The sequence below is a fragment of the Cupressus sempervirens genome, chromosome 2, assembly GCF_028749045.1.
Source record: "Cupressus sempervirens isolate cs-2001-9-10 chromosome 2, ASM2874904v1, whole genome shotgun sequence".
Classification (NCBI taxonomy): Eukaryota; Viridiplantae; Streptophyta; class Pinopsida; order Cupressales; family Cupressaceae; genus Cupressus; species Cupressus sempervirens.
In genome coordinates this window covers 766,643,863-766,788,041 of record NC_143119.1, presented here as the reverse complement: position 1 = coordinate 766,788,041, position 144,179 = coordinate 766,643,863, and the positions used below count along the sequence as shown (strand labels likewise).

At 34.1% G+C, this 144,179-nt stretch overlaps 1 pseudogene; it reads right to left on the bottom strand.

Annotated features, from left to right (window-relative positions):
* Nucleotides 1–72,731: 72,731 nt before the first annotated feature.
* Nucleotides 72,732–133,315, bottom strand: LOC149575707 (chromatin remodeling protein DDM1-like; annotated as a pseudogene).
* Nucleotides 133,316–144,179: the final 10,864 nt, after the last annotated feature.

Here is a 144,179-nt window from a genome sequence, read left to right as displayed (position 1 = left end):
CACTCTCACCAAATTGAAAAACTCTTAAAAATAAGTGGGTATACTGCATAAAAGAGGAATATGGAGGATGGAAATGATACAGGGCCAAATTGGTGATGAAAGATTTTGTTCAACAAAAGGGTGTTGATTTTAATGAAATTTTTTCTCCACTTGTTAAAATTCAACAATTCGTTTGGTTTTCAACATAGTAGCAACTTGGGATTTTGATCTTGAACAACTTGATGTAAAAACATCTCTTCTACATGGTGACGTTGAAGAAGAATTATGCATGGAGCAGCTTGAAGGATTCATTAAATAGGGGCAAGATCATTTATACTATAGGTTAAAGAGGAGTTTTTATGAGTTGAAGCAAGCTCAATGACAATGGTATTTGAAATTTGATACCTTCATGACTCAGCAAAATTTTAATCGATGCAAATCAGACCCATGTGTTTATTACAAGACGCTTCCAAATAGTGAGTTTTTTATTCTTCTACTTTATGTTAATGATATGTTGGATGATGGGAATAGTATGTGAGTTTTTCATGAGTTGAAAACTCATTTGGCTCTTTGTTTTTCCATGAAAGATATAGGGGTGGTGAAGAGAATTCTTGAGATGGATATAATCTAAGTTAGACAAAAAGGTACAAAAATATTATCTCAAGAAAAATGCATTTAAAAAGTTTTAGAGAAGTTCAACTTGTCAAATGCAAAATTAGTTGCTATGACATTAGCTGATCACTTTTGCTTATCTTTTAAGATTTTCCCTTCCACTCTGAAAGAAAAACATGAGATTGACTGTGTTCCTTATTCTTTAGCAATTGGGAATTTGATGTATGCAATGGTTAGCACACCTACTATAGTAGAGTCAATAGCTTTCCTAGTTTATCCAGGCCCATGAGTAGTACCAAAGCTTGTATAGAGGGAGTTGTGAGTGGTTTTATGAGTAATTTGGGAAAAATTAATTGGAAATCATTTCAATGGATTCTTTGGTATGTGAGAGGAGCATCCTCTCATGTTTTATATTTTACTAGTAAGGCTCCTCATATTTGTGGCTATGTTGATTATGGTATGGCTGGATATTTAGACAAAAGGTGATCTACTACAGGCTATATGTTTACATTTGTTGGGGCAATGATTAGTTGGACTTCTCATAAGAAACAAGTTATTTTTCTTTCCTCTATAGAGGCTGAGTACATTTCTCTTATTGAGGGAGTTAAAGAGCTAATATGGTTACAGTGACTATTTGGAGAGTTGGGGTATAAGAAAATCCCACTTCACTCTATTTTGTGATAGTAGGAGTGTCATTCATTTGGCTAAAAAATCATCTTTCCATAGTTGCACAATGCTTATAAAAACCTAATTTCACTTCATTCATCAGTCTCTAGAAGAGGGAAGGTTATAGTTAGAGAGGATTGATACTAAGGCTAATCTAGCTGATATGTTAACAAAGGTTGTATTCTAGGAGAAGTTCAAGTTTTGTAGAGATTATTTCGGTATGGTCACGAAATATCCATAATCATTCCAAGTAGGGGATAGCTCTATTGAGCTCTTCTTACAGTGTTGATTGAACTTCAAGTGGGAGATTTTAACAGTTCTACCAAGAGCCTAAAGTCCAATCATTAGCTCTGGCAGATTCTATCATTATAAATTCTTCCTTTCTTTATCTTTGTTAAACAAAAAGATGATATGCAAAATAATATAATAGAGTTAATGTGTCATGTAAGCTTAAAGTTTGTTGGAAGTTGTAAGAAAACATAGACTATGAAAAATAATCCCCTACTTGAAGTGTGGATATAGTCTAGTTTCCTAGATGAACCACTATAAAATTTCTTTGTCTTATGTGTTGCAATTTTAGATTCTTATTTTTTTTTTAGTATTTTCTTTTAAGCTCAGAAAGAAGATTATTAATTAAAACAAATGAATGGTTAAATATTGAAAAAATGTGCAAACTGTCAAATTTAGTTAAATGTTGAAAATAACTACTTAAAACATTGATGGTAAGTCATATGCACTAGAGGTATACATGATAGTTGCTAAGTATGTAATAGTTAATATTGTAGCTACCAAGAATCTTGAATTACACACACACACACACACACACACACACACACATTTATATACATATATGTATATATATGTGTGTGTGTGTATATATATGTATATATGTATATATATATGTATATATGTATATATATTTATATATGTATAGATATATGTATAGATATATGTATATATATGTATATATAAATGTATATACATCTATATATACATATATACATATATATATATATACATATATCTATACATATATACATATATCTATACATATATACATACATATTTATATACATACATATATATCTATGTATATATATACATATATATGTATGTATATATATGTATATATATATATATGTGTGTGTGTGTGTGTGTATATAATATATATATATATATATATATATATATGTATGTGTATGTGTATGTACATGTACATGTACATATACATGTGTGTGTGTGTGTGTGTGTGTGTGTGTGTGTGTGTGTGCGCGCGTGTGCACCTCTTCTCTCATCGGGAATGTAAAGTGAAGATAGTCAGTTAAGACAGAGATACTTGTTCATCCTAGAAAGAGTCTAGCATCTACAGTGATAACATCAAAACATCATCCCCTATGTCAAGCCACAAAAAGGTTCAATCCACAACTAAGAGTATTCCTTAGAGTTTGGATTTCTCTAATCCAATATTGGTGTGCACAAAATAAAATGGGATGTCAATTGGGGATGGACTCAGTTTGAGCTCAGAGGTTGCAATAATCACAAGTTTGAGCTCGGCAAGAAGATTATTAATTAAAACAAATGAATGGTTAAATATTGAAAACATGTGCAACCTATCAAATTTAGTTAAACATTGAAAATGACTAGTTAAAACATTGATGGTAAGTCATATGTACCAGAGGTATACACGATAGTTGCTAACTATGTAATAGTTAATATTGGACCTACCAAGAATCTTGAATTACATATATATATGTGTGTGTGTGTGTGTGTGTGTATACATGTATGTATGTATATATGTATGTATGTATGTATGTATGTATATACATATATATACATACATACATACATATATACATACATATGTATATGTATATATGTATATATATACACATGTATATGTATGTATATATGTATATATACATATATATATATATATGTATATTTATATGTATATATATCTATACATATCTATACATATATATACATCTATGTATACATATATGTATAAATATATACATATGTGTATATATATATACATGTATATATGTGTGTATATATATACAACATGTATATATATATACGTATACCTATATATACATGTATGTATATATATATATGTGTGTGTGTGTGTATAAATATATATGTATATATACATATACATATACATATACATATGTGTGTGTGTGTGTGTGTGTTTATATATATATATATATGCCTCTTCTCTCATCGAGAATGTCAACTGAAGATAGTTATTTAAGACAAAGATACTTGTTCATCCTAGAAAGAGTCTAACATCTACAGTGATAACATCAAAACATCATCCCTTATGTCAAGCCACAAAAAGGTTCAATCCACGACCAAGAGTATTCCTTAGAGTTTGGGTTTCTCTAATACCAATATTGGTGTGCATAAAATAAAATGGGATGTCAATTTTGGGGATTGACTCAGTTTGAGTTCAAAGGTTGCAATAATCACAATTTTTGTATACTATGAATATTGTTGATATTTGTGCTACACAAGGCTAGTATAATAGTTCTTATCAAATATGAAGTTTGTTAGAAGTTATTGTAGATCTCAGGCATTGGTAGTTATGTTGGGAGCAAGATTTGAAATTTCAAATGGATTAATTCTATAGAAGAATTTGAATGTTTTTTTAATCCATAAAATTATAAGCAACATAGACTTATCACTCAATCACATTGAAGGTGGAAGACTTTATCAACTTCTCATTACAAGTCTAAGATTCACATGTAAGAAATCTCCCATGGGAGAAGGGAATGCTTCCATGTCAAAGGAAGTAGTTAAAGGATTTACTTAAGTCTGATAATCTGTCAAAGGAAACCTTGGATGAGAAGATTAGATAGTTAATATAGGATTTGGAGGGAGTCGTACATTTCATCTAAATAATAGAAAGGATGAACATATACATAGTGGATGAGATAAAAGTATTAGAATTGTAGGCTTGTGTGCTCAATAGTTTGTCATGATTTTTTCTTAAATTGCCAAGGAGTACATATGCATATAGAGGATAGGACTCATTTTCGAGAAAAAAACTTCATGCCTTTTGTCATGGGAGTAAGTTAATGACTGAAAAATATTTCTTTGAAGAGGTGGAAATAAAATTTAGAGGGATTCTAGCACTAGGTCAGAAGTAAACTTGGAAGTCAAGAGGTTGACACATGTACTTGGAGATTTAGAAGGGAGCCGCATTATCTTATTATCTAGTGTTTCCAAACCTAAAGGATAAATCCCTGATTTATTGCATTCACTCATGTCAATGTTGTCTACCAAAAAGAGGGCACACTTCTGTAAACCACTATACTTGAGAATACCCATGATGAAGAGTATCTCAAGAGGCTTCTTATAAATTCCTATCTATGATGTGCAAGAGCTATGAGGCTGTGGCTCTCAAATGAACCTAGCTATGCAACCCTTGTAAGGTGCACCATAGAATGGAAGATTCAAAGAGTAAAGGCAAGAATGCCAATATCCAAGAATCAATGATGGATGCAATGCAAATGCAAGCTATTCTAAATGAAATACAAGAGCTAACAAAAGAGTTACAAGATCCTCCTAGTCAAACTATGTAGATTAATCTAGAGCATAGGAAACTAATCTATGAAGTATGTCATAATGCAAGTAGAATGAAGACTAGCTAAGAATGCATGAATGCAAGAAGGATTCAATTGCTTCAAATTCTCCAAAAGCTATAAGAAAGCCTACACCATAATGTTAGCATAAACTAAAATGATATGAGAGAGTGAGGAGAGAGCCTCTTTGTAAAGAGAAATGGACTATAGAGATTAAGAGGCAAAATCAAGGTTGGAGAATTAGCCTTGAGTGATCCATTTGCATAAGAATCTTACCTAAGAAAGATCAATAGTTAGCTTTAAGAGGAAAAAGTGTATCGAGAAGAATAAAGATTTCACCCACCTTGGAAAGTGTGCACCTCATGTGAGACAAAAATGTCTTTTTCTTTTCTTTTTTTAAATAGGAATAATGCTTTTCATGTGCACACCTAGGATAAGTGGGATTTGGAGAATTTTATTTAATTAAAAGGGAGCAAGTTATTTCAATTTAATAAAAAACTTAGGATAAAGTGGTCAAACCATAGGTTATAAACAAATAAATAGCAAAGTGGTGATTTGATCAAAGATAAGTTATAGATAAATTAAGAAAAAATGTTAGAAAGGGGGCTCGTAGTCTAGATGACAATTTTTGGGTGATTACAATTATGAATCAAGGTATGCTTTCATGATAGAGGGAGAAAATAGAGGATATGTTTCAATTTAATTTTGAGGATCTTGGTCATATTGATTCAGATGGAGTAAACCATGTCAAGATGAATTTTCTAGTAATCAAGAAATTATAGCAATCAAAGGACTATGATTCATGAGATGAAGTTTCATAGGTGTGAAGCTAAAAGGCCTTTATGTGAATGCCTAACCATAGATGAATACATGGAATGCTATTTATTCATAGTACATTAAACCTAAAGACATGAAAATTGATATTTTCTTCAAGCCTTCTACCAAAGTAAAGTTTATACATTATTGAAGACAAGTTTTGAGTTATTGAGTGGAACCCTTATTGAGAGGGAGACTCAACATCTGTTATTACTTGAGATGTACTTTAAATGAGTGAGAGAAGTTTGAGGTGAAATCCCTTGTTCCACCCTCTGCAAGTGTTCATGGTGCATGTCATGTGAGTTACTACATGACTATGTTAAAATATCATGGAAGCTGGCAATCTTTCATTAATGCTTCTTTGTGGTTAATATAGTAAAGTGATGATCTTACAATAGTCTAACTCATTACCATGATGGATGTTATAATTGTGTCCTTTTAGACCATTATAATGCACATCTCTCATATAATTGAGTTAGTAGTTACAAATATATGACACGGTGTGCATTATGAGACTTAGTATATGGAGACACCATGTGTAGATATTTTCTTTGGTATGCATCATGAGACTTGATGCTACTACACATACCAAATAAAATATAAATATGGTAAATATCTTATGGATGATATTCTTGTATAGACCATACTTTGATGATACTGAAAGGTAACATCTAAATAATGGGAAGACATCAAGAGACATGATATCCATGTGCATATCAAGAAAACATATGAGTGTGGTGATTATCATATGGTTGATATCTTGGGTATACCATACTTGTGATGTTATCATTAGGTAATAGTTGTACATTGTGTTGTTTATTTGGATAGTGTTAGTGTAGTTTTTTATTTTTCCTATTTTGCTAGGTTTTTCCTACACTTTTAATAATCTCGCTTAGGTTAATAAAGCATGTCTTATTAGGTGAATGGTTGTGAGGTGTCACCTTCCTACATGTGAGCATCCATTAGCTATCTTGGGAAGATACTTTGCTATCTTTAGTTCGATAGATGGTTGCTCCTCATTGGTTGGTGTTGCCACCTCCTCCCTCTTCCTAGCCTATATAAGCATGCTACCTAGCTTGTATTTGCATCTCTTGTTTTTGCATCCTCTTAATGCTATTTTGCTTCCAGCATTTGCATTACTCTCTTGGAGACTAACTCTATGATGCTATTTTGATTTTGTATCATTTGCATTCATAGTTTAGATATTTATTCTTTGCACTAGTTTTTTGGGTTATTAATCTTATCAGATTCTAACATGGTATCAAAGCTTTTCTATGTGCAAGAGTAGATTTTAGTTTCCTTATTTGAGAGATTTGGGGGGGGCTAATAAACTTTATTGTAGTTTTTTGAAAAATGAAGTATGCTCTTCTCTTGCATCTTTAGATGATCCTGAGAATCAGAAAAGTTTTGACAAAAACGATTTTCTCTGGGGTTTCAATCTCAAATCTAACAACCAACTTGCATATTTGGAGTTTTCAATCAGTATTGCAGGTTCCAGCATGCCATTGATGGACTTAGGAAGCTGATCTAGTATTTGCATGTCATATTTTGGTTGCTAGGGTCATTTTTTGATTTTTGGAGCCGTTTTTTACTGTTAAAGGTGTCTAATTTACACTACAGCAATATCTTCTGTATATCAACAAGAAAAACGCTTTCTGGGTTTTGTTTGCAGCCCCGAAAAACCATCTAGGTATCTTTTAAATTTTGCATGTAGTCTATATAGTTTGCAGGATCTAGCACAAAAAGCTACAGTCGTACCCCTCTCCGTTGGCAGTCGCAAATTTGAACGCAGTTTTCAAATGTCTCATTCTTGATCATACGGACTCTGATTTTGATGATTCTTGTTATGACCTTGGCTTATTTTGTGTGCTCTATCCACTAGTGGAGGTGACTTTTGATTTTCATGCATAAAATTTTCAAAAATTGTAGATTCTTGGCTGTAACAGTGCACAGTTCTCGTTTTGGAAACTTTGGAAGATCATAACTTTCTCTTACGACCTCGTATCGAGGTGATTCTTCTTTTGTAAGTGCATATTTTTTGAGTAGATCACAGTGGTGCTATTTGTTTTCTTAATTATTGTGTATAAATTTTACTTTCAACATATGCTCTTCATGAGGGTTTGTAATGCATTGAAATCAAGACCACTAAGTATTTCTTTCTAGTGGTAGTTGTAAACACACTAAAATAAAGTGCCAAATCATCTTTCTTTAGGGGGGTTCTTTGATTGAGTAAAAGGGGGAAGGGGGGGGCATTGTTGTGGCTGGGTTCTCTTCTTTTTAGCATTTTTTCTCTGCATTTCTTCATCATGGATCAAACAAATATACCCATCCTAACTCCATACAATTACTTTGAGTGGAAATCACGCATGATAATTCACTTAAAGAAAGCTGGATTAAATAGGATAACTATGGGACTTGAAACTGAACCTACTAAAGATGAAGACAAGCCTAAGTGGTTTAACAAATGTGATGAGGCATATGGAACATTGTGTTTGTCTATTTCTCCTGACTTGCTATTTCACATTGAGTCTTTGGATACACCAAATGAAGTATGGACAAAGCTAGAAACACTATTTGGCACACAAGATTCAATGAGGGGTCATATGTTGGAAAATGAATTAATTAGTTTAAGTCCAGGAAATTTCAACACAATCCAAGATTTCTTCACCAAATTAAAATCACTAAGGCTGCAGTTAAAACAATGTGGAATTGAAAAGAAAGATGAACAACTGATTCTTAGTATTCTCTCTAAGCTGAGTTCAGAATATTCTGTGTTTGTCTCTACCTTCTATGCTACTAAGGGTGCACTTGGTACTCAATTCACCATGCCATCTTTAGATGATTTTTCTGTCAATCTCACTCGAGAACAGGACAAGCTAATCGAGATGGGCACTCTTAAGTCCTCTAAGTCACATGCCTTGGTTGCCAACCAAGGCACAAAAGAACAACAAGGACAAAGTAGTAACAACAATAGTAAGGACAAGAAACAAAAGAATAGCGAGGAGAAGAAGGATTAGATATCAATTTCTTCAAAAGCAACTATTGATACACCATCTTCCAAGGGCGATAAGCCTAAGAAAGAAAAGGTCAAATGTGCCTATTGTAAAAGACCTAGTCATGATGAACATAAATGTTTGCAGAAACAATTTGATCACTTGACATACATTCTTGAGAAGAATAATATCAGTGTTCCTGAGTCTATCAAACAAAGTTCTAATGAAGGGTCTAACAAAGAAAAAGAAAATAGCAAGGGGAAAGGAAAGGGCAAGGCCCTTTTTGCAGTTGCTTCCTCATCATCCACTTGGGTTCTTGATTCGGGTGCTTCACACCACATGGCTTCATCTAAGGAAGAACTTGCATCCTTGGAGCCATGTACTATGCCTTCTATTTTGATGGGTGATAACACTCCTATTGAGGTGTGTGAGAGAGGGTTTGTTGATGTGGGGGATGGCACATTCCATGATGCTCCTTGTGTACCCTCATTGTCAACTAATTTCCTATCGGTATACCAAATCACTCACACAAGTTTAGGCAAGCGGGTTGAGTTCACTCCTAGTTTAGTGGAGATATGTGAGTTGCACAATGATTCTATAGTTGCAGTTGGGAGAGCAGATCATCAGTCACGACTCTATATATTTTCTCACTTTGTTCCTGTTCCTCCTTTGACTGTTTCACTCACTCACTCTAATGATGTGAGAAGATTATGGCATGAGCAGTTTGGCCATCTGAACTTCCACTACTTGCATCAGCTTAACCAGTAGAGCATGGTCACAGGGTTGCCTTCTACTTTGACGTTGGAGTCACTTGGAATATATGATAGATCTTCTAATGGGCCAGATTCACTTGAGCAGTCTTCTACCTCCACTTCTGATGTAGAGAGTGATTTAGAGGACTCACCTCCTTCCTCTCCTAGTCATCATTCAAAGGTTGATGATTCTCCTCTAGATTCTCCATCTTCTAGTCCACTTTGGGCTAGAAAGACCTTGCAGTTTATAGGTGATTGGGTTGGGGATCCATCAGACACCAAGTAGACTTGTTCACAATTCTAGGATGCTCTACATATCTTCATTGCTACTGTCTCAAATCCACAGTCCTTTCATGAGGCTTCTGGTATTTCTGAGTGGGATATAGCTATGCAAGAAGAGTATAGTTTCTTGATGAGGAACCACACTTGAGATCTTGTCCCTTTTTCTAAGGGAAGAAAAATTGTTCGATGTAAGTGGATCTACCGAACAAAATTTGCAAGCTTTTCTTGGGGTATGGGATGCTTCATCTTTTGGGGGGCCACTTCCTCTCACTTGGAGTCCTAATTTTCTTTGGGGAATCTCTTTTCTCTCTCTTTTGGGGGAATTTTATGTACATGGGTACCTCATCAGGCTTGACTTGCCGAGACCCATTTCTACATCCACCTAAGCTTCGCTTATGGGGGGGTGTTAGTGTAGTTTTTTATTTTTCCTATTTTGCTAGGTTTTTCCTACACTTTTAATAATCTCGCTTAGGTTAATAAAGCATGTCTTATTAGGTGAATGGTTGTGAGGTGTCACCTTCCTACATGTGAGCATCCATTAGCTATCTTGGGAAGATACTTTGCTATCTTTAGTCTGATAGATGGTTGCTCCTCATTGGTTGGTGTTGCCACCTCCTCCCTCTTCCTAGCCTATATAAGCATGCTACCTAGCTTGTATTTGCATCTCTTGTTTTTGCATCCTCTTAATGCTATTTTTCTTCCAGCATTTGCATTACTCTCTTGGAGACTAACTCTATGATGTTATTTTGATTTTGTATCATTTGCATTCATAGTTTAGATATTTATTCTTTGCACTAGTTTTCTAGGTTATTAATCTTATCAGATTCTAACAGATAGAAATCATCCTCCCTAGGTAAAAGATTTTGTAAATGATTGTAGCCTTAATCAAATGATTCCAATCGATGAAATAAAATATTTGAATGACATGTATCAACCTTGAATATTTGATGCATATCCTTCATTGTTATCATGGAGCATTAGTTTTATTGATAATGAATTATTGTGTATCTCTCTCTCTCTCTCTCTCTGTGTGTGTGTGTGTGTGTGTGTGTGTGTGTGTGTGTGTGTGTGTGTGTGTGTGTGTGTGTGTGTGTGTGTGTGTGTGTGTGTGTGTACATTATAATCATGATAATACGTCGAGAAAATATTATTTGTGATAACTATGTGAGTTAAGATATTAATAAGAGACATGTCTCTTAATATCAGATACATATTCATTAAGAAGATAACTTGAAAAATAAAGAAAACAAATGATATTACAAGTTACAATAGTAGATTAATTTATACATACACTAAGATATTTAACATGGAGATATTATTTTTGTAGTGTTATTCACAAGCTAAATGATGCATGAACATGAGTATCTATGCTTCAATTTTTTTAAATGTCATTTTTTCTTAGAGAGTCTCAAACATCAAACAAACTATAATGAACATAGATTTTTGGCTTTCTCAATGAAATATAGACCAATAATTCCATCTTGGTGTGCAATGAACATGTTGAGTTTGAAAAGGTAATTAACATTTTTTTAGGTCAACTAATAAGGTGTTAAGAAAGTGAAGTTGTCTTTGTAGTAAAGTTCTTAACAAATGTAATTTTAGATTGATTTCCATCCATGTGTGTCAATTTTATATAGTTTGATGTTTAAAATTTAGTCTCTTAATTTGGTCATTTAAAAAAATTGAGTCTCTCATTTACTACGTGTGTGAAAACCTCCTCTATGTTGCTTTTTGTTAATCTTCATGTTCATGCAAATGGTTTGGGGGTTTATTGTGTGCCCATTTGGTTTGATCCAACCAACTTTCTTGTTAGGATTCACTAGTTTTGTTATCCTAGGGTTGATCTTAGATTAGGGGTGTTTAATTTTACATGCATTCTCACAAAGCATTCCTTTTGGTAGACTTATTTTTGGGTCTTCTGTTGCTATGGGTGTTATGTTTCCCTCCCTAAAAAGCCCCTTACTATTGATTGACAATATTTTTCTCATGATGTTGAATTTTTTTTTCTCTTACTCCCAAAGGGAAATTTTTTCCTCTTTCTTGTGGTGAGACCTCCCTTATTGCAATTTGTGATAATGATGTGGTTGATAATGTGGATTTCCTCTAAAATTTGTATGTTGGTGTGGATTTACTAGTATATGGCCTTCTCAATGGATCTTCATCAATGGGTTATTAAATCTTGAATGCCCTTAGTATCTAGTAACATTGAGAAGCTACCTTGTACTAAGGATTTTATTATTATTTCTTTTGTTTATTTTGTTGATCATGATTTGATACTGAACAATCTATAGGCTTGGTGTACTCACTCTCTCAATTAAACCTTGCATAATCTCCTTCAACTCTCTTGCTAAACCACTCAGTGTGTATCCAATGTAGGTTTGTTTTCACAATATTCTACATTTTTGGGAGAATTTTTTTTTTGAGGTCATTGATAACTCTATTGTCCACTTCTTGAAGGTTCATGATACTACTTCATTCATGGACCTTTTGAAGAAAGAGAGATTCAAGATTTGGAAGCAGTGGTTGCAAAAGTGATACTAAAAGGTTCTAGCAAGTAAAAAGGAAAGACTCGTCTCACATGCTTTTCATGCAATTAAATAGGACACTTTGCATCTAGATGTTCTAATAGAGTTCTTAAATTTAAGCTTGGTTATAAGTGTGTGGAAAGAAAGTGTTACTTTGTAGCCATAGATGATGACATTACTGACGATGAATTTGATGAAGCTGACAAGAGTGATGATACATCCACATTTATTTCCATTAATGAATATGATTAGGATCCTAAGAATAAAGATGGCATGCCTTCTAGTTCTAGCAGTTGTTCTCTTGAGGATAAAGCCTTAGTTGCTCAAGTTGTCAAAGAAGCCAAGTGGGTGTTTAGCAGTCGATACACTTGTCAAATGATTGGTGATAAGAGAAAGTGAATTATGAGAAGTATGATGGCAATATAATGAAATAGGGAGACAATAAATGAGATATGACCAAAGGTAGAGGTTCTATCACTTTAGATAGAAAGAGTAATATTGATGATGTATTGCATGTGGAAAGTTTGGGACATAATATTCTTAATGTTGTTTAGATGATGGATAAAGGATATGGAATGCATTTCAAGAATGACATGTACAATATTGTGAATGACTATGGGAAGGAAATTTCTATTGGATAAAAATAAATAAAAAATAATTTATCTTATTTAAATAGTCTAAAATTGTTCAATTGATCAAATAGATGAAAGTTGGTTGTTGAATAATAGGTTGTGTCATGTAAACTTTAATAGTATTATGGCTATAAGTAAACTATTTTTGTAAGATATTTTCCTAGGATGAGGAAGCCTATTAACAATTTTCTCAAGAAATGCCAATTGGGTAAGAAAAAAAGAGCTAACTTGCACTCTTAGAAAGAAAATTCAAATGGATTGTTTGATCTTTGTTCATACTAATTTTTGTGGTCCTACAAAAATAAGAAGTTTTCAAAGAGAAAGGTATTTCATGTTTCTTATTTATGATTACTCAAAGATAACTTGGGTGACTTTCCTAAAGGATAAGTATGAATCTTTTGATAAATTTAAGGTCTTAAATTTTATGGTTGAGAATGATATAGGTCTAAGATTGAAGATATTGATATTAGATGGAGGAGGTGAGTTTACATCAAATAATCTCAATACTTTTAGTGAGAAGTAAGGAATCAGAGACAATTATCAATTCTTAGAAGTCCACAATAGAATGGTGTGGTAGAGCATAAGAATATGACCATTCTAGACATGGTAAGCACCATGATATTCTAGAGTAATGTTTTTCAGATGTTTTGGAGAGATGTTGTAGGCACTACAATATACACACCTAGTTGAGTGCAAATCAAAGGAGAAACTGGTATGACACAAGTTATGGACTTTTCTTTGTCCATGTGCCTACTATCAAGTATTTCAAAAAAATTGGTAGTAGATGTAAACATTAAGAGAAATTAGGACATAGGAAAGTTTGATGTAAGGATTGATAAAGGTATATTCCTTGCTTACTCTACTAAGAGAAAAACATATAGGTGTTACAACAAGAGGTTTAAGAAACTAGTAGAGAATATTGATGTAAAGATGAATAAAAACCTTGATAATCTTACAAGGTGTAGTGATTATGACCATTAAAAGGAAGTTATTAGATAAAACATCAAAAATTTCTTTTAAAAGCCCAAATATCTCATTAAGTTGATAAGATGAAGCATACACAAGTGGAGAAGAAGTCCAAAACCAAAGACAAGGGGGAAAAAATCAAGATATGTGAGAGTGAATCATGATGATATTCAAATTATTGGTGATAAAAATAAGGGTTTTAAAACTAGGAAAAATAATTTATCAACACCAAATACTCTTGATGTCAAAGATTGATCGCAAGTATTTGAGTGAAGATTGCAAGTATAATCATTGGACTAAATCAATTGAAGATAAGCTTTTAATTGCAAATAACTACAAGGAGAAGCTCATGTTCAGTTCTGCCAAACTAAAATTGTTATGTCAAATTTAGTAGATTCCAATGAACAATAATGGTCTTAGCTTTGAGAAATTACAAATTTTCGCATTGGGTCAAGGTGTGCCTAAAATTAATAGATGAACATAGCTAGTAGGACTTTGACAAGACTACCTAAAACTCAAAAATTGAGTGGTAAGTATGTTTTTTGTGATCCAAAATTGATTAAAAAGTTGTGGATTGTAGAAAAAAAAAATCATTTCTATAGATGTTAAAGGAACAACTATGACTCACGTATATGAGGTGGTATAAGAAAGAAGAATAATGGTGTCAAAAGGTAAAAGATTATATGTCAAAGTGCTACAAAAAGTGATGAAGGAAGTGGATACAAGATTGTAGTATGGTCCACATATAACATAAATACACATAGTACCAAATATTCCAAGAAAGTGAACAAACATAACTTAGTATAGATGAACAAGAAGATGCAGAAGAATGGTAAGACTAAGAAGAAGAATGTGGATAGGAAAAGTTAGAATGTCAAAGAAATTTTTCAAATATTTAGAATAAATGAGAGGGGGGGAAGGAATCAAGTATCCTCAGGTCTAGATATATCAAATAACTTTACAACATCAAAGAACTTATAAAAACTCATAAAATCACTCAACCAATATATCAACTTATTAGCAACTTAACTTATTCATACATCACTAGCTCTATGTTCAGTATATGTTGACTAGCAAAAATAAAATTAAAATAAATAACATACTTCAAAAAATAACATTCACACATCTATGACACTAGGATTTAATGTGGAAACCAAATTTTGGAAAAACCACCAAGTAACATGCTACCACGTTTCACTCTTATGAAGTAAGCTCGGTTAAGAGCTTACCTTGTTAAAGGTTGCAAAACACATTGTTAGGTGTAGCCTAGTTAGATGATTTAATCACCCTGTTAGGAGTGGCCTGGTTAGAGGATTTTGTATCATTCCATCAGAATGTCACATTGATTAAAGGATTTTAAAATTACTATTTGGTCAACCTTTATTAAAGGATTTTGACTACAATGGTTAGAAAATAACAACTAGGTTTTATCTATCGAAATACAACTCATTTTGCAAATTTGGATCTCCATCTGGCTCAATTGTTAGTTCATTGACTAGACTTCATTATACTCTCCATCTATGATTTGCTTAGAAACCCTTCAAGAAATCACACTTCATCGATCTTCTCACTTTTCTTCTGCTACTCTATTCTTCATAGGTTCTTCATAAAATTGCCAATAAACAACACACCAACCTTAATAAACATCCTTTGTGCCTCCTTAAAAAATAGGTAGTTATGATCTTTTGCCACTTAAACATCACCGTCACTAGTAAAATTTGACTCATTTTTCAACAAAAATTGGTCAATTTTTTTACCCATAGTGGTCTAATATTTGACCAATTAGTTTGTCACTATTTTTGACATGAAAATTTTGACCAAATCTTGTATTGGTCAAAATGTTAATGATTTATTTGGTCAAATTTGAATTGTTTTGTCATTGTATCATGGTGAATGCATTGGTTGAAATTGTCACCAAGATTGGTTAAAAGTTTCACCAATGTTGGTCCATGCATTGGTCAAAATGTTGACAAATATTTGGTCAAAATTGCCACAAAGATTGGTCAAAAGTTCCACCAATGTTGGTTGATGCATTGGTTGAATTCTCGATAAATCTTTGGTCAAAATTGCCACCAAGATTGGTCGAAAGTTCTATCAATTTTGGTCAATACATTGATGGAAATTTTGACCAACTTATTTTATTTAAAAATAAAATTCATTACTTTGCAACTGTCTCATTACTTCGTAACTGCTAGACATGAAATGTCTGGTAGTTCTGAAGTAGTCAAAGGGAAAAGTTAATTGTCTCACAACCAACTATTTTATACCATCACAGCTTTGTGACTTCATTTCTTTATTGGCCATATAGACCTACGAAGCTATGAAGACAACTTTCAACCATTGATCTCTCTATCGTGATTGCTTGTTATTGCTTTCCACTAACTACTGCAAAATGTCGATAACCACTATACTAACTACTATTGCACCATCATGACATAGGTTTGTAACTCACCAAATAACCCTATGATGGTGCGAACAATGATTGTGCAGCTATGCAACCTTGACTAGGGTTTATACTTAACTCTTTGCAATTGTGCAAACAATGCATTCCACATCATGGTTATCTTTACCCCAAGTTAAACTTGATCACTTGCGTGTTGTGATGTAGAGCCTAATCAAACTCAGAGGTTTATTAGACATAGTTTTCTCCATATATTATTTATATGGGGCTTTGGGGGCAGCTCCTCTAAGATGGGGTCAAGGAGTAGCATCCCTACATGGTCTTGGGGTAGTGCCCCAAGCACCCTCCCTATCGCAGTACAGGTTGGGGTTGAGGGGCAATGCCCCCACAAGGGTTTTTGGGGGCAACATTCCTAAAGCCAAAAATGACCTTATATTGTAAAAGGCATTGGCTACTATTTTTCTTTTATTTAGCCCTAGTTTTGTAAGTGGCAAAAACTTGTATAAAAAGGCTTAGGGTTAGGGATATCATAATTAATGGTGATATTGTAGCTTCGTGCGGCAATATTGAGTTGTAAGGGATTATAGATTATAATTAGGTTGTAATAATTGGATAATAATAATATTGGACTTGTTGTTGGTGGACATAGCCCAGGGATTGGGTGAACCATGTTAAATTTTAGTGTCTTGTGTTCTCTTTTATGTGATCTACTATTTTTTGGTATTGGTTATATTTGCATGTAACTATTATTTCTGTCTGAAGTTAATCCTAAAATTGAGATGGTGTGAAAAGTATTGCTCTAATTAGCTTTTGTATCATCACAACTTAAACTCTAAGCTCATTTTGATGGAATGTATCAGTCAAAACCAGTTTGCATCTATCGAATGGATACTCCTTCAAAAACTGAATATAAACCATTCTGCATATAATAGCTCCCTTTGGCTCTCACCTATTAGCTCCCCAACCTATGAAGTATTTTACATAAGCTTAACTTCTAAGCAAAAGATGTTGACTGAAATCATAATCTTAGACATATGTAGTCTAAAAGAAAAAAGAAAAAAAAAATCCTAATTAATGGAAATGGTTAACAAGCACTGGAAGTAGAGGTTTCTTCTCTCCTGTCATTCAACTTCATGTAGCCTGCTAACATAATCACCTTATTCATGACTTCTTGAATTGAAAATGTGCATCCTGGATGTTCATGATATCTAAATTAAAGATACACAACCTATTTGTTTGTGACACCTAAATAAGAGGGATAGATCCTAATTTAACAAGCATTATGTCTATGAGAACTACAAATATAATAAGCAACACAAAATCTTAGAAGAATATATCTTATGCTACACCACTATAGTCCATCCATGTGATGTACAAATCCAATTTTATCTCTACAACACCTTCCTAGTGAATGTGTACTTCAAATGGATATTATTAATTCATATATTCAATATTTATAAATATATATATATATCTAAACTTATTATATGCTTACCAGTAATTAAAGATCAACATCCTTTGAACTCATAGAAGAACTTGCAAATCCATGGCCTCAAATCCCTAGCTACTAGTTCCCCTAAAATAAATAGAAAATCTCAAATGTGATTTAAAGAATGATTAAATCAGCATAAAAGAGAGAATGTAAAATGCAAGTTTTGATATTCATAAATTTGTATTGATATTCAATAGATGATTCTACAAATTGCGTTGATGTATTGTATTCATAGATGCCTAGAGCCAAGTATGCCTATAAACAAAAATGGTGAGCATTAAACAAATTTGGTATACATATGAATTAAAGTATAGAAATGTAGTTAACAAAAAATTACAAAAAAGTACCTAATCAAGGTTGATTGTTGTTGCAATTCTTGATAGGGGAGAAGTAACATGATCTAGATAAGCAATATAACTAAGCTTTACAAATTTCTTTACAAGGCTTGCAAGATCATTTTTTGTGAATCCAACAAATCTTGTCATGGATCCCTATATTATTTAGATACAAAATTTAGCTAGTTATATGAAATTCTTTTCTGTATATGTATATGTATAGATTGAGTTGAAGATGAGTTCAAAGGTTGTTGATTGCAAGGAGATTTGAAAGTAGGTACAATGGTCATCATGGAAGAAATATGGATGCAAGATGCATTCAAAGGCCACCCACATTCAAGATGTTGGCCTGGTTTTTCACATTTATAAAATTTTGCAAAATTATAGTGAAAAATCTAGTTATCCATTGAAATCCCTAAAATTTTGTTACCCTAATGACTTTTTGCCCTAGATTCCTAAAAGTGGGTTTACATTGTTCACATTTTTAAGAACGCATGGGATTTTTTCTGCTTAATTTTTTAAAGTTCTAACTTCTTGTTAACCCTTGCAATGATGTGATGAGGACCTCATATGCACTTGGGCCACTAAGACATGTGTCAAAAGCTCATATTCCCACATTGGTTAAACTTTGCACATCTTTAGAAAGTATGAATACACCAGCCATTAATCTAACAAGATCTAATGGTTATGAAAATCATGGGCCCCTTGAGGTATTCATAAGGTAGAACTTGACATGCAACCATGCGATGTATGGTTAGTTATAACTTCATGACTTGAAATTGGATGCTATCCTTCTGAGCTGTTAAGTTGTGTTGACTATTGAGATGACTATATTGCACCTTCATAACCCCTTTGACAGTTAAGTAATGAATTGGGGTGACAGAATGAAAAGAGGTAATTGCATCATTGCAACTTCAAAATCTTCATTTGATGCAAAGGAAAAGGACTTAGGGATATAAGGAATGAATATGACTTTTACATATCCCTATCAAGTTTGCATGGTAATAAATGAAGACTGGATGAAAAAGACAAGACTCAGTCTAAGGGTAGCTACTTCCTATATTCAACTGAATTCTCTTTAGATTTGGACTAACTTCCACAGAATCATAAGGACTCTCTACACTTTAGCCTCTATAGGGCTAAGGTGGGTGCATATTAGGGGTGAGAAGGACTAGATATTTTTGATATCCTTTTTCACAATTCATTCATTCACACTCTTCTCTTCGGATCTATCCCCTTAGTAGATAATGGTCACAATTCTTATTAGATTTATAATCACTCTTTGATTATAGTAGCTGCCTATAATTTAGAGAAATATTATTACAAATAAGTGAAGACCAACAATTTGATTCTTCATTATAGAAAAGTAAAATTGATTTGATTTATATGTACTTTGTGTAACCAAATACTTGCATCAATTTGCATCACAACTTATGATCAATGCCTTATCCATTTGTTGTAAAAAGTTGCACCGGTAAATACTTGACCTGTATAATTGCCTCACAATTCAAATTATTAGTTGTTAACCCTAAAACCCATTCTTATGACATCCCTCTCAAATGCTTTGAAACCCTATTTATGGAAGCAATTACTTAATTCCTTAAATTAAAAGCAACAATAAATTAACATTCAACCTATCGAAGCTACATTAAATTGCATGAACTTTGCTCACTCAATCCCAAAGTAACAAACATACGAAAATGGAGATAGAATTTAGAGACATAGATATTCAAAACTCCCTCCTTGTATTAATATTCTTTGAAACTAATACATTACTAGTATAAACTCAATAACAACTCAAGATATAACAGACTTGTTAGTCAATATTCTTAGACTTTCAAAATTGAATATCATAAAATTAATACAAAGAAAATTGGACTGACTAAAGACAACACTCATTCTACAGTTCAAACTGAGAGTCGAAGACACAGTTCAAACCAAGCGTCGAAGACACAATTCAAACCGAGCATCAAAGACACAGTTCAAACTGGGCATCAAAGACACAGTTCAAACTGAGCGTCAAAGACACAGTTCAAACTGAGTAAAGATGGACGTAGTGTTAACCGAGTGAAGATGTACTTAGTGTTAACCAAGTAAAGATGGACTCAGTATTGACCGAGTGAAGAAGGACTCAGTGTTAACCGAGCTCAGTCAGTTAACAAAGAAATTAGTTTTTACCGAGTGACACTATATCTACCGAGTCACCAATGGTTACCGAGTTCCAGGCAACGTTGTATGACTAGTATGAACTGAGCCCCTACCTCTATCGAGTGCATGACGATGTCGTGTAATGTAGTGGATGCTGTGTATCAGAAGGTCATCAAGTCAGTCTGAAGAACCCGAGTTTATTTTACTATTTGGCCGACTCAGTTATATTTTGTTTACTTGTGTTCAGCCGACCTTGCACCTATAATTACTAAAATGGTATATATATGTGTATAATACAGAGTTGTAATTGTTGTAATGGATAAGAGACATGTATGAATATGTACATATTGTGATACAAGAGACAGATGCGAATTCAGCAGTAGAGTAGTATATTAGCAAGGTTCACAAGGTGCAGTAAAGATTTCATCAATCACAAGAGGTGATTATTGCAAAGGATCTAATCAAGGTATATGTAGATCTGATTGGTTCATCATAATAGGTGAATCATCTAAAAATCCTCTAACAAGGTAGACTTAACAGTCTTTGTATAAATCTCCTAACAGAGTGCATACTTGTAAAGTATGTTTTAAATCATTTAACAAGGTGGATCTAGCAATCCTCTTTGCTCCTAACAGGGCAGATCACCAGAAGTGATCATTGTATGCCTTAATCGGCTAACTTCCTACTGCAGAAAAGAAGCTTTGTGGGTTTCATCCCCACCCCAGTTTTACTTTCTATTTTGGAAGGTTTCTGGGTCACCAAAATCTCTGTGCATATGTGTTATGAATATTTATTTATCTCTTGCATGCATCAGATTAGGTGAATGAATGATTTTCTAGTTTATGCTGAATTAACTTAAAAGTTGTATTGTTACTGATTCACCCCTCCCCTCTCAGTAACTTGTTATATCTTGAATATTTGCAACAATTGGTATCAGAGCTATTTGGTTCTTAGGACAAAGCTTGATAGCTTGAGCAAAGATCAAAGTCAATGGAGATATTCAGACTGGAGAAAGTTATAGAAAATGAAAAGTTAGATCTAGAAATGGCCATGGTTCAACTCAAAGAAGCAAAGGAACATCTTTCTCAATCCATAAAAAGAAGAAAGGAACTTGCAAGACAAATGAATGACCATCTTTATGTTGAAGAAAGGATTGAAAATTTGTTACAATCAAGTAATTCAGAAGAAGCTAACAAAGCAATCAAAGAACTTCTAGAAAAGAATGGATCTCTGCAAGAAGAGGTAAGAAAGCTTAAAAGAGAGCAAGAAATATAGTCAATCAGGCTATGTGAAGTTTTGGAACAAAGAAAAAAAGCACAAGAAGAATTGGAAGATAGAAGTTATGAAATTCATAATCAATCCCATCAGCATGAAGATCTTATAGACCAACTCTCTAATGCAAATGAAGAAATCAGGATTCTCAGAGCACAAAATGAAAGAATAAGGAATGATTTAAACACTGAAAAGCAAATCAATGAAAGTCTACAGAGTGACTTAAGAACTGAGAGACAAATCGATGAAAGCTTGGAAAATGACCTAATCTCTGAAAGGCAAGTCAATGAAAGAATGATGAAATCCCAAACAGATATAAATCAATTGAATCAACAAAATGAGGAAAACCTTCATAGACAAAAGGGTAAAGCTGGTCTTGGATACAAGGAAGAAGGTGAATCCTCCAAACAAGGTGAAAAAAGGAATAAAAGACCCACTTGTAATCATTGTGGTAGGTTAGGACATACATCAAACAAATACTGGAGCAATGGGAAAGCAAAATTCAATGGCAAATGCTTCAATTGCAATCAGCATGGTCATAAGGCAAATGAGTGTAAAGAAAAACCAAAATTTGAGGGCAACTGTCACAAATGCAAAAAGCATGGTCACAAAGCATTCCAATGCAAAACCAAATCATTCAATTCAGCTAAACAGATTGTCAAAGCCATATTTGGATGGGACTACAACACCTGGTGCAGATGTCACTATTGTGGAGAATATGGACATTCTGGCATAAATTGTGCTAGACATCACCTAAGGAAAAAGGACACTACAGTAAGATGCTATACATGTACAGAACTTGGTCATATAGCTAAAAATTGCATGAATATCAAAAGAATTGAAGATGAGAAGAAAATCAAAGCAGACAACATTCGGAAGCAAATGAAGCAACAGTGAATTCCAAAATCTACCGAGCAAAATAAATCAAGTAATGGAAATGTCACTCAAGAAATGGGTGATTCCACCATTTCCAATTAATATTCATAAAAGAAAGATTGGAACTGCATCCTCCAAGATTTATCCTAAGCAGCTCCAAAGGAAGAAGGATGATCAAATCAGTATTTCAGATACACTTTGACTTTAGGACGGTTCAAGACTTTACCGAGTTCGGTCGGGTATAACAAAGCTTCATTAACTGAGTAGCAGCTACCGAGTTAGGTCGGTAAGAGACTTTACCAAGTTCGGTCGGGCACAACAAAGTTTCATCAACTGAGTTGTGTCAACCGAGCAAGGTCGATTCGTGACCTAACCGAGTTAGGTCGGTACTTCAATGTTTTCATTTGATCGCCGAGTTGATAATATCTACCGAGCTAGTGGCTGACAACCTGTCATTTCATCTAGCATTGTACCAAAAAATTTATGGCAAATTTTTTGTCAAAAGGGGCAAAATTTGATCTCATTTTTCACTGCGAACAAAGAGCTAAGTTATCTTATGCGATTCCAGAGCGAGCTTAAAGCATTTTCGAGCGAATTTTTTCAAAAGGGCAAAGAATCTGTTCAGAATTTTTCTACACCTACCGAGTAGCAATGGCATCCAGAAGTGGCAGCTCCAAGACAAAGAAAGGTTCAAAAATGCTGGTTAGAGGAGAGGAATGGAAGACCTCGAACTTCAAATTGGCAACGGCAATTGCAAAATCATTGGACCCTAACGGTGCTCAGTCACAAATCCCTCCAAAGGTACTTCTTATTAATGACATTCGCTCTCATGTCAAGTGTTCCATTCAAGAACTTGGAAACCTAGAAATTGACAATGCCCTAGTTGAAATGAGTGTAGATGGAACCTTGAAACTAAAAACATAAACATCTTGAAACAAAAGGGTTAACCCATATTTCACATTTGCCAAGGAAATTTCAAGTAAAATGGGTTAGGTATGTACTCAGTCGGGTTCACAATGGCCAATTGTGGTTAGAGCAACTAGTACCTATCACTAAGAAAATGATTAGCAAAATTACTAGACTCCCCACGTTGAGCAAAGCCAAGACTGCCAAAACCCTAGGCCGGGAAGAATTGCAGAGACTAACCCAAGCAGAATGGGATGGCAGAGGACTTAAGCTCAGTACAGTAACTGACGTTGAATTAAGATTTGGCATTCACGTCATTGCTCATAAAATCTACAGTTCAAGCTGACCAAACAAAGTATCCTGTGAAGCTATGGATTTGGCATATAAAATAGTAAAGAAGAATGTAGAGTTTGATTTATCGGAATTGCTTTTGTCCCAATTCAATAAAAATATGGAAAGCATAAGGACTTCCAAGAACAACTCCTGTAAATTTGGTTCACTTTTGATTTGTTTATTTTTCTATGTTCTAAAGTCCTTTCCATCTAAAGGATCAATAGTATGGGAAAAGGATATCCCAATTCTTTATCAAATTAATGAATTCATCGCCGAATTAGGTGAAAATTTTGACAGTGTTTTGGATAGTTATTTTGAAGAATTTAAGGAAAGAATGAACAATAGGTTCCGAATTCCTCCAAGACTTGTTGAAGAGTACAAGGAAGATGTATGTTTCATGGTAGACTGTGACAAGGTATACATACAGGCAGTCAAGCCTCAGGTAGCATGGGTGAAACCTCTTCCCTATGAGGTAAATATTGATGAAACCAGGGACATCATAGAAGCACTGGTAAATGAACCTGTAGACCCAAGGCAACTAGTTTTTGGAACATATGATGAAGCTAAGGCCAGAATTGAGCTTCAAATTAAAATCCCTCGGGCCATTAGCAAAGGAAAGAGGAGTATAGCCAAACTGAAAATAGATGTTGGCCCTCTCATGATAACAGAAGGGAGAGGAGAAGATGAAGAAGAGGAGGAAACCGAGTATGAAAAAGAAGAAAAGCCTCAATGAAAGAAAGGTAAGGTGACTATCACCAAACCTACAAAGCAAACTACTACAGTGTTCTCCAGGAGAACAAGACAGGGAAAGAAGGAACCTGTACTTGTTAAGCCTTCACTCACCCTTGAGGCAAGACTGAAGCAATTAGATGCAGGAGCTAGCTTCACAAACTTCAAAGCATTGAAGTTTGAAACCAGAACAAAATAGGAAAAAATGCAGATTGAGGAACTGGTACTAAAAAAAATGGGTAAATGGAAATACTCCCTAGACCAGATAGCCTCTTAGATCTCCAAAGAGCTATTGGAGAGGTTGCAACCAAGATGGGAAGCTGCAACCAAGACTGTCAAAGACATTTATGAGCAGACCCTGAGGAATCTCCTACCGAGTCTCACTGATGCTGAAGTGAAGAAATCACTGAAAGACCGCGAAGGTAACATGATGATTAGATTCCACACTTGTTTGATACTTGTCAAAGACATTGAGCATGCAGTAAATGATGCAACAAACATGTGGAAAAATATCTATCATCTACACAAACCTAGTGATGATACTGTTGAAATCAAGGACAATGACAACAGTGATGATAATGATGATGATGATGATGGTGATGACATTGAAGACATTCCAGAAGACCTGCAATCATTAATGTTAGAAGTTGAGGAAGAAGCTAAAAGAGAAATGAAGGAAGAAGCAGAACAAGCTAAGGAGGAAGAAGATCCACTAATAATTACAGCCGAAGTCATTGCATCTCTTCCTCACTCTCCACCTAAAAAAGGTACATCAACTATGGAGATAGCTTCTACTGGTGAGATTGTGAGCTCAATAGCCTCATCAATTGATCAATCTTCACCTGTCTCCTCTTAGCTCCGGGTACCATCTATGCAAGTGTCTACCACTTCATTAACCGAGCTGCAGCCACCTTCTTTGACCGAGTTATCCTCAGTCACAGTAGTAAGTTTTTCAAGTATATCAACTTCTACTGCAGAGTGTACAGTAAGTGTACCTACAGGTACTACAATTTTGACTTCTCTTGCTCCAATTTTGGCAACTGTTAGTTCTCCCACTCCATCCTGTACAGCAATGTTGGGGGCAACACCAATTTTTGATACTATTAGCACTTCTCTCAATCTTTCTCTAGTTAATCCTATTCCAGTTTTGTCAGCTAGTCCAGCATCATCAACTATTGTTTCAATTTCAAAGGGCAAAGGTGCAGTCACTGCAAAAAAACCAAAGAGATACATGTTTTCCAGTAAGGCAGTGGATGAGGAAATAGATCTGGATAAGGACATTGTCATTCCTAAGATAGATCTAGATACTGCATCAGTTGATGAAATGAGAATGCTCAGTCAGCTATTAGAGCAGAAAGCTAGGCAAAAATAGCTGAGGCATGAGAGAGACTAGGAATATAGCATTATTGAGAATGCTAAGAATATCATAACAGATGCTATAGGTGTTGAAGTAGATTCTACTCAACACATTTTGATTCAGTTAGAAGAGGTTGTATATAAATTTAATGAAGACAACTTTGGCCAAGAGAAATTGATTGAAAAGGCAGAGAAGAAATTTGACAATAAGGTGCTTGAGCACATTGCTCAGCATATTGCAGTAAAACAGGTAGAATTGTCTACAATTTTGAGTAATTTTGAACATTCTTTTAATAATGTAACTTCACTTTTTGGAAAACTCTGTGATGTTACCGAGTTTACTAAGGAAATAAGAGAAAAGTTGAATAAAATTGATGCGGATATGAAGGTCAGTGCCCAAATGCTGCAATCTGACCATAGTGCAAGTTCATCCCATCATCTGAGAATAAGGTTTTTGTCAGAGAAATAGGTAGAATTGCTGAGAGAGGAAGCAAATATCAGGTCTACTCTGATTGACATCCAGAATATGATCCTTCTTGTCATGGACACAATGCAGAAGCATATTACTCATTCTAAAACATTGATCCATGACAACAACTTCTCTATTGCAGATCACATGATTGAACTCTTTGTAGAAGTTCAAATTGCACTCTCCACCAGCAAAATTTTGCAAGAAAATTGGGATAAGACTTTGGCTCTTATTCTCAAGGTACATTCAGAATTTATCTCTCATTTTGGAATCTCTGTGTAAATATATACTGTTTGGAATTATTCTCAAAAAGGGGGAGATAGACTTCAAGAGCTAACTATGCAAAAGATATATGTATTGACTTATAAATACGGTACATATTGTATGGGGAAGATATATGTAAATAAAAGGATATGTGTTGCAAGATTTGCAAAAAGATCAATTTTGAACTGTATGTCATTTTTATTTTGCACATAAACTTTGATTCATAATTTTTTTTGTCACTAATGCCAAAGGGGGAGATTTTTGGCATAAAGGTATTTGCCATTAGTGACAACACTCATTATACAGTTCAAACTGAGCATCGAAGACACAGTTCAAACCGAGTGTCGAAGACACAGTTCAAACCGAGTAAAGTTGCACTTAGTGTTAACCGAGTGGAGTGTTAACTGAGTAAAGATAGAAGCAATGTTAACTGAGTAAAGATGGACGCAGTGTTAATCGAGTGAAGATGTACTTAGTGTTAACTGAGTAAAGATGGACTCAGTATTGATCGAGTGAAGAAGGACTCAGTGTTAACCAAGCTCAGTCGGTTAACAAAGAAATTAGTTTTTACCAAGTGACACTATATCTACCGAGTCACCAATGGTTACCGAGTTCTAGGCAACGTTGTATGACTAGTATGAACCGAGCCCCTACCTCTACCGAGTACATGACGATGCCGTGTAACATAGTGGATGCCGTGTATCAAAAGGTCATCAAGTCTGTCTAAAGAACCCGAGTTTATTTTACTATTTGGTCGACTCAGTTATATTTTGTTTACTTGTGTTCAGCCGACCTTGCATCTATAATTACTGAAATGGTATATATATGTGTATAATACATAGTTGTAATTGTTGTAATGGATAAGAGACATGTATGAATATGTACATATTGTGATACAAGAGACAGATGCGAATTCAGCAATAGAGCAGTATATTAGCAAGGTTCACAAGGTGCAGTAAAGATTTCATCAATCACAAGAGGTGATTATTGCAAAGGATCTAATCAAGGTATATGTAGATCTGATTGGTTCATCCTAACAAGTGAATCATCTAAAAATCCTCTAACAAGGTAGACTTAACAGTCTTTGTATAAATCTCCTAACAGAGTGCATACTTGTAAAGTATGTTTTAAATCCTTTAACTAGGTGGATCTAGCAATCCTCTTTGCTCCTAACAGGGCAGATCACTAGAAGTGATCATTGTATGCCTTAACTGGCTAACTTCCTACTGCAGAAAAGAAGCTTTGTGGGTTTCATCCCCACCCCAGTTTTACTTTCTATTTTGAAAGGTTTTTGGGTCACCAAAATCTTTGTGCATGTGTTATGAATATTTATTTATCTCTTGCATGCATTAGATTAGGTGAATGAATGATTTTCCAGTTTATGCTGAATTAACTTAAAAGTTGTATTGTTACTAATTCACCCCTCCCCTCTCAGTAACTTTTTATATCTTGAATATTTCCAACACTCCAGATATAACAGACTTGTTATTCAATATTCTTAGACTTTCAAAATTGAATATCATAAAATTAATACAAAGAAAATTGGACTAACTAAAGACAATAGCATAAACACTAAAAGTTATATAGACTTTGGACCCTCCTCTAGCCTTGGGAACTCACTTATAGTGTGAGATGCAACAAGCTATGGACATAGAGGGAAAAGGATAGTTTTCCTTAGAACAAAAGAAAGAAAAAAGGACAAAAGTCATAGCTATCACAAAAAGACAAAATTTGGTGCTCGCTTGCGACTTTACAACATAATGTCTTTATCATTGATCTTCTTGTGGTTGGACCAATTTTGTTGTAGCAATTGCTTGCTGGTCTACTACATCTGATGATTGGCTCTATTGCATTTGTTTCTTTTCCAACCATGGAACCACTTGGCTTATACTTGATGTATCAAGTTCAGTGATCTAGATATTTATCACAATTGGTTGATCCCCTACCATATAATCAATTTGAACTGCCATGACCATAGTTGCAATTGGTTTTTCTTCATCTAATCTATTTGTTTGCACCAATACTTCAATTAACTACACCTTTTCTATAGCAATAGACTTGTCCATGTTTTCTCCTTCAACTGCCTCTTTCAATAACTATGTTAATGCTAGAGCATAATCAATTACCCACTTGTCAAAGAGTGTATCATCAGGCCAATTGAAACTCAATATTTCTTGTTCCTTTCTCAAGACATTTTCTCTAATTTTCCTTATTTCTTCAAAGACTTGTTTAAAAGGATTAAAAAATAATTGTACTCCTCTGTAGTTTCTACAAACTTGATATACTTTTTATCATTTACAACTTTATTAATCTTGATGCTCATTAATTCATTCAATTCTTTAGCCCATTCCTCCTTTGCTCTTATCTAGCCTATACCTTTAAGTACATGTGGAAAGAGATCAAAATTTTTACCAAGGTATTTTAGGAAACAATTATTTATTTTTCTCTGCAACAAATTATTCTTACGATCAAAATATAAGAGATCATTAGCCTAGTCAAAATTCTTTCAATTCATTCATTAGGAAAATCAATCACATAACAACAAAGGGTTGTGATGATATCATCCCTACTAATCTATTTGTCCAAAATTGGTCTTAAATTTTCCTTGTTATTCAACAACTCATTCCATATCTCTATTGATTTTGACAATTCTAAATAAAATGAAGGCCAACCAACTCTATCCACTAGATACAAAATTGTATCTTTGATTCTATCTTCATGCTTGATGCCCAATTCCACATGAAATGGCCATATTTTTTCCTTCTCCTCATCAAGCACCTCTTTTGTATACATTTATGGCTCTTTAGGAGTATTGGGAATCTCTACAATTGGGATGGTAGTAAAAGGTGGTACTAGAGGAGGAGGATAAGCAATCTTGAGCTGACCAAGTTGTGTACCTACCTTTGTTTTCCCAAACTGTTTATCCATTTGTGCAATCATGCTTTCTAGTTGGTTGATATTCTTTCCTCTTTCTTCATGGGCATCCACAACATTTTCAAAAAATTTAGTTAACTCCAAGAAATTATTATTTTCTTTAGCAACAACCACAACTCTAAAATCAGCCATTTCTATATTCATTTAGGCCACTTTATCACTATATACCTCTTCTTCCCTGTAAACCATGAGACTGTTTGTGTGCTTTGAATTTGAGATCTCTTGAATTATGGCCTTTTCTCTCTTTCATGTAAACCATATGACCAAGGCTTGATGGTCATCACTATATTTCAACCCTTTATGGGATTGCAAAACTTCCTCCTTAGTTTTGAACTGGGTTTCTTTTTCCTTTCTAATTGCATCAAAGATCATTGCATTAGCAATGTCCCATTCAAGAAGTATCATGATCCCTAAGTCATTTAGCAGTTGCCTCCCCCCTCAAGGGATATTTTCTCAAAATCTTCTATGATGCCAACCTTTACCTCTTCTTCAATTTGAGAGTCTTTCCTATCACGTTGCTTTCTTTTAATTTTCTTGCACCTTGCCTCAAAATTACTAATATTTTCCCTCCACAAAAATTGAGTAAATTCTCTAGACTTTACAAAGAGTTCATCATCCAAAAACTTCTTAGATGCCTATTCTATCATAGGGTCAATTTCTCTACCTTGAAAATCTCCTATAGTAAGAGTTAATGATGACATGGAAGGCTCTTTAGGCGCTCCTTCCTCTATCTATGTTGTAGTTATAACAATATTCCTTTCATCTCCCATTTGTTTCAATTTATCCCTTAAGGAGTCTTCATCATCTATTCAGATAGGGGTCTGTGAAGGAGAATATTCTTCAATCTTGGAAGAGGAACCATGTTCTAACTTTTTCTTGTTTGCAGTAGGTGCAGTGGGTGTACTATTTGATAATTGTCTCTTATAAAGAGGCATAGGTTGAATATTTCTTGCCACAACATAACCATCTCTCTTCTGCAATGTGTACTAGCCCAAGTTTATGTCTGCTCTGCTAGCCAACCTATTTTCTACCTCGATGCCCTTTTATGGATATATTTGAGTCCAAATTGATTTCTTTTAATTTAAGGTTTTTATAAACCTAGAAAAATTGTTCATAAGAATATCTATTTTGGCACCACAATTTTTCTTATCAGCAAGGGGATTATACTTTGGCTCAAAGGCATTAACAAATTCAAGCACCCTGTTGTACACTTTCTATTTTTATTTTCTAATCTCTTGCTCTTGTAGTCAAAATTAATTTCTAATTATATCTTGGGGAAAATAAACAATATGCTCATGTGATTTAGCTCTTGTTGTCCCCTTAAACAAATCATAGAAACCTTCAGGATCTATAAAATGAGAATGGGATCGGGCCATCTAGTATTTTTCTAGAAAAATTCTAATTGCCTCCAACCTTTCTTGACAAAAACAAAATTGTGGAAAAAAGTAATATGAGGGAAGAAAGTACGTTTAGATCTTCCTAACAGTTCCTTTTCTTCTAATCCTCTTACTTTCCATAAGAATTCTGCAATCCCCACCTTTAGAAGTACTTGATATGGAAAAACATGTGATTTCCCTGGGAAGCCATACACTATGAACATAGTAGAAACTAAATATGGGATAATGTTTCCCCAATTATGGCTCACCTTCAATCCTTTGGCGTGATCCTTTGGTCTAATCAATTCTAGCAAGGACTGAGGTATTCTAAGGTAATCTCTAGTTAATAGAATTTTTAGCTTGGAAGAAAAATACCTATCAAATCTAATGAAACTAGAATCAGTGACCTCCCAGGTCATATCAACACTCCATAGTTGGACTGGTAATTTCTCTCCATCCTTATCTATCTCCAACTTCATCTCTTTAGAGAAAAAGGTAATGCCCTTGTACAAACATATGTACATCAACATTGAGTACCAATAGAATGGTTTTACAAATTTAGCCTTATTTATGCCTATTAATCCATCATAGAATTCTTCTTCTAAATATGTAGCAAAATAAAAAATTAAGCTCATGTCTTATTGCAGTGTCTGAGAAATGATAAAAAAATGGATCCTTGAATGTGATCTTGTTCATCCATTCCAAATATTTTACAAAGAGAAAAATATATTGCTTGAGCCCTAAGATTGAAATATTTCCTTAACAATGGCTCTGGGGTATTGGCAGTCATCAATTGTAATTGACCTATTCCAACAAAGTGTTCCTATAGTGGACCTCTCCTTAGGTACACCCTTTGTGCATCATATCTTGCTTGCAAATCTTCCATGTCAATTTTCTCATGTACTACATGATTAGGGTTTAACCTAAAAACTTCCCTAATTAGCTCTGGTGAAACCCTAAAGAGATTATCTCCACTATGATTCTTGACCATCCTTAACACTGGGTCATATATCTGTGCTATCATGGCCAATAAATCATCATTGAAGAAAACATCTGGGACAACTAGCTTACCAATGTCGAACTCCCATACATTGTTTAGAGGACATTTAGGTTTTTCTTTGAAACCATTTGCAGAGAGGCTCTAAACGCCTAGTAGATGTTTGGGCATCTGTTAACCAATTGTATTTTTCATAGAAACCCTCACTGACCAGTAATCTATGTTTTTTAGACACTAGTTATTTTCCTTTGGAAGACTCATTAGTTGATTGTGGTAATTGTTCTAGAAAATCATCATGCACAGCTCTCAACTTGTAATCTATGTTTCTTGAAAAAGCCCTTTGTGGAGGCATTTTATCTATATTATCTCAATTATAACTGCAAATTCTTGACTAACCAAATTTTTCTAGTACTCACCTAGGAAAACTTGTTTGCTCCATTGATAACTCCGTCTATAATAATTCTAGCTTCAAGGAAACCCAATTTGAAATTTTGAGTATATCTGCACTCTAAAAATTCTTTGCTTCTTGGTACTCAATAATGAGAGGAATCATTAATTTTATGGCAATTGGATTCACATGAACTTGCATTGATCAGAACTTATGTTGTAACAATCATATTTTAAGCCACACTACAAAATTTGAAACCTAACCATCAAATTACACCAAATCGAATGATTTCTTTTAAAACTTTAAAAGGTTACATTATATTTTTTAGAAGTCAAACAAGTGTTAATGCATTGCTTCCCTTCTTTGGTTAAAGTTTGATCATCTTCAAAATTTGGGGAAGCGATGACCATTGATCATCATTTGATCGATGATCCTACATGATTCCAACTATTACTACATTCACTTAAAAGGCATTGGGCCTATTGATCCAACTCAAAATCCACCTTTGCTTACACGATGTACCTTTGGCGAATCAAAACAAAACATTTGGCATATTATCCAACTCAACATCATATCACAACTCATGACACAAATGACCCCACCAAGTCCATGTGTCACAACCTCACTTCCCTACTTTTGTTAAACTCTACACATCTTTAGAATCTGGGGAATTGAAGATCATTGATCATCATTTGATCAATGATTAAGAACTTGCATGATATACACTTCTTTAAAACTAAGGAAAAGGGTCCCGCATGTCCACGTGTCACAACCTCGCATCCCTGCTTTATTTAAAACTTGTGCAACTTCAAAATTTGGGGATATGCCCATCATTGATCATAACATGATCAAAAATCAATGAAATAAAATCTCCAAGGGTTAGGATTTTTGATCTAAGTCCATAAAGCTTTTAAGTGTGTGGCCTAGCAATCAAGTTGATCAGATAGTGAAAGCTAATCAAAAGACAACAACAATTAATAGCATGACCTGACAAAGTACTAAAGTTTCCCTAGTTGTTTAGTCACATTAGTTAAGATTTGAACTACCTTTTAGCCTACGACTGAGTGAAACAATTAGTAAAGCCTTAGTCATGCAGTCTCTTGAATGAGAGAAGTATAATGAACCTTTACAACAACTAGGTGAAGTGTTGTGTTCACACAGTCAAGGCCTTAGAAGACAAAGACTAAAGATAATTGTGATTACACAAAATTGGTTAGAAGCACATAAAAAAAATTATTCACGTAGGTGTAGGGGTGACTAGATGGTTAGGATATTTGAACATCTCACTAGAGAGAAAATTAAATAGCTTGGATCTTAGGGTGGAGTGTTCATCACCACTGTAGAGTTGGAAGAAGGAAATCCAATAGAACCTCCCATGCCCAACTTAGAATTGACTATGGCTGATTTCAAAGGAAAAGAGCTAGATCCTATAATAGTATAGGCTGGCCATGAATTCTTGTCTGATGACTATTTTATAAAGTCAAGGGCCTTTTACCAGTTTTCATGGAGAATGAATATTGAAAACTTTGAGGAAAGACATTGTAAAAGGAAAACTGAGTAGCTAAACATAGAAGATTCAGTTATACAAGATGACATCAAGGAAGAAATGATGAAAGAATTCAATAGTGTGACTCTTGAAGAGGGAAGAAAAATGATCAGATCAAATGGAGTTTTACTTCTTCCAAGTTGGGACATTACAGATGCAATGGTGTTTAATATTGTTACAAAGAAATTGAGCACTAAGGAGAAAAAGAAAAGGGCATTCAGTGGTGCTAAATACAGTGAAGACCATGTTGCCTTAGTTATTTGGTCCTTAAAAGGAGGATCTTAAGCTAGCTATTCTCAAACTAATGATTTTGAATTAATGGGAAACTTGATTGTCAAAAGAGTAGAGGATACTCCAATTCAAGAGGTAGTAGAATTAAATGTTGAAACAACCACTCTTACCTTAGCCACTGCCAGGAAAGAGAAAAGGTTTATGTAAGGAAACTTGCAAGAAAGAATATAACCATTTCCACATAACCCATAATAGATTTGAAATAAACATAGAATTAAAATCCACATGCAAGAGAATAGACAACATACCCACAAAAATTGTGACACAAGATATAGCCTAGAAAACCCTCATTGAGGAAAAATCTCAGCCTCCAAAAGCATCCATCACCATGTATTATTTAGAAAAATTACCATTGAAATACAATCATGGAAGCCTTCAAATCCATAGCCACGACTGAGAAATCTATGTGAATAAGCATGAATCCACACATCCCATGCCATTCTTCCAACCTTCACAAATGCTCCTTTGGCTAACCTGTCAAGCCTTGTCCTGCTCAACTCTTTCCCTTTTGTCTTCTATCTTCTGACTTTTCACACCAACAACTACCCTTGTGGATGCTTATATAGTAGCAAGTCCCACAAAACCACCAAGTGGTATGTGCTAAAACCATGTGCTACCTAACCCATTGACCTCACATTTAATATTGGAATTTTAATTCTTTTCTTCAATATTAAATAATTACATGAAATATTATCACAATGTTACAATACAAGTCTTCAAGTATATCCCATGGGAATATTTACATGTTGCATGCCAATCTAGATGCAACATTACATAATAAAATAAAATAATACAATGTAAAAATATTATGTAATGTGTGCAACACCCATTATCTCAACAATCTCCCACTTGTTGTATTCATTGCATAGGGTCAATTTGTAACCGCATAAATGAACAAGGGAACAATCCATCCTAGGACATCCACCATCATGGATCAAAGTACACCAAAATGCTCCATCTTTGTACCTACAACAAAATCAAAGTATCTAGCATCTCAAACATCAATGATCTCACCTCCTATTATGCCACTGCCACTAGACATACATAGAAGCCATTGAAAGAGAAAGCCACCCAACTTGTCACATTAGAGGATCATAAAATCCTATACCAAGCACAAGAAACTTGATCCAAAGGTAATCACATTTATCTATAGTTGTCAAAATATCCATAGCTAAATTAAAACCCATAGCAAGTGTCAAACCCATCCAACTATCCATACCTCCAAAGGTATACCAAGTGAATCTCACATCATCAACATATCCAATCTATAACTTGCAATCACAAACTTCAAGATAAATACCCACCACATATATACCAAGAAGCTCCCACTACAAAAGATAATGTCAAATCTATAACCAATCCACTCACAACATCTCAAAGAAGTGAATCCATGTAGTCCCAAGGACATCCACAACACATAAACCAATAATCTCCAAGAAGAACTCTCATAACTAATCCCCAATGTTCTACCAAGTTCTACACAACCAACAGAGGAAAGAGATAAATGAATAATTATGTCATCTATCACATGACATACATGAACACAAACTAGTGATCACAATCTCTAACCAATCTCAAATCTAGTATAAGTTAAACCAAACATCTAGGAAGATAACCAAGACCAAAGAGAAACCATGCAAATTATAACATGTATCATGTCCTTCTACACACACCTCTAGATGTAAACTGTGCAAGTATGATATCCTCCATAAAACCCCAACAAGAAGCCTCAACAACACCCAATCCATACCATATAACTAATCATGGATGTAAGCCTCTCACAAGAAGATCAAACTCATAAGCCATTCCTAATCCAAGGAATATGTTCGATATAAAACTATCTCCCAAACTAAACCAACATAAAAATAACATATGTGCAAGGAGATAACCATGCTAAACCATCTCTCAAATTAACTTTCCAAAACTAACTCATGTACCATAACTCAAGATCCATATCCATGAAAGACAAGCATAAACATAATGCACCTGAGAGAAACAATGGGATATACCTATCAAGTAGAAAACCACCAAGTAGACTAAGAGTAGGGAATGAGAATGCTCATCAAGATATCCAAGTCTCCAACCAAGACTCATCTAAGAAAAATCTTCTCTCAAGTCCATATCAGGTGAATGCCCCTCAGACTCTCTTGCTAAAACCATCAAATGTCCCAACAAATACTTCTCTAATCCAAGAGAAATCAGCATCATCACCATCTCTAAGTATCCATGAGAACTTGTAACCAATCAATCTATACCAACTCCAAATTTTACATAGCAATATCATGAAGTATCCATCTTATGATCAATGTACTCAATACCAAGAAACTAAACCAAGATCAATGTTAAAGTTTCAACCATGGCCTCAGGAACATAAATATGACAACATGATATAAACCATCTCAATTAAAGAGATAACATGCTCCATATGAACATAATATAACATCTCAAAACTCTAAAACACATATCAAGAGTATACCATGACATAATAATGAAACCATCCTAAAACCAAGGATAACATGCCAAATGAAAGCATAAACCACACCTTTACCAAGAACCCTATTAGTCCTCAAGATGCAACCATCTCCACACACCATGAAGAAAACCATCCCCACATACCATGAAGAACCATCTCCACACACCATGAAGATAACCAAGAACTCCATGAGTCCTCAATATCTAACCATATTCACACACTATGAAGATAACCAAGTGCACCGTGCAAATGTCAAAGATGTTTTTGCAACAACAAGATCTAAGAAAAACCTCCAACATCTACAAACACTCAATAATTATATCAATGCCAACAACTCCCACTCAACTATGGTACCAAGTCACCTATGGCATCATAAAATCCATCTCCTACATGAAGATCCTCCAATTCCACACTCACACAACCAAAGTGTCAGTACCAAGTAAAACGAAGATCTCCAAACCAAGAAGATACAAACCAAACTAGGAAATAACCCTGCACTATCACCTCATCATTGTCACAAGCCCCCACTAAATCGTGTATCAAAGCTATCCATGCCATCATGATAAAAAAACCATCCTCTAACCATGAGAATCAATCAAGGCATCAAACCATCAAAGAACTCAAAGTGCACATCATGAGCTCCTCAAAAGAAACCAAATAACCATGATCCTCAACCAAGAAGATATACCACCACAACTAAATTAGGAATCCAAACCAATGAACATCAAGGATGTACCTCTATCCAATATGTCATGCCAAAATCTATGGCACCATGATCACATCCATGAATTGAGCATCTGGCTCTCAATATGTCTAGTCTGTCAGCATAAAATAGTCAACCACAATCCTCCACCATGACTATACTTGGTAACAACATCTCAACCCTTTTACATGAAAAAAAAATTAGCTAATCATGTGACATAGGGCATAGACAACCCAAATCCAAGTCACCAATCTGAATATACATTAATAATGAAAGATTAATGGGCAAATATAACCCATATCCAAGCCATAAATGCAACTTGTAAGCATAGACCACTTACAACACTACACAACTTGTAGACCCAACAAGTCATCATACATATCCAAATCAAATACTGCTAAGCATATCATCATGAGACCAATCTGAAATATGAACTAACCATACAATAACATCAAATCTTAAATCTCCAAAATATACAATGTCATAAACTCACAATGCTACCATAGTCAATATATATCATAAACTATTCAAATCAATATATCACCAAATAAACCATGTCAAACCTACACCAAATCTAAACCAATGTGTAGAGCTCTCCAAGAGCTTTTCATTGACTACTCAAAATCCAAAATTTGACTTCGTATGCCTAAGTTATGTCCTAATTTGTGCTCAAAATAAATAAAATCTAACTTTCAAGCTCTTAAAACTTGAAAATTTTTCAAAATCATAAAACGAAACCTACACCAAGTTGTAGTGTTTTGAATTATCTTTCCAACACCTACAAGAAGTCTAAAACTTGATATCCTGAGAGAATGTTATGGTCGTTTTACTAAGACAATCTTTTTACCATTTTCACTGTGATTTTTTAATTTATGAAGAAAATTTGATAGGATTAAATTTGAAGGCCATCATGGGCTAAAACTAAAAAATTCATTCATTTCCTTTGAACATGTCCAAACTAGGGCATATTATATATCAAAATTTATGAAAAATCAACCATGATCCAATGCTGAGGTATGTTTTTGCCTAGGAGGTAATTTCTACAAGCTCCCTCTAAAACCCTCATTTGAATGAAATATCCAAAAAATCTTTTTGACCAACAAATTCACATGCCCAAAATCTACCAATATCCTATCATAATAGCTAACCCAGAACTCTCAAATATGCAATAAACCACTCATATATTTTGCCTTTCTTTTTATCCTCTCATGCATTCCCATGGATTCAATATAGGGTTACCAACAATAAAACCATAGCTTTGATACCACTTGTAAGGAAACTTGTAAGAAAGAATATAACCATTTCCACATAACCCATAATATATTTGAAATAAACACATAATTAAAATCCACATGCAAGAGAATAGACAATGTACCCACAAAAATGTGACACAAGATATACCTTGGAAAACCATCATTTAGGGGAAAACCTAGCCTCCAAAAGCATCCATCACCACATATTATTCAGCAAAATTACCATTGCAATACAACCATGGAAGCCTTCAAAGCCATAGCCACCATCGAGAAATCTATGTGAGCAAGCATGAATCCACACATCCCATGTCATGCTTCCAAACTTCACAAATGCTCCCTTGGCTAACCTATCAAGCCTTGTCCCACTTGACTCTTTCCCTTTTATCTTCTCTCTTCTCACTTTTCACACCAACAACTACCCTTGTGGTTGCTTATATAGTAGCAAGTCCCACAAAACCTGTGACGCCTCACCAAGGGATCCAAAAGAAATAACCTAAAGTTTTACTAAGTTTGCCAACATTTTTTTTAACAAGAAAGATAAATCATATACATCAAACACATAGTAGCGAAAGCAATAGCATATAATCAACTAAAAGCATACATAACAAGTTAAATTCCTTAAGGATCCCATGATGTTGAATTACATTTAAATCTAATTAATACTAAGTCTAATGACTACTACATCTACATGAAAGAATAATAGAAAGTCCAAAGTCCATAATATACATTTGTTCCGAATGCCTCTTGGTAAATTAATTTGGAATGCCCAATCATCCACTATACATGTCAGAGGGTATGCAAGGCTAAAAAAAATATACATATGTAAAAATATAAATGCATCATCCTCCTCACATCCATGATACAAGTGCAATACTAGAAATGAAACCAATAACATACATGATACATCCATCCATCATAAAACATAACTAAGTGCATGGTTCCTCCCAACTATCAATAGCATCATAAGACCATCATGGGCCCTAGCCATCCCCTATGCATAACATCCCAAGCCACTAATCAGATCATCGATACTATCATAATAGGGATGTCACTACTAAAACATGCTACAACATACACATGAAGAAATCTAACATGCTAGAATAAAGCATAAGATGATCCTACAAAGTAGATAACATCATCTATCACATGCTAATCATCAATATAAGAAAATGTGTTAGTAAATAACATCATCTAAACATGATAAAAAAGCATCCCAAGAAGCTCTAGCCATGATGACTACGGACAGATCTCAATAGTAAGAGTAAAAAGCACTACCACCTGACCACGTGGAACCTAAATGGCCCACTCCCACCATGTTGAGGAGATAGTCTCAAGTCCCAAATAAGATATCAAATCACATAACACAATACTCTCTAAGACCAAGAAATTCTAAAAAGTATTCTAACTCAAAGGTTCTAAAATAGATCGACATCTAGACCTAGAGGCACACAAGACACGTAGGAAACCTACTATATAAGTGGGCAAGTGTCATCACATGAATCATGGTAGGAGTTACTTGGGTATTTTCTTAGGACTCCAGGGTCCCTAGTGATCTCTATGCAGCCACTAGTATCCTCTCATACTGACAAGGCATACTACAGAATGCAAGGTCACAACCAAGTGTTCTCTCTACTCCTATCCTAGTCTATACTAGCACTCAAGGCATGGGAGAGAACATACAAAGACTCTTATTAGGTTAATTTTAATCCTCATTTAGTGTAATGTTTTCACTTCTTAAACAACTTACAATGAGTTACCCTGGCAGCCACTTAGGGCCTCAGCCCCCATTGCAAGCCACTTCTCAACACTACAAGTAGATAACCTACCCTAGGCCATAATAAATAATTAAGTAATATTAATATGGTCTTTTTTTATCAGTAAACGGACAAGGCCATAATAAATTTTATTAATATAATAAAAGATTACATCATTTTATGCTCCATTCAAATGGGCACTAGTAGGAAAGAATGGAGAAGAAAACCTCTAGTCTTGCTCGGGACATAACGTCCTTTCTTATTACATCGTAAAAGGGGCATACCCCAATCAAATTACAATTGATAAATACAGATGAATACGGGGCATACCCCTATCAAATTACATTTTTTTTCAAAACAAATACAGTCCATATGTCACCATCCTTCTTGGACTTACAAAAACTCCTTGCCAATGAGATGACAAAGTGTTTGTACCAATTTTGATTTCTACCAACTAATCTTAACATAAAACATTGCTAGAGATCCTAAAACACATATCAGATGAAGCCCAGCCATAATCTAATAAAGGATAATGAATCCTGACTAGATTAAAATAAGATTAGAAATTACCTATGCACTAGCAATAGATCTATGATAATATAACTCAAAGGAATGATATAAGGCTAACAAAAATCCTCAGAAGATAGAGATCTACGAAGTCTAAATTCAACTAATGCTTCCATCCATTAATCCTAAGACTGAGCAAAAAACATATCTGGATTAAACATGGAAAGATTACAATATCCAGTAAGCAGTAAGACAATTCTATCTCTTACTAGCCCTACAACCCAAGATATTAGTGTGCCAATATCCATAGATTAGTAAAACATTCGTAGTACAATATATCTTGGATTTTAAAGCACCTAAAAGGAGCTCTAAAACCAATAGAACTATCTTCAAACCCATGCAACAAAGCCCACGGAGATTGATCTAAACTAATACCTCTACAAGAAGATCTTCAAGAGGAGTCTATATGCCTGAAAGAGCCAACTCAACTCTAAATCCCTATTCAAGGACTAGTAGGTCTATCATAGTTTTAACCGCTCCTAAGTAGCATGATAAAAACCATCAACCCTAAATAGCTTGAAGCCCAAAACCAAGGAAAAGCCCAAAACTATCTGAAAAGGAGAACCAACCCAACTCATAAAATTATATGAAGGCCTAATTCAATTATACCAACCCAAACTAGGTCATTCCTCTGGATATAGTCATAAAGTTTAGGGTTAGAAAATTTAGTGCTTAACTTTACGGATAGAAATGAGCTTCCAAAAAATGAACTCATGAATTGAATGTTAAATATTATGCTTAGAGAAAACACCCAACAAAGAGAAAACACCCAACATGTTATATTTTAATCTAAACCTCAAAGCATTACACGTAGAACCTCAAGCACCTCATCCTTACATAACTTGACAAAATTAAAATCTCTAACATCAATAAATATGATAACTAGCCATTATCTAGAAAATAATAGGGCTGAAATCTGCAAATAAAAATAATATGCATCTCAGTACCTATTGAATTTTAAATAATAAAAGTAACAAAGAGGAGTCGAATTGAGAAAGACAATCCTAAAAACATTCATGACCAAGACAAATGTAGCATGTTATAAAAGCTAATTCCATCATATATTTATATCAGTATCTGTATAATACATTTTGACAAATCTAGATTGCATCCCAATAAGATTAGAAGTTGTTTGGCTCTCAGCCACAGAAAATGAGAGAGTACTAGCTATATGTAAAAGCCCTAATGGGTATAAAATTCCACAGATAAAAAATTTCCTAGTGGCTAATCTAATAATAACCCTAATAAACATAGAGGCTCCCCCAAAACACCAACCATGGTAGCTAATTTACTTCCAGTAAACCGTTATAACTTTTGGGATGTCATTTGGCTATTCCACAACATGGTTTGGTGGAAATTTGAAATCCATCTTAGCCTTACTGGTCTTTTCAACATTTGGGGTGCAAAACTCAAGGGCCTCCAGGTTATCAAATACCACTTTCGATTGTACATACATATTGGATAGTTGGAGATATTTGATTAGCCAATCTCTATTATCTTCTACAATTATCCCTCTCCATCGTAGCAAAAAATGAATAATCGCTTCCATTTTACGCCATTCCCGTTAAAATGTGAGGCTTTCCCAAATTATCAGCAATGGTCATTTGAACGTAATGTTTAGGTCTGGTGAACCCAGAGGCAAGTTCACATATTTTTCTGGCAATGGAATCTAAATTTTCTCATCTATGTTATGGACAGCCTATTCCAAACCCTTCCTCCATGTTGGGATAAATAGATCGTGACATAGCCTAATAATATCTTCTATCACAATCTTGGCTCTGGCCATAACTCCAATGAATGATCCAATAACATCACTATTAGTTCTCCATGTGTACTTGTAGTCAAAGATGCCTTCCCCAATTGCTCTGCTAATCACCAAGCGAGTCATGTCATCGATCGGGTATAGTATCTTGTTCCACCTTTCTAGTTTTTCATTACCACAAATAGCCATGGTGCAAACTTTTGATGTGTGAAACACATAAATGTTTGAATCCATATCTCAAGGAAGGTGAAAATGATAGTTTACTACCTCCAGTTATAGGCAAAGAATCACCTAGAAGCCTCTCAGATGACGTTATCCAGTGATGTCATCTTGATAGACTTAGCCACTAAATCTTGCCATGATATGATTAAATCATGGGAAGAAGGTTGAGTTTGGCATAAACTGACTAGGGATCCTGGATGTCATCCCAAAACATGATGACTAGAAGTCATGCTAGTAAGGAGGGGAGTGAAAAATTAGAATGGCTAAAAACTTAGAAACCGCCCAGATCTACCCATATGAATAATGAGGAGAATGATGTTGATAGAAAGGGGGATCACACTACTGAACTCGACTAGGAGATAAAGTAAATGTAAATAAATAACTTAATAACCTATGGATAAAATTGAGATAAAATGAGGCTGATATAAAAATAACTCTAAACATATTGACAATCTATATGTATTGGGGTGATGAAGATTCAAGAAAGAAAAGATAAGGAAAAGGGATAAAAAAAAAGGTGGAAGGAGCCAAAAGATAAATTGAAATATTGAGGCTCTCTCAAAGATGAAGTGTCACTATTAAAGAGTAATGTATTGGCACCATCTACTCGTATATTTGCTAAAAGATCCGCTTCTTGGTTCCCCTCCCTAAAAATATGAGAAATTATGTACTCTTCCAACTTATCCATAAAATTGAGAACTTCTTCTAATTGAGAATTGAGAATGCAATTAGGAGTAGAGCATTTTCTAATAACATTTAATATAATCTGAGAGTCTCCTTCTATGATGACCTTGGGGTATTTTAACCTGAGGCACAAAATAAGACCTTGCTTTAAAGCTTCTAGTTCTGCTAGATTATTAGAGTTTGGTTTGATTGACAATGCTTTTTTGGCAATCCATTGCCCCAAATCATGTTTACTAATGCAACCAATCCCTACTATTCTTGGGTTACCCCAAGTAACACCATCAAAATTTAATTTGACCCACCCTACCAGTGGCGGTTCCCATCTGTAGTTTTCCCTCGCCTTTTTATTAAATTTGATATAACTCATCAGGGGATTCAACAAATTGGACCAAAGCTTCTTCATTTGCGTGTCCAAATTAGAAAAGGATCCTTCTACTATTTGCATCTTTCTAAGGTGTGAGTTTTTAGTCTCAACAATACTTGCTTCCATTTTTAACATCAACTCGTCACACTCCAATTCTAGATTGCAGAATATTCATTGATTCCTCTCCTTCCAAATCTCCCATGCCACAATGGAGGGGGAGATGTTCCATAGATTGTGATATACACCTTTGACCGAATGTGTGGGCTAGCCTTTTAGAAGACCTATCAAAGTATTAGGGAAGGGGGTCAACCAATCCAACCTATGTCTAAGCCATTCCCAACATTTTTTGGAATATGAACAATTAAACAGAATATGATCTGCATCTTCTTCTCTTTGTTTACATAAAACACATCGGGAAGGACCCTGAATACCCAATTTGTGTAGCCTGTCCATAGTCAAAATCCTATTTTGGGATGCCAACCATAGAAAGAACCCATCTTTTGGGAGACATGAAGAACCCCAGCATAAATTTAGCGGGACTTCCACCTTTTCCTAAAATTGAGATTCTACTAAAGCCTTATAGCCATTCTTTACACTATATTTGCCATCATTCGAAGCGGCCCAAATTAGAGCATCTTGCTTTTTTGAATGCTTAATACTCCTATCTTCTAACAACTTTTCATAATCCTTGATCATCTCAGAGTCCACATTCAAACCCTTCAAAGATTTCCAAATTGCTTTTAGGGGAACCATCTATGAAGATCATAGTCTTGTAGTCATAGACTTTGTAACCCCATAGGTTATTACGCTTAAGTTTAAGTTTTGATGATATGAGGCTCTAATTGAGGGGGGTGTCTATCACAAGAGTCTTCCCAAAATAGAGCCTCATCTCCTTTACCAATGTCCCAAGTTAAATATTTACAAATCAAAGGATGAAATTTTAACATAAAGTTCCAACTTTCTAACCCTTTAGACATGTTTCTAGTTCTAAAAATTGACAGGGGATCGTCTACGTTAAGATACTTGTTGTACAGGATCTTCACCCATTTATAGTTTCTTTCCTTATAAAGCTGATAAATAAATTCTGCCCCCAAGGTGACATTTTGTCATTGCAAATTCTTGATTCCTAGCCCCCCAAATCCTTGGGTTTGCAAATATTATCCCATTTGATACATGCCAAATTTTTATCCTCTTCATTATCATTCCATACAAAGTTCCACATTTTGGATTCAAATTTAAGGAGGTTTATCTTAGATAAAGGAAGACATGATAGCGGAAAAATGGGAATGGCTAATAGAACTGATCTAATTTTAGTGGTTTTACCTCCCTTAGTTAACCATTTGTCCTTCCAACCTCCAAGCTTAGTATCCAATTTTTCCATCGTATTATTCCAAACCTTGCTTGATTTCTTGCCTTTCTCCAAGGCAATATTGAGATATTTGCAAGGAGAATCTCCTTTTTTATGTCCCATGATCTTAAAAATTTGTTGTTCTATATCCGGCTTTGTATTAATAAAGAAAATTTCAGATTTAAGTTCATTGACTTTTTTTTTAGAGGCTTCCATATATGATTTAATAAAGTCTTTAAGACCAAGAGCCCCTTCGATAGTGCTTTTGCCTAGCAAAATGGTATCATCTGCATACTGCTAGTGAGTAATGTTGGGCATATTTTTAGTTACCCTGATCCCTGAAATCTTTTGTTTTTTGTGCACGTCCTACTATTCTATATGTTAATGGTGTTATAAAGGAATGGCAAGAGTGGTCTTCTTCTTTTGAGGATATTTTGAGACATCCACAATTTGTGGCCTATTCCAATAATGAGATAGATGTAACAGTTGTCTATGTCATGATTGACTTTCTATTTGGAATTGAGTCAAATGTGAGCAAGGTTACTAGAGAATTGAAAGAAATAACTGATACTAAATGGAATAAATACCTTGAAGAGTTGGATGCAGTTAAGGATGCCACATGGCTAGATGTGGATAGCGATATTGCCATCTAGGAAGTCATTTCTAATATAAAGGCTATACCATCTGTTAATAGTAAATAGGCAATACAGGAATACAGTTAGAGGTAGAGGAAACAAGAGAAAGGAAAGTAAAGTGACAAGAGCATTAAGACTAACATAATTTGCAAGGGTACTTGCTAAAAGTGCCACTGCTAGTTTTGTAATTGTATCTAGATTTTTGATTAAGTACAAAGAATGTTTGTCATGTAAAAAAAAATTTTGACATATGTCTTCTTATTTAAAGCTTTTTTCAATCCTCTATTTAAGGATTTCTAGGATGTTGAGTGAGGATCCAGAGTTTATATAATTTAGTGCTTTTTCTATTCACAATTGGTCCAAATTTTGTCAATCATATGTTGTATTCAACTTTGTAAATCTAAGAATATACTGAGCATTGAATGATTCAGTTATAGACCATTATTGGGGAAACTTCCAAATTTAAGTTGAGTCTAGATGTACTTCATTTATATTATTTCTATTTATAGGCTTGCATTCTAAGTATTGGAAATCATGAAACAAATTTTTCAATACAACCCTACTTTTCTCAATGATTATTTTCTTCTAATAGTTTTTTGTAATAGGGAGATATGGATGCCTTCTTGAGGGATATAAAAAAGGATTGAGAAACCTTATTTAGAGAAAATAAAAATAAAAAATTATAAAGAAAGAAAAAAACTACTATATTTGTACTTATTTTATGTGGATCTTTTATTTGCACCAACTATAAATAAAATGAAACCTTCCAATAGAAAATTAATACCTCCACCACTATGGTGCACATCATGGCCTTCATCATGTACAAGTTCTGTGATAAGATATGAAGGCTACAATGAAATGTTATGTGCATTGTTATGTAGTCAATTTATGTTGGAAACTGACATCAAAAAAGAAATTTCTCAACTATTCAATTTGATTTACTTTTCATTTGACCAATTTACCTGTATCTCATTTGTGCACCAGATTCTTGGTTATGGCTTTCAAATTCTTGGTGTAGATGTGCAGCCATGACTTTATAGCCTTCCCTCAAGGCAATCTTTTATCTTCATCTAAAGGCTCTACATTGAATTCTATGACTTGAATTTTTTCTTGATATCACCAATTTTGCATGTATGATTTGATTAGACAAAATTGTTTGCAACATCATATATAAATTATATGAAATTCCATTACTACTACTTACAAGTCGAGATTGAAGATTCATATAGCCACCAGAGCCAAGTTTGTGTTGGCCAACCTTTTCTAGTCTCGCTTTTGTAGCCATAGATGTGTCCTACAGTCTATGAATAGTTTGAAACATGTTAGATTATATATTTACAAAGATCAATAATTAGTGCATGATTACATTCTACTTAATACTATCATGACATACCTTCTTTTTCCCTTTTCTGGTTCATTTGCTTTACCATGTAACCTTATCTCTTTTGCATCTTTTGTTATTTGATTCCACTCCATTAGTGGAATCATAGGAGGATGGTCATACTTTGAATTATCCTTTAGACCCCTTCTATATTGGTCCCTCAAAGTCTTTATATGTCTAGATGCTCTTTTGAGAAGTAAGGCATTGTCAAAACTATTTTTTTCAAAATGGTCCTCAAAAGATATAATGATCTAATTTTTTAATTCAAGACCCTATTCATTCCACCTCTTTTTAAAAAAAAAATTGTTAGATCAGTAATTTTAATATAGTACAATAAATGGAAGAAAAGAAAAATATTGAAGCACTAATATGAAACTACATACCTTTTACGTATGTTGGGTCAAAATAGCTTCAATGTCATTTGAAAAAGATGATCATAGAAAACATCATTTCCTACAAAAACATCATGGGATTATCAGTCCAAAATGAGTTATGTACAAATAAACTACAATTACATTTTAAATAATAGAAATTTTAAAGCACCTCGAAGCTTTCATAATTTTAACGAAAACATAGTTTTCTTGTTCAACAACAATGTCCCCACAAATGAACCATTACTAGTCACATGAGTTGCTCCAGGAAATGGTTCAACTTCAGTAATACTACTCTCTATTGGTCTATCAACTGTAGGTCTATCTATTAGTGCACAAAATATGTCCATCAATATAAAATCCACCCAACAACAACAAAAATGCATGATTAGCACATTACAAAATATAGCAAAACAAGGTTTTACCAGTTGTACTTGGTATCATCAAAGATGTTTGCAAGCTCTTTATTATCAAAAATGCACTTGGAAATATCAGAGTGATGACCAAAAGAGGCATGTTCCTTGTAATGTATCCATGTCATCTTGTTAAAAAGATTAGTAATTCTTAGCAATTAGCAGTGAAATGAAAGTAATAGACTTACCAAAAAATATTATTAATAAAATAATAGATTGTATATTGGAGGCAATCGATTTAAATGTTATACTCACCAATCCCATCATAGGGAATTTTTTTGTATCTACATGATTCAAATTGTAATCTATCAGAAGCTCTCCCCCTGCACTTATTGATTTTATCGCACATACAAAAACATGATTTCCCTCACGTGCATTTGTTAGAAATAGGGATTATTAAGAGAGGGGATGAATTAGTAATCTACAAACTTTATTCACTAACTGGATATTATTACTTACTTTAAACCATGCATAAAAAAGCAATAAATTAATGTTGAACAGTAATGCACAAAGATAACTCATAACACCATATTTTGTTAACTAGGGAAACCCTGGCCAAGGGAAAACCCCAGTAGGTGATATCCACTAGATAATATATTGATATATAAGTTCCTTGTTAGAGGATGGACCGTATTAGGATTCAATGAAAAAATTTAGTATAAGGAGTTCCTATTAGGAAACTTTGAATCCCTATTAGGAGATTCCAACCTTGTTAGGAGTTGTGGTACAATGTATGCAAGAAGAGCCCACTACTCAAACATGCAATTTCAACTACAAGAAGAGCTCACTGCTCAAACAAGTAATTTACTATTATCTCTCTTCCTTGACTGATCTTTGATCTTCAGCTCGATCTCAGATCACTAGATAGCTCATATAAAACTTCGCATATATTACTTTCACAGGAGTTTGCTCTTTACAATTCATAATTTAGATTTTCATAATAGCTCTACATCTTATCATAAAATATCTTTTGCATTAATACCATGCCTTTACACAAATTTTTGTTGGGTTGTCTTAGACCACAAACCACTTTTCCAAGTTAGAGTAAACATCTAGGATGTTGGCCCTAATTAAAGAAGCATTTGTTTTGTAAACAAAACAATTCTTTCCTTTAATTTTACTGTCATGCTTCATCAAAACATGATTATCTCTATTCCATATAGTCTATACTAACTTTTGAGGTTATACACATCATTACCAACATGTATACTATCTCCATGTAACTTTTCTAGTCATAATATGATGTCAACAACATGTTATGAACAATATGATACACTATTGTAAACCAAATTCTATACTTAGACAATTTTTTGATTACCAAACACTAAGTATCTTTATTTCTAAGGTTTCTTGTTAGCATGTACATCATGTGTTGCTATAAATGACAACAATTAAATACCATTTTTAGCCAATTTTCAACAATCTCCCCCTTTGGCATTGATGGCGACAAAATAGGGGAAATTAACTAAGTGACAAAAACTTAACATAAACAACATATATACATTACATCTATTACAACTTGTTCAATTTTACATATGCTCCCCCTTACAATATATTTTACTACTTTTATTCTCATTGTATCTCTCCCCTTTTTTTGACATGTATAAAATTTTCACATGTATCTCTCCCCCTTTAACATCAATGACAAAGGTCAAAATGTCAAGATTCTATCCAAAAACTATCAAAACTATTGTCCTTCCTTATGTTGATATGATCTTCATGCAATAATCAAAAATAGCCTTCAAACTATCCATACCTTTGGTCCATGTTTCCTTGGTAGACTCAGTTGAAGTGAGAATTGCACATAAGGCATATGATGCAATCTCAACTGCATTAATATCTAAATACAAAAAGTTTGAATATGTTTCCTTGGCCTTGACACATTCCTCTAACTATTTCTCAATGAAAGATAATTTTAGAGCAATAGATTCTCTAAAATCAGATGTCCTCTTCAAAATCTCTTCTTTCTAAAGTTCTAGTTTCCTAATATCATTGTGAATACTGGCAACTTGACCTTCAATATCATCTACTTTGCAAGATGGATGTTGGATTTGGCTAGATAAAGCCTCTAGCTCACTCATCTTTGTCTCTATCTAACTATCAATGTCTTTAGTTAGCTTGTATGACACGGTACACTTAATATACAAATTTTTCCCTTCCTACTGGCATTTTTGAAGTTCTTTTATACAAGTATCAAGATTAACTAAGTCATTCTTGATATTCTGATAGATGGTGCTAAACAAGTTAGCATCATGGGAAATTTATGCCTTCACCTCTGCAAAATTCAACAAATTTATAAACTCTTCATCAAAAGATGTTAGCACAACTTGTGCTCTTCATTTAGGATTTGTTTTAGTGTGTTGAACTACCAATGTATTGTGTAGTCTATCTGTCACTTCCATTAATGTTTTCTGCAAAATTTTCACTATTTTATTCTTCTATATAAGTTTGGATAGGAATGAGATCAGATATGTTTGATCATCATCATTAGTAACCAAACTAGCAAGAGAGAGCAGAGTGGATGAACTAGATGGTTTAGTCCCATCCTCCCTCTATTTATTTGTTGCTTCTTTTATTCTTTTCTCTTCTTCTTCTTTCTTTTCCTTTTCCTCTCTTTCTCTCTTCTCTTCCAATATTTTCTTTTCATCTTCCTCAATTTTCTTTTTCTTCTCTTCATCTGCAATTCTTCTCTTTTCTTGATCTTCCTTTCTTTTCTTATCTACCTTAAGCAATTTTTTCTTGGCTTCCTATATTTTCTCCTTTTCTTCTTCTAGTAACCTCTTTTCTTCCTCAATCTATCTCAAGTTATCCTCTTTGGTTCATTTTTTTTAGAACCACCAAATGGATTGTTATCATCAATGTTAATGGTCATATTGGTTTGATCAATCTACATAGTGTCACCACTTACTGACACTTCCAATGTTCTATGAGCTAGAGGAGATGTTGCCTCTGTCAACATTTGACTAATTACTGTTGTAGTCTCATTTCTTGACTTATCCTTTTCACCAATCATAAATAAAAATGGTCTCAATTTATTCCTCAAATATGGTGTGAGATTATTCAACACTCTTTTAATTTCATCTTCATCATCAGTCTTGCAAATGGTTCTGAGTATAGACTTCTAAAGTTCAAGGTCTTCTTCCCTTGCAAGAGCCTTCTTCTTAATGAGTCTCTCATAGACTTTTTGGTTTATAATGCTCTCAAGGTCCTTCAATTTCAAATTGTTTGATACAATATATGTCATACTAGATATATCTATCTAATCTTTCTCAAAATTGTTGTACAAATTATAAAACTTGTTCATCTAAACAAAATTACTTTCATTTGCAATAGATGTATTGATCTTTTCTATCTTCAGCTTCCAAGGTTGCCGAGCTTTTCTTGTTGCTTGCTTAGGTGGAATCATCTTTTCTACTTGTTTAGTTTCTTGTTCCTCATCTTCTTCATCACTAGAGTCAATTGTCAACAATTTTTTCTTTCTCTTTCCTAGTCTTATGGCCAGTTGTTTGACTCTCTTTGTCTTTGTGGACAATTCTTCCACTAATCTTTTAGACTTTCTCTTTGGTTCACTAGGCTACATATCAGACACTACTACATGTGGAATGCTTTGTTCCAAAGATGTCTCAGCAATTCATACTAAAAAAGGTTGTATGTTCAATATACCTTGCTTCATTGTCTATCTTACAACCTCAGATTCACTCTCTATCATTATAGCCTTTGATAGTGCCTTTTTCATTATAGATTCAACCTTCTTGTGTGATACCTTCTCTAAGGTTGCTTGATGAGCTTGTTGTGTGATGTCATCATATGTGCCAAATCTATATTCAACTTTGTCTCTATTTGAATTTAGTAATAAATCAATATAACCAAGTGCAACATCATCATTCAATTCATAGTTCAAGGGATCTAGAAATGTCTCCTAAGGTTCCATTATGAATATATGTATGATCTGTATCAACTAGAATACAAATTTCTTCCTTGAATTTATCCACAATTGCTAGTGTAGTTCTAAATCTTTGTTTCATTTCATTCAGAAATCTTCTCATTAGTAGCTTACCACTATCCAATATTTTGTCTATAGGATGCATTTTGCATACTTTTGTATTTTTCTCCATTGTGCATCTGTCACTACTCATCATATCTATGACTAATAAGTAAGGAAATCTCTTAAGTACATCAAAGAATATGTGATTGATCAATGACTAGAATCTAAACACACCATTCTTTGTTCTCTTAATCTTTTCTAGATTCTCTAGGAGTTGCATTCTTAGTATTTCACTAACATTCACTTGCTCTTTCTCTACACGTATCTTATATGTTGCATATATGAATCTTGTTGAAATTTCATCAATATTTGAACTTATACAAATTGAATAAGCAATAATTCTACTTAGAAATCTCACATCATCTTGCTTGATGGTGTTGATCACCATAGCCTTACCATTGTACACTGCCTTAGTATAGCTTTCAACTTTCTTTTTAATCATTTTCTCACCTACAAGTACACTGCCTTATTTGTTAAGACCATTTTTCTCATGAATAAGGTCAGCAAAAATGTCTACTACATTATCTTGCATCCACAGTTTTCCATCATGTATCCTACTCAATATAATCTGTTTCCATTCATCTATGTCTAATTCATGATAGAAATGATAATTAAATAAGTCCAATTCCCTTAGATGTTCAAATTTGGGCTTCATAGTCATTTCATGGTTGAAAACCAATTACATATCTTTGTTCATGAATTCACTACCAATCGACTCAAACTTCTTATTTAAATAACTTCCTATGTCTTCAAGATAAACTATGTTGTTCAAAGTGATAAACAATACTGAGTTAGGGTTTCCTTTAGTAGGTTTTATGGAAACAATCTTTAACTTAGTTCTATCTTCATTCTCAACACTATGTACTACTAGCATATCCATGATTCTATCAATTATGAACTTTATCGAACAAATTTGTGAAAAAATTTATTAAAATACCTCTTTCCAAAAATAGGGTTTGCTTCAAAATCGCTCTGACAAGTCATTTTAGAATGCTCTTTGCTTTGGATGTGTTCATAATGAAGTAAAAATCAATTTTGTACTCCATTTATCCCATCAGCTTGAACTTGAATTAATTGTGTACTTAACAAATATGAAAAAGTTGTCAATTACATTTTGTACTCAAATAACTGTTTAGAATCATCTATCTAATCTTCAAATGTTACTCGAGGTTTTCTATATTCTCCTTTCATCATGACAAACATTCTCAAGACTTGGCATCATGAAATTCTCTGAAAAACATACTTTTCGTATTCTATTACTCTAATCAACCTTTATTGTAATATTAGTAACTTTGAATTCCTTCATAACTTGTTTATATGAGCTCCAAATTATAAGAGGGCTTAGGTATCATCTAAACCTAACTAGATACACCTTTTCCCAACTTCGCTACCTCTAATTTGGCTTTTGAATGAAGTTCTTAAATTTTGATGCTTTGAACAAGCTTAATTCAACTCAATTGAATCAAACTCAACAACTAACTTCAATCTTCCTATCTCATCATCATGTAACTTTTCTTTTGAGATATCTACTCCTTTTACAAATGCTTCATTTAGTTCTTCTCAAAGTTCACTAATAATGTTTATGTGTTCCTCTTTGTTAGTTTCGGAGTTCCTTTCATTGTTCCTTCAATTATTTCCAATGTTCCTTCTATTCCTAAAGTTTCTTCTATTATTTCTTCTAACTCCAAAGTTTTTATCCATTCTATAGTACTTCACTATGTGTCCAAAGTTGTTGCATAACTAACATATTGGTACTCTACTTCTTGGATTATGTTGATCATCAGGTGCATGACAATTCTGAGCAATGTGTCCTAAGTTTTTACACTTATAATACACGATCTATCTTCTATCATTATAAGTTCTTCCTTCTCTCGATTTCCTTTCATTAGATCTTCTTCTATCTATAGGATTACTATTTCTAGATATTCTACTATTTCTTCTATCATTATCATACTTAGGTTTCCTACAATCAATTGCATTATGACCCATACCATGACAATTATGACAATAAAAGTCCTTAACATGATTGAGTGACTTATTAGTACAATCTCTTTTCATATGACCTATTTCATTACATAAAAAGAACTTACCTCTAAATACATACCTGGTTACCTTAGGATTCTCTAGTTGATTTGGTTCATCAAAGATTTCAACTTCCTTGTTTTGCTCAACTTCTTTAAGTTTCTCAAAAGATTGACTTGATTCAATCTTATCATCAGATTTATCTTTTTCTTTCAGATCATATCTAATCTCAAGTTTCTTTGTAGACATGTTAATTGGATAACCAAGACCATTCTTATCATAAGAAAGCCTTTGTATTGACATTGAATCATCAAGCTTTTCTTTGCTAGAATAAAGCTTCTCAAGCTATTGTTTGCACTGTGTCAATTCACCTTCTACAATAGCATTATACTTACAGAGTTCTTCATGATCTTTTTTCAATTTTTAAAACTCAAATGTTTTCTTTTCCAAACATGCTCTCAAATCTACATATTCAATCTTCAAATTAGATTCAACTTTGTTAGGATCATTTCTCAAAGTCAACTTCAGATTTTTAATCTTCAACTCATGCTTCAAGATCTTGTACTCTATCTTCAACTTTGAATAGTCATCATCACTAGTTCTAGATTCAATAGACTCAGGCTTAGATTTGAGATGTTCGATCTTTTCCTTTAATTGACCAATGTGTACTTTAGGGTCTTCATATATGTCCTTTAGCTTATCTCTTTCTTCAGTAAGGATATCAACTTGTTCAAGAGCCTCTTCAAGGTTCTTCATCAACTATTCCATATCCATAGGGATCTTACTTAAGTTGTTAAGCCTCTTCAAAGTAACTGTGCTCTGATACCAATTTTTAGAAATAGGGATTACTAAGGGTGGGGGTGAATTAGTAATCTACAAAATTTAGTCATTGACTGGATATTATTACTTACTTTAAACCATGCATAGAAAAGTAATAAAGTAATGTTAAATAGTAATGCACAAAGATAACTCATAACACCATATTTTGTTAACTAGGGAGACCCTGGCCAAGAAAAAACCCTAGTGGGGATCATACCCACTAGATAATATACTGATATATAAGTTCCTTATTAGAGGATGGACCCTATTAGGAGTCAATGAGAAAATTTAGTATAAGGAGTAGGAGACTTTGAATCCCTGTTAGGAGATTCCAACCCTATTAGGAGTTGTGGTACAATGTATGCAAGAAGAGCCCATTGCCCAAACATGCAATTTCAACTACAAGAAGAGCTCACTACTCAAATGAGTAATTTACTATTATCTCTCTTCCTTGACTAATATTTGATCTCCAACTCAATCTTGGATCACCAAATACCTCATATAAAACTTCACATATGTTCCTTTCACAAGAGTTCTCTCTTTACAATTCACAATTCACATTTTCATAATACCTCTACATCTTATCGCAAAATATCCTTTGCATAAATACCATACCTTTACACAATTTTTTTTTGGGTTGACTGAGACCAAAAACCACTTTTCCAATTAGAGTAAAAATCTAGAATTTTGGACCTAATTGGACAAGTAATTGTTTTGTAAACTCAAAACAATTCTTTCCTTCAATTTTGTTGTCTTGCTTCATCAAAACATGATTATCTCTATTCCGTACATTTTGTATTGACTTTTGAGGTTATACACATTATCACCAACATGTATACTATCTCCATGTAACTTCACTAGTCATAATATGACATCAGCAACATGTTATAAACAAAAAAATACACTGTTGTAAACCAAATTCTATATTTAGACAATTTTTTGATTACCAGACACTAAGTATCTTTATTTTTGAGGCTTCTTGTCAGCATGTACATCATGTGTTGCCATAAATGACAACAATTACATATCACTATTAGTCAATTGTCAATAGCATTGAATATACAATTCAACCACTTATTAATTGACATAGGTCAAGAACTATTTATAAATCCTACAATATTCCCTATTGCTTTTGGCCTTCCATCAATATACTACAAATTATGTAGAAGACAAAAATTACATGATGCATTCATCGAAATCATTGTATATTTTTTAAGTGCTTACCTCTACTTTATGTGTGGTAGTTATGCAATATCATTGTTATACTCCATGACAATAGAGTTCAACACATAATAATTTAATTATAAAAACATATAAGTCAAACAAATTTCTATAAATAAATCATGACCCCATCATACTTGAGACTAATCATACGTCGACAGACATTTCATTAATCATCTTCATCTTTGTCACCATCATCATCACTATCATCATCATCTTCATCACCATTATCATGACCATCATCATCATGACCATCATTGTCTTGATCATCACCATCTTCATCATCATGATCATAATTGGCATCATTATCATCACCATCATCGTTAGCATCATCAGAATCATCATCTTCTTCTTCTTCTTCTTCATTATTGTGTAACAGTCATTCATGATCATCATTTACTTCATCTTTAGATTCTTTAGTATCTTCTTCTTTCATCACATTATACTTTATTGACCTTCCTCTTGGATCATTTCTAATAACAAATGACCAACCATTTTATGTGGAATGTCAAAGTAAAACACTTGCTCACATTGGCTTGGAAGAACATAGGGCTCTTGCTCAAATGACCTTGTATTAATCATTGTAAATCCACTATCATGTTCAAGAATAGTCCTATCAGGATCATTTTGATTCAAATGTAGCCTATACCATTTGAAAAAAAATAGAACTAATTTGAATGAATTAAAGTCACACTCAAGTATATCATGCAAAATTCCATATATCAATTTTTAGATTATTGAGGATGTATGTCATTTCTAGATGAAATATTGATGACCTTGAAGACTGCACTTATCCTAGAATCACAAATTTTCTTCATTTCATCTAACATTTTTATGCAAAATTTACAACCATAGTGGTACATAGATTTGTGATATTTTTAATTATTCAAATATGTTAAGATTATTTGTATCGATCTATGAGTTGATATTAAACTTATGGGTCATGATTAATAATCTTTTGCATACTTTTCTATCTCTTAAGTCATATTCTAGATCAAGTACCATTGGCATAACATTGAGATCTTCATTACGATGAGCTTCTTTAACTAACGATGCAACACTGCCCCATGTTAATGAGTAACCATTTTCTTGAGACTGTTGAATCCATACCATCATCCAATCAAGATTATTTACAATATAAAAATGTAGTACATCCCACTCACAAACAACTATAAAAAAAAACAATTAGACTACTTTAAAATAACTTATATTGATGATGGATAAGAATTAATTAACTATAATACCATCTTATAATTACCTCTCACACCCCTCAATCTACCTTTCCCCATTAGGTACTCCCCTTCAAATTTGTTAATAGAGTTGGGATCCCAAATGCAATTTACATAGATATTTACTAAAAACTTTGGGAGATATTCACTAATATACACCATGGTTGGGTATACCATATATCCCTCTACCATAGAACCCTTAGGATGTGCTCTTTGTCGAACCAAGCACTTCATAAATTTTATAGGCCTCTTAATCATCCACATTAACCTAATTTGTACAAGTCCACGCAATTCAATCTCCTCAATTTGATGTATGAGGTAGTGTTCTTGAGTATTGAAAAAAGTTGAAGATAGACACTTTTGCATTTCACACATAAGCTGTGAAATTTTCTGCTCCAATATTTTGTATCTTTTTAATCAATTTCTTTAGATGATAACCACCTAAAAGAGATTCAACACACAATAACATATTAATGAGATTTTAGATTAAAATATACAATAGATTACATAAAAAGTAAATTAAGTCATAAATATAATATATGTACAAAAAATCTAAGAAATAATACTTCTAACCTCATGTATTTTCCAAGATCATATATAACTTGCTTGATATTTTTGTCAAACTAGTGTGGGAGGGATAGAGGTAGGATGTACTACAATCATTAAAAAATGATCTTTTCAATATATTATGAAATAATACAATAAGTAGTACATGCAATTTTACAAATATATTGTAAATAGAGAAAATGACTTAACTTGACAAAGGTATGTCAATCATGTGTTTTCAACCCTAGCCCAAAATCACCTTTCTTTGATACAAGACAGCTTATATTTACAACAAATCCTATGAAATTTTTTATTTTTATGACTTCTTTTAATGCATCACTTTGTTGCTCCATTAATAACCAAAGAAGGGCACTCTATTTATGCAGTCTTTATTGCTATTTGATTCAATGAAATCTTTCAGTGCATGATTGGATTCATGAATGCCATTATAAATTTTGGCTATTTTTTCTCTATCATGCCTTCCATCCAATATTTTGCAGTGTCTCTGTTACATTTTTTCCAATATGCATAACTTCAAACAAATGCATGATTGTGAGATCATTGTAGTATAGTAACCTAATATATTGAGTAGGATAATTTTTTATTCCTCTAGGTAGTTGGTCATTGATGTCTTGACAACCTTCACAAGCATCAATTACATCATTACTAAAAAAAGATAATATCAAAATATAAATTTTAAACTTCGGACCACAAATTGGACATTATCTCTGTGATTTCGTTGATCGTATTCTAGCTTCCATAAATGAGGTTTCATTCTTTGTGGCCTTAATTTGGTTTCTTCTTTCCCATTAAAAATATATTTTTTAGTAATTTGATGCTCAAGATTATTGTGGAGAAATTTCCTAAACTCATCAAACACCTACTTTCCTAAACTTCTTGAATGATGAGATTTCATCTTTAGACCACAAACTAGACATGTGAATTTTCCCTTTCTCTAAAGACCTAAAAGATCATGTACAATTAGATCAGGTACAATTATCATGCACAACTTAAGCATACAAAAATAATGTGTAAGTATTATAACAGATCAAAAATATGTGACCATAACAATATAACATACCACAAAAATGAGTTAACCCAGGGGCATCATGTATTGCTCATGCTAGCATTGCTTGGAATTGAAATTATCTTTGTCATATTAGTCTAGAGATGTCATACATAGTGACCCCATTCCATAATTTCAACAACTCATCAATAATGGGCTCAATATACACGTTCATATCTTTAACTTGGTACTTACCTAATAATTGAATGAACATAAAAATTACATAGTTATTCTGAGCATTTTGATGCACTATTTCTAAATTAATTTAGATAACTATTAAATATAAAAATACATGGTACAATCATTGACAACATTATGTGCTCCCTCTTTATGGACATCTAAAGAGGAATGTTATTGTTAATAACAAAAATAGGCCACACTAAGTAAACAAATATCATATCTCCAAATTGATTGAAACCATCCATTACCAATGCAAGCTTTAGATTATGAGGTTCTTTAAAGTGTGGCCATGTTTCTTCTATCTCTTTAAATGAAAAACCATCCACATGTATTCACATAATGTCATATTTACTTCTATTGCATGCATGGTAGTCCATAGATTGTGCTAAGCTAGTGCACATAAATAATTGTTCAAGACATGGAATAATGTGAATGTACCAAAAAACCTTGTAAGGCACCTTTTTGGTTATTTGATCTAACTGATATCTACTAATATGGAAATCAAAGCATTCTATTATAAATTCGTGTTGTTTATGATATAGAATATAATCATTGGGACATGCATGTATTTTTTGATACTTCATTCTAATTTGGTTCATAATGGTAGATAATTCTCAGTACGAACAAGGCAGAATGTTTTATGGTGGTAATAAAAACTCACCTATCAACCTACAACAACAAATATGAATTTTTAATGTAATGAATAGTAATTGTATGCTAACATTGAAGATGACAAAAATGGCATACCTTATCATACATGGCATTGCTACATTGGATAAACGATTCATAACCTTCAAGTTCACCAACAACACTATAGTAGAGGGAAGAGTTGTTTGGGAGCCTTGGTATGGGGGCTCATGTACCTTTTCAACTATAGGTATATCAAGACCATCTTCATCCTCATTATTAGATGCACTAGTACCATCATCGTGAGCATCTTCATTAGTTGTGCCAATACTATCTTCTTTAATCATGTCCTGTAGCACATTATCATCTTCTTCCATGGGAGTGTTATCCTTAGCTTGGATATTAAAACCTCCATATTCCTCCAATTGGAAATCCATATTCACCAATCGATGAAAATCGTGGCCCATTCAACATGACCATGTTGCCTACAATGACTTTGGGCTATTGTGATTAGAATTCTTTGATTCTTTAAGCCCTTACACTTTCTACAAGGACAATTACATTTATCACATTTATCAAATTTTCTTCACAACTGAGACCACAATCTAGCAATTGTCTCATTATTTTATTCTAGGTTCATATTGCCAGACATGGTCTTTCTTCATAGAAAAATATCCACAAAATTATTGGACGTGTTGTACTTAATGTTTATATCTCCACATATGTTTTTCAGAGAAAAATTTGGTCACCATGCTTAAATTCACCCATATTATGTGCCAAGAGAAATTGTTATTAGAAATTTGAGCTAGGTATTAGAGGTTATTGATGATGCTAAATGGACCAAACTAAAAGATAATCCTTAGCAATATTGCATTTATCTATATTTCTTGAACACATCTCTTAGTTATACAAGAGTAAGCAAATCTTAGTGTATTTAGACTATTAAATTCACTCAAATTCTCTCCTACCAATTGGTGAGTGTAGTCATTCATTGAGTGGTAGTAGATTATAGAATTTAGAAATTATTTGTGTGAAACCTTTCATTCCTCATCATTCTCCCAATGGAATCTATTTATTCAACGGTAAATGTAGAAAAAAAATTGATACAAGCATGATAAATGTGTTTTAATCATTGTTTTGTCACCGATGTCAAACCTACCTTTTGTTGGTAAGACAATTGCTTATATGATTTAAGTACCATAATTTGTTTGATTGATGAAGAGGATTTGATAAAAAATATGTAACAAAAGCACCTAGAGGAAAGGTTGAGTTATGATATACAAAGGAGTACAAGAATCAGCTAAGACAGTGATATCATAGTGCATTGATAATATATTTAAGATCGCAAAAGTTGGCTACACTAAACAAGTTTAGAAGAACAAGTTAAACTAAGTTTGTCTGCCAAGACTGATTGAATAGATAGTAGGTGCCGATCAAATTCAGTGCAAGACAAGCAGAAAATCAATTAGAGCTAAGTAAAAGTTTATTTTAGTGAATGTCAAGGAAAACAATGGATGTCAAGTAAAGTTTAGTTGATGCTGAGAACCAATAAACTTTAGTTCATGCCGAGTGATTTTTTAATGGATGCCAAGCAACCTAGTATGTGTCAAGCATCAAAAGGAAGTTAATGAAAAGTGCCAATATTATTAGAAAGATCTTGAATTTGATAAATCTAAGCTAACAAGTTTGTTTTCTTGGATTGTGTGAACCAGGTGGAAGATAAGATCGATGAGATAGTGGCACAGAATTCATGGTAAACCATTTTGAGGTGAATTTAAAGACGATTGAAGGAAAAGTTTCTAAAAGTGATATAGAATTAGGGGTAGATTCATTGAATCCTACCTAATCTATCCAATCCCTAAATTGGATGATGGAGACACTAGTACATTTGAGGTCATTTTTTACCATTATTGGTCGAAATTTTGACCCAATTTTTGACCAAATTTTCCCAACCCATTGGTCATAATTCCCATGGTGCAATTTTCACCCAAATGTTGGTCTAAATTTTGACCAACACCTAGTAGTTTTTGACCATCACTAGTCAAAATTTTAACCAATGATGGTTGAAAACTGCCAAGTGTTGGTCAAAATTTAGACCAACACTTAGCAATTTTCAACCATCATTGGTCAAAATTTTGACCAATGATGGTCAAAAACTTACAAATGTTGGTCTAAATTTCGACCAACACTTGGGTGCAAATTTTTTTTGACTGGCATGAAATATAAGCTTCTAGTACTGTATCCTATAGATGATAATGGCAAGTTTACTGAAGAAACTGGGCAGCTTGGTGGTTTGGATGTCTTGGGTGATGGAAATGTGGCAATTGTCAAGAGCTTAGATGAACACTCATGTCTTATTTATGTTTGTATGCTTCTTCCATGATAAGACATGAGTGTTCATCTAAGCTCCTGACAATTGCCACATTTCCATCACCCAAGACATCCAAACCACCAAGCTGCCCAGTTTCTTCAGTAAACTTGCCATTATCATCTATAGGATACAGTACTAGAAGCTTATATTTCATTCTAGTCAAAAAATCTTCTTGGCCATGGCCTAGAGTAGTATGAACCAGCTAGATGAATGCCACATAAATCCAACTCAATACAATATCTCCTCTAAGAATTGAGTGAGGCATGAGTCATAGAAAACTAATGAAGGAATTGAGTCATAACAGCCAACATGCTACAATTTACAAGCCATTGAGGCTAGTAAGCTTTCCTCCTACATCAAAGCCATAAAGAACTAATTCTTGGAAAATAGTCCTATGATTCCTTGTCAGATGAATTTGAACCAATGGTATCATCTGAGGAACATCCACAAAACTTCTAACAAACAAAAACCTTGATGATGGATCACAACGTGTGATCCAAAATATTGATGAAAAAAATTATACAATTAGATTTAGAAATCATAGCGATTGATTTCATAGATTGTCAAAATCAACTTACTCTTAAACAAAAATCTATAGTGTCTAAAGTATATGGAACCTCCCTTGTTTCCATACTGAGAGGAAATAAAAATTTGTAACATGTAAAGTATCTTGAATCTTCCTTGTTCCAATCCCATGCATGCTCAAAAAGGATTTGCATGGTATGGCTAAGTTAATCTACATTGAAGTGGAAAAAGGCTAAGGCTAATGTTGCTATTTCTATTTTCTTGGTTATACTCTTGAAGAATTCAGTGGACCTATTTGTCTTGCATGGTTTGTAAAAATACAATGCAAGACCTAGATGAGAATATTTATATCCTAATTCATATTTTACATGTTGTGATGTCTGATTTGGTAGTTGTCCAACCACAATGAAAGATCCTTTTTTTACCAAGGCCAGTTGCTCTGCTTACAAACTAAGCTTTGTTACACTAAAGAAGCCATTATGTGTAGATTAAAATGTGGTAGAAGTGAGTACTAAGAGATAAATGCTCCTGATTTGTTATGAAGAGAGAAACATATTTGAATATCTAGGTTTCTAGCACACCTAAATATCATACAATTAACTATATATTATTGTGCATAGCTTGTGGTATTTATAGTGTGAGTTTATTTGTTCGACATTTGAGATCAAATTTTTTTTTATCTTGCTTCATTCTGCTAATGGATTATGTAGTTTGCTCTAAAATGTTGAAGAAATAAACTCACACAACAATTTAATATATTTATACTTTTGGGTATGATTGTGTATGATTTTATCAGCATCTATCAATATTTCTTCTAAAATATTTGATTCTTGGTAGGAATCGTTTGATTTCTTAGTTAGTGGAGATCCATTCATGTTGACAACACCAAAACACTCTGTAAAATCCTCTGTGTTTTGATTTCTTGTTCCCTCTGATGTAGAATTGACCTGCAACATAATCAAATAATGAGTTGAATTTAGAAATTTTATTTTATCCTACCTAGATCAATTATTTTTTAATAAACTTCAAAAGCTAAAGCTAACAATAAACAAAGAAACCTATTTAGGTAAGAGCTTATAAAATAATGCCAATGGTAATTTATGAGTCTCTTATGTGGGGTCTTGAATTTTAGTCTACTCAACTTAACACATAATAATAATTAATCTAGATTTTTCCCGTTACCTATAAAAATAAAGCTGACATTTCACTCTGAAATCAGCATTAGTACAAATAGACTCACCATTAGATTATTTCTAAAATTGTAATTTTGATTTTATCAACCAACTCAAAATCCTTAAACAAATTAAGAGCATCATGAAAATCCATAGACCAAGAGGCAAAGAAAGAGCTCACACCATTGAAACTAAGAAAGAAAGCTACTCAATTTGCCAAGAAAACTATGTGTTAGGTGCACTATGTGCCTAGTTGTTATTGCCATGGGCTGCCCATTGAGCTCAAAGTTCTATAGTCCATAGACCAAGAGGCAAGGAAAGAGCTCACTATTATTGCATATAGGATCTCTAATAGAAATATTGATAAAGATAATTACAATCTTACCTTTGTTGGTGTTGATGTATGGATCTTCAAATTTATTCTTCAATAGCAATTGTTGATAGTGTGTATTTTGAACCTACAGGTTAAATTGATCTTGGGACTACAATATATGTCCAAAGTTTCATCCAATCTCTTGATCTAATCACATGAACAAAAGCTTATTTTCATTGAACATCTTGCAATGAATTGTAAGATTCACATTATCACATTAAGATCTAGCATGTAGAAAGTACCCGCAATCTCATTGATCCTTTGAGTGTAGCTTTCACTTTGTCAAAATTTGAATTGATACATCTCAAAAAGTGATCAGATGGGTTTTGAAAATGTGGGCAAGGGAATCCTGCTTGCTCAATAAACTACAAACATCACAACAATTGTTATTTGTAAGAATCCATGAATACTATGTACAAATCAAGGTAGCACAATTTTCAATGAAGAATTTCATATGAAGGAATTTAAATGAGCAAATTCTATCTAGGAAGACATTTTTTTTTTTTTAATGGTTTTGGCCATCTGAAGCTGTTGCAATTGTTTATATTTTTTATGATCAGACCTTAGTTGGGTCACTGTACAGGTATGAGTTTTCTACACAGTTTTTCCTTGTTTATGTGTACTATTATTTCATATAAACAATAATTAGTTTTGATTTATTTGATATTAAAGATTATTTACCAATCATAAGTATATAAAAAAAGAACACTCTTAGTAAAATGATTGTTGGAGCATCATTTATAAAGACTGAGATTGATTGAATTGATTCATTTCAAATAGTTTATAGAATTGACATTCATCTTGCCATTTTTAGGCGAAATAGCACACATGGTTTAATAAATGGGCCTTATAACCATCACAAAAGGTAGTTTTAGTGGTACAAAAACATTTAATATTCATTGAATGTATTGATCAACTTACTCAATTGTCAATAGAAATTACCATCTATCTAAGCCTAATGATAATAATATCTCTAGTATGCTCACTCTTCTCTTTTCTCCACCATTGATTCCCCTCAAGTGCCAATTTCCTATGGGAGTGTTGGTACATTCCTAAAGACTCGTTTCCACAAGTGTAGGCTCTACTAGTGTTGATTTCTCTAACCATGGCATTTTATCAGGGAGCCTTACACAAGCAAAGTATGCGATGCTTTCTCTCACTATCAAGGTCCCAATTAGAGTATCATCTTGAGTTACATATGCCTACAAGAAAAAAGAGGAGAGTAAAATAGAATCCATGTAAGAATATAACATCAAACATAGACAATTCACCTAAAAAATATTTCTTTGATTAAATCATATAGTAGTTCCAAAGGAGAGCTTTTGTTTTCAGCCATTTAGCTTGATAGATCCAGACTGAAATGAATTAGCTGCCAATCTACTTGATTTCCACAACACAAATCAAACATCTAAAAAGCTTCATGAATCAAAAATCAAATAAGAAATTCATCATCTACTTGAGGGGAAATGGAAACCTAATTGATATTACCTACAAGGGCATCCAAGAGAGTAGATTTTTTGAAGCTAGAGTGGCCCATGAGAGCCATCAAGGTGCCAAGCTCTGCATATCCAATCAAACCCTAAAGAATAGTTTGAGTTTCACCAATGTCAACAAAAATAGTAACACGCAAATCTTGCCATGTAAGCCTTGCTGAAACATCTATGCCTTTTGTATCAGTTTTCCCCTTCCATTATGTCTCACCAAGTGGACTTAGCCCCCACCATCGCTATCCCCTTAACCCTATTGTTTCCTTGCTCTATTTCCACTATAGCATGGTTTTCACCACCAGAATCTACCATTTTTATAACACCTAGAATTTTTCTTTCTATCAAACAGATACAAAGCTTCAAATCCACAAGTGTATAGATGTTGCCTTTGAATTGCTCATACTCTTCACAACTATATTGGATAATTGAAGACCCAAAATAGATATTTATGTGATGATGGAAAAAGAATCTACTAATTGCTTAGAGAGAGCTCATGTGAAAGTGAAGGTGGCATGAAACTTTCATGGTATGGACCATAAGTTTGAATGGTTTGTGTGTTCATACAGTTGGCTACCTGTCCTAATTGACTGCAATATAAAATGTAAAGGAGGAAATAAGAATGAAAAGTGGCATAAGTAATGCATCCACGCATGATGAACTTGGTTAGAAATATAGGGAAGCCATTTTTTGGGTATTTCATTTGGGTGTGATTGATGCCTCACTTACTTATCTTTTTTTACTTATTAAAAGAGGGAGGATTTTGGTGAACATTTAATGATATTCCTTCAACAAGAACCACCTCTATCTCACATACCCACACACAATTCTTTATGCAATTATGATTCTTCCTCAACCAACTTGATTTAGTACAAAGTCACACACAACTAGTCACTAGGTATGCCTCAGATGTTATTTGTTCTTATTGAAATCTCATAGTTTTTCTATTGAAATGTTTTTAGTCTGTTAATATCAAATGAGAGTTGTAGTCTAGATAGCAATAGCAATGTTTCTAGGAATTTTCCATGGGGTTGTAACATTGGTTGTCGTAGGAGTTGATGAAATCCAACTCCATAGTTGCCAAGATCACCTGCAGTGCAAATAGCTTGCCGAAGAGAAACCTAAGGAGCAAGAGCTTGAAGGAAAGAAAGCAAGAGAAATTATTTCACAATAGAAAAAATGAAATTGCTATGTGAATGGATGAATTTACAATGAGAGAGAGGTCGCTTATAAAGGCCTCAAGGAAGCTTGTAGAACAAGCTGGAAGGAGGTAGAAGATAAGGTTGACAACTAAGCACTCTTCCACAAAAAGGTGGAACATGGTAGAAGGGAACAAACTCTTGTTTTGTCAACAACTCATCACTACAACTATTAACTACTAAATATTAAATAAATGCATTAACCTAAGTAAGCTTAAGTAAATAGAATAATTAATTAATAATTATTTAATTATTTACACTATCACCCCCCCTTAAGTGCAACTTAAGGGAATGCCTTAAGCTCACAAAAAACTAAGAGAAAATGTAGAATCGGTCTCGCCAACAAGGCCATGTTAGGTACCCATGTACAATGCAAAGAAATACAACCTTTGAAAATGGGGAAAGAGGAAAAACCTCATGGGAAAAACCCTCCCCCAAAAAGAGGTAAAAAACATGCTGAAAAAAATATGAAGTGAAGGAAGGAAGGAAGGCCTCAACAACACCCCCAAGGACAACTTCCACTAGAAATGTTTTAAGAGACTCTCTCAAAACCATAAGTACAACCAGCACCCCCATGAGAATAGACACCAAAGCCCCCCCAGAATGATGGAGCTCCTGTAGAAATGATCAAACCAATGAAACTCCAATGTGGAAGGAACAAAGGCACATAACAAGGGAACCCCCGAATGAGAGGGGAAACTTGAAAGCATAGCTGATGCCCAAAGGAAAAAGTATGAGGATCTAGAAATTCAATCCCCAAAGCAAGTGTGAGGACACTATCATGAATGTCCACTATAGTATCTACAACAAGTGTACCTAGTGTCTCAATGAATGGAGCTGGAAGATCAGGTAAAGTAGAAGAAGAAGACTCCTACTGAAGAGAAAAGTCTTCAACTGGATGTGGCATGGTAGTCAAAATAGGGATCTTAGGAACAATACAAAGGGTCAAGTATCCTGACTGCACCACATGATGCTCCTATGAAAGAGAAGTAGTGTGCTCCAACAATGGAGATGGTGGACCAAAGTGTGAGAAGGTGTAGAGATGAGTGGAAGGATCAACTACCCTATAGCAATAAGACTTCCTATTACACAATCTCGAATGAAGACTGAATTAGTAGTAAACTCAATTGTCTTCCCTAATCCACTGCATCTAATCTAAGAAATGGAGAGAAGGTTTGTAGATAGAGATGGAAAATACAATACATCATTGAATATACCATCCTAAATGCTAACTGAACCTTTCCTGTAGATTGGTAGGGCAGTGTTATTCCCCATGAGAATATGAAGAATAGGAGAAGCCTCAAGAGTAGAGAAGACACCTTGAGAAGATGTCATATGGTGAGAAGCACCTGAATCCAGTATCTAAGGAACCTGTGAAGAAGATGCAATGGAAGCCTATAATGCATGACCCTTTCCAAGATCTGATGTAGATGGTGAAGATGTGGAAGAAGACTAAAAGGAAGACCCCTATGAGGTAGAAGAGGATGGAGAAGAAACAGTTTTCTTCTGAAGAAGAGCTTGACAATCTGCAATTTGTTTCTCATAGCCATCAAATCTCTTCTGAAAAAAATGTGCCTCATCATGAGATGCTTTCTAACAATAGGAACAGGTAGGAGTCTTAGTCTTCTTTTTCTCCTTCTTAGAAGATGATGAACCAATAGATGAGGGATCTGATATCTGCTTCAACTTCTGATCATGTGTATCCTTGGCAAGTAATGCCTATGACTATGAACCTGAAAGTGAATCCATTTGAGTGATCTTGGACTATTCACGGGTTAACTGATCACAAAATATCTCAAATGAAGGCATCCTATGTCTATCACCCAAGGCATCCATAGTGGAGTAGAAAGTGGAAGAGAAGATCTGATACTGTCCCCTCAACTTTGAGAGTATCAAAAAGATACACTCATCATCTATCTTGGTTTTCCCACATCCTTGCAAAAGTGTATGCAAAGATTTGAACTTCATCAAGAAGTCCTCAATGGTGGAAAAGTTGTCAGGTGTCAAAGAAGTCAACTCTACATCTAGTTGAAGTTCTTGGAACTCATTCACTTGGCCAAACAAAGTTTGAAATTTGAGCTAATAAGCTCATGGAGTAGTCAAACCATCCAAGTGAAATAGTAGATTGTCTAAAATGTTTAGTGCAACCAATCCCATGGCCTCATCCATTTTGTTCCTATGCTGAAGAACCTCAAAATCTCATGTAAGAACAGGTTGATTCTCATCCAAACATGACCATAAGCCCCTTGACATGAGAAGGCATGTCATTTATGCCTTCCAGGTGTGATAGTTGTGTGGTGTAAGATGGTTCACAGATGGATCCACCATTGAGAGAAAGAAGAAGACAAAAGTAGAAGGGTCTTATTCTAAAGTAAATTACAGAAAAGAAAATGCTCTTCCCATCCACAATGTATAAATTGGGCACTCTTTACTTAGTGCGATTACAATATCCAATTTAGGGCCTATTTTTGGAAGTAATATTTCTATCCATAGAACCTATAATTTAATTGTAGATCTGGAAAGTAGACAAAAAAAAATGCACTTTCAAAAAAAAAAGAACCTGATTATGTGTCTAGATGAGCCCGTACAAAGTATTTAAAGTGGAAAAAATTGGAATTTGTGAGTTGTAGAAAAATTTAGGAACAAAGATGTCAAACCACCTACACCAATGTGTAGATCATGAAATTCTACCCCAAAATAAAAAAAAATTGCTCAAAAAAATGAGTCCATATGAGGGAGATATTGCAATTTCAAAATCACCTCTATAGTTATTTTTTCTAAATTGCCACTATTGCACCTCCAAAAAATAAAGAAAAAAGCTCAAAAAATATCAAATCTGTTATGCTAAACCCTCTTTCTCCTTTTTCTCCAAATACTAAAAAAAATGCTCTTCCTCCCGATTGACGAAAAAATCACAAACAAATTAGGGTGTGTCTTTGAATCGCAGCTTCAAAAAAATCCTTCGAACAAGAAGCAATAGGGAGGCTCTAATACCATGTAGAAGTTGATGAAATCCAACTCTGCAATTTCCAAGATCACCTACAGTGCAAATAGCTTGTCGAAGAGAAACCTAAGGAGCAAGAGCTTGAAGAAAACAAAGTAAGAGAAAATATTTCACAATAGGAAAAATGAAATTGCTATGTGAATGGATGAATTTATAGTGAGAGAGAGACCACTTATAAAGGCCTCAAGGAAGCTTGTAGAACAAGCTAGAAGGACGTAAAAAATAAGGTTGACAACTAAGCACTCTTCCACAAAAAGGTGGAACATGCTAGAAGGGAACAAACTCCCGTGTTGTCAACAACTCATCACTACAACTATTAACTACTAAATATTAAGTAAATGCATTAACCTAAGTAATCTTAAGTAAATAGAATAATTAATTAATTAATTACTCTAACAGTTGCAAGTCCTATTTTATTTAGGCTAGTAAGGAAACAATTTTTCACAGCTACAAACTCTGTATTGCAATCCATTAATTTGATCAATCTATCCCCCAGATGTTCAAATTCACAAGTCACAAAACTAGAACATTGTTGGGATTCAAAAAGAAAAATTTTATTAATCACACCATCCTTAACCTCCTCATGCAATACCTGGACATTCTCCAATTGAGTTTTTTATGTGCCTGTTTAAACCTAAGTTGATGGTTTATCAAACAACTGCTTTGTTTGGAAAATTTTCATTGGTAACTCAGTGACAGGTTCTGGCTTTGGATCTCTATACAATTCATTTTCACTATTGGGGATCTTAGTTGAATATTTCTTGATCAAGTCATCTAATTTAGTAGCATTCATTGAAGCCACATTAGCTACAATCTTCAAATTTGGCATTCTTGCTCCTTTTCAAAAGGTATTTGTTGTGGTCAACTCCTTTGCTTGAGGCTAGTTCCTTCATTGGGTGCTTCATTGTCTTTTTTCGTTCTTTGTCAAAAATTCCATTAGGAGTGGCATATTTCAATCTTATTATTAGAGACATCATTATGTAAAAGCATAAATCTTGGACATAATTATTGCATTGGCTGGCTTCATGCTTTTATCTGATGAAGAGTCTAGTAGTGTGACCTCGACCTTCAAATTATGAAGTCTTATTTCATGATTGAATGGATGAATGATCAATATTTTTATAATGTCAACGAGACCAAACAGCTTATAGGACCATGATAGCCAACAAACAAATAAGCCTAAAAGCCCTAAATAGAAAGTCCTAATTTCAAAATTGTCTCCATCTTATTGTGATTTATGAATTATGTTTTAAAACAATAGAAAAATAAAACCCTTTACAAGACTTGAAGGCTGGCCTCAGATTTTTATAATAATAAGTGAAGTCAATAATCTTGTAGGTCAAAGTAAACTAGCAATATTATTCAGCACATAAAGGAGTCAGATTTGTTATGCTTCCAGAAATGAGTCTGTGATGCTTCTAGAGATGAGTCAATTTTTCATTTTATTTTGTTAATCAATATGCTACTGTTAGGTCTAGCTGGCACTTAAGGTGTATACAAGTCTCCTTATCTCATTGATATTCTTGATAAAATGGACACATGCATTAACATTTATAAATTGAACTATGTTTTTGGAATAAGTGGCTAGGCACTTTGGATTTATTAATGTCACGATTGGCAATGATATTTCATTAAAGTGAAAGGTGTGGCAGGCATGAAATAGAAAACATGGGAAAAAATAATTAAAAAGCATGTTGACTAGAACTAAAGGCACTAAGAAATCCACAAATCAAACCAGCCAATATGATTCCCACCATTGTTAGAAGACAAAAATCAAAATATTGAAGATGCTAAAACCTCTCTTGACACACAAACTTCCTATAAAATACATACCTTAGACCAAAAACCTCGGAAGCCATAGATGCTTCAAGTTCAACTCCATCCTCAAAACTTGAAGGTACATGGCTTTGAGTTGAAAAAGAAGTTATTGGTTGCGTTTGAGGCAGAGTAAATATTGGAGTAGAGCTCTCCATATGTGGTGGATATTCTACTCCTGCACACTGTGGTGAAGATAGGATGTCACATCTTGTTTGATTAAAACAGATATCAAGAACCATGCCAATTCTTTCAATAAATCAGAAAGATAGTACAGTATAAAATCATAGAAAACACCAAACACCACTTATATGCACACCATTCCAATGAGATATTTACACAACAATGATTAGCCTATTAAGACAAGAAGAGCCAAAGAATGGAGATTACTGATGAAATTTCATTGAAAATGTCCCTATTTTTGGAAAGTCATCAACCACCAATCATAGGAAGTAAATTGAATGTATTTTGAACAATGTAGCATACACCACTCTGTTCCCCAACCCTTGCCCAAAATATAGAAACTTGAGATGGTTTGCCTAGATCACTATATAATTCCCATATCAATGCTCCAAGAAATCTTGAGATTTCTCTCAAGGATAGCACCTGATTTCATTAGAGGTCAATTAATAACAAGGACTTGCAAAATGTACCACATATCCTAACATTCCATAACTATGGCATTTATTATTCTCTGTAAACATGCATTAAAAATGCATATTGCAATGAAACTAATATGATAAGATGTAAACTTATATCTTACCCAATCACTGTCATAAATGATTCAGGTGTCTACAATAGTGAGATTGATCCCAAGCCCACTAGCTCATGTGCTCAACAAAAAGATACAAAAAAAATTTCTGGATCATTAAAATCATTGATTTGTATTGAAAAAGATATTAAAGAAGAATTTTTAAGAAAATTGCACATGCTTAAAGATTGCAGACATAAATCAACATACTAAAAATATGTGACATAAACCATTGTCCCCAAAAACTTGCACATAAGATTTATTAATTTGACTATATATACCATATCAGGTTCATTAAAATTATTTCATAGTGATCCAGCCTTGAGCAAATAAAACCATTTAGCAAAAACAATCCAATCCAGTTGGATTTGATAACTAAAACATCTAATATAGGGACTATTATAATGAAGACTTTTCTTGACCAAACTATCCATTTAGACAATTACACAATACGTGTGTTCTACATTCTTCCAATTTAAATCCTCCATCAATTCAACAAACCTCGTGTCCTCTCTCAAACAAATAGTATTCCAGCAAGTCTAGAACTTTCGTCCATTGAGAAAATATCAAAATTTGTAATCAATGTACAATTTTGGCACCATCATAAAATCATGCTTAGAAACTACAAAGTGCATGCCTTAAAATGCAGAAGTACATAGAACTTGAGAACAACAAGAAAACTCTTCTCTTGATTGTTGTGTTACTTGAAATCAGTATAAGAAACTTAAGGGTACAATAAAAATGAAGGTTAACTAATGAAAATTGTTATTGGTACCTTATGTTTTCAAGCTTTCAAATGCAATATAAGTCTATCTAACGAGCCAAATTTGCCACACTACTGAACCAACTGAGCCACTAGTGGGTAATCAACTGAAGAGAAAGCTCAATTTTAGACATAACACTAAATCAATTTGTCCCACTAGTAATCAGTTTCAAAATAACCAAGCTCAATTACTAATTAAAACCTTACTTGATTGATCAAATTATGATTCCAACAAATTAGGATGGTTGCAATTCTTTCTTAGTTGAATCATCAAATTGTTTAGCTTTGTTCTGATGCCTATGCCTGGAATAGATGAAGGAAGTCATACCAAGCTTTTACTATTCAAGAAAATAAGACTGGCTAAATGGCTAATAATACAATTTAATAAAGAAACACAACTTATGCAGGAGCTCTATAAAATAACTATTCAAAATTAGAGAACAAATTATCCTACCTCTCTCTACCTTACTTTGCAGGTTGGCCTCAAATGTTTTATTGACTAAATGCTCTTGGATCTGTTTTTGATGTTTTGTCATATTTGCATACAAGATTATTTCTTTTTTCTTTTGGGAGGTTTTGTTCCACCTCTTCCTTTAGTTTTCTGAGGAGAAATGGCCAAAGAATCAAATGAAGCTTTGAAATTACCTGAAAAGGAAACTATTGTCAATCTCAAGTACAACAATAGAAAAAAAAAACATAAAATTAACTGCTTGAATTTAAAGCATAGTTGAACTCTTCTCTTCTCGTTTTCTTCCTCCTGACTCATCCCATTGCTCTATCTCCCACCAATATCAAACCTTAAAGAAATTTGGCATAAATCAGCATAGTAAAGTAAGAAAGGCCTTAAATGAGAATATCACATGCTTTCCTACACCAGAGCCCAGAAGTGATCATATCTTAGTGATCACGAAATGATAATAAAGAGTACTCATCACTAGATCTGTAAAAAGTAACAAAATCATAGATAGGGTCCCCCTCTTAATAATAGAGGGATGGAATGGTGAGAATCCCTAGGTATTCAAATGTCCCCAATAACTAGATCATGATTGTCATTTATAGCTCATCACTACAATATCGGCACAATATGGAGAGGTACACTTTCTCAAATAGGAATGCCTTTCAAGAAAGAGAAGAAGCAATTATTAAATCAAAATACTAATAAACCTATTTCTCTGTGATTGAAATACCATGATAAAATAACTGAAGCATTTTTGCTACCATATGTAATTTAATGTCTTCCAATCAAAGATAGCTAAATGTAGCTAGGCAATCATGGATATAATATATCATGCAGCATTTGCATTAGTACTTTATTTTTGAAATAGTGACATGCTATAGGAGTCCCTGATAGTACAATAGCATTGTTAATCAAACTAAAGGAAGAGAGCTAAAATAAGCTCTATTGTAATTATTTACTGACTGCTAGGAGAGAACTAAAATAATCTCTATTAAAAAGCCATTTTTCTAAAAGAGTTGGTAAGCAAAATAATAAATTTCACTCCAAGAGGATGATTTTTAGTCCCCTAGGAGAAGCACAACTTGGATTTTGAAACTATTTTTAGTGAGCTTGAGGTGAAACAACCTAATTTGTTCATATTGCAAACTAAGTGGTATGGTGATGAATGGAGTTCTTAGTGTAGGTTGTAGATGCTATGGATTGTTAAAAATTCCCATAAAAGATTAAACACGAGATTGGAGAACAAAAGCCTTAATACATTTTTCCATTTATTATTCTCTAAACAAAAAATAGACTATATGATATATCCCACACTGTTCTCTTATGGAAAGGCCACTCACACATAACAAGAAATTGAATTTACTTAATAGGGAAAATATTCATCAGAAAGATTATAATAAATCACATCTTAAACTACACACTATTGCTAGGTGAGTATTCAGATGAAAATTTGTGAAGTCCTCTTTTGACAAGAATTGAATTCTTTTGTAGAAATAATATTCAATAGAGGTCCAAATTATTCAATGCACATTGGACATTGTGTTGCATGAACATCTACAATGCTAATAGGCATTTAGAAACAAGATTGCAAAGTCCACCTACTCATAGCCAAGAATTATGTTTACTTATGCAAGCAGGTATTCAATGAATAGATCAAAATTATTCAAGGCATCTTGGATTACACATTGTTTGGATGTATGCAATACTACTAGGCATTTAAAAGTAGGATTTTATAGCCCACCCATCCAAAACTATTTTTCTCCAATGTGGCATAAACACAATATAAATGTATTTTTGAAATCAGCTACATTGGCAAAGCTGCAATTAATGAAAACATTCAGCCTATACAAAATCTCTATATGGGATCCTTTAGCAACTTCTAAATTCTCTCCTACTAACCTACAACCAAACTTATCAATTTTTGCTTGCATCTTTAAATAATTAAGCTTTGAGATAGAAATCAAATTTCTAGCATGATTATGAATGTGTAAAACATAAGAAAGGTTTTCACTCTTCCATCACTAAAACACAACTATATGTTCTAGTACAATGATATCATGAGTTATATAATTATGCATTAGCAAAGCTTATCTCAAAAGTTCAAATTATATAGAAGAATGTGATAAAATCTATTGAAGGTGGGTAGATTATAATTGTTTTAAAATGGCATTAGTGAGCTACTACCTAATGATTCAAGTTGTAAGAACAATCTTTGTAATACTTAAATTGGGATATAGTTATAATGGCATCTATGTCAACTTATCATAAAATGATGACACTAAAATATGCCAATGTTGATCATTGTGATTAAAGACTTACTAAGAGATAAATGTAGTATTTTTATTTTGGGTTCTTCATTATTAGCTTTGGAGGAGTCTAAAACAATTCATGAACTTTAAACTCACAAAATTTGGATAAGCTATCAAGTGAGCTTGTAAACCTGTACACCCTATCAAGATGTAAACAAAGCTATAAACTTAAACAACCTTGCCTCCATCTTTGACACATGTATTTTAGCACTTATGCTCTTGTTTAGTATACCATATGTTTAAAAATAATGGAGAGATGAGACCTTGAAACTAATTAGTGATGGCTTTATAAAGACTTTGTCAATGACCCTCTTTCTTTATTGTAATGGGACTAAGTTAAGAGATTTGTAAAGTTTCTTACCAGATTTCAAATTCGATGGTAGACTAATGCACAATTTTCACCACTCACTCCCTTTCATTTGCAAAACACCCTCATGAGCTCCAATATAATTTTATGAAAGGGGGTGAAATAGGACCAAACAAATCAACATGACATGTTCTAACATGGGTCATAAAAATAGGTAACTTTCTCAATGTGTTGAATCCAAAAAAGAAAGATCCTAGATCAAGGAGCAACATCATTCCTATTTATTTGAATACCAAGTTCAACATCTATACTAAATATCTAATGGTCTATTTTTCCCCTTGCTATCTTAAAATATGGGATCCATATCATTAGCTTTCAGCACTAATCACAACATGATACATAAAGATGACAAATTCTTGAAAACTTGGAAAAGGACTGAAAATTCTAGTTCTTGAAAACTAATCAATCAGAAACATCCATTGAAAGAAAATCTTTAAATATTTACCTAATATCAATGCCCCCTCTAAAGGCATATATAGTGACATTATCATGAACCCACATGTCTGCAGCTACCGAAGAGATGCTCATAAGCCTCAACGTGTCATTTGGAATGCCCACCATGACCTGAATACGAGAGCCCACAAGAGCCTCCAAAACTAGGGGATCTACATCAAAAATCTTCACCTTCATAATATTATTGTCCCTTAGAAGCCTCACAACAATAGGAGGAGGGAGTCTATGTACTAGTATGGTGCCCTAGTTGATGTCAATGTCTATTGCCTTCACACTGCACACATGGTCAAAGCCCCTTTACTTTACCCTAATTTCAACAAGTGTATGTTTCTCTTCACGTGAAACAAAAAAAAAATTATTTCAACATAATGAAGCCTATGTTGGTCAAAATTTTGACCAACACATTAAAAATATATATATATTAACATAATGAAGCCCATGTTGGTTGAAATTTTGACCAACATGGGCATGGATTTTTAAAAAAGATGTTTTTCCTTGCATATTCAGACCAATTTGACCCCATTTTAATAGATGGTCAAAAATTTTGGTCTAAAAATGGGGTCAAATGTACTAGTGAGAATGAATGGAAAAATATCTTAGTTCTTTATTTATAGGGATGGTTGGTTAGAAGCAAGGGTTATCATGTGCAAGAACCTAATGAAGACAAGGAGTTAAGGGGTATTGCTTCATCAAGTCACCTAAGTGAAGAGTCTACATTGGGATGTTAAGAAAGAAGGCTTAAGGGTATGAATGCTTGAAGGGTGAACAAACTATCAAAACTTAAATGTGTGAAAGCCAAGTAGAATGGAGGACTGAAATAGAGATTTGCAAATTGCAAATGGAGTTGCAAGTTGTTATCAAATCAAGCCTTATTGTTACTCTCTAATAATTGTATCAGTCTAGGGTAAATCCTTTGGATTAAGGTTGACCTAACAGTCATTTGTAAATCCTTTTACCAGGTGACATTCCAAGTGAATGATCTAAAGTCCTCTAACAAGGCTCACTCCTAACAGGGTGATTGAAATCCTTTAATAGGGTCACATTGAATAATGTGTATTGTAACCTTTAACAGGGTTGGTCTTTCATAGGACATCACTTCAGAAGAGTGAAAAAGAGTAGCATGCTACTGGTGGTTTTTCCCAAATTGGATTTCTATGTAAATTGTTGTGTCAAATGTGTTGTTGAATCTGTTATGTTTCATGTTTATATTTCTAAAAATTGATTTGACAGTAACCTATAAAGTTTTAAGTGATTGCATAATCTTATGGATGCATGCATGATGATAAATATTTTATGGGTTCACTTAGTTGAGAAAAGTTTTATTTATACATCTGCATCTTGAATAACTAATTTAGCTCCCCCCCCCCCAGTTATTCTAAAGAATTCCAACAATTGGTATTAGAGTTGTCTACTTAAGAGGACTAGTTTGAAGGTACTAGAAGAACAAAGATCAAGATATCAAAAAGAAAAGTACCCAAGCTTAATAGACATAACTTTCATGCATGAAAATTTTTGATGAAGCTACACCTTGGAGGACTTGGAGATCATGCACAATCTACCATCACTACTGAGCATGTTCATATGAAAAAGAAGAAAGAACACAACTAGGCAATGTTGGAGATTGCCTCTACCCTAAGTTATGCTAAATTTGATGATATCAAAAATCTTGACAGTACAAAGAAAATGTGGGATGCCTTAACCACTATCTATGGAGGAGACACTAATGTTCTAAAAGCCAAAGCTAAAATTCTCAGAGGTAAATTTAATGCAAGAAGGTGAAAATTTTGCTTAATATTGTTCAAGGATAAAAGATTTTATTAATGCAATAATAGGTGCTAATGGTAAAATAGATCATGATACTATACTAAGCAAAGTTTTAAGAACACTATTGCCTATATATGCTATTAGAGTTTCTACAATACAAGAACTAAGATGTATACCAAGGAATACTTGATCTCTTGAAGGTCTGGTAGGTAGGCTCGTTGATTTTGAGCTTTCCAATTTTAATAATTACAAACTAGAAAATATTGAATCTTCTTTCAAAGCTAAGATGTCATTGAAGGAACCTAATGAAAAGAAGAAGAAGAAGAAGAAAAAGTTAAAGTATATGTCCAGTGACAGTGATACAAATGAGGAGGATGTAAAATAACTTGAAGCACTACTAGCAAGGAAATTTCATAGAGGTAAAGGTAAGTTTAAAGGTAAGCTACCTAAAATTTGTTTCAATTGTAATGAGGTTGGTCATATTGCTGCTAGATGTCCAGAGAAGAAGAACTATAGAGATGGTGACAAGTACAAAAGTAGAAGAGATGAAGACAAGAAGGATTACAAAGACAAAGGAAAGAAGCCTTGCTACATTGTTGAAGAGGAAACAAGTGATGAATTTGATGAACATGATGATGAAGTGGTTTATGTTGCAATGAAGGACGAATTTAATGAAGATGAGGCAACTGAACTTGTGTCTTGTATGAACAAAAATGATAGATGGATCATTGATAGTGGGTGTTCACATCATATGACTTGAGATAAAAGAAAGTTCATTACTTTGAATTGTTATGATGGAAATGGTGTAAGATTTGGTAATGATGCACCATTTTTTATAAAAGGAAAAAGGTTCTATCAAACTCATAGATAAGATTTTATGTGACAATGCATACTATGTTGAAGGACTTAACTATAATCTATCAAGTGTGTCACAATTGAATAAATTAGGATGTAAGGTTGAATTTGAAAACAAAATTGCTAAGATATATGCTACTGATGGAAAATTGATTGGAGAGGGTGATCAAACTAGGAGTAATCTATTCTACCTTGATATAGAGGATGCTACTTGTCTAGTTGTAAAATTTGATGATGTGTGGCTATGGCACAAAAGGTTATGTCATGCTAATTTTGATAACTTGGTTAGTATCAATAACATGAGAAAATTTGAAGGTTTTCCTAAGTTGAAGAAGCCTGATAATATAATGTGTAGACAATGTCAATTAGGCAAAATGACAAAGTCAAGTTTTAAGAGTAAAGCTCGTACCTCTAAAGCAATACTAGATATTGTTCATATGAACTTGTGTGGACCAATTAAAGTGCAAAGCTACAAAGGAGATAAGTACATTATGATGTTTATTGATGATTATTCTAGAATGATGATAGTTATGTTTCTAAAATAGAAATTTCATGTTTTCCAAATATTTAATTGGTACTTAGCAAGAGTTCAAAAGGAAATAGGTAAAAGTCTAAAAATTTTGAGATCTAACAAAGGAGGAGAATTTACATCAAATGAGTTTGAGATGTTTTGTAATGATAGAGGTATCAAAAGATAGACATCTGCTCCTAGAACCCCTCCAAAAAATGAAATTGTTGAAAGGAGGAAAAGGTCTATAATGGAATGTGCTAGAACACTCATGATAGAGAAAAATGTTGCTTTGAAATACTGGAGAGAAGTTGTAAGTATAGTTGTCTATACCTTGAACCATGTATAAGTCAATAAATGTACTTATCAACACCTTTTAAACTATGGTATGGATACTCACCTAATGAAAAATATTTTAAGGTATTTGGAAGAAAATGTTTTATTCTCAAAGACTTTAATAATGGTAAACTAGATGCAAAAAGTGAAGAGGGTATTTTCTTAGGTTATTCCACAAGAAGTAAAGCTTATAAGTGTTTAAATATTAACACTAACAAAGTTGTGGAAAGTGCAAATGTGACATTTGATGAATATACAAAAGTATATGAGGCTGAACCTATGAAAGAACCAGAAGAATACAAATAATTTGTATACTTTTATGAAGGTATGCCTACTCAAGAAGATGTTGCAAACCAACCAAAAGTTTTAGTGACTGGCGAGTCACATACTATGAATGTCAAGTTGTATTTAGGAACTAAACCACATTCAAATGTTGAGTTAAAAAATGAAGTTGAGGTAAATTTTGACTCTAAGATTAGTATACATGAGAGAGATTTTGAGCTACCTAACAGAGATGTACATAGTGACCTTGAAGTTGAAAGACCAAATGAAGAAACTAGAGTTGAACCAAGATTGTCCAAATATGTCAAGAGACATCATCCTGCTACTCAAATTCTTGGAGATAAAGATGCTAGACCAATGACAAGGAACAAATTGAGAAATAATACATGTTTGTTGAGCATGAAAGAACCTAAAACAATGAAAGATGTCTTAGAAGATGTGGATTTTATTAAATCCATGGAAGAAGAGATTCAACAAATTGGGGGAAAAAAAAAATGGACTCTAGTTTCTAGACCAGAAGACAAAAAAATGATTGGCACCAAGTGGGTATTCAAAAATAAGCTGGATGAAAATGGTGAAGTCACAAGGAACAAGGAAAGATTAGTCTGCAAAGGTTATACACAAGAAGAAGGAATTGACTATGGAGAAACTTTTGTTCCTATTGCTAGATTGGAAGGTGTAAGAACTTTGCTTGCTTATTCTGCATACAAAGGTTTCCAAGTTTATCAAATGGATGTTAAATCTACATTTTTGAATGGCATATTAGAGGAAGAAGTTTACACAAAATAGTCAAAATGATTTTTTGATGTCAACAATAAGAATATGGTATTTAGATTACACAAAGCTCTATATGGTTTGAAATAAGCACCAAGAGCATGCTATGAGAAACTTCATAAGTATCTTGTGAAGATTGGATTTGAAAGGACTTATGATAACAAAAATTTGTACATGAAGAAAAAAAAATGCAAAGGTATTTTGTTATCTGAAATTTTTGTTGATGATATCATATTTGGAGGTCAAGATACTTTATGTAAGGCTTTTGCAAATGAAGTGAAGCAAGAATTTGAAATGTCTATGTTTGGAGAGATCAAATTCTTTGTAGGTTTACAAATATATCAGATGAAATATGGTATATACATCACTCAGTCAAATTATGTCAAGGAGATATTGAAATTTTTTGGATTGGAGGATTCCAAACCAGTAAGCACACCTATGGTGACAAGACTTAAATTGTCAAAGAATGATGATTCAGCTAAGGTAAATCAGACATTATATAGGTCTATGATTGGTAAATTATAATATGTAGTACATAGTAACCTAGCATTGCATTATCTATAGGAATAGTTGCAAGATTCTATGCTAATCCCAGGGAGAATCATTTGATGGCTATAAAGAGAATAATGGGATATCTAAAAGGAAAAGAGGAATATGGTCTATACAATAAGAAAAATAAAAAATTTGAATTAAGAACCTATAATGATGTTGATTGGGCTGGAAACATTGATGATAGAAAGAGCACTAGTAGAGAAGCATTTTTCTTAGGCAAGAGGTTGGTTACATGGACCACCAAGAAAAAAAACTAAACTTCACAATCTACTATTGAAGTTGAATATGTTGTTGCTGCTATAAATTGTACAAACATTGTATGGACCAACCTATTACTCAAAGACATGAAGGAAGAGATCATAGAACTAGTGATACTTTATTGTGATAATACAAGTGCTATAAATATATCAAAGAATATAGTGATGCACACAAAGAATAAGCACATTGCAATCAAGTATCATTAATTGAGAGAATTAGTTCAAGACAAAGAGGTGAAGATGGAATATATTAACACAAAATAGCAAATTACTAATATCTTTACAAAAGCATTACCTAAGGATGCTCATGAGTATCTAAGAGGTAAACTAGGGGTGATACCCCTATCAAAGGCTATCTAAGTAACAAAAGGAGTGCCCTGCATCAAACAAGTTGGTTGCCATATGTTACAAATTGATGTTGTGGATCTTACTTTAGGAGCTACCTAAAGTAATCAAAGAGCTAAAACTACAAATCAGTCACAAGCAAGGTGACACAGAAGAAACTAAAGAAGTTCATATCTGCATGCTAAGATGACAAGTCTTTGGAATTATTTTCAAAGAGGGAGATAGTTAATGATCAAAGAAAATACAAGAAAGAGGGAGATAGTTATTGATCAAGAGGAATACAAGAGATTGGAGATTGAACAAAGAGGAATATGATGGAGACACAACCCAAGAACAGAATGGACACAACAGAAAGGGAAATTATATTAACTGAGAAAATAAGCTAGAACAAATAGTACAGAGAAAATAAACTTCAGAACATGCCCTAAGGGCTTACAATAGCATAAATCTGGAGAATATTTCTCCTTTTAGCACCTCCTCTCAAACTCCACTCCGAATTGCCTTTTACAATGCCAAAAATCTCCTTAAATAGACCCCGGAGGGTTAAAGACTAGGAGTACATTCTAGAAAGTGCTAGTAGGCATCCACCGACGAAATAGAAGGTTCCAGAAGCTGCGTTAGAAGTCGGTGCAAATCTAGAGAAACGGTAACCAAACTTTCGGGAGGCATAACTTTTGAACCGTAGCTCCAATTGACGAACCGTTTACATTTTTGAAAAGCTCTCGAAGCGCTCTATAGCCCTATGGACCAGCTTTTCTCGTCCCCCATTTTTCAACCCTTTTTGAGGTCATTTAATGCCCCAAACTTGACTTTGAAGCATTCTTAGGAGGTCTCCAAAACCCAAAAAATTGCAATAACTTTCAAATCGTGGGGCCTATTGACCTGATTCTTTTTTTGGAATGCTCTAAATCATGATTACATTCATCTGGCCAATTCACACCTTCTAGTTTACCGAAATGATGGCCCAAATACATGCTCCTATTTTTTTGGGATTTTCAAATGCACTGATAGTTGAACTATGAGAGTTGGAACCTTTATTTGAGCCAAATGGGTATCAAAAAATGTAAAGACATGAAACAGAAACTAAGTCTAAGTACATTTTTTTTGGGTGACACAGGATTGCCCTTATACCTCTAGATGCTCCTGCATCAGACACCCAGGGTAGATTGAAAAGTGACCCTGTCACTTTATGGATGGTAGAGGAAATCCCAAATGGGAAACCTCAGCTGCTGAAATCCAAGTTGAGTCCTCGATCGGCCGTCCTTTCCATTTGACCAAATACTCTTCATACTGCCTGTTTCTGGGACTCCGACCCACACGATGATCTAGAATGTCCTTCTTAGAAGCAAGAATTGGACATGGCTCTAAAACTAGCTCCTCATCTGCACCATCATCATGATACTCTGCTAAATCTACAATGTTGAAAATGGGAGAAATGTGAATACCATCTGGCAGCTCCACCTCATATGCATTTCCTAAGTTATGTTTCTTCAAAACTTTGCAGGGGCCAAATTTCTTCATTTTCAGCTTGTTGTAAGTACCAATTGGAAATCTTTCTTTTCATAAGTGCACCATGACTAGATCCCCTACTTGGAATTCCTTATGTCTTCTCCTTTGATCAGCCCTAGCATTATACTCTTGATTCATCTTGATAATGTGTGCTTGAACCTCCTTATGTAGACGCTTGATGTGTTCAGCAAATTCCTCAGCTTCAGCACTTGTCCTCTCCCCTTGTTCTATCTTCCTCAATTCTGGTGCAGTCCTTGGGCTATTCTCATATACAATTTGAAATGGTGATTTTCCAGTACTCCTATTTACAGAGTTATTATAAGCAAACTCTGCCTGTGGTAGAATCAAATCCCATCCCTTGGGCTTATCTCCAACTAAACATCTCAGCAAATTGCCCAGACTTCTATTTACCACTTCTATTTGGCCATCAATCTGTGGGTGATGCGTGGAACTAAATTTCAAGTCTGTTCTCAACTTCTTCCACAATGTCCTCCAGAAATACCCCACAAATTTAGTATCTTTGTCAGAAACTATACTCCTTGGAAGACCATGTAGTCTTACCACCTCTTTGAAAAACAAGTCTACAATATGGAAAGCATCATGAGTTTTGTGGCATGGAATGAAATGTGCCATTTTGGAGAACCTATCAACCACCACGAATAATGAGTCATTACCCCTTTGTGTCCTTGGCAATCCAAGAACAAAATCCATACTTATGTCCTCCCATGGCCTTGATGGAACAGGAAATGGTTGATATAGGCCAGTATTTTGACTAAACCCCTTGGCAACTTGACAAACCTGGCAACTCTGTACAAACTTCTTCACATCCTGTGTGATTTGAGGCCAAAAATAATGTTCTCTAAGAATGGCAATGGTCTTATCCTGACCAAAATGTCCTGCCATCCCTCCACTATGTTTCTCAATCAAATTTTCCCTCATGGAACTCCTTGGAATGCACAATTGACTACCTTTGAACAACATGCCATCCTGAATCAAATAATCTAACCACTTGGTTCTATCTACAGCAACAGGTTCTTTACAAGCTTTCCATGCTTCAACAAAATCAAGATCCTCGGGGTACAAATTCTTGAGTTCATCAAACCCAACTACTTCAACCTACATTGTTGTAAGCAGTGACTGTCTCCTACTTAGTGCATCTGCAACCCTGTTAGATTTTCCACTTCTATGCTTCAACACAAATGTATAACTCTGCAAAAATTATACCCACTTCATATGCCTCTGATTCAATTTACTTTGGCTATTTAGGTACTGTAATGCCTAATGATCAGTATACAAAACAAATTCCTTTGGCAATAAATAGTGCCTCCATTTCTTTAAGGCCTGAACTATTGCATAGAACTCTTGATCATAAATAGAATACTTCTTCTTTGCATCATTCAATTTTTCACTAAAATATGAAATAGGCTTACCTTCTTGGATTAATACAGCCCCAATAGCATTTCCACTAGCATCACAATCCACCTCGAACACTTTTCTAAAATCTGGAAGTGCCAACACAGGCTGTTCTATCACCTTCTTCTTCAGCAATTCAAAACTTCTCGCAGCTGCTGCAGTCCATTTGAACTCTTTTCTATCCCCTCTTATTGTATCAGTTAGGGGTGCACATATGCCACTGAAATTCTTAATAAACTTCCTGTAAAAACTAACCAGACCATGAAATGATCTTACCTTAGTAGCAGACCTCGGAGTAGGCCATTCCAAGATGGCTTTTACCTTCTCTAGATCCATTTTGAGACCTTCAGGTGATATAACAAACCCCAAATAGACTAATTCCCTTTTTGCAAAGACACACTTCTTTAGATTAATTAACAGTTTCTCTTCCCTTAGCCTTTCAAGGACACTACGAATATGCAGTAAATGTTCTTCCAAAGTCTTGCTGAAAATTAAAATATCATCCAAATAGACAATAACAATTTTCCCAAGAACTTCTTAAGTACCTCATTCATGAGCCGCATGAAGGTGCTTGGGGCATTCGTCAACCCAAAGGGCATGACTAACCACTCATAAAGACCCTCCTTGGTCTTGAAGGCTATTTTCCAATCATCTCCTTCTCGAATCTGTATCTGATGATAGCCACTCTTCAAATCTATCTTTGTGAAGTACTGAGCTCCACTCAAGCAGTCCATAAGATCATCCATCCTTGGCAAAGGAAACCGGTACTTGATGGTTATCCTATTTATAGCTCGGGAATCTATACACCTCCTCCACTCTCCATCCTTCTTTGGTGCAAGTACTATAGGTACTACACATGGACTCAGGCTCTCTCGAATCAAGCCCTTCCTCAATAGCTCTTGAACCTGTCTATTTAGCTCCTCTGTTTCAGTAGGAGTCATCCTGTGAGCAGCCTTGTTAGGCAAACTAGCTCCTGGAATCAGATCTATCTGATGACTGATTTGCCTTACTGGTGGCAATCCATCTAGAACATTATCAGAGATAATATCTCCAAACTCCCCTAGTAAACTTGAAACTTCAAATGGTATTTCACTACTACCTTCTTTATCTTTCCTAGGAATCAAAGCATAGCACATATGCTGATCTTTCATGCCATCTAAAAACTTCCTTCCATCAACAAGACAAATCCTAGCACTGCTACATACCTTTTCACCTTCCTTTTTCATGGGCTTCAATTTGTGGCGAACTCCATCCTTTGTTAGAGAGTATGTGTTTGCATGTCCATCATGTATTGCATGTCTATCAAACTGCCATGGTCTACCCAAAAATAGATGGCAAACATCCATCAAAATAACATCACAGAGAACTTCATCATGGTAACTCCCAATTTTGAATTTTACTAAACATTTTTCACTTACCAGGACCTTATGATCATCTTTTACCCAAGAAATCTGATAGGGTTGGGGATGTTTCTCCCTCTTGAGCTTTAGCTTAGAGACCATCTCTTCTGATACCAGGTTATCAGTGCTACCACCATCAATGATCACGTCACAACATTTATCCTCACACTTGCATTTGGTACGAAACAAACTCCTTCGTTGTCCTGGTTCATTCTCACCACTTAGTAGGACTCTTTCATTTACCAAGGTCTCTCCTCTTTTTGCATCCTATGAATGTGATGATTGTGCATCCTCATCCACATGAGCAACCCTAGCTTGGCCCTCAACTCTCCTATCTGTCCTTCCTTGTCATTGAGGGCATTCAAAGGCATGATGACCTTCTTCATTGCAATGGAAATAGGTACCACAGAAGCCTCCTCTTCCTTGTCCACGTCCTCTACCTCTTCCTCTTTGATTTCCAAAGTCTTGATCATGGGAGCGGTTGAAACCCTCATTCCTCTAGTTTTTGCTAGTACCCACATCTTCATTTTTCTTTTGGGTTTCATTGCGGCCTCCAGATGATCTACCGCTTCCCTTTCCTCCTTGACCGCGCCCTCTTTGTCTTCCTTCAAACCTTTTACTCAGCTTCTCTTCAACTCGTAGGGCAAACTGGTATGCCTCTTCAACGCTGGTCATTCTTACCAGACTTAATTCCTCCTGAATGCTAGGTCGCAACCCACTGATATAACGAGCAACCTTCTCCTTATTTGCTTCTGCATGCCCTACTCTAATCAAGAGTCAGTAAAACTCCTCTACATATTCTTGGACTGATCTTCCTGCTTGCTTTAACCCATGCATCTTCTTAAACAGATCAAGCTCGTAGTCCACAGGAATGAACTGCTTCTTCAATTTGTCCACCATGCGATCCCATCTTGTGATCTTCTCCTTTCCTCTTCTAAGTCTTTCCAGTTGAACCTCTTGCCACCATATTTTGGCATGGCCTTTTAGTTTGGCCTTTGCAAACTTAACCCTATCTGGGTCCCTTATATCCTCATACTCAAAGTGTTCTTCAAGTTCATTGATCCAATCGATCAACTCATCTGGTTTCAGATTTCCTAAAAATATACCCACTTCAATTGTAAGTCTTTTCCCAAACTTAATAATGGCCCTAAAAAGCTTTTCCTCTACAGGATTCAGAACTTCCTCGTTAACTTCCTCTTCTAGACCCATTACTTCCTCTTCATTGTCATCCTCACTATTGTCACCTGCGGCAACATTTGCTCCTCTACGAAGCTCCTCTTGCAATGCTTGTACCTGCCTCTGGAGGGCTCTAACCTCCTCAGGATCAATAGCTCTGGCCCTTCCACCATGCTCTCTTCATGGAGGCATCTTCTAACTCAAACCCACATCCACATAGTCCTGGTGCAAACTGCCTCACAGTCGGCGCTCTGTCTACACACTCAGGAAAACCCGCTCTGATACCACTTGATGGAGACACAACCCAAGAACAGAATGGACACAACAGAAAGGGAAATTATATTAACTAAGAAAATAATCTAGTACAAATAGTATAGAGAAAATAAACTTTAGAACATTCCCTAAGGGCTTACAATAGCATAAATCTGGAGAATATTTCTCCTTTTAGCACCTCCTCTCAAACTCCACTCCGAACTACCTTTTACAATGCCAAAAATCTCCTTAAATAGACCCCGGAGGGTTAAGGACTAGGAGTACATTCTAGAAAGTGCTAGTAGGCATCCACCGATGAAATAGAAGGTTTCGAAAGCTGTGTTAGAAGTCGGTGCAAATCTAGAAGAATCCAGAAATGGTAACCGAACTTTCGGGAGGCATAACTTTTGAACCGTAGCTCCGATTGACAAACCGTTTACATTTTCGAAAAGCTCTCAAAGCGCTCTATAGCCCTATGGACAAGCTTAGCTTGTCCCCCATTTTTTGACCCTTTTTGAAGTCATTTAATGCCCCAAACCTGACTTTGAAGCATTCTTAGGAGGTCTCCAAAACTCGAAAAATTGTAATAACTTTCAAACCGTGGGGCCTATTGACCTGATTCTTTTTCTGGAATGCTCTAAATCATGATTACATTCATCTGGCCAATTCACACCTTCTAGTTTACCAAAATGATGGCCCAAATACATGCTCCTATTTTTTTGGTATTTTCAAACGCACTGATAGTTGAACTATGAGAGTTGGAACCTTTATTTGAGCCAAATGGGTATCAAAAAATGTAAAGACATGAAACATAAACTAAGTCTAAGTACATTTTTTTTGGGTGACACAGGATTTCCCTTATACCTCTGGATGCTTCTGCATCAGAATAAATCCTAACACATAATATGAGGGAGAAATGTTGACAGAAATAAAGTGTATCTATTGATAACATATACCTAGTAAGAGGGAGATAATTGTAGAAGGGAGATATAAGAAGTAATTTAGAGGGAGTCATAAGGATGAATTGATTGTCTAGTTGTTTGTTGATCATAATAGAATAGAATTTTGTAACCTATTCAAAAGTTGAAAGTTGCTGATAGAGAGAGAGATTTCAATACAAGGAACTATTTTCTTTTTGGTATTTTGTTGGTCTTACTATTTTAACCTAGTTATCTTGGTTGATCAATTTGGTTTTCCATCAATGCCAAAGAGGGAGATTGTTGAAAATAGATTCATACAAGCATGATAAATCTATTCCAATCATTGTTTTGTCAATGATGTCAAACATGCTTTTTCCTAGTAAGACAATTGCTTATATGATTTAAGTACCTTCACTTGTTTGATAGATCAAGAGGATTTGATCAAAATAATGTAACAAAAGCACCTAGAGGAAAGGTTGAGTTATCATATGCAAAGGAGTAAAAGAATCAACTAAGAAAATGATATCATAGTACATTGATAATCTACTTAAGGTTACAAAAGTTGGCTACACTAAACAAGTTCAGAAGAACAAGTTAAACTAAGTTTGTCTACCAAGCTTGACAGAATGGATAGTAGGTGTCGAGAAAAGTTAGTGGAAGCCAAGAAAAAAATCATTTGGAGCCAAGTAAAAGTACATTTTAGTGAATGCCAAGAAAAATAGTGGATGCAAAGTAAATTCTAGTTGATGCAAAGCACCAATAAACTTTAGTTCATGTTGAGTGATTTTTTGATGGATGTCGAGCAACTCGGTATGTGTCAAGCATCAAAAGAAAGTTAATACCAAGTGCTAGTATTATCAAAAAGATTGTGAATTCAATGGATTCGAGCTAACAAGTTTTTTTTCTTGGATTGTGTGAACCAAGTGGAAGATAATATTGATGAGCTAGTGGCACAAAATTCATTGTAAATAATTTTGAGGCAAATTTAAAGAGGATTGAAGAAAAATTTTCTAGAAGTTATATGGAATTAAGGGTAGATTCATTGAATCATACCTAATCTATTCAAACCCTAAATTGGATGATGGAGAATGAATGCCAAAAGATCTTAATTCTCTATGTATAGGGATGGCTAGTCAAAAGCAAGGGTTGTGATGTGAAAGAACCTAAAGAAGACAAGGAGTCAAGGGGTATTACTTCATCAAGTGACCTAAGTGAAGAGTATGCATTGGCATGTTAAGCAAGAAGGCTTAAGGGTATAAATGCTTGAAGGGTGAACAAGCTATCAGTACTTAAATGTGTGAAAGCCAAGTAGAATGGAGGATTGAAACAAAAAAATTTAATCTACAAATGGAGTTTTAAGTTGTTATTAGTTCAAGCCTTACTATTACTCACTAATAATTGTATTAGTCTAGGGTAAATCCTTTGGATTAAGGTTGACCTAACAGTTATTTGTAAATCCTTTAATTGGTTGACATTCTAAGTGAATGGTATAAAGTCGTCTAAAAATGCTCACTCCTAACAGGATGATTGAAATCCTTTGATAGGGTCACATTTAACATTGTGTATTATAACCTTTAACAGGGTTGACCTTTTAGAGGGCATCACTTCAAAAGAGTGAAAAAGAGTACCATGTTACTAGTGGCTTTTTCCAAATTGGGTTTCTACATAAATAATTGTGTCAAATGTGTTACTAAATCTGTTATATTTCATGTTTACATTTCTACAAATTGATTTGACAATAACCTACAAAGTTTTAAGTAATTGCATAATCTTATGGATACATGCATGATGATAAATGTTTTATGGGTTCGCTAAGTAAAGAAAAGTTTTATTTATACATCTAAACCTTGAATAATTGATTCACCCCCCTCTTAGTTATTCTAAAGAATCCTAACAGTAACACCATGCTTCAAATCAACATTATGTCCAGACTCTAGAGGCTAGAACTTCATGATGCTCAAGTTGCCAATATTTATCATGGGAAAGGATCTACATTAAATTTTAGTGAGAGGATTTTATGATGTCATACCTAGGTTCACCATGCTCCAAAGACTGAAGAGGCTAGCAATTTTCTTATTCTCTTTAGAAATTCTAAAAGTTATGTAAAATATCACATTAACAAGTAGATACCTTCTAAACTGTAAAACATGATAATATTATACATTATAGGCATTCAAAATATACCAAAAGCATATACACAATTTAGTGATACAGTGACAAAGAGCCATGCACACCTAAAGAGCACAATTTATGATGCATAAGTCTGGATCTATGGCAAGTTTTAATGAAAGGATTTAATCATGCAATGCCTAAGTTCACCATGTTCCAAAGAGTAAGAGGAGGGCATTCTTCTTATTCTCTTCAGTAATTCTGAAATATATGTTAGATATCACAATTATAAGTAGATGTCTACTATACTCAAAAACATCATAATATCATACATTACAAGCATTTTGAATCCACCAAAAGCATATACTCAATACATAATAAATGAGCCATGCACACCTAAAGAGCACAAGTTACAGTGTGTAAACCTACAAAAAAGGTTAGCATGTCCAAATATGTGATTGGTTACATGGACACAATATAGACAATATGGAGCCTCCTATGGTTGTAGCATTTATACCAAATATCCCAATCCAAAACAATCTCTAATTTAAATCTCATACTCACCATGGGGAGAAATAATTGTTTTTACCCTAAATATGTTTGCATAGATTTTTTCTACGCAAAATTTATGTAGTTCTGCAAAATGAAAATTCCACATAAATATAATTCCAACCTATATATATTCGTAAGCTTTGACCAATAGGAATTTACCTCAAGGTCTTGTTATGTTGAGAGGTGTTCCTATACAGTCCAAGCACAGACCGAACAACAAACTCCCACCACCAAACAAACTTGCCAAGTAACAAAATGATGAGTACGATTTTATTTTTTCATTATGTACACAATTTGGTCAAAATTTCAACCAACTCGAGCATAAAAATCCTAATTTGATAAAAATTTCAACCAACTTGGGCATAAAAACCAAAAAAGAAGAAATTATAGGCCAATATGGCCTTTGGTTGAAAAATAAGAGGAAATGCACTAGTGCATAGATCTTAGGGTTTGATAAGATTCATTGAATATGTTAATGGTTTTGTCCTTCTTCTCCTTCCTGATAGTTCTAAAGACTTCTCTTTGAATCCTTTCCTTTGATCACTTAACAAATACAATTTGTGTGTTAAATACATTAGCTCATCAATTCTTATCATCCATGTATTTTGACCAATCCAAAAATTTAACTATGTTTTCCTCAAAACTTGATTCTTCACAAACTTTAAAATGTTGACACTCAATCATCATTGTATTCTTCTATTCAGTCAACACTAAGTAGCTCGGTCTCTACTATTTTGTCTCTCTTATCTTATGTTGGCTTGCTCGGTCTTCACTATGCTTAGTTGCTAGTACATTTTCCTTCTTTATCTTCCTTATTCATAACTAACACTTGGTTAATACTACTTTCTTGATTATCTCTTAAGTTCCTTAATATCTGCTTCATTGACCTAGTAAAACCCTCACTCAGTCAAGCTTAGTGTTTTACTTAACTTTGTGTCTTGTCTTCTACACATCAACTCAATTGTCTTCTTCACTTCATATAATGATTTAAAAAAATTTATCTTATCAAAGACTAATTGACCAAGTGCTCATAGTAATTCCAACAAACTTGCTCCTCTTTACTCAATAGTTCACTAGTTCATCTAGTTAACTCTATTTTCAAATCCTCTTCGTCAATCAACTGATATGACACTCTACAATGTTAAAAAATGTTGTACCAATTAGGTTTGACATCAATGCCAACATAACAATTATTCCAACTATAGTTTCCAACAATCTCCCTCTTTGGCATTAGTGGAAACACCTCTAGTTACCATGTAAATGCAAAAGACTTTCTCATGGTCTTCATTAATATCCTTAGTTTCATTATGATTCTCATCTTTAGTTTCATTCTAATTCACATCCATGCACTCCCCTAAACTTCTCCCTCTATGATACCAATTGTAATACCAAAAGTATCAACTCCCTTTTTGAAAACTCTTCTTGTAATTCATCTTCTTCGTCTTTCACTAGATGGATGCTAACTTCATAACATTTCTCTCTTTTATATCTATAGATATTCATGAATGGTAACTACAAACATCTTCTCTCTATTTGATTACACTGCCAAAGACATCATCCAATACATACATATCATCCTCTCTATGTCACTCTCTGACTAATATTGCCATAAGCACTCTCTCTGTCATGTTTGACTTGTAGCTTTGTTTACTCATACCTTTTTCTTCCTTTACACTACTTTAGGCAGCTCCTAAAGTGTGACCTCTTGCATTGATGTGTAAGATATTACGATCATAACATTTGATGTAATGTTTCATCTCATCTTAGCTTTCTTTAGATAGGGGAATGACCCCTAACTTACCTCTTAGATACTCAAATACATTCTTAGGTAATGCCTTAGTGAATATACCAACTGCCTACTCCTTTGTGTTCACATATTCCAATCTCACTTCTTTGTCTTTTAATAACCCTCTCAAGTAATGATACTTGATTGCAATGTGTTTTGCCTTTGTATGCATCATAGGATTCTTAGATATATTTATAGAATTTGTGTTATAAAAATATATCACTAAAGGTTGAGTAATCTCTTCCTTTATACCTTCAACAATTGCTTGATCAATACAATGTTTGAACAATTTACTATTGCAGCAACATACTCAGCATCTATTATGGATTGAGAAATACAATTTTGCTTCTTTCTTTTCTATGAAATCAATTTCTTTCCTAGAAAGATATCTCGTCCACTTGAACTCTTTTTGTCATCAATTTTTTCATCCCAATCAACATTTGTGTAAACTTCCAGCTCAAATTTTTCATTCTTCTTGTACCATAATCCATATTCTTTTGTTCCTTTTAGATATCTCAACATCCTTTTCACAACCATCATGTGATTCTCCTTCCAATTAGCAAAAAATCTTGCAAAAATACCAATGGCTAATGTAATGTTAGGTCTATTATGAACAACATATTGTAACTTTCCAATCATTGACTTGTACAATGTTTGATTCACTTCAATAGAATCATCATTATTTTTAATTTTATGTCCAGTCACCATAGGTGTTCCAACTAGTCTTGAATCTTCCATTCTAAAAATTTGCAATATCTTCTTGATATAGTTTGATTGCATAATGTAACTACCTCTTTTCATCTAATAAACTTGCAAACCAACAAATAATTTGATCTCTCCAAACATTGACATCTCAAATTCTTTATTTGCCTCATTAGAAAATGATTTACACAACACATCATGTCCTCCAAATATGATATCATCAACAAAAAATTTAGTTAGCAGTATCTTGTTCTCATATTCAATTTTCAAGTAAGAATTTCTATTGTCATTAGTTCTTGCAAAACCAATCTTCTCCAAATAAGTTTGTAACCTTTTGTACCATGCTCTAGGGGCTTGTTGCAAACCATATAATGCTTTGTGCCATTTTCATACCATGTTCCTCTTGTCAAGGTCAACAAATCCTTCAAGTTGTTCAATGTAGACTCCTTCCAAAATTCCATTCAAAAATGCAGATTTCACATCCATTTGATGTACTTTGACACCTTTGTAAAAAGAATATTCAAGAAAAGTTATTACTCCTTCCAAACTTGTAATTGTGGAAAATGTCCTCCAAATATGATATCATCAAAAAAAAATTTAATTATTAGTATATTGTTCTTAGATTCAATTTTCAAGTATGGATTTCTATTGTCATTAGTTCTTGCAAAACCAATTTTCATCAAATAAGTGTATAACCTTTCATACCATGCTCTAGGGGCTTGTTGCAAACCATATAGTTTGCATACCATGTTCCTCTTGTCAAGGTCAACAAATCCTTTAGATTGTTCAATGTAGACTCCTTCAAAGATTCCATTCAAAAATGTAGATTTCACATCCATTTGATGTACTTTGAAACCTTTGTAAGAAGAATATGCAAGAAAAGTTATTACTCCTTCCAACCTTGCAATTGGGGAAAATGTCTCTCCATAGTCAATTCCTTCCACTTGTGCATATCCCTAAAAAACTAGTTTTGATTTGTTTCTTGTGACTTCACCTTCTAATTAATTTTGTTTCTAAATACCCACTTTTTTTCAATCATATTATTTTCCTTTTACCTTGGTACCAATGTTCATGTCTTGTTCTTCTCTATTTTATCAATCTCTTCATTCATTATTTTAATCTAATTTTCATTTTTCAGTGCATCTTTAACTAATCTAGGCTTAAACTCACATAGTAAAAATGCATCTTTCTTCAACTTGTTTCTTGTCATGACTCGTGGATATTTATCACCAATGATATGATCTAGTGTATATTGTCTTCTTACATATTTTTCTAAGATAGGATTAGATATTCTTTCTTCTTGTAGTAATTCACTCAGTCCAACTTCCTCATCTTCTTCAACTATCTATGTCTGCAACTTGGCATTGTCTGTCTAGCATTCAGTTTCCTCTCTCTTACATTAAACTTCTTCTCTATGTGGCTCAACTCCTATAGCTTAATGCTCTATAGAGATTTTTTCTTGAACCTCAGCAATGCTTGATTGTTGATGCTTGACAACCACTTTCCCTAGTTCAGGTAATGTACCATATTCTCCGTCATAGATGTAGACAAAGTTTTTTGTAATCTTCAAGTTCTTTCTAGCATTCCTCTTCATTCAATTCATCAACTTTATCATTTGCACTTTCTACAATTTTTTTAGTGTTAGAACTCAAACACTTGCATGCCTTTCTTTTAGTGGAATATCCTAGAAATATACCTTTATTACTCTTTGCTTCATGTTTTCCTTTCCTTGCATCTTTCAATATCTAACATGTGTTTCCAAAGATTTTAAAATAATTAACATTAGGTGCATAGCCATACCAAAGTTCAAAAGGGGTTTTGTTTGTACATTTTTTACCTTGAACTTAGTTCAATGTATAAATAGAAGTACTTACTTCTATTAAGTTTATAACAGTGATAATCTACTAGTCTGAGAGTGCAGACTACACCTAGTCTTCTTCCTTTACTAGTATCATTTAAGGCTTTAAAGATATAACTTACACCTCTTGTGATGGGAAGCAATTTCTGAGATAGAATAATATTAACACCAACTTAACACATTGTGTTAGTTATTGTTTATTTTTAAACATCTTTACTAGTCACCAATTTCTAAGAGAGGAGTTTGAACTGACTTAGATAGGGTCATGTCCCTTTGAGGGACATGCCCTTTGGTCATGATATTAAAGGAGGGTGTTAATGTAGTTTGAGGACATGAAATAATTACAAGTCTGCTTCCTCAAGAAATAATACAAATTCGAGTTTATTGCAGAGATGATTAACTTTTAGTTTTGAATAAAAGTTGACAGCTCCCCCATACTTTAGATTATTAAGAAGTTCATTTTCAGCAACCAAGGATATTATACAAGTCTGAATTATTTATTATAGAATTTGCAGAAAACTTACATGGTATCAAAGCTTTGGTAGTTGAACCTAGGCTTTGTAAATTCAAGTAATCAGACCTTAAATATATCTAGCATCATTTTCCTATCTTTGATGGCATACACAATTAGACTCAAGGATAAGTTTGATGGAAAAGAACATTTTGATGCCTAGAAATCTAGAATCATGATGATTCTTGAAGAAAATGATGTAAAACAATTTTTTGATTCGACATCCAAATAATCTAATATTGAACCTCATAAAACTATATGGAGTAAAGGAAATAGAAAATTCATTCAGATCATATTAGATGGAGTAAAGAATAATATTGTACCTATGCTAACAAAAAATCAAACAACATTTGATATGATGAATACATTACTAAATACATATGAGGTCAACAATGCAACTAGAGTTCTCACATTGAAAAGGAAACTAAATCACATACAAATAAAGAAAGGAGAATCAATAAATTCTTACTTCCTAAGGGTTGCCAGCATAAGAGATGAATTGTCAAGTATAAGAACCATTATTAGTGACATGGAACTAACACTGATGGCTATAGATGGATTACCAAATTCATGGGAAACTTTTGCATAAGGAATAAGTGTCAGAGATAAACTTCCTAAATTCAACAGACTTAAGGGAGATTGTCTTCGAGAAGAATCTAGAAAATTATAGAAAGGAAGGAAACTGAAAACATAAGATGAAGAACTTCATGTTCTTAATGCAAACTCCCATAAGGGTAAGAAGAATCATTTCAAGAAGAAAAGGGGAAATAAAAAGAATGGAAAACCCAAGAAAGATCTATCCAAAATAAAGTGTTTTAGATGTGAAACATTTGGACACTATAGATCTAATTGTCCTGAGAATTCTAGTCAACAAGCGAACTGTACAAGTGTTAATAGGGAAGAAGATAAATATGATCCAAGAATAATGTATTGTATTAATCACTATCAAATGAAATCTCAAGTAAAGCATGGGTAATTGATAGAGGATCTTCTAGACATATAACAAGATACAAAGAAGCACTAGACTCTATATCAAAAAAGGTTAATGGAGAATTCACCATTGGTGATAACACATTCCATCGAAGGAATTGGAAATTTCACCTTCAAACTAAAATCATGAAACTCTCTTCTTCTCAAAGGAGTACTCTACGTACTAGGAATAAAAAGAAATATAATCTCAACTACAACACTTGAATATGATGCAAATAATATTTCTTTCATGGACGGTAAAGTAATAACCTAGGCAAAGAACTCCTCAATTAAGAAAGTGAAGTTGATTGGTTAGAGAAAAGGGTATTTGTATGAATTGAATTTAGAAACTAGTCAACCTATTCAAGCTTTAATTCAAGAAGCTATAGACATAAATGAAATATGGTACAGAAGGTTAGGACATCTAAATTTCAAAACCTTTTCAACTATTGAGAAGATGGTTACTAGTTTACAAACTAAATAAGGACCACTCAAGCATATGCAAAGGGTGACCTTTGAGTAAGAATACCAAAATTCCATTTCATGATAGCACTAGAAAAACAAATAATGTTTTGGAATTAATTCATTCAGATTTATGTGGACCTATGTTTGTTCCTTCTCTTGGAGGACTCTGGTACTATATATTGTTCATAGGACTCTAGGAAAACATGGATTTACTTCTTAAAATGCAAAGAATCAAAAGAAATCCTAAAGAGATTTAAAGAATTCAAAAAATTAATTGAAAACCTATCAAGACATAAAATTAAAACTCTTAGAATAGATAATGGAGGGGAATACATCTCAAATTTGTTTAAAAGGTTTTGTAAAGAAATAGGAACTAAGAGGGAGTACATTGTTCCATCTAATCGAAAACAAAATGGGGTAGCAGAAAGAAAGAATAGAACAATTATAGAAGCTGCTAGAGCTATGATATTTGATCAAAATCTAGAATATTATCTTTAGGCAAGAGCCTCTTGTACTACTGTCTCTATTCTTAATAGAAGCCCTCACTCTTACCTTAGAGATAAAACTCCTTAAGAAGTATTTACTAAGGTTAAACCTAATATAAGTCATCTTAGGATTTTTGGGTGCCCCATATATATCCATGTTCCAAAAGAAAAGAGAACCAATCTAGAACCCTCTGGGAGGAGAAGTATTGTTATAGGGTATAGTGAAACATCTAAAGCATATAGTATTTTTTTACCTAGATAGAAAAGTATTGAACTTAGTAGGGATGTAATTTTCAAAGAAGATCTAGCATTCAAAAGAGCCCTAAGTTCTGAAGAACCTTCTCCATTACCTAGTTCTAAAAGAAATACTGAGTCTGAGTCTCAGATGGAGAACATAGAAGAAATTGAAGATGAAATTCAAAATCTAAATCTTTGAGAAACTCAAAATTCAAAGAAAAGATGACTTTGGGCCATTAAAATAGTTGAGGAAGCACAAGACTTCATTGCACCTTCTAGAACAGTCTAAGAAAGCAAAAGACCTAAAAAAAATTCTAGTTATACAGAAAACATGAATGATTTATCCAAAACAAAACCAACCAATCCTTCAAAAGCTATTAAATATAGAGCTTGGAATGAAGCTATGATAGAAGAATACCAATCTATTATGAAGAATGATGTTTAGGAAATTGTTCCAAGACCTAAAGGAAAATCTATTGTTTCTTCCAAGTGGATATTTAAAATAAAGCATGTTGCTAAAGGTAGCATTGAGAAATATAAAGCTAGATTTGTAGCGAGAGGATTCTCTTAGAAAGAAGGGATTGATTATGAGAAATTTTTTCTCATGTTGCCCGATATACCTCCGTAAGAGTAGTCATAGCAATTACAACATCAAAGGGATGGAAAGTACATCAGATGGATGTACAAGTAGCATTCCTAAATGGAAAGATTATAGAAGAAGTATATTTGGAGAAACTTGAAGAATTTGAAACTCATGATCCTAACATTTTTGTTTGTAGGCTCAAGAAAGCTCTATGTGGGCTTAAGTAGGCTCTAAGGGCTTAGTATGAAAGAATTGATAAGTATCTCACTAGCTTAGGATTCTCCAAAAATGAAGCTGATCCAAATTTATATTATAAAAGAGATAAAGATGATATAATAATTTTGATATTGTATTTTGATGATTTACTAATAACAGGTGATGATCATCTCATAGATCAATACAAGAAAGATTTAATTAAAGAATTCAAGATGAAAGACTTGGGGCTCCTTCATTACTTCCTAGGACCAGAAGTACAACAGAATTGTGACAATTTTATACTTAATCAAGGGAAGTATGCATCAGATATTTTGAAGAGATTTGGATTATGGAATTGCAAGTCTATGTCTTCTCCAATGGACACTAATCTACATAAACTTAAAGAAGCAGCAACAAAATTTCCTTCTATAGATGCTACTCTCTATAGACAGATGATTGGGTCCCTTATGTACTTAGTAAATACAAGACCTAATATTTTCTATGTTGTTAATGCCTTAAGTAAGTTTATGTGTGAGCAAAACGAGATTCACCTAGTTGTAGTCAAACACATTATGAGATACTTACAAGGCATTCTTAATCTTGAGCTCAAATATGAGAAAGTTAATTTAGATTTATATGGATTCACTAACTCAGATCTGGGTGGAAGTGTTAAAGACATAAAAAATTACTTCAAGATGTTGTTTCAATTTAGGATCAGTTGTAATATCTTGGATATGCAGAAAGAAGTCTTCAATAGCTCAAAGTTCCACAGAAGCCAAATGCATTGTAGTAGCAATGGTCTCTTGAAAAATAGTTTGGATAAGGAAGTTACTTGTAGGATTATTTGGGCAAGCCATGAATCCTATGATTATTCATTGTGATAATTAGAGTTCCATCAATCTTTTGGTGAATCCAATTTTCCATGATAGGTCCAAGCATATCAAAATTCCATACCATTATGTAAGAGATATGGTAGATAGGAATACTGTAAAATTAGAATACATTTGCACTATAGATCAGATAGCATAAATTCTCACCAAACCTCTATCTAGAGCGAAGATAGATCACTTCAGGAAAAGACTTGGTATGGTTGAATTATAATCCATTTGCATTCTTTAAATTATTAATAAAATGAATTTATTGTCAAGCTATTGACTATTATGGGCTCCACCATTTGTATTCATTATTTAAGAGGTGACGATCTCTAAAATAATGAACACTTGTATAAAAGACATTATGAGAGATGACGGTCTCTTAGATAATGTACTAAATAGTAGAGTTCTACTATAAGATCTAGATGAGTTCAAGATCATATTGTGATGTAGACATTGCTATGTCTATAAGTCACAATTTGGATAAAGGAAGAATTTTATTATTCTCTAGGGTTTATCCTATGTTCTGGTAGATCTTAACTCAAGATCATGTTGTGATATAGGAATACAAATATCTATGAGTCAAAACTTGGATAAATGAAGAATTTAATTATTTTTTGGATTTATCCTGTATATTGTATTATATGCAATACTGACATCATAGTATAAGTGATGAGTCATATCACAAGATGGTTATATAACTTAGTATCATGTGTTCCATGATGCTACTTTCTCAAGAATATTCAAACAGATATAGAGTATTAATCTATTCTTATTCATCATAATTGATGATGCTAGATATGTAATCTCTCAGTATGATTATCAAGTTAAGAGGGAGTGTTAAGTTTATAATAGTGATAATCTACTAGTCTGAGAGTGCAGATTGCACCTAGTCTTCTTCCTTTACTAGTATCAGTTAAGGCTTTAAATATATAACTTGAACCTCCTGTGATGTCCAAAAATTTCTAAGATAGATTAATATTAACACCAACTTAATACATTGTGTTAGTTATTCTTTATTGTTAAACATGTTTACTAGTCTCTCTAATTTTTGGGAGAGGAGTTTGAGCTGACTTAGAGAGGGTTATGTCCCTTTGATGGACATGCCCTTTGGTCAAAATATTAAAGGAGGTTGTTATTGTAGTATGAGGATGCACAATAATTACAATTTTGTTCCCTTAAGCAATAATACCAATTTTAATTTATTGTAGAGATAAATAACATTCAGTTTAGAATAAAAGTTGACAACTCCTCCATACTTCAGATTATTAAGAAGTTCATTTTTAGCAACCACAAATATGATACAAGTCTGAATTATTTAGTACAGAATTTGCAAAAACTTTACAACTTCTTCCCTACAATACTTTTGTGAAAAATTATTCCTCATTACTAGTTTCCTTGCATAATCCATGATTGATCTATTCCTTTTTTCAACTATTCCATTCTGTGGTGGAGTCCTTGGTCCACTCATTTGTCTCTTGATTCCTTTATCTTTATGGAATATGTTGAACTCTTTTGATATGAATTCACCTCCTCTATCTAATCTCATTCACCTCAGACTCTTACTTGTTTCCTTTTGAAGTCTAGCCAAATACCCCTTAAACATTTGAAATGTGTCAAATTTTTCTTTAAGAAACATCACAGTCATCATTCTAGAGAAATCATCAACAAATAGATTGAAGTACTTGTCACCATAATAGCTTTGCACTCCAATAAGATCACATAAATCAATATGAACCAACTCCAAAATATCATCAAAAGAATAGGTCTTTCTCTTGAAAGTAGAGTTTTCCATTTTTCCCATTTGACATTGTTTGCACATCACTTTAAATCAAATTTTCTCAACCTTGATAATCCTCTTACTCTTTTCATCTTACTAATGCTTACCAAATTACCAAATTCTGCATGACATAGCCTCTTATGCCATAACCAAACATCTTCAAATTGTGTAAATAGACATGTATCTTCATATAGGTTTAGATAGAACAAGTGACCTCTTGTTTTCTCTCCACTTTCAATTAGTCTATAGTTGAAATTCAACTCAATAGTCTATATTGTTTAGTTGTGCCACACTTAACAATTTATATCTCAAACCATAAACCCAATATTCATTGTTACATATGATCTTGTTATTCAATATAATTGATCCTTTTCCTTTTACATAACATGGTTCGTCATTTCCAAACTTTACACTACTCCCATTATAATGTTATAGCTTTTCAATTCAAACTTACTTGTATCACCAATAATATGATATGAACAATCACTATCAACTATCCATCTATCATTCTTATTCACATATAAAATTAAAGAATTTTTCTCATCCTTGTTAGATTCATCTTTCATTGTAGCAACATAAATAACTTCATCATTCATCAGTATCACTATCAAAACCATCTTCTTCAGCAATGTTATAGGATTTCTTACATTTTTCTTTATAGTCTTTATTACCTCAGCTATCCTTTTTGTCTCTCCTTTCTCGGTACTCGGTGTCTTTATTTTCTTCTTTCTCATCTCTATCAGTACATCTTGCAGCAATATGACCAACTTGTTACGTATAAAACAAATAATAGGAATTTTACCTTTGTATTTTCCTTTTCCTCTTGGTAACCGTCTTGCAAATAATGCTTCAAGATCATCAAGATCACCATCTAATTCACTATCATTGTCCACATGCTTATTATTTTTCTTTCTTTTAGATCCATCAATAGTTATTTGAGACTTGAAAGAAAATTCAATAGTAGTAGGTGTACAGTTATCAAAATTTGACAATTCAAATGTAGCAAGCCTACCAATTAGACTATCCAAGGTCAGATCATTACTAGGTGTGCATCACAGTTCTTAAATTGCAAATACTCTAATTGCATAGATAGGAAGTAAAGTCCTCAATACCTTTCTTATCACTGTATCATCAAATATGTCTTCTCTAGCTCCTCTAATAGCATTCACAACCTCCTTGATTTGGCTGCAATATTGCACAACAACCTCACCTTCTTTCATTCTCATGTCATCAAACTTGCCTCTCAAACTTTCTTCTCTATGTATATGAGCAATGTTAGTATGCTAATAGAAACCAAATTTAAATAAAGCTTCTACAAACTAAACAAAATTCATAAACTTCAAGATAGACTAAGATGAGCTCTCAATTGAGAATATGAGCCATTAATGGACTCTCTCAATAAGAAGCTCTCTTGTTGAGTAGCTTTATCTAAATGGATAGGATGTATGCTCAATATGCTTCCAAAGGCTTCAATGGATGATTGTGGATTTTTGGTGTGGATAGATGGCTTTAGTATGGATTTGGCTCTCAAAATAGCATTATAACTTTACTTCATGGATTGTGTTCTTTTGCAAAGGGGAAGGATCCAATTTATAGGCAAGAGGCTTGAGGGTTTGAGGGCTAAGATGCAAGGATGGGAAAAAGCTTATGGAGGGCTCAGATTGCATGAGAGGAGAGCACATGGATTGTGCTTCCTTATAGCCAATCAAGGAGTGACACATGTCACATGGTGAGAGGATGGAGGAAAGGGGAAGGATGAGTCAACAAAGGAGGCTCAAGGGATAAAATCTTCATAAAGACCTTCATAATGACTTGTAAGAGCAATAAAAGGGCTTGTAAGAGTCATTTATGACCTAGTGGACTTCATAAAGTTTTATGGTTGAGATATTTTGAGGGTGATGAGAGCAAATTCGACTTGGACTTGATTAGGAAGGTTTTAAGCTTGCTTAGGCTTGTGCAAATGATTAGAGGATGGATTAGGATGGTTTAGGATTAGCTTAGGGATAGGCAAGTGGATGGCATTTAATGAGGGTGGGTGAAGGAGGAGATATTTGTTAACTTTGGCTTGGGTTAGTAAGTTTTAACTCATGTTTAGGGAATGTGGCAAGGTTAGGAGGGGATCAGGATTAGGTTTAAAGACATCTTTTAAAAGAGTCTAGACTTTGGATGAGGATAAAGACTTTCTAGAATAGTCTAGAATTTCCTAGGATGAGGATGAAGACTTTCTAGAAGAGTCTAGAACTTCTTAGGATGAGGATAAATTAGATTTTTGGGAAATAAATAAAGTTTTATTTATTTCAAGGGTTTGGGTTGAGGAGATATTTATTAAAACTTTTTTTTAATAAACATGAGGATTAATATTTAATCTTAATTAAATATTTTGAGTTGGGATTAGGGGTAGGAAATGATGGGATTAGCCTTTAATTAAAATTAAAGAAAGATTAGAAAATTTTGGAAGAGGTTAGTGGTCTCAAGGAAATTGGCCAAGTTTTGGGCAAAAAATAAATTTTTTATTTATTTTAGGATTTTTGGTCAATTTATTAATTAAATAATTAATAAATAAGGAAATAATGTTTAAATAAGATTTAAACATTTTTGGGAGGGATTCCTTAATTAAATATTTTTAATTAAGATAAAGGGATTTAATGGCATAAAAATTAATTAATTAATTAATTAAATAATTAATTAATAAATGATGATGTCATCAGAGATTTTTTTCAGAAAATAAAAATATTATTTTCTAAAGGATTTTTAGGTGTCTACATTTTGCCCCTCTTTGATGTGATGCCGCAAGTGGCATGGCATCAAAGATAAGAAAATAAGATGCCCAAGGCTAGAGCAGAAGAGGAGAGAATGGACTGTGAGATGCCCCCTCAAGAAGGCGGCGGGGAGAGAAAGCGAGGCTCGATGGCTTCTTGAAAAGTACAAGAATCTCGGATGAGCAAGGAAACTCAGATTTGCTAAGAGAAGGGGCTGAATTAGCTCGAACTCTCACTATGGGAGAATGATAAAGGAGAATCAGATGCACAAGAGGAAGCAAGCTTAAGACTTTAGGGAAGGTGGAGGATGAAGGAGCAGAGCGCTATAAAAAGGAATCTAGGATAGGGAGATGGATGAGGGGATTATAAAGCTGATGCAATAGGATTTCAAAGAGTCAAATTGGTGGAAGATGAGTTTCGGAGATCCCTAGGACTAGGATTGTGGATCTCGAAAGATGAGGCTTGGTGGATTGATTTGGATTGGTGGATCCCTAAAGCTAAGAGTGATGAGTGATTCAAAGAGATACTGATGCATCAGCTGGGGTAGGAGAGACGGATGCTGGATATGGATGGGGGATAACGGAGATGAAGGAAAACCATTGAAGCTTTTTGAGTGGGGGGATACTTCAAAGAGAAGTACCACCATGTAGTTGAGCACTAGATTTGCTATAGGACTATTGGTTAATTGCCAAGGTTACCAAGAACATCAAGGCCTTTTCACCAACCGTCCAAAGGACTGACAAACTAACTCAAAACACACACGCAAGGATTGCCCCAGCATCACACATGAATCCTAGAGGAAGCAGTGTGGAAACGACACTAGAGAACCCACAAGCAGAAAAGAAAAACAAATGAAAGACCTGATCAAGACCTTACGCTCTAATTGCCCCATTCGCAGCATACCATGATATGGAAGATCGTGGCAACCTTGAGGAGGGAACAAGGAGATTGCTTGGAAAAGATATTTCAAGACCCAATAGGGAAGAGTCCAAATCAAAAGAAAGCAAAAATCCAAAAGAGAACTGTTTGCCAACGAGATGGGTAGGACAAGGTGCTAACGGACCAATATCAGACATGAGGAAAGCTATATCCTACAAGGACCTATCGGAGAGCACCGAAGCTGGTGGATTTGGATGAGTGATGCGTCTGGCAAGCTGAACTAAGAAAGATAACACTTTGGTGACAGGAAATCTAGCTAAAGGATGCATTGGAATAGCTAACCAAGGGTTGTGCGATGGGTGCAAGATGCTGATCAAAGAGGAACTGGCACAAAAGCTGGATAGATACAATGGTGCTAAGCTAAAGAGGATGTACAAGCTAACGGACCAAGATATTTACAAGCAGGCTAATCAAGATATGGTACAAGCTAATGGACCAATGATAGGTATGATACAGATGGATAAAAACCTCAGGATGAGAGGATAGCGGGATGGCTCAAGTTGGTGCAAGAGGCAGAAGCTAAGGATGAGGTGATAGCGAAAGATATGGATTTGGCAAGATGCATCCAATGATGATGATGGGGACAATGCTAAGGTTGGTGGTAGCTGAATGGATAGATGGCGCCAGAGTGAATGGCTAATGAGAGGATGACATTGGATTTGCATGAGGATAGCCTAGAGCGGGATACCAATGACAAGGGAGGATCAACAAGACAAGATCTCCAAGGAATATAGTTCCCCCAATTAGAAGATGACATGCGGAAGGAGGTCTTACAATGGATGTGATAGGATTGAAGCTAGGATGGAAAAGCTGAAGGCGCTAGGGAGATGGATGATAACTAGGATGATGGGGTGAGGTTGCAGAAGATAAGTGGATAGTGATAGATAAAAGCTGGAGGATGAAAGATAGGTGGATAGTGATAGATAAAAGCTGGAGGATGAAAGATAGGTGGATAAATTGGAAGATGGAGCTGGATGGCAAGATGTGACTAAAAGCATGAGGATGATAGGCTAAGCTGGGGATGGCTAGATTACGCATTATGCTTGTTTGCCAAGTTTTCATCATGGTATTTGTCCAAGGCGCTTGAATTGCCAAGTTTTCACCAGTGGACGCTTTTTTTTTTATTTTAAATTTTTGAATTTTTGACTTTTGGACTTAGCTGGAATGATTTTGGCTTTCTTCAGCTATTTTGGCTTTTTTGGGATTTTTCACTAGCTGTTGGAATGTTCAATTTTGTTGTCGGATGTGTGATTTATGCAATAGATCGGATTGGATGGGATTAATGGTAGGAGATGGAGGGATGAAAATGCTGGAAAGGAGCATGAGATGGGGATGCTTGCAAGAGCAACATTGGCACATGTTGGAACGGGTGTGAAAAGAGCATATGGGGGATAGATGGTAGATGCGGGCGTGATGGAGGATTTGTGGAAGCGTGCTTGGGGATATAGGCACCCAAGATGGAGTTAGGAGATGGGGGACATGAGTCACTAGATGGGAGATTAGCAATGGTGGATGCCATTATGCATTGGGTTTCAACTTTTTTCTTGGGGATCCACATGGTTTTGGATTTTCTTTTCATAGGCTTTTGCATTGTTTTGCATTCTTTGATTGGATTTTGCCTTTTTGGAGTATGTCTTTTAGAATAGACATATGATTGCCTAGGATGTGGATTTTTAGCTTTATGCATTTTGAAGTTGGCATTTACATTGTTGTGGTAAACTTTGGGAAGATGGTTACGAGAAGCTTTGTGAGATGGAGAGGATATGAAAGAGCATGTAGGGGGATGATGATGGATGATGTGCCCTGATATGTGCCTTTTTGATCTTGCCTAAGAATGGATGGAATAGGATTTTTATAATGGCTAATAGGAGGATGGAGGATGGCAGATTTTGGGACATAGGGACCCAAAATGGATTTAGCGGATGAAGGGGGGATATGGTAGGTTGTTTTGGGTTGCAAAGATGGTGGAGGGGGGATGACATAAGATTTCTTGAAGGAGTGATGGGAGGCTGGCATGGTGGGCTTGGAGATAGGCTTGGTTTGGGGGTGTGGTGTATCAACACCTTTAGATGGTGAGCCTTTGGATACATATCCAAGACCATGAAATCCTAGATTTTTTTGTGCAATACTAGGCTCTCTGATTCCTTGCTCTTGTGGTCCTAAACCTTGACCTTGATAATGCCATCGATTGAGCATTTGAACAAGCTGAGGAAACTTTTTGCTTGCAGAAAATGGTAGAAGTGATTTATTAGGTGTATTGCAATGGGGAGATATTGTTCTTAATTCTTCTGCTAAGAGAGGGCCACCGTGGATGAATGTAAGTGAACCAAGAGGGTAGATTATAGATGGTGGAATAGCTTGGATAGGTGGTAAGATGGAAGCATGGAGCGAGGGAGATGGAAGGATAGGATCTTGATCTAGCTGGTGGGATGACAAGATATCTTGTAGTGGAGGAGATATGGCTTGAGGTTTTGGAGATGGAGGAGATGGTGACTGCACTATGGATGGAAGACATGGTACGATGATATCTTCATTTATCCTTTGGGGGATGTCAACATGCTTTTGGGCAGGATCTTGATAGGATTGGTTTGGAGTGGATGGTGCGATAGGAGGTGAAGGGATGGATTCTTCAAAGGTAGCAGATGGATAGATGGGAGATTCAGTAGTGGAGATGGGTGAGTAGAAGATGGATGCATAAGGGTTATTACGAGAGATTTGGGAAATGCTTGGAGGCGATGTGGATAGGATTTGGAGGGATTTTATAGGTGGTGGGATTTTGATGCTTGCGGGAAGTGGAAGGATTTTAAGCAGTTTGATGGATGGTATGGGGATGATAGCTATGGGAGATGGAGGTGATATTATAGATGGGGAAGCTTCATCACTGACTACTTCACATGGTTGGATTAGATGAAATGGCTTATCGACTGTTGGAGGCAACTTTTCTTGTATTTCCTCTAGGAGATTCCTTGGAGACTCGTGTGGCGAAGGTGGAGGTGGATTGACAGGAATAGCTAGTGTGATGGGGGTGAAAGATTGGAAGCTTGGTTGATGGGGTGATGGAGGGGAAGCTGGAATATCAGATGGCATGACTAGATAGTTTGGAATAACTCTTGGATTTTGGGGGATGCTTGGGGGAATGTTTCTAAGGCTTTCAATATACCCGTCATAGTCAACAAGATTTTCATCATCATTGGAATAGGAGGTGGCGGGAGCAAGGACAATGCGACCAAAAATATCATGATAGGATTGGTACTTCATGCTTTGATGATGAGTTTGATGGGGATGGGGTCTTGCATATGGATGAACACGGAAGCTCATGGTTGGATTTGGATTAAGCATAGGTTTTGGATTGGCTGATGAAAGATTTCCTAGGGAGAGTCAAAGCTGTATGACAGACCTAAGGAGGATTGGCTGGAGATTTTTGGCTTTCTTGTGGATGGAAGACTTCAAGGGCATGCTGTCAAAAAGTGAGAGTTTTTCTTTCCTATGCATTGGATTGGTGGAGATTGTGTCAACCTAAGAATAGACTAATGATCCTATGGGCATGACACAAGATTGATCACTTGTGGATCCCAACCTTTAGCTCAAGGTGATGAGGGATGCAAGTGACAAAACTAGATTACCCTAGACAATGCTCTGTCAAAGGGATAACCTTGGTGAGATTGGTTGATTGGTAGGATAGATTGATTGGATAGCAAATTTTGGCAAAGTGACAACAACTCTTTAAAGGCTTGGGTGATTTTGGATTGGGTTGCTAGCTGGCTGGGGGGATGATTTGGATGGACTTTGGATTTGGGATTGTTCTAAGGCAAAGAACTAGATAGATTCGGTTGCATTGGGGGAGCTTGGATGATTTTCTGATAAGGCAGTGACTACGCTAAGTATGCCTTGAGTTGGGAGATTTCTGCTTTTCTGAGATTTTGACCAAAGTTGGCAAACATTCATTCAAAAGCTATGAACAAACAAGCAAACAAAATTTTGGAGCAAGCACGTCAAACACACAAACATCCTAGGAAGCTTTCTATAAGGATGAAATTTGGTTTAGCTAGGGAGTCCTCGATATACGCAAGGTGCGTGAGGCCCAAATCCGTAGATGAAACCAAAAAGATGTCACACAGTCGAGAGGAGCGGTAACCCACTTCTCCTCTTTCACTTCTCAAGGGTATAAAGTTCCTTGAGGCTTAGCCCGAGTGACAAAATTTTGATCCCAAGAGAGGTGTCTTTGGATTCACCTCCCGATCTTTATACTCCGCCGGAACGCTGGAGTTGAGGTCATCCCAAGGGGTGATGAAATCCCCAAGCAGGCCTCCTAAAAAGTGTAAAACAAGACCACATACATGATCTTGGGCTTTAAAAGACACGCGTTCATTCCAATTGATGATTTAAATTTTGTAAGCTATGATTGAAGACACTTGTGATTATGGCATACAATGTTCATTCCAATTTGACAGCGTCATTAGCATAATGAAAGTCGAGAGATCGTCAACATAAGAAATGCGAGCGTCATTGAAAATGCATCAAAACCATGCAATGTTCATTGATTTCTAGGCATTCAAGATTGAGTGTGAGTTTATTTTAAGACCAAAACAAAGATGTGTGAGATTCGATTTCAAGCGCGCGCCCGGAAGCCCTCCACGTCAAGATTTGTCCAATTTTTATGCCCAAATGAAGTGTTAGCGAGATTAATGCGCATTCAAGGAATTTTTTAACTTAGAAAAACCACTAAAAACCCAAGTGAGTGGAGTTTGATTTGCGAGGAGCACTTAACACCCTCTTAGGTGGACCCATCCCCATAGATGGCATTGAGATTGCAACCAATGGTTAAATTGATGGGTGATTAAAGAGGGTGAGTCCAACTACAAACTTACTCAAAGCGTCTTTATTAGTTTTTATAACTTAGAAGATTTCAAAAATGTGGATTGTTTTTATGCTCCAATTGATGATTATTTGATCTATGACATTCAAGATTGGATTTTTTTTTTTAATCATGCATTCATAAAAAAAAAAACTTGATTTTAATCCATGGCACTCAAGAGTGATTTTAGCAACATGCATTCAAAGACAAGTGATTAAACATTCAAGTTTTTTTCCTTTGAGCATTCAAGATTGAGATTTTGTGTGTTGTTTTAAGAACTTTGAAGTGCTTTGTTTTAACCTTAGATCATTCAAGATTGTTTTGAACTCAAAAGTGAAAATGACTCTTTGGACTTTGCTTTTCATTCAAGATTTTGTGTTCTAGTTTGCATGTTTTAAGCCCAAAAATGATATTCCTACATTGTTTTGATGCATGAAAAACCTAAGAAACATTCAAGATTTTGCAATAAGACATTTGTTTGGAACAAATAACAAAGCTTTTAGGACAATTTTTGGCAACCATTTAGGACTCTTAGTTTTCATGAGATTTTTTAAAAGAACATTAGTGTGCACTTAGTGTTGATTTTGAACCTTTTGAAATGGAAACTTGAAGTTCTTTTTAAATTCCCAAAAATGAAGTGTTCCTAATTTTGCATGAATGCATCTAAAACCTTGATGTTGCAAGGATGCAAATGATTAGATTGGTTTAGTTTCACTTGTTAAAAGATTTTTTCTTTTTTGCAAATTTTTAATTTTTCAATGGATTTAAGTATGATTTGGGGGTTCATTTTAAGCACTAAAAAGAAGTGTGTATGATTTTTCTTCCTTAAAAAAAAAATGGCCAAGATCTCCCACAAGAAGAAGAAGAAGTAGATGGAATAAGAAGAATATAGACAAGAAGAGGAAGAAGAATTCCAAGTGCTTTGTCCACCTATAAGCTTGAAAAATCTGCAAATACTATGAGATAGACTATGAGTTCCTTTGTCTTCTTCATGCTCATGTGGACCTACAAAACCAATTTATACAATCCTACCAATCACAAAAACAAGCAAAATTAGCCAAAATCAGCAAATGACATACAGAACTTGACTAAAAAAGCTAATGAAGATGACCCATGCGGGGTCCCACCGGGCGTGCCAAAATGTATATGAGCAATGTTAGTATGCTAATAGAAACCAAATTTAAATAAAGCTTCTACAAACTAAACAAAATTGATAAACTTCAAGATATACTAAGATGAGCTCTCAATTGAGAATATGAGCCATTAATGGACTCTCTCAATAAGAAGCTCTCTTGTTGAGTAGCTTTATCTAAATGGATAGGATGTATGCTCAATATGCTTCCAAAGGCTTCAATGGATGATTGTGGATTTTTGGTGTGGATAGATGGCTTTAGTATGGATTTGGCTCTCAAAATAGCATTATAACTTTACTTCATGGATTGTGTTCTTTCGCAAAGGGGAAGGATCCAATTTATAGGCAAGACGCTTGAGGGTTTGACGGCTAAGATGCAAGGATGGGAAAAAGCTTATGGAGGGCTCAGATTGCATGAGAGGAGAGCACATGGATTGTGCTTCCTTATAGCCAATCAAGGAGTGACACATGTCACATGGTGAGAGGATGGAGGAAAGGGGAAGGATGAGTCAACAAAGGAGGCTCAAGGGATAAAATCTTCATAAAGACCCTCATAATGACTTGTAAGAGCAATAAAAGGGCTTGTAAGAGTCATTTATGACCTAGTGGACTTCATAAAGTTTTATGGTTGAGATATTTTGAGAGTGATGAGAGAAAATTTGACTTGGACTTGATTAGGAAAGTTTTAAGCTTGCTTAGGCTTGTGCAAATGATTAGAGGATGGATTAGGATGGTTTAGGATTAGCTTAGGGATAGGCAAGTGGATGGCATTTAATGAGGGTGGGTGAAGGAGGAGATATTTGTTAACTTTGGCTTGGGTTAGTAAGTTTTAACTCATGTTTAGGGAATGTGACAAGGTTAGGAGGGGATCAGGATTAGGTTTAAAGACATCTTCTAAAAGAGTCTAGACTTTGGATGAGGATAAAGACTTTCTAGAATAGTCTAGAATTTCCTAGGATGAGGATGAAGACTTTCTAGAAGAGTCTAGAACTTCTTAGGATGAGGATAAATTAGATTTTTAGGAAATAAATAAAGTTTTATTTATTTCAAGGGTTTGGGTTGAGGAGATATTTATTAAAACTTTTTTTTAATAAACATGAGGATTAATATTTAATCTTAATTAAATATTTTGAGTTGGGATTAGGGGTAGGAAATGATGGGATTAGCCTTTAATTAAAATTAAAGAAAGATTAGAAAATTTTGGAAGAGGTTAGTGGTCTCAAGGAAATTGGCCAAGTTTTGGGCAAAAAATAAATTTTTTATTTATTTTAGGATTTTTGGTCAATTTATTAATTAAATAATTAATAAATAAATAAATAATGTTTAAATAAGATTTAAACATTTTTGGGAGGGATTCCTTAATTAAATATTTTTAATTAAGATAAAGGGATTTAATGGCATAAAAATTAATTAATTAATTAATTAAATAATTAATTAATAAATGATGATGTCATCAGAGATTTTTTTCAGAAAATAAAAATATTATTTTCTAAAGGATTTTTAGGTGTCTACACTCTAGACCTTAACACATTTTTTCTCCTCCATGGATTTGTGCCAAATTATCCCACATTTTCTTTCTAGTAGATCAATCCTTTACATCATAAAATTCAATATAACTTGGGGATGATGTCAAATCTATCATCATTTGATTGTGCTCATCCTTCTCCTTCATTTGTTCAACAATCATGGGTCTAGGTACTTGAATATAATCATTGTCTAAATAGTATAGTATAGAATCTCCAACTCCAGATAGATGCAATCTCATCAGTCATTTCCATGTAGGGAAGTTATCTTTGTTCAGCTTAGGTAAATCTCTCTTGTACATCTTGATCTTCAACTTAAGCTCCTTCAAAATTTCCTTACAAGCACAAAAGCTCTAATATAAATTGTTGGAATATTCAAAATAACTAAGAGAGAGGGTGAATCAGTTATCCTCAGGTCCATATGTACCAATTCAAATTTTAACAACTTCAAACAACTTATTCAAACTCATAAAATTTATGGACCAAGATATCAACTTATCAAAAACTTAACTTATTCATACATCACTATCTCTTTCTTCAATATATGTCAACTAACAAAAATAAAACAATAGTAAATGGTATGCTTCACAAAACAAAATACACACATTTATTGCACCAAGATTTAATTTGGAAACCCAACTTGGAAAAAACCACCAAGTAACATGCTACCACTTTTCATTATTCTAAAGTGAGCTTAGTTAAGAGCCAACCATGTTAAAGGTTAAAAAACACACTATTAGGTGTGACTTGATTAGAGGATTTAATCACCCTATTAGGAGTGGCCTAGTTAGAAGACTTTGGATCATTACATTAAAATTTAACCTTGATTAAAGGATTTACAAATCACTATTAGGTCAACCTTGATTAAAGGATTTTTACAGTTATAATAGTTAGAAAGTAATAGTTAGGTTTTATCTGTCAAAATAGAAATCATTTTGCAAATTCAGATCTCCATTCAGCTCAATTGCTAGTTCATTGACTAGACTTCATTATACTCTCCATCTCTAATCTACTTGGTATTCCTTCAAGCAATCATACTTCACCAATCACCTCACTTTTCTTTTTCTACTGAGCTCTTCAAACATTCTTAACAAAATCACCAATCAACAATGAACCAACCTTAATAAAAATCCCTTATGCCTCCTTAAATAGATAGTTATGATATTTTTCTACTTAAAAACCATCATAGATCTTGAGGTTTGATCAGACTCATTGAATCTATCCTTCATTTTGTCCTTCTCCTTTCTTGATATTTCTAGAAACTTCTCTTTGAATCCTTGCCTTTGATCACTTAACAAACTTGATTTGTGCATTAAATATGTCAGTTCATAAATCCTTATCATCCAAGATTTTGACCAATCCAAAAATTCAACTATGTTAGCCTCAAAACTTGATTCTTCACAAACTATAAACTATTGACACTCATTCATCACTATGTTCTTCTTCCCAATCAACACTGGGTAGCTCGGTCTCTATTGTTCTATCTTTCTTGGCTTACACTGGATCGCTCAACCGCTACTACATTTTCCTTCTTTATCTTTCTCAACCATAACTAATGCTTGGCTAATACTACTTTCTCGGCTATATCTTAATTTCCTTGATCTTTTGCTTCATTGACCTAGTTAAATTGTTTTCGATCAGGTTGTGTTTTAATCAACTTATTATCTTCTCTTCTACACATCAAATCAATTGTCTTCTTTACTTCATATAATGATTAAACAACACATTTCTTGTCAAAGAGTAGCTGATAAAATTCCCATTTTGATTCCAACACACTTTCTCCTCTTTACTTGACAATTCACTAGTTCATCTAGTTAATGCTCTTTTCAAATCCTCTTCATCAATCAACCAATATGGTCTCTGCACTGTTAGCAAATGTTTTACTAGTAAGGTTTAAAATCAATGACAATAGAAAAAATTGTTCGAATTATAGTTTCCAAAAAAAATGCAGAAAGGTGATAAAGGAGAAGACAACATAAGGATAGATAAAAGATATTAACATAGAAGCAATTCAATGAGAAAGAAGATGAAGCTTAATGCTCATGTCAAAGGCAAGTTGGGATCCATTGCTCCTCTTGATTAGAAGTAGGATGGAAGAATTTTCATCAATATAGTGCATTACATGGATAAACATTACAACCAAATTGGTGTTTGGAGGCTACTACTCAAGGGAAGAAGCCAATATGGTAAGGTAGGTGTTTGTCATCAATTACAAAGGGGAAAATGTGTTGTCATGGATGTCAACATGTCTATTATGCAATGTGATCATAAGAACAAAATGTTTAGAGACATGGTGAAGAATGGTTATTAAGGATGGGAATCATGCACCTCTAAAATGTTTTACATCTTTGTCATCAACTACAGAGGGGGAAATGTGTTGTCATGGATGTCAACATGTCTATTATGCAATGTAATCATAAGAACAAAATGTTCAAAGACATGGTGAAGAATGGTTATTAAGGATGAGGAATCATGCACCTCTGAAATGTTTTAGATCTTTTTTGCATGATTCATGTCAATCTCATGTGTTGACATGATGATTTGATCAAGTTATGGAATCATAGATGGTGACTGGCTACTTTATAGTTTATCAATGAAACAAATTTGTTTTTGGTTTTGTGCATGTATTCATTATTAGATCTTTGATCAAATAGTTTGGAATATGATTAGGACATGATGATGTGTCTATCATTCAAAGGTTTCATATTTTAAAGTTTATCAAGGTATTTACAAGTGTTACAGATAAAGGTTGATACTATTCTTGAGATTTAGCATAAAATTCTAATGGATTTGATTGCTTGTTTGGTCTTCATGATGCCTAAGGGTGTTCTTGGATAATGTATCTAATGAGTTTATATTTGAAATTGATCTAGGCAATCAATTTTGCAAGGTTTTCATACTTATAGGAGGTGTTCTTGAGTTCTTGGCCGATGTATCTAGAAATTTGATAAAATATTTTTGGGGTGATCACTAGAATATTTCATGGTAATTATTATGATCACAATATAGTTATGAAGGATCCAAGATTCTTTGATTAATTTCATTCATCTTTGCACAAAGAGTTACAATTTTGAAAGTTATCTCTATCTCACCCAATTCTTGGTAAAGAATGATGAATTAGGGGAAATTTTGTGTGTTGTGCAAGTGAAGGATGTATGACAGATGTCAGGCATTATTTGAATAAATAAAGTGAAGGTTGAATTTATCTTTTGAAGGTGACAAAGAGAATTGTGATGAGGGATCTAATTATTTTGAGTTGGATCAACCTAGGCATATGTAGATGTTATAATAATTAAACTGATATATTTCTGGATTTGATTGTGTAAAGATTTTTACCATCAACGTTTCGAATCACACCAAGTGATCCATCATCAGGATGAAGAGAGCAAGAGATGTCAAACAGAATGGGTTGCAGAAGTAGACAAACTCAAAGATATAGGGACAAAGGGAGGGGGATTGCACGCACACCAAAAAAGTCAAATGGGGAGAAGGTAGGAAAGAAGACCCTAAGAGATAGACACCCAATCAACAGGGGAACAAGTAAAAGAGAAGTGAAAAGGAAACTAAAGAAATAGCCAGATGTAGGGTATGTGGCAAAAAATGCACGTCCCCACTAAGAACAAAAAACAAAAAAACAAAAATAAGAGTCAAAAGTGAATGAAAATGAAAATAAATTACTAAAAAATAAGTTAGAAATACGTATAACACAGCAAAGACCACCCACACGAACAAACTGCTAGATAAATGTATAAATGAACAACCACCTAAAGAACAGACCACATAAAAATTAGAAATAAAATTAAAAATACCAATAAAAATAAAAATACAAATAAATAATGCCTCAAGTCAACTTTCTTCTCCTTTGAGGGGGTCATCTACGAGCAAGTTGATGGTGTAGCCATGGGTTCCCCTCTCTCCCTTGTTATTGCCAATCTTTATATGGAACATTTTGAAGAGTTAGCCCTCTGTTCTTTCCCTCTTAAGCCTAGGTGGTGGAAGCGATATGTTGATGACACTAACATGTGTTGGCCCCATGGCTTGGATAAATTAGAGGAGTTCCACCAACACATCAACAACATAGCACCTTGTATCTCCTTTACCAAAGAGGTGGAATCTAAAAATCAGTTGCCTTTCCTTGATGTTCTTCTCATCAGGAAACCTGATGGTACCCTTGGTCGTCAAGTGTTTAGAAAGGCCATGCACACAGACTCTTACATCCACTCTTCCTCCCACCACCATCCCAACCAAAAATTTGGCATTCTTAAGACTCTTGCTCTGAGAGCATATAGAATTTGTGATGAGGACCACTTAAGCCTTGAACTCAACCACCTTCGACATGTCTTTACGCTTAATGGTTACTCTCATAGACATATATCCAGAGCTTTCAACCAAGCCCAGTCCCTCCACCTTTCCTCGTGTGAAACCTCCCCTCGCCCTCCAGGCATGTTTGCCTCTCTCCCCTTTGTGGAAGGCATTTCGCAAAAAATCTCCAAGATCTTGACCAAAAAAGGTCTGCGAATTGCTTTCAAACCCTTATCCAAGCTTAGAAACCTTGTCCCGCCTTCAAAAGACTCTAGAGAGGCGTATTCTAACTCAGGAGTCTACAAAGTAGTTTTCTCTTGTGGGACACCGTATATTGGTGAAACGGGTCGCGCTTTCCATACTAGGATCAAAGAGCACGTTGCAGACATTAGGCATGATAGGGTTTGCAAATCAGCCTTAGCTGAGCATTCTTTCTCCACCAAGCATCACATCTGTTTGGAAAACACGCAAATCCTAGCCAAGGAGGACAACTATTTCAAAAGGAAGCTTAAAGAAGCCATTGAAATCAACAACCACCCCATTAACCTTAACCGTGATGATGGTTGGACCCTCAACCCCTCGTGGCAGCCAATGTTAACCTCTAGGTGCAGAGACCATCATTGCGAGTAGTATCCTCTCTCCCCGCCCTCTCTCCCATCTTGTTTGGTCGCTCTTGCTCCACCGGTTGGGTTTCCTTCTTTCCCTCGATTGCCTCTTTTCTTTGTTTCTAGTAGCTGGCCTCCTTGCTTCTAGGGTTAGATTGCTATTGCGGGTGTGTGTTGGTGTGTGTGTACATGTGTTAAATTCAACACATGCACACACAAGCATTGGTCATTCAGCTGGTGCTTTGTTTTTAGTTATTTGGTTGGTTTTTTGAAATACTTGTTTGTTCAGTTTGTCATTTGCGCAATCCATTTTTATTAACGATTTCTTTTTTAACGTGTGTGTGTGCTTCGGTATATATATATACTTACATATTTTTATTTTTATTTTTATTTTTCTTTTTTCATTAGTTTTTTTTTTTTTTTTTTTTCCTCGTATTAGGTGTATATATTCTTTATATTTTTTCATAATTTGCTCGTTGATGTGTTTGTATCTGGTTGATGCACCATTTGCATAGTTATATATAAATATAAATAATACTATATATATATTTGTTTGTTTACATCAATATAGATTTTTTCCCTCCGCTGGCCCATATCTGCCCACATCTAATTCTCATCCATGTTTATGTATTTGTGTCGATACATATATCGAGTCTTAAATAACACGCACACACGCGCATAACATTATATATATATATATATATATATATATATATATATATAATATATATATATATATATATATATATATATATATATATATATGACACACACATACACTCATTATATACTATATTTGCATGTGTTCTACCCAACACGTTATATTTATTCATGTTTTTGTCTTCAGACTTGTTTATTCCTATTCATATTTTCAATTTCTTTATTTTATTTTATTATCATTATTTATTTGTATTTTTATTTTTATTGGTATTTTTAATTTTATTTCTAATTTTTATGTGGTCTGTTCTTTAGGTGGTTGTTCATTTATACATTTATCTAGCAGTTTGTTCGTGTGGGTGGTCTTTGCTGTGTTATACGTATTTCTAACTTATTTTTTAGTAATTTATTTTCATTTTCATTCACTTTTGACTCTTATTTTTGTTTTTTTGTTTTTTGTTCTTAGTGGGGACGTGCATTTTTTGCCACATACCCTACATCTGGCTATTTCTTTAGTTTCCTTTTCACTTCTCTTTTACTTGTTCCCCTGTTGATTGGGTGTCTATCTCTTAGGGTCTTCTTTCCTACCTTCTCCCCATTTGACTTTTTTGGTGTGCGTGCAATCCCCCTCCCTTTGTCCCTATATCTTTGAGTTTGTCTACTTCTGCAACCCATTCTGTTTGACATCTCTTGCTCTCTTCATCCTGATGATGGATCACTTGGTGTGATTCGAAACGTTGATGGTAAAAATCTTTACACAATCAAATCCAGAAATATATCAGTTTAATTGCTATGGATTGTGGAAATTTAATCTCTTTAATGTTATAATAAGTTCATAAATATTTAGATTGTAGCCTAATTTGTTGTTGTAATATAGTGAGTCTTTCATAGGGTCGTATCTCTTCATGTAAATGAGTACTGATCTCTAGGAAAGTGTCCATGGTTGCATGTGCATTCCCCATTTATAATTAGCATATACTTTTTTAAAAAAATTAGTCTTATGTGGGTTCAAGCCCAACCATGGTTTCCACACTAATAGTTGTTTTCATGATGAAATTATTTGTGTTGTGTGGTCTAGTCTGGTCTTGTTGTGATTGATTTTTTTATTTTTTTTACATGGTTAATTCATCACAAGTTAGTAATAAGGATTTCGGTGCATAAGTGTTTAAAGGTTCAAAGGTTTGAGGAGTTAGAATTTTTGAAGCAATTGATTCACCCCTCCAACCCATCTCTAAATTATTTTTTCTTTTTCCTAAGCTTCATTCATATAATACAAATACATATAACAATGCATAGAATGAAATAATTATGTGTATTTGTTTTAAATGTGCAAGAATGAATGATGTATGAGATCATTTTAAAAAAAGATTATCTTTTTATTATTCTCAATGATGCATCTAAATTTGATAAATCCATAACTAAATGCTTAAAATATAATAGTTTATTTCATGAAAGTCATACCTAAACTCCAAATCAGAATTTGAAATGTGTTGAGTTCAATTCACCAAAATGTATTGTAGAAAGAGGGAAACAAAGAAAAAAAGGTGGATAACTCCTCATTTTCCAATCTACACAATTAGAAGGAAGATGTTCCAATAGGCTCATAAAAGGTCCTAAGGAATAAATAGGAAAAAGATCCTTTGATAAGTTTGTAAATTGTGAAAATGAAGGAAATTGAATATGATAATGCAATATAGGAGACTAAATAGGAAAATATAGAAAAATAAGGAAATGGAGTTCAATATAAAATAATAGATAACCTAAAATGACTTGAAATAGAAACCACACAATAGACCTAATTAGTGGTACAAATCCAAGCTAAAAATGTTGGGTATGAAACATTTTGAATGACTTGTATCGAGGTATAAAACATTCCAAACGATGTGTACCCTATGTTTTAGGATAAAATTTGGAGGGTTATTCCAACATATTGTGATCTTTTTGTAGAAGTTTGGATAGTTGTGCCACTTATTCTTGCACATAGAAAAGTTGGAAATAAAGGTTGTCAAAAGGGGTTTTCCTTGGTCAGCCTCCTATTGGACATCAACCTTAAAAATGAAATGAACTTTCTAAAGAGCACAAGATTTCACTGAGGGGGTGGACGGGTTAGGGGGGGTAGTGAATCTGTATTACAAGAAATTCACCAAAAACTTTTATCCAAACAATTAACTTCAAATGATAAAATGAATAATTTTGCATAGAAGATATTAACACAATGATTTACGTGGAAACCCAATGAGGGAGAAAACCACAAAAAATAAATTATTTTTATATAAACTTTGATCTTTTATAATGTTTTGTAGCCTATGACCTCTATGTTTATGAGCACTAACTCACTACAAGGTCCAACTCCCACACTTCACATGCACCAACCTAATGGACCCCCATTGCTTGTCTTCAGAGCACCAACTCACTACACACAAACTTTTTTTCCACCTTGCCAATGTTGCTTACCGAAATGATGATGGATGCTTTTATTGCACACTATTCCTTTTTGTAAGAATTTTCCTTAGGGAAAAATTCACCCAAGACCAAGGAACTCAAGCACAAGCACAATAGTAGGCCAAAAGAGTATGATCAGAATGACGATATGATATTTATTCAACGTATAAAAGTACACTAGGAGTACCTATATATAAAGGCCTCTAGAATGCTTCTAGAATGTCTAGGATTCAGCAACATGATAAGTCGTACAACCAGGCACATGTCCACCAATTTGGATTATCCTCCATTAAGCACAGGAGTAAGTGTGATGATGAGAAAATAAGCCTACAAAGGTGTAGCATGCAAAATTATGTTGTAGACACCATGTGCTAAATTAGGAGTGTGAATAATTGTGTTGTCTACATGACAACTTAGTTAATTATGCAAAATCCAGTGTTGTAGACACCATGTGTTGAATTAGAGTTGCTTACTCCAATGTTGTCAACATGACAACTCATACGAGTACGCAAACTCCTAAGTGTCCCACCTAATAAATAATAAAATAATGCATTGACCTAAGTAAACTTAAGTAAAGTGGAATAAGTAAATACTTATTTACACCAACACCCCCCCCCCCCCCCTTAAGTACAACTTAGGGGAATGCACTTGAGCTTATGAAAGTTAAGATGAAATGCAAGATGGGTCCTGACTATTAGGCCATATTAGGTACCCATGTACATAATGAAATTCAAACTCTCATAAAGTGGAGAAAGAGGGAAAACCTCATGGGAAAAACCCTCCTCCAAAAAGAGAGATGAAAAAATAAGATGCATTGATGGATGGAGTAATCGAGACCCCCCTATTACGACATACATCAAGTATATAAAAAAGAGAAGTCTAAGAAGAACAAAACCCCATAAGAGGAAACCCCCCCCCCCCCCCCTCCATAAAAGAGAGAAGAAAGGAGGCAAGGTAGTCCCCACCCCAAATGAAGAATTTCATTCAGTGATAGCTGCTCCAATGTAGAAGCTAATCCATGACTACTAAATAATGTTCCTCCCCTTTGGAAGAAACAATATTATAGGTACATATAAGATGCTTCCCCTATGTGTAGAAAGAATCTCGATGATCAATGATGCCTCTGAAACCTGCTCAATTATCCATATGTCAATATTGACTGTCACCCCTTCCAATGTTGCTGAAAAGAATACTGTCAGATCTAGCAAGGATGGATGTAGAACCTGTCCCAAAGAACCAATTATCTCTCCGAATGATAAGGAGACCTCCTGCAACTATTGTACATAAGGATCCATAATCATATCAACTTGTGAAGATTGATCATGTAGAGAATGGACATGAGGGCCAAAGTGAGCCCTCGCAACAACTAAAGAAGGATTGTCATCATCAAAGAGAAGATGTATATCATCAATGATGTCTCCCAAATCTGTGATGTATGACTCCACAAACAAACTTGAAATATCTGCTATGTAGTCATCTTCTGATGTTGGAGCTAGAAGACTAGGCATACCCTATTGTGTTGGACCTATCATTGTGGCTACATATGCATGTGGAATATGCTAATGATGTAACCTCTCCCTGCATCTGTCAATAGGATCCCACATATCTAAGTCTGTTGAATCACTATTGCTGGTGCCACTATCAGTTTCCACTGTGTATGAAGTGTGGAGAGGACTGGAAGATAAGCTAGGTGAACTTTCCTCAAAGTGAACATTCCTCTCTATAAAAATCTCATGTGTCTCAGGATTCATAAGTCTGTATGCCTTAACACTATCTTCATATCCAATGAAATTATAAGGCCTAGGTGGTGGTGCCTTGCATCCCCTAGAAGATGTGTTTTCCCATGCTGGACAACCAAAGACTCTAAATTGTTTCACAATTGGTTTTCTACTGCACCATGCCTCAAAAGGAGTCTTTCCATCTAAGGCATTATGAAGAGATCTATTAAGTATGTGATTGGCAGTACTTATAGGTTTGACTTCAAGTATAGGATCTAGAGACTTGGCTTGTATCATGCAACTTGCCATAGACTTAAGAGTTTGTATCCTTAGTGCTGCAACATCTATCTTGTGCAGACTGAATGCTAGTGGATTCTGAAGATCAATACCCTCAAGTTTTTAAAATTCTTTAAGTCTTGTGTTCACACATCTACTTTCATCGTCCATATGAATAACTTTGATGGCTTTCCTTGATTTCTTTTCAACATGAGTCTTGAAGGCTAGAAATGTGTCCAACACTTCATTCTTGTGATGAAGAAAGTAGACCCATGTGTAGCATGAAAAGTCATCAATGAAAGTGAGTATATAGTGACCCTAGCTAACTGATGTCATTGCAAAAGGACCTACTAGTACCATGTGAACCAACTAAAGAACAACCGGTGCTCTTGAAGAATTCCATTTAGTAAAATTCTCATCTAGATGCATATCCACTAAACATGTTGAACATTCACCCTTAGAAAATTTGATTGTAGGTAGACCTTTGACCATATTTTGTGAGCAAAGTTGATGAAGATAGTGAAAGGCAAGATGACCATATTGCTCATCCCTTAATTTGATTTGTGGATGAGATTGAGTCAACAAGGCATGTGAAGGAGACTTAGGCACAAAGTGGGAGAAAGAATTCAACCATGTGTCATGATTTAATTTTCCCACCACAACCAATGAATCATCTTTTAGAGTGTGCACCATTATTGAATCTAGAAGGAACTCAACTTTATTTCCATCTCCAAGGTGAGTGATTTGGTAAATTGAGAGGAGATTTGAGCTTAGGTTAGGAACATAGAGAACGTCTTTGAATTCCCCATTTTCCATCTCCACATGTCCTTTCCCTTCAACTTCCAATTTTGTATTATCTCCTACAAATATTTGCAATACCTTAGACTACTTCAATGAAGAAAAGTCTTCTTTTGAAGAACCCATATGATATGAGGCACCTGAGTCAAGAATCCATTCCACTAAAGAACTTGAGTTTGTCATAAGTGCTTAGCCTTTGCCCTTTGAATTTGAAGATGAAGATCCCTTCTTTGTATAAGCATTAGGTAGTGGAACATTATGTTTCTTTATGATGTTTTTTAATTCATCAATCTTTTTATGATAACACTCATATTCATCATGACCCAACTTCTTGCAATAGACACACTTTTTCTTCTCCTTATTATTGTCCCCATTCTTGTTTGAATTTGAGGAAGAATTTCCTTGTTGATTTGATTGCAGTGTTGTCTTTTCTATATCCTCTTGTGTGTTATTTTTCCACTTCTTCTTCTTGCCCTTTCCTTTATTTGAAGATTGACTAGCTAAATTATGAGAACCCTCATTATTTCCCACCAATGTCTTTGACTTGGACAAATTGAGAATCCCCATTGATTTCAACTTTTGTTCTTCTTCATCTAACAGTTGAACATAACAATCAAAAGAGAGTTTCTGATAAGCAACCCCTAATGTAGTCTTTGTGGTGTTATAAGAAGAAATAAATTTGGAGTACTTAGATGGAAACTTATTATGAATGAGATAGATTAACCTATCATCTTTAATAGGACTCCCACAATCATCAAGCTTCATTCTTAATTCATTCACCTTTATGATAAAGTCTTGTATAGAATCAAATGTCTTTGGATCTAAGGAGACAAGCTCATCTTCAATTTTGTAAACATCCTCCTCAGACACTTTACCATATAGTTTTTTGAGGGTATCCCAAGCTTCCTTGAATGTATGAGACTTTTGGATATAATAGATGATCTTGTCTTCAACCCCCAAACAAATATTACCTAGGGCTTTCCTATCTACAAATTCCCAAGCATAAATTTCACTTCTAGATACTTGATCACCTATTGGTTTAGGAAGGGTACCATCTACATATTGAGAAACTTCATTATGCATTAAGTGACACCACATTTTAATATACCATGTAGCATAGTTATGTGGTGTTAATTTTGGAAACTTGGAATTTTTTATGATGCAAGAAATGAAAGAAAACAATAGGAAAAGAGGAACACAACACCAAGAAACACCCCCCCTTCACTCAATCAAGAAACCCTCCAAAAATGATGTTTTTGGCACTTTATATGTAGTGCATTTACAATGGCCACTTTCCAATTTTGGCCTTATTGTACTTCTAATTTTTCCTTTTACAACCTCCTCATGGAGTTCAAAATTGGAACATTACAATGTATCTCAGATATACAACAATTCTAAAGTTATATCAAAGCATTACAATGCAGAAAAGGATCTATTTTTGACAGTGATAGTTTTGTCCACAAAAACCTATAATCTAATTATAGATCTAGAAAGAAGATAAAAAATGACACACTTTAAAAAAAAATAGAACCTATTATCGAGTCCAGATGAGCCCATACAAAATAATTGAAGTTATAAAATGGAAGATTACAGTCACCAAAAGATTCAATTTCTGACAAATTCGTGCACCAAAACTAGAAAAGAACTACACCATTAAAAAATTTAGGAAAATCTAGCCAAAATAAAAAAAATTGCACCTGATTTGGAGCCCGGATGACTGAGTTATGGTCTTCCAAAGTCAGACTGTTAAATCAAAAATGAATCTGGAGAGGGGTTGGATCAGCAAAAGATGAGGTTAAATTTGACAGTCAAATGGTCATCATAGTAGTTTGAATTTTCCTCTTGATCATGGTCAAATAGTCATCAAATTTAAGTTAGCAAACTACTGACGTCAACAAAAACTCGGGTCCCTTGTTGATATGGCAGTAATGTCAAGATGACATTAGTTGTACAAAAAAGTACAGATTGTATGGCTACTTACAAGGATGCCACATTACATACAGACAAGATGACATGTTAGTCTATCCATGTAGATGCCTACATGTATGTGTGCTGATGTGGAGGTCAGCTTCAGCTGACGTGGAGTTTCTCTGCATAGCGAGGAGCTGGCCATTTGGGCTAAGGCCACGTGTCCACTTATGATTAGAGACTACATCATCAAAGAAATGATGTGCCAGGAAATACAGACGTTGCTAAAAAAATGGAGTCCTACTGCAAAGACTAGAGATCAGAGACGTCGCTAACAAAATATTTTGAAATGTCATGGTTCCAGTGCAAATGTCGCCGATAGGAGGTTTAACGCACTGAGGGGTATTCAAATGCCAAAAACTTTAATGCAGCCAAAAATTTGTAAGAAATAGTGTTAGGAGTAGTGTCTTTAGTCCTACATGTATGGGGAATACTTACTACGGGCTGAATATATGTGAAAACCTACAAGCAATAAACTAGCAAAAAGCTTGTTGATTTCTTGGTAAGACACTGCTTGTTCGTCGGTAGATGTTATTGGGGCTTGGTCAGGTGGCCCAGAAATGTGAGCAAGCTTAGCTAAAATTAATGTGATCGAGAAATGAGCAATGCCGCAAAATATTAAAGGAATATTTCGCAAATGTTTCATGCAGGGGCCAAGGTGTCACTGCTCGGTTCCTACAAAAAAATTCTCTGCAAGCCCTATTGGGCGAATTTTTTTTTTGGAAATTTCCAAAAATTTGAAAATATTTGTAAACAAAAAATAATTGTACAGATTTAATAGATCATACCAGGTTTGCAAATTGAGGCCTTTGGATGTTGGTTTGCAAAACAAATTTGCCTCAAAATCAACTTTGGCCCAATATATGCAAATTTATAGCTGATTTTCACCGAATTGACATTTTGGACATAATGGTGAGGTTCACTTTGGCTCTAGATGCTCCTAATTTCTACAGATTCTTTGGATCTAGGTCAAGGTGCTGAAGCAAGAATGGTCTCAAATAGCTATGCCAAGAGAATCTTCCTCAGCCCTGATACCATGTAAGAATTTGCCTTCAGGAAAAATTCACCCAAGACCAAGGAACTCAAGCACAAGCACAACAGTAGACAAAAAGAGTATGATCAAAATGATGATATGATATCCATTCAATTTATAAAAGTACATTGGGAGTGCCTATATATAAAGGCCTTTGGAATGCTTCTAGAATGCCTAGGACTCAGCAACATGATAAGTCATACAACTAGGCACATGTCCACCAGGTGTGGATTATCCTCCATTAAGCACAAGAGTAAGTGCAATGATGAGAGGATAAGCCTAAAAAGGTGTATTATGCAAAATTAAGTTGTAAAAACCATGTGCTAAATTAGGAGTGCGAATAATTGTGTTGTCTACATGACAAATTAGTTAATTATGCAAACTCTAGTGTTGTAGACACCATGTGTTGAATTAGAGTTGCTTACTCTGGTGTTGTCACCATGACAACTCATAAGAGTACGCAAAATCCTAAGTGTCTCACCTAAGAAATAATAAAATAATGCATTGACCTAAGTAAACTTAAGTACAAAGTGTAATAACTAAATACTAATTTACACCAACACTTTTCTTAAATTTGTATAGATCCTTTAACATCAATACACACCCTTTGAAATTTTTTCTTCTTAAATTCAACCTCTTGTATGTACTTCTCAAATTCTTAATTTATATTTATATTCATTTCTCTTTCTCTATATAAATATTTCTTCTTATCTCTTTTCTTTGATATCCATATACTGTTCAATTTTTATATTATTTATTTAAATCCTAGGATTTGTATTTCTTTCTTTTACTTCCCATATTCTCTACACAACTCACTAGCCTCTTTCTTATTCAATCTTCACTTTCTTATAATTCTTATTTTTCACACACTTTACACTTACTCTTTTATTCATCTATCTATTGCATACTCTTCCTTTTCTTTTCAAATGTATCTTTATGGTATTCCTTTATACTCATATTTTCTCATTTACTTTTCACTTCACTTATCACTCTTTTTTGGAAAAAGAATTTAATTACTTATATTGTGCACACAAGTGGATGTGACTTTTTAGATTTAAAAGTCACAATATTTAGTTGCATTAATTCATTTATTAATTAATAAATTATCCTTATCTTTTGTTTGATTCTTATTAAAATAAACTTCAATAGCTATCCTTATGTGTTGATGATTAATTTCTCTTGTTCACAATATTTTTGCCACCATATAAACACTAGCTTTCTTCTCTTGTTGGGCCTTCATTTTAATCGCAACCCAGTCAATTAATGAATAAATTTGTCCTTGCTTAAAATTGTTGATACCTTTTTCCAAACATGATAATCTTCCACATTTGAAGTAGACACTAAAATAATGTATGTCTATCCTTGAGTTGTTTCCCAATGAAGATCAAATTTTGGTGGTCTAGGTGAATGCCCTCTTTGTCCTAGATCTTGGCCTTAATGTTGTTGATGGTGTTAGAGCTCTCCACTTCAAGTGGAATTGTCTTACTAGTTAGGGTTGTAAGATATTGAAAGTTTTGAATTGAATAGTCTATGAAATAATGAAACCATCTATTAGGGCATCAATTTAAACCAATATGTCACAATCAAACAACATGAATCCAAATCCATTAGATAGAGATGGCATAGTTGTGTCATTTGTTCATAGTTTACTACTACTACAGTAAATTTAAGATATATAGTCTATATTTTACCATTACTGTGTCTCCTAGCATACCTTTTGCTACCTATAGTCAATAAATTATTTGGAAAGAATCTACTCCCAAAAGACCACCACATCTAGCTCACAAGGAAGGGTTCAACCATGAATCCCTACTAGACTAATTGTAAGATGTGTTGAGGTATTACACTCTCCCATCCCTATTGTTTTTGTGTATCAGTGACTTATCCAATCACATACCCATGCCTCACTATAAAAATCATCATGTAATCAAAACCATTTTTTTATATAGGAAAGCATTTTTCTATGTAAATTCATGGTTAGTTTCTAGGAATTTTTTGGGGCTCAATTTAGACTATACCAAAAATTATATATCATGGCTCTTGTATGCAAACTCTTTGATTATTTGAATGCACTTAACTAAATTTCTTAAGTACAAGAAGGAGATGTCTTATTTATCATGTCCCTAAGGTTGGTATATGCCAATATCATCAACTTAACATTTACAACATTTAGGCTTGAAGGGGGAAGAATTACTTTTAAAAAATCCTCAAAACACTTCATATGTAGGTTGGTTTACAATAGTAGGAAAATGGAAAAGTCCATGTATCATATCTATAATTTAAATAACATATATCATTTTTCTATGATGGATTTCCTTGATGATATTATACATAGACATTATAATACATTATTCTATCCAATGTATTCATTCACTAACTTTATATACTTTTATTAACTCATTCTTATTAATACTTGGTTCTTGTTATATCATCCTTATTTAGCCTCTAGGACTATCTCTATTTCATGGCACTATCATGCCCCATTGCTTATCCTACATGCTTTCCAAATGTTGCTACATTGCTACATTGTTACATATTTACTATGCTTATGCAATTATTTTTTAGTTATCCTACATTTTTCACAATGATTAGTGTGTTTACATGCACATTCTTTATAATTACATTTATTATGACAATTTCATTACATGTTTTTTAATATATATTTGGTTATTGATTCACTTGAATTCTTGATAAACTTATATAATCCTTATTAGACTATAGGTATTGATCTCATTTTTGTTTTGACAAGGCAATGACAAAACACTTAAGCCATTACTTAATAGAACTTTGTTTGTGTCGAGTAAGTAGTGTATGTCGAGAAATATGTGTCGAGAAGATGGTATGTGTCAAGTCACTAAAGTGCCAAGCAAGACATATGTACTGAGTGATTCATATACCAAGTAAAATAGTGGATTCTAAGTCATTCAAGAGCCGAGTTCCAGCATTAAAAAAATTGTGAATGTTGAGCATCAGAGATTTCAAGAGTCGAGTAAATAGTTTTTGGCATAGTTGTTTGTAATGGCATAAACTCCTATGCAAACTATTTTTGGGCTGACTTAAGGATTGTTTTACAATTCTAAAAGATATATAAGAAGATATATTGAGAATCCCTATGTAGTACATGCAACCAATTAGATTACGAGATGTTCTAAGTAGAAAAATGGGTGAATCATAATCATTGATTCCTACCCAAGCCTAGCTCACCTAAGTCTTCTTAAGGAGGGAAAATCCTAAAGAGATTGTATTTGTGGATGAGAAGAGAAGAGCAAATGCTAAGTGTAGAGAGAACATTCACGGTGACTAAGGAGCTTGTGAGAGAGGAATGAATTGAAAAATTAGTTAGAGAGAATAGAGTAGAGAAGTTAAAGGATAGAAGAGATACATATGATTAGAAGGATCAAGTACACATCAGGAAAGAGGAGATCTGATATCTAGTAGAGAGGTGCTAACCGAAGGATCAAGGTTGAAACATTCTAATAGGTGAATCAGTGAAAATCTCTTAACTGAGTAGTCCTAATAGGCTTTTGTAAATCCTTTAACAGAGTGCTTGTTTTTTTGCAAGAGGACAGTGTTTGTTTTATTGCAAGTTTAAGTCCTCTAACAAGGTACACTGTTAGCAAGGTGTTGAAATCCTTTAACAAGGTAAGATTTAACAGTCTTTGTAAGCCTTTAACAAGGCAAACCTTTCATAGGGTAGATCATAGTTAATGATCAAACAATTGTAACCTTTATTGGATACACTTTACAACTACAATAGTGAAGATTTGTAGGTATCATTCCCACCCCAATTTTACCTTCTTATTGGAGGGTTTCTAGGTAAAAAAACTATTGTGTTATGTGTTATTTGTTTCATACTATGGATGAACATGTGTAACTAGCTATTTTGATTTACATGATAAATTGTGAGATGGATGTGTGGTGAATGTTTTATGGTTAAATTTTTGAAGTGTTGATAAACACCCCCCCCCCCCTCCTAGATTTTACTTTCTCATTGTTAATTCCAACACTAGGGTCCTCTTCACTTCATGATTTCACCATATGTAGGCAAACCCATTTTCAAGGTGATTATTACCCATTTTTAAATCATGTATGCTTCCAATATGTCAATATAGATTTACATGTTTATTATTATTATGTGATTTCCATGGTTATCCTATATCTTATACAATAATTGGTGTCCTTGCATGTTGTATTTTAAATACCCACTCTCTGATTTTCACATGATTTTTATTATGACAATGACATTGCATGCTTCCATTCCCTTTTCAATAATCTATTCTTACATACTTATTGAATCACTTAATTTACTTTTTTGTCATGCATCATTTTTCTATCCAATTTTGTGCAACTAATAAATATAACTAATTAGAGGGGGTCATATACCATTTCTACCACTCTTGTTATATAGATTTCAAATTTTGACTTGTGTTATATAGAAGTCACCACCATACCTATACGAATATTCACCTACACACTGACAATCAAGTAGAGATCTTATACATTCTACAATGAATGGAATCACATCGTTGTATAAGATATGCATATCATAATTTCTCTATAAATCAATTGGAATCACATGGTTCTGTCATAAATATCAAATTGTATTATTTTAATAAACAAAGTATTTTTCTTATAATATATAAGAAATATTTCTAAACCTTCTTGCCATATGTGTGTATGTTTTTTAGTATAGAACTAGAACTTTATGTTGTTTGTGACTATTTCACTTTTTACATGTTGCATGCTATTTTACTACTACATGCATTCTATTGGTTTTTTTTCCATGCTAGGAGCTTGATGCATTATATAGAAATGTTGGGTGGATTCAAATGTATACCTATAAAGTTGTCACTGTAATGGTAAAATTCAATGAGATAATTTTTTTATTAAGTTATTCAACATGTTAGCATTCATTTTTAGTAATAGTTTGCATTGATTTCAAAATCAACTATGGTGAGAAATGACAAGTCTAAATCTAGACATCTTAATAGAAAGAAATACTATTCAATGTGTAAAACCCATTTCAGGTTCATGCAACCTTTTTCAATATGAATAATTATTTATCTTTCATGGGTTGTTTTAATATTCATGATGGGTATATGTGTCATTATTATCAGCAATATTATGAAATTTGAACTGATATGAAATTTTATAATTGAGACCAACTACATTTAGATTCTAAAGTGTCCTCTCTATTTGTTTCCTTTCAAATATATTTAAGGATCTATCAAGGATAAGGGTTAATTTAATATGTAACTTAACCTATTGAAAATTATATTGAATCTTCAAGAGAAATAATAGTAGAAAATGTATACACTTATGACAGATATTCTAATTACAAGTATGCTTCAATTCTCTTATTATCAATGAAATATGATTTGATGTTTTAGATTAAGGTAAAAATAGGTTTTGAAGGGACCCAAAACCCTTAAGAGAAAAACAAAAGATATTCAAATAAGCAAAGCCAGGTTATACAAGGACCTAAAACCTGTAGTATGAAAGTTACAAAACCAAGTTTTATAGGGACCTGAAACCACAAAAAAAGACTAGTAAATGAAACTGGGTTTTACAAGGACTTGGAACCTAGAGTTTAAACAAAAAGAACAAAAACCAGTTAAGAAACCCAAACCAGAGACCGGTTACCAGAACCACCACTAGTAGCTATTGCAACTCCTTGATCATTTTCACCACCTCCTTTCCCACCTCCATAGTGTTCTAGATAATGTCAATAGCAGACCCCCCATTTGCCTCAGTTGCCTTCTTCCTTGAACTATGTCTTGTTCTTTTGCTTGGCTCACCAGGAGACATGATTTCCTCATTATTTCTCTTACCTAAGCTATTAGTAGCCACACAGATGCTTGAAGTGACCTGTTCCATCTTATTATCACTCTCTCTAATCAAAAGACAAAGCTCATGTCCATATTCCTTTAACTTCTCTAGGGTATTGCCAACCTGAACTTTCAGCTAAATGATCTTAGCCCGGTCAGTTTCCTGGTCTTGTTGCATCTTTCCCATTTTATTTTTTAGATTCGTTAACTCATTGTACATCCAAGAATCACCTTGGAGAAAGGAGTCTACCTTGAGCTTGGCAGTGTGAAGGAAAGAAAGCGTTGCAACCTTACCAGTTGAGTCATCCTTCTCCTTCCCCGTATCTTCCTCCACACATGTAGCACCCTTACTAATGAGGTCATCCTTCTCCTTCCCCATATCTTCCTCCAAATTTTCTTCCCTAGCTTTTTGGGGTTGCTCACTCTGATTTTTTATCCTCTTCTCCAACATTTTCCAACCCTATATTTTTGTCATAACTTTCCTTAGCCTTATCCTTTCCAGGCTCACCTTTGCTACCAGGGTAACCCTTTAGGTTTGAACAAAAGTCCCCCATATCCATATTCTCCTCATTCTCCAAATTCATTTTGTCATTTTTGTCTAAATTCTTAGACTCGGTAATTTCCTCAACATTTTTCTGAGGTATGTCCTACTTTAGACTCTTCTTTTTCACACTTACCCCTTCATCTACCTTACTCTCCCTTGAATAGGTTTCACTAAAAAAACCTCTCTTTTTCTCAAAGGGTAGGGAAGATACAATGGCCTTATTCTTACAGTAATTCTCAATTAAAAGGATTAGTCCTTCATGTAAAATTGGACAAGAATCTTTTTTCCTATGGGCTTGAAGGCTTTGAAGCAAGGGGAACCTCAGATAAAATGGAAAAGAGATCCCTATCCTTATACAGAAAATGATTTAGAAACACAAAATAAAATTTATGAACTCTTTTTGCCCTACCATCTAAAATGAAGTACTCATGGATGCAAGAGAGAATGTCCTACCAAATAACTTTTATTTGACTCAGCTCATAAAAGTTGCCATTTTTCTCCAATTTTTTTTTCCTCCTCTTCAGTCTTTGAAAATTTCTTGAATGTAGCATTAGAGATACTAGTTTCCTTGTTGAACTTTATGCCCTCCTTAGGAAGCCTCGTGACTTTGGCTATGAAATCTTCAATCACCATGATCTAATGTTGGTAGCAAAAAAATTTGAGATTTGAGATTTCTTTGTAGAGAAACTAATGAGGAAGCTCAATCTAAAAAATATTGGTTTATAAATAGCAAAGACACTGATGAAAATTGTGGTAAGAAGGTTAGGGATAGAGGAAGAGAGTCGAAATATCAAAGAAGAGAAATGTCAAAAGTTTTGGAAGATAAGTCTAACTCAGACAGAAACCAAGTATTGGAAATATGAGGTAGGATAGGTTACTGAGAGGGCAAGGGTGAATCAAGAACCAATAAACTTAATCTTATTTCACCAATTAATCCTTCATATAATATTCTAATCTAATTGCATGCATGAAAGAATGAAAGAAAATAAACATTCATAGCAATTTAACACAAGATATGGTGATCCAAAAACCTTCCAAATAGAAAGTAAAACTGGGGTGGGGATGATACCCACAAGCTTTAGTACTATAGTATAAAGTTAACCTATTAAAGTTTACAATTGATCACTTATGATGATCTGCCATGTTAGGAGCAATAAGGACTGTGAGGTCCACCTTGTGAAAGGATTTACAAAACATACAATGAACTATGCACTCAATTAAGAGATTTACATAAGACTGTTAAGTCTACTTTGTTAAGGGATTTAACTGATACACCTATTAGGATCAACTAGTAGTTGATCTCTAATCTACAACTTTGATTTGCTGGTTGAGATTCCTTAAATATTAATGATCACCTTATTGATCTTTGTTGTCCCTTATACAACTTGTAGCCTTCTTAATTTGCACTTCTTCTCATCATATATTCTTCACATACATTCTTGGATATGATACAATACATTTCATATATACCAATCCAAATCATAACTTACTGAAGTCGGCCACAATACAAGTTTCACCAAAATCCACAAAGTTGGTCCAATTACTGCAGCTTGAGTTCTAAAGACAAACTCAGTAATGTTTAGATACTCAGCAACCACTATCAACACTCATCATTGTGTGGCACTCGGTTGATTAAGAGGCTCAATTCATACTAATCACTTCCAAGTAGCTTGAACTCGGTGAACACTATGAAACTCAGCATATACTAAATCACTCAATTGACACTCTGTGGCTCGGTCAACAATAGATTTGCATCACTAACACTGCAAGCTCGATAGACACTAGGGACATGGTTAACACTGTGTAACCTGGTTGACACTATGGATCTTGGTTAACACTAGAGTTTTTGTCAGTTGCACTAAACAACTTAGTAGATACTACTATACTTGGCATGAGCTGTACAGAGGTTTTGAAGCTCAATAGCAACTGAGAAACTTGGTAGCAACTGTAAAATGACTAAGTGTGAGTCACTAATAGAAAAATTGATCTTAATATCAACAATCTCCCCCTTTGGCATTAGTGACAAAAATACTTATCATCCCAAAAACTAAATACTCAAAGCATTCTTTTATCACCATTCTATTTCTACAACTCGGTTAACATACTCCATTTTTTAGATTTTTTTTTTTAATTTCTTTTGTAAAAGATGTTTTCTACTTATCTCTTCATGTATCTTGTATAATACTATACTGCTCCTCATACATAAACCTTATATATCTGGAGTACTGCTCCCCCATACATATATTGTTTACATGTATACACACACACACACACACACACACACACACACACACACACACACACACACACATTCATCTATACTTCTATACTTCTCCCCCTTTTTGAAATAAATGCCAAAAGTGTATACTATATGTTAATACCAAAATGTGACAAGAATTCAGAGTGTACCTTCAAGATTAATGCCATTGTTTTGTCCCAATTTTTCTGTAACATTACTTGTCTAAATTTCTACTAATAACTCCATCGTGTGATAAGCTATGGAGAAGTTATTGTCCTCGATGAGTGTCTTAGCATGTGCAATGTGTATCTGTAATGCATCCATGTTTGGAAGAATCATGCCTTGGATTTTTGCAAGTGTGGCCCTAAGCATGACTTATTCTCTTAACAATTATGCTTGTAAGTTTGTTAGAAATATGATCTTTATATAATGAGTAGAGCTGTAGCTTGGTTCAAGTGACAACTAGCAAGCACTTGTCTTCGTGTCCTCATCTATTTTTTATAGTTTATCTTTATTTCCTTGGATGAAGGTAGATGTATCACACAACTTAACAAATAATGAACTGATATTATTTACATATGTCTCCAATGAAACAAGAACAATAGACACTTCTACTTGATTTATTGCAATTTTCTACACCACTTGTTCCAATACCTTGTTCTCAAACTTTCTTTCTTCTCTTTGTAGTAACTTATCCTATCCATTCAAGTCCTCATTGAAATTATGGACAACTTCTGCTAACTGGTCCAAAATAGGTTGTATGCTATCAACCTCAATACTTACTGCAATTACAAATATGTCCTTGATATCTTCAAGCACTTGGGTTTTCTTTCTCTTCTCTTCTTTAAGCTTTTATTGATTAGCTCTCTTTTGCAATAATTCACCCATGTTGTTCATTTGATCAAGAGTGAGAGTAGAGATATCCCAATTTAGAATAACTCTATCCTCATCTAGATCAATTTCTTCTTCTTTACCTTTACCCTTATCTAAAACTTCAGTACTTGGTTGAGAATTTTTCTCAACTGTCATTGTACTAGCTATGAATATATGCAAAATAGAAATAATAATAGAAACTGAGGGGCTAGAAACAAATGTAGATATGGCACTAATAGTAGAAATACCTTGTTGTTACATGAATAAACCTAATGATGGAGGAACTTTTTTCTCAGTAGATGAAGTTTTGGTCACTTCAATCAATGGAATACTCAGCTAAATAGGTATTGAGCTTGGTTGGGTGCTTGGTGTTGCAGTGGTACCCACAACCAACTTGGTAGAAGCTTTCTCAAAGATGGATTGCACTAAAGCTTTTCTCAAAGAATGAGAAAATGAGGCCATTACTGCTGCTATAATATTCTCTACATCAGTTTCCTCAATGCTTTGAAACTCTGGAAGACTTCCTCCAGTGGCATCTTGTTCTTCCTCCTCGTCATCCAAATTTACATTATCAATATCATCATCTTTTATTTCTATATTTTCTTCCTCGTTATCATCATCATCTTTTTCATTAATATGAACAACAAAATTACTAGGTTCATGCAGTTTGTAAATGTTTTTCCATGGAGTTGTGGCTTTCCTCACTACATATTCAATGTCTTTTATCAATATCATACTTGTGTTGAATTTAAGAGTGAGTTTTTCTTAAATTTTTTTCAAAGATTCTTTCACCTCCTTTTCACTGAGACTCAACACGAGTTGCCTCAGAGTCTGTTCGAAGATGTCTTTTGTAGTCTTCTTTGCATGCTCCCATCTAGGCTTGATTACTTGCATAAGCTTATCAAGAATTTATTGTATAAGCTGATCTAGTGAGTACTTCCATTTTCCTAATTTTGACATAAGCATGTCCTCAATCTATTTTTTCTCATCTGCATTCTTGGTCTCATAGCTAAGAGATTTGAAATTTTCCATGTCAACTCCTTCTTCCAATTCCTTTGACTTTTCTTGAAGTGAAGGTGGAGGATTTTTGAAGATAATATGCTTGGCATCCTCTTCACCTGACTTTAATTTCTTTCTAGACTTTGGTGCCCTTCTTGTGAATACAGCAGTGGATAACTTAGTAGGTATGGTTATAATAACCTTACTTTCTTCCTTATAGGCTATTATTCCTCAGACTTGGTTTCCTCATCTTCATCCTTTGCATCATCTTCATCCACATCATCACCTTTTCCTTCTATCAGCAGGAGAGTAGAACTTGCTTGTCTTAGTTTTTCTATCATCTTTCTTCCTTTGTCAACTGCTTAAGGAAGCTTAATTTCAAGTTCTATTCTTACCTTGGCTTCTTCATAAGTCCCAAAATAAGGATAGGCTCATCCAACAGTGCCTCAATGGTATCTTTGGTATCATCAATGTTAACCTCATAATCCAGAGGCTTAACTCATGCCACCCTTCGTCTAACTACCTAAATATACACTTTGTCATAGTCCACCATGAAATAGATATCATCCTTGTAGTCTTCTACAAGATTCTCAGTTATCCTATATCTATTTTTCATCTTCTATTTGAATGATTCAAAGTAGTTTTCCATGATGCTATGAAATTTTTCACCCATTTCTACTATATACTCTTTTATTTGATATAAAATAGAGACATCTTTTCTCCAAACTATTGTACCTTCAGAAGGGAAAAAAAATTGCACAAAGAAGAATAAACAAGTCAAGAGTGAACCAAACTTACATGGATTGCTCTTGGAATATTTGATGCTCTCCACCTTCTTATTGAACTAATTTAATAACAACTCAGCAAGGTCAAATTCCATTTTATTCTTCACTACTTTGAGAACCAAATCAACTGCCTCACATGATACATTGTTTAGACAACTGGAACTATAGATCTTATGAGCAATCATGTGAATTCCAAGCTTTAGTTCCATGTATGTGATTCCTCTTATCTTCATTCCTTTGTCATTCCACTCAATAAGAGTTGACTTCACCAATTCAACGTGACCTAGGGTTTTGGTTACTTTGGCTTTGTTCAACATTGGAGGACTAGTGATTATAAGAATCATTTTCTTTGTTATCTGAATAAGTTTCTCCAACCATAACTGACCATTATGCATACAAATCAGAATATATCTTATCCATTTCACCTAGAAGTCTCTTTGAATATGTGATATGTGTATCAAGCCCTTGGCTTCCAAATGTTGATGCTTAGGTTTTAGAACACCATTCACACATAGCTCATTCAGTGCTTCATTCATCTCATGAGTGCCTAGCTCTTGAATAAAACAATGATAATATGAATAGATATTCTGCATGAGCAATCCTTGGGTGGAATTTATGATTGTGCACCAGCTGGGTCAAGCGCTTCTACAATTGCTAGACTCAATTTGAAGTTTGGTGCCTTGCAATTGACTCCTTGAACCAACATTTCATATCCTTTCTTTTTTTCTGCTGGAAGATGCCATGCTCGGTAGGGTTTCTAAAAACTTCAAAATTTTCTTCAATATTAGCAAACACTCAAATTGTTCTTAATCTCTAAAATTGTTTTGCACTAATAGCTCTAGAAATTCGCAATGAAGCAATGACTTCAATTTCTTCCTTTTAATGAATTTCTTCTTTTCAATCACCATTAATGCTTGGTATGTTTACTTGCTTGCTGATAGGTTATCTTCCACTTGATTTCATCCTTTAATGATCAAAAGACATTCATAGCTTGGCATAATCATTATCACTTGGTAGAGTCTTCAACACCTTAGTATCCACATATAATACTTTAGTGTATCTTGACCTTTCCCGGTAGGGTCTTGCGACCTGACCTAGCTCAGTAAGGTCTTGAATTCCGTAGCCACTCAGTGATTCTTGTGCATCTTGAATGCTGATATGGATCTCTTCTTCTAGCAAGCTAGAATTGATGAGGGATGTCTATTTCAGAATCTTAATTCTAGTTATTCCCATAGGGATTCAATTTGACATGCTTGAGTCACTCAACTCTCAAGTGACATCTACTTCATGACTTGGGCTTGCATTCTCAAGAGATTTTGGTATCCATTGCTGCTTCATCTACTTTCTGATATCATCAGCCTTGGCTTTCTTTTCATCTTCAATTCTTCTTGTGTCCATACAGTTATTGGCAAGATGTCCAAGTTTTCTATAAATAAAACATCTTTTAGTGGTATCTCTTTTCCCCATGTGATGTTTCACACAGTTTGCTCCAATGTGCCCAAATTCACCATAGTAGTGGCATCTACACCATGTGTTGTAGTCCCATCCAAATATTGCTTTCACAATCTATTCTACTGCATTCAATTTCTTAATTTTGCATTTAGAAGATTTGTGTCCTTTTTTATTTCAACTATAGCATTTTCCTTCAAACTTAGATTTCTCCTTGCATTCACTTGCTCTATGCCCATGCTTATTGCAGTTGTAGCATTTTCCATTGAATTTTGTTTTACCATTACTCCAACATTTATTTGATGTATGACCTATCTTACCACAATGATTGCAAGTAGACCTTTGGTTCTTTTAAGCTCCTTGCTTGGATGATTCACCTTCTTCTATGTATCCTATTCCATCTTTTCCTTTGTGTCTATACTAACTTTGTTCATTCAATTGATTCAATCTTTCTTGAGATTTCATCATTCTTTCATTGGTTTTCTTTTCAGTGTTTAGATCATTTTACAATTTTTCATTTTCTGATTTTAGATTCATGAGTTCTTCATTTGCACTAGTGAATTGATCAATGAACTATGCTTGCTGAAGGGATAAATGTTGAATTTCATTGTTTTTTTCTTCTATCTCTTCTTTGACTTTGTCTTTTTCTTCCATGACTTCACATAATCTCACTAACTAGATTTCTTGTTCTATTTTCAGCTTTCTAACTTCTTCTTGAAGATTGAAATTCTTTTCTAATAGGTCTTTTATTGCTTCATCAACTTCATCTAAATTTCTTCAGGATATATATCTTTAATTCTTTCTTCAAAGTAGAGATTGTCATTCATTTGTACTACAATATCTTTCCTTCTTTTCAATGATTGAGAGTTTCTCCTTTGCTTTCTTCATTTGCACAATAGCCAATTCAAGATCCAACTTTTCATTGTCAATAGCCTTATCTAACCTATATACCTCCATTGCTTTTGATTTTTGTTTAAGCTGTTAAACTTTTTATGTGAGAACAATAACACTCTGATACCAATTGTTGAAAATATGAGGTAGGAAAGGTTACTGAGAGGGGAGGGGTGAATCAGGAACCAAAAGAACTTAATCTTATTTCACCAATTAATCCTTTATATAATATTTTGATCTAATTGCATGCATGAAAGAATGAAAGAAAAATAACATTCATAGCAATTTGACACAAGATATGGTGACCTAGAAACCTCCCAAATAGAAAGTAAAATGGGTGTTTGGATGATACCCACAAGCTTTAGTATTGCAGTATAAAGTTAACCTATTAAGGCTTACAATTGATCACTTCTAATGATCTTCCCTGTTAGGAGAAATAAGGACTGTGAGGTCCATCTTGTGAAAGGATTTACAAAACATACAATGAAGTATGCACTCAGGTAAGAGATTTACATAAGATTGTTAAGTCTACCTTGTTAAAGAATTTAATTGATACACCTATTAGGATGAACCAGTGGTTGATCTTTGATCTACAACTTTGATTTGCTAGTTAAGATTCCTTGAATAGTAATGATCACCTTGTTTTGATAAATAAATCTTTGTTTTCCCTTATACTACTTGTAGCCTTCTTAATTCACACTTATGCTCATCATATATTCTTCACTTACATTCTTGGATATGATACAATACATTACATATATACCAATCTAAATCATAACTTACTGAAGTCAACTACAATACAAGTTTCACCAAAATCCACAAAGTCAGCCTAGCTACTATAACTTGGGTTCTAAAGACAAACTTGGTGATGTTTTGATACTCCAAAACCACTATCAACAATTGGAAACATCTAGCACTCAGTTGACGAAGAGGCTTAGTTCATATTGATCACTTCCAAGTAGCTTAAACTTGGTCAACATTGTGTGACTCGATGAACACCACAAAACTTGACATATACTAAATCACTCGGTTGACACTCCATGACTCGGTCAACACTAGATTCACATTGCTAACACTGTGAGCTTGGTAGACATTGGAGAACATGGTTAACACTATGTGACTTGGTTGACACTATGGAGCTTGGTTAACACTAGATTTTTCATCACTTTACTATACTTGACATGAACTGTACATAGGTTCTAAAGCTTGGTAGCAATTGAGAAACTTGGTAGCAACTGTATAATGACTAAGTGCAAGTCACTAATAGACAGATTGACCTTAATGTCAACAATAAGGTGTTCCTAGTCTTAGTAAACAAAAAAAAGTTAGTATTGGCTGGAGAAGTGAATTATAAAGTTAGACATTCTTGTTCAACTAAGAATTAAAAATCTTTTAAGGATAAGGCCTCTACAAATGAATTTGTAACTTCTTCACATTTGAAAAAATAATGTATAAAGGAGGAGAAACATATCAAGCAGAAAAAATTTATTCTAAGTTAGAATTCATTGATAAAATTATAAAACCTAGGGTGTTGGATAGGACTCAATTGAGGTTCTTTTTGGTATGAAAGAATTTTATGGCTAAGAAGGCCTCCAAGAGCCTACATTTGAATTTATTGCTTTACTCTGTGAATCTAATGCTAAAGAGAACTTTTCCAACTCTGATTGCTCATCTGTTATGCCCATCTTAACAAAAAATGGGTCTGTTAATAAAAATCTTGACATGACCAATGAAAATATATGCTCCCAAAAAAAAGCATTAATCTAGATACATACTATGATTTAGATTCATTTACTTCTTCAGACATGACTAAAACAAATGTTAGTTGCAATACTCCATTAATGTCATCCAAGCTAGGTGAACTCAATTTTGACAACTTTTTTACTAATTTGTCATGGAGATTTTATTTATTCCATGGACAAAATATGTTGGACAATTGATTTATTCCAAATGTTGGTTTGTGATTGATTGCATCAAATGTTGAATTAATATTGTTGGTTACGTCGACTATATTTCTTCCCTGCTGATACAAGCATGTACTTGATTAACCAGCTCCAAATATGGATATCACAAAGAGAGAATCATTTCTTCCATCTTGGATAGAAACATAACTAATTCAAATTAAAAAAGACAAATCAAGAAATTGGGATGGTTATTGTAGGTAAGCTTAAGAAAACGTATAAATCAACCTTACCAAAAAAATCTCAAGTCATTTAAGATAAAGCTAAGAGAACTAAAGTAAAGACCTGGCCTTTGGAAGGAGTAGGAAGATGCCTAAAGAAGATATGCCATATACTATAATGCTAAGAGAACTGAAGTAAAGGCTTGTTCACCAATCTAAATGCAAAACTTCACAATAGAATTTGATACTTGAGCCTGATGTTTTCAAACTCTATAGATGTGACTTGAAGTGATTATTGAAAGATGAGTAATATGATTAATAAAGTGTGAAATGAAAAAATGTTTACCTTAAAAAAAATTCAATGCACAAGAACACTACCTCATACACCAAGTTAAGGAGATCAAGTTGTGTGGACCTATACAGACTAAGTCGATGTGGATAGTTAAGAGGCACTTGAAATATTTGAAAGGTTTGGTTCAATAAAGAGCATGTCTTGAGGGTTCTATGGTTGAGGGATATATGGTATACCAAATTATGGCACGTATGTTACTTAATATCTTCCTAATCTTGTAGCAAAGACCCATATAGATTGCATTTAGGATCTCAACTCCAAAAAAAAAATTGAAGAGTACTTGGTGGGGAATGATAGATTTAGGAAAGTGATAGGTAATAAATTATGAGATGTTATTGTAGTTAATTAATTCTTAATCTTTAAAATAAATATGTTGTAAGTCATCTATTTACTTTTGTACATTTGCTAAAGAGTGGGATGCAATACATTTGTTTATTTCAAACAATCAAGATTGGATAATGGTATGGATTGAACAATGTCAACATTCTAGTCATAGATTAAATTGGGAATCCATGTGGTTATACAAGCTCATCATAATGGAGATCTCAATGTTACACAGAATAAAATAGATTTAGCATATTGTTAGTGAATAGATTGTCCTTTGAGAAAATGTGTGCAAATCTGACCCTGAATGCCCAAATAAAAGGACAAATTGGCACCAACAATTGGATAGGTTATCATGGGATTAATAACCTTTCTCTAAATTTTATCAGGTACAACTCCCCATATGAGATATTCAATAAACTAATTATGAATTGCTTTTAACCAAAAAGTAGGAAAGGATATCAAGCATCTATTTGTAAATACAGCTTAGATGCGTAAACCTAAGCAACTACAAGAAAAGAAATGGTAAATGGTACAAAGCCCATTCACCATACAAAAGATGAAGTTTAGAAACACATTATCCATCTTCTTCAGAAAGTGCAGAAACAAAGCTATGGAGATGTAACAACATATTTCAGAGAAAACTAAAGTGACACAAAGATCAC